General features: G+C 37.5%; 1 protein-coding gene across 1 annotated transcript; it reads left to right on the top strand.

Annotated features, from left to right (window-relative positions):
- The first annotated feature begins 35,686 nt into the window (after positions 1-35,686).
- On the top strand, positions 35,687-132,342 carry LOC122733605 (transcriptional regulator ATRX-like). The gene is made up of 33 exons (XM_043974156.1): positions 35,687-35,744; positions 37,188-37,240; positions 37,437-37,558; positions 38,743-38,853; positions 46,915-47,024; positions 49,423-49,490; positions 51,443-53,133; positions 54,257-54,317; positions 61,604-61,725; positions 62,124-62,279; positions 64,626-64,680; positions 67,077-67,182; positions 68,366-68,536; positions 71,572-71,710; positions 72,170-72,279; positions 74,731-74,877; positions 75,025-75,202; positions 77,266-77,403; positions 77,823-77,998; positions 81,777-81,894; positions 86,059-86,189; positions 89,648-89,736; positions 90,470-90,624; positions 93,552-93,705; positions 94,141-94,247; positions 99,729-99,837; positions 103,208-103,385; positions 110,295-110,489; positions 111,836-111,985; positions 115,773-115,880; positions 122,516-122,611; positions 127,739-127,867; positions 131,988-132,342. Exons 1-33 carry the CDS (start codon positions 35,727-35,729, stop codon positions 132,234-132,236), a joined length of 5,700 nt encoding a protein of 1,899 aa, XP_043830091.1. The 5' UTR covers positions 35,687-35,726; the 3' UTR covers positions 132,237-132,342.
- Positions 132,343-133,749: the final 1,407 nt, after the last annotated feature.

The raw sequence follows: 133,749 nt of genomic DNA, 5'->3' as shown, positions 1-133,749 counted from the left end.
GCTATACATGTCCCACAACCTCTAAAAAACAAATTGCTTCATACCCTTTAACGTACTCCTACCACAATTTTCTTTACTTTTGTCATCAACAATTCTGTCACTTAAAATACAATGATCAGCCCTTCCATCTCAAATGCCACGGCTCAGTATCCAATAAATGAACAAACCTTACTTGATTTTCATAACTAAAACTTTCTTTCTACACATCATATCTATCACATCATGGATACATCATTTACCAAGTACACAAATGAATAAACATCATAATGTAAATCTTTGGTATCTCAACATTTACATTTGTCGAATATTAAAATATAGCTTTTGTATTTGTCTCCTACAAACAAATCAGAGAAATAATCTTTAATCTATAAATTAATAAACAGATCAGAAATTTTAATATTTTATACTATCTCCTACCAAAAAATAAAAACAAATCAGAACTATATCTCCTGCCCAACAAAATCAGATCACAGACAGAAAAACATAATATCAATTCAATATTTTGTTGTCCCAAGAAGAAAGAAATAAAGGTTTATAAGGGTTCCCCCCCCCCATGGACAGAATAACTTCATTAGCATGATACATATCAACCTATTATAAATGTAAATCAGCTAAACAATTCAAATCAGTTTAACAGCTCAATTTAATGCAGATGCTAATTAATAAATATGTGGAAACAGGAACTGGTATTATCCGAGACTGTGGCGGTCTTTCTTCCTAGAGAAAGAAGATAGTGAATTTCAAAGGGGCATTTGAGTTTGTTTATTTTCTTGAGAAAAGTAAATGGGGGGGGGGGGTGCAGCTAGGTGGCACAGTGGATAGAGCACCGGCCCTGGAGTCAGGAGGACCTGAGTTCAAATATGACCTCAGACACTTGACACTTACTAGCTGTGTGACCCTAAGCACGTCACTTAACCCCAATTGCCTCACCAAAAAAGAAAAGTAAATAGGGACTGTCTGGTTCACTTTGAAGCCTCAGCAAAAGGCATTTTGTTTCTATAAATCCAGCATCTCATAAAATCCATTTGGATGACAAAGTACCTCCATCAAATCGAGGTGATCCATATATTCATATTAACATTCCTCACTTTTGGTCAAGGTGTCAATTTCAATGAACCAGTAGACCAAAAAGCTTCTGTTTGGAACCTAACTTTTACAAGAACACCTTTTAATCAAGGTGAGAAGTCTGAAATCAAGGAAGGTCTGAAAGTCTGGCAAAGGCACTAAGGTTCACTGTAATGACAAAACTAAGCTCATGTTGTAAATTCAAGGAGCCCACTTTCTGGGTGGCTGCTTTATTAGCTGTTTGACCAACCACTATCTGGTTAACTAACTACTTTGCTTCTCCAAGGAAAGCGTAATCTCTAACTCACCCCAACAAGCTGATCAACTGTATTTCTCCATGGTCAGTGTTCCCCCTCAGGGCCAGAGCATCCCCTAACTGGACTCAGGCCTACCAGGCTGCTACTACATTCCCCACTTTTTAGCTAAGGGAAAAGGCGATGATCTCTTCTTCTTATTGTTTTGAGCTGAGTGGGGTTGAAGAAATCACAGAGTGGGGGCAGGGGAAAGGCCTGTTACAGAGAGTTCAAGGAGATGTGAGGTTCAGTGAGAGATGTCACAGATGCTCCACGCTGTTCACAGCTTTATCTAACACTGTATCTGACACAAACATTGTTAATATCATGCCAAAGGGATACACATAAGACATACAAGCTAAATATTTCATAATACCTGATATAGTGGAAAATGGGTACGGGTTGGTGGGAGTTGGGGTTCTTGGGAATTCCTCTTTAAAGAATTACACCCTCTTGCACACAAAACTTAGTTAGAACAAGGTGATAGTTTATTTAGGAGCAAGGGAAGGGAAGGGTGGGGGGAGGGAAACCATGAAAGAAATCCTTAGACTTTTCATGGGGAGATTTGGCATAAAGCACATGGCTCAGAGGTACCAAATCTCCTCCAACAGGAGACCAGAAGGTACTTTTATAGAGGACTGATGGGGGTGGACCATCCGCCCGTGAAAAGTTCCTTTAATGAAGGTGGACCATCCCCCACTGGTGGTAGCTGGGGGAATTGGGTGAGGAGTGGAGGACCATCCCCCACTAGTAGTGACTAGAGGAATTGGGTGAGGGGTGGCTACGGATCCCTCTTCAGAACACAAAGGCCGAAGCCACACCCAAACTTATCTCCCCAGGATAAGGGAGACCGGAATGAAGGGTAGGAATCCCAAGCTAGCTCAGTCTGATTTGGTTCCTCTAGGCGTTATCTGTCCTCTGGTTTAGTTTCTCAAGGAGAAGATTCCTCGGTGTGCCCCAGAGAAATTCTGGGGTGCTCTGCGCCCCATGACATTCCCCACTTCTCTATATATAAGGAAAGGGGATGAAGATTCTTCTGAAACTGCTTCATGCTGACCGGGGGTCGAAGAAATCACGGCGCAAGGGAGGGGGAGGGGAGAGAAGTGGAGAAGGCCTGGAGTGAGTGGAGTTGCGTGGGGCCCAGAGAGTCCAGAGGCAACACGTAGGCACAGTGTCATGAATCCTTGAGCCTAGATGGAACAGACTTAAACAAAAAAAAATTAAAACTGACCAGAGCAAAAAAAGGAAAAGGGACTTTATCAGATCAGGAGTCAAGTGGGACCTTTTTGCAGGACAGGGTGTGGCCTGCTTTACAGGAGGGAGTTCAAGCCTAATTCTGTGATAGGCAGTGTCTGTCTACATTAAGGGTCCTTTTATCCCATCCCCACTTTGTGCCTTGATTGTATGCTAGGACCTGAACCAGAGAGTAAGACAGAGGTGGCCCCAAAACCATTCCTAGGCTTGCCTCCTATATCCAGCTTGGCCATAGGCCTGACACGATGCTGGTCAGGAGAGCAAGCTGCAGAGCCCTGGATTTTTGCTAAGCCGATCTCTCGGGTGCTGCCCTGGGGACAAAGAGGTAGGAGAGCTGACCTCACCTTCGTGCGGCGTCCCCTACTTCTGTGTCCCGGTTTACTGCAGCTGCCAGAATCTCGGCCAGCCGGAGTTCTGCTGGTAGCAGATGTGGTGATGGCTGCTGCTATTATATGAGCTTGGTCTATGGAGCGGGCACGAGCCATCTTTTCTCTCTCTTTGGCTACTGCAAGGTCCCTGTTATTAAAAATCTTAAAAGCAATGTCAAGGAGTTGTGAGGATGGGATCTGGGGACCCCAGTCTAACTTCTGGAGCTCTCTCCTAATGTCAGGAGCAGACTGGCTGATAAAATGAATATTGAGGACAGTAATTCCTACATCTCTTTGGGGGTCTAGGTTAGTATATTTCTTCAGAGAGTCTGCTAAGCGGCTCATGAAGACAGCAGGATTTTCATCAGACCCCTGTGTTATCTCCCTCACCTTTCCATAATTGACTTGTTTCTTAACCCCCCTTCTCATTCCCTCAACTAGGCAGGTGATCATGTGATTTCTACAAGCCCTATCTTCCCTGTTATCATAGTTCCATCTCGGTTCTATGACCGGGACAGCTGTAAAACCAGGGACCCCAACCCAATTTCCAACCTGTGAGTGTTCATCCCCAACTTGTACCGCCAGGTCCCAAATCTGTTTTTTCTCATCAGGGGTACAACAGCTGGCAAGAATAATTTGCAAATCAGTCCAGGAAAGGTCAAACTCCAGTGTCACAGACTTAAAGCCATCTATGAACTTTGTGGGGTTCTCTGAGTAGCTCCCCAATTTCTCTTTAATCTGAGATAACCTGCTTATAGAAAAAGGGGCGTGCCTTACTGTTGTGCCCTTCCCAATGGGAAATTCCCTTAATGGAAGCAGGGAAGTAGTGGGAGACATTGGTAAAGACCTGGGTTGGGGAGATAGCTCAGGTGGAGACAGAGGATTGGGCACAGGGCCCAGTGGGGGAGGGGTGACAGCCTTTGGCTGTGGAGTAGGTGGGGGAGGGAAAACAGTCTTTGGCTGCAGCATGGGTGGAGATGGGGAAAGGGAGATAGCCGTAGGTGACTGCAGATTAGGTAAAGCAGATGGGGTCGGCTGAATGGAAAAAACAGGAGAAATGGGAACATATTGGAGTTCCCCCCGATTGTAAATGGGGTAGAGCAGGATAGAAGGAGACTGATATCCACTCCCCGTGTGACACAGGGAATTGGTTCTGAGATCAGCCGGTGGGCAAGGAGAGGTTTCAGTCATAGAGTGATATGACTGTGGTTGACCCATAGGTACGGAAGCAGGCGGAGAAGGAGTGGAATGAGAAACAGGTAGGGAATGAGTTTGAGGAGGAGGGGAGGCTGAGGTCTCAGAGTAGGTGCCCAAAGAGTTAGCGAATTGCTTGGGCTTGTGGTGATTCTCAACCGGCAAGGGGACCTCATCCTTTCCCTTTGACTTCTGGCTCAAACTCATAAAAGCCGATACGTATGGAATCTCTGTCCATCTCCCTTCACGCTTGCAAAACTTGTCCAATTGCAAGATGGTATTATAATTAAGGGTGCCGTGTACAGGCCAATTTCCTTCACTTCCTAGAGGATAATGTGGCCATAAATTGTTACAAAAATGTATCATACATCTCTTTCTTAGGTTTTTAAGTTCCAGTCTAGTCCAATCTCTTAGAATGCACCCCAGAGGTGAATTTTTCGGAACACTCCCTTTCTGTCCCATAACTACTGTCTAAGGAGAATAGTCTGAACCAAGAGCAGAGAACTGGTAAGGGATACACATAAGCATAAATGTTCTTACCCAAAAACGTGTAGTCTGAGAGTCCGAGCGTGGTTCGGACATCTAGGAGTCCCAGGCTGCTCTCTGCTGTCCTGCAGACGCCAACCGTCTCTACCTCTCTGTGACTCAAACGGGAGGTTGAGTCCGGTGGGAGAGGGAGAAGAGAAACCAGAAGGTAGGGTCTTACCTCCAGGTTCTGTGCCGAGTGTGGTCCAGACGTCTGTTTGAGCTTTCAGCGAGGGAGGGAGACTCAGGCTGCCCTCCACTGTCGCGTGCGAAAGCTGACCCTCTCTCTACCTCTCTGTGACTCAAACGGGAGGTTGAGTCAGGCGGGAGAGGGAGAAAGGAAACCCAGAAGGGAGGTTCCCACCCCCCAGTTTTGTGTGTTAAGAGGAAAGAGGAAAATCCCACATCCCTACAACGTTCGGGCGCCAGATGTTATAGTGGGAAATGGGGTACGGGTTGGGGTTGGGGTTCTTGGGAATTCCTCTTTAAAGAATTACACCCTCTTGCACACAAAACTTAGTTAGAACAAGGTGATAGTTTATTTAGGAGCAAGGGAAGGGAAGGGTGGGGGGAGGGAAACCATGAAAGAAATCCTTAGACTTTTCATGGGGAGATTTGGCATAAAGCACATGGCTCAGAGGTACCAAATCTCCTCCAACAGGAGACCAGAAGGTACTTTTATAGAGGACTGATGGGGGTGGACCATCCGCCCGTGAAAAGTTCCTTTAATGAAGGTGGACCATCCCCCACTGGTGGTAGCTGGGGGAATTGGGTGAGGAGTGGAGGACCATCCCCCACTAGTAGTGACTAGAGGAATTGGGTGAGGGGTGGCTACGGATCCCTCTTCAGAACACAAAGGCCGAAGCCACACCCAAACTTATCTCCCCAGGATAAGGGAGACCGGAATGAAGGGTAGGAATCCCAAGCTAGCTCAGTCTGATTTGGTTCCTCTAGGCGTTATCTGTCCTCTGGTTTAGTTTCTCAAGGAGAAGATTCCTCGGTGTGCCCCAGAGAAATTCTGGGGTGCTCTGCGCCCCATGACATACCTTAGAAAGCAAAACTAGTAAACCTTTCCCAATTACATTTATATCTACTTGACCTTAATTTTCCTCCAAAAAAATTTTACTCAATTGTTTAAGATCTAATCCTGGGGCAGGTAGGTGGCAAAGTGTATAAAGCACTGACCCTACATTCAGGAGGACCTGAGGTCAAATCTGGCCTCAGACATGTGACACTTAACTAGCTGTGTGACCCTAGGCAAGTCACTTAACCCCAACTACCAGAAAAAAAAATCTAATCCTCACATAACATTTAGATTACAGATTATTTTTGTAAGAAAATGACTACAAATGAACTTGCAAAAAAAGTTAGCAATTAACTTCAATTGTAGTAAAGGACTTAGGATAACACTTAAGCAATTAATTTCAAAACAGTGTATGCCAAATAAATTGTCCATAATAAACCATGTTTGTATTATAGGACATGCTTCACAGACGTGTTATTTCCACAAATATTCTATAAGTTGCCCCCTCTAAAAAAACTGGTTGTATAAAAGTGGTTGCACACCTCATCCTTTCATAGCTCTATGTGGGGCTGACAAGGGAAGGGAAAAGAGAAAACTTTGTCGGGGGGGTGGGGGGTGGGGGGTGGCATGGCAATTGGGGTTAAGTGACTTGCCCAGGGTCACACAGCTAGTAAGTGTTAAGTGTCTCAGGTCAAATTTGAACTCGAGTCCTCCTGACTCCAGGGGCAGTGCTCTGTCCAAAAACTTTTATGAAACATCTACTCTGTCCCCAGAAGATTCTGAACATCACCTGGCAAGATGAAGTAGTAGACATTCATCCTAGCCAAGCATTCAAACTCCCCTGCAGAGAGCAACTCCAGTGGAGTCACCACATTGTTTTAATGCCAAACATATGTCTGCCTAAAAGACTGTTTGTTTACAGAGAACTCACACAAGGCAAGCATTCACAAAGAAATCAGAAGAAGCGATACAAGGGCACTCTCAAGGTTTCTCTGAAGAACTTTGGAATCGAATGTAAGACATGGGAGATGCTGACACAGGATTGCCCAACATGGCATGCCCATATAAAAGAAGCTGATGTATTCTATGAGCAAAGCAGAGTTGCAATAGCTCAAAAGAAACAGAAGATGTACAAATTTTGAGACATCACTACCTCAAATGTTCATGTGGCCCATTTGTGCCCAGTCTATATCAGAGCCTTCTGGGTTCATATTGGTCTGATCAGTCACAGTCTAACATGCTGTACTTAGCACTGGAGCAAAGCAGAGGGAGTGAAAGAGGGAGAACAGAGAGAAAAGGGAGGGAGGAAGAAAGAAGGAAGAGATGTAGAGGAAAGAAATCAATAAGTGTGGAAAATTTTCTTCAAAAGTCCCAAATCCTGGCCAGGTATAAGGAGCTTTGGAAAGCAACCCTATTGAAGTTCATTTATATGTGCATATATGTAAACATTTGAATAACATTCTTTTCCCCATTTTGGTAGTCATCATCAAGAAAGAAGTTGCCTTTGTAATTGCATCATGGTCTTCCCTAGTCCCTTATCCCAACCTCATATTTACTTAAAAGAAAGGCTGTATTTCAACAGTGTGAGCTGCAATATCCTTTTTTACTTCCTACCCTGATCAGTATCCCTCTAACATTATTCTTGGTAACTTATTTTTTTCTTTTTGGTTGTTGTTGGTGGCGGAGTTTCATTTGAGAAGCACTGCCTGAGGTAAGATTTGAACTCAGGTCCTGCTGGATCCAGGGATGGTGCTCTATCCACTGTGCCACCTAGCTGCCCCATTCTTATCTCAAATTCTGCCATAGAATTTACTACTGGAAGGCATTGGTTTTTGTTGTTGTTTTGTTTTTTTAAATATACAGATGCTATGGTGAATGAGAAAAGACTGCCTTACTGTTGAGCGACTATCAGTTAAATTAAAAAGGAGAGGTGGTTGGATAATTTCTATGCGAAGAACTATTTCCAGTGAAAACTGGCAGAATAGAGCATCTTTGTATTTCTATGTAATAGTCTAAGTATTTATGAACTATTAAGGTTGCTAATTGTTTTTGGTGCTTGGTTTGCTTAAAAAGTGTCCCAACTAAAAGCCAAGAAGGATTGTTGACCATTTACTCCCTTGCTCTGTAATATATCTGTGAACATCAAGGATTTATTTTGGCTCTATTACAATAAAGTATAAGTTGGACTTTTATTTTTCTAAAAAAAAAATTGCCCTCCCAAAACTGGATAAAACTAGCCATAAAGAAAGTGAATAGAATTTTAGATGAATTGGTTATGCTAGATATCTGGAGAGAATTGAATGGCAGTAGAAATGAATATACCTTTTTTTCAGTAGTTCATGGTGTCTTTACAAAGACTGATCATATATTAGTATATGGAAGTTCTATAATTAAGAGCAGAAATATTAAAAGTATCCTTTTCAGGTCATGATGTGATAAAACCATATTTATGAAGAAGTCAAGGAAACTTAAAAATACATTAAAAACTAATTAGACAGATTAAACACCCTAATCTTAAAGAATGAGTAGGTTAAAAAACAAATCATAGAAATAATTTCATTAAAGAAAATGACAATAATGAGACATATCAAAACCTATGGGATACCACAAGAACAGTGACTAAAGGAAAATGCATATTTCTTGGAGTTTTTTTGGTTTTTTTGTTTGTTTTTTGTTGGGCAATTGGGGTTAAGTGACTTGCCCAGGGTCACACAGCTAGTAAGTGTTAAGTGTCTGAGGCCGGATTTGAACTCAAGTACTCCTGACTCCAGGGCCGGTGCCCTATCCACTGCCCCACCTAGCTGCCCCCATATTTCTTAATATCAGTAAAATGGAGAAAGAGCAGACTAATGAATTCAGTATGCAATTTAAAAAACTAGAAAAAGAAGAAACTGAAAATCCCCAATTAAACACTAAATTGGAAATCCTGAAAATCAAAGGTAAGATGAATAAAATCAAGAATTAAAAATCATTAAGTTAAATAAAACTGAGTTGTTTACATGAAAAAATAAAATAGATAAACAATTTGTTAATTTGATTTTAAAAAGAGGGGGGGAAAACCAATTCACTAGTATTAAAAATGAAGAGGATGGGTGGGGGCACCTAGGTGGCGCAGTGGATAGAGCACTGGCTCTGGATTCAGGAGGACCTGAGACACTTGACATTTACTAGCAGTGTAAGCCTGGGCAAGTCACTTAACCCCAATTGCCTCACAAGCAAACAAACAAAAATGAAGAAGGTGACTAAGCCACCAACAAAGATGAAATTAATGCAATTATAAAGAATTGTTTTGCCCAACTCTATGTCAATAAATTTAACAATTTAAATGAAATGGAAGAATATTTACAAACATGTAAGTTGCCTAGAGTAGGAGAAAAGCAAATACAATAACTAGACCTCTTTAGGAAAAGAAATTGAGGGGGGGTGGAGTAAAGATGGTGGGGGAAAGAGAGTTACTTAAGCTCTCTCCCAAACCCTTACAGAGACCTTTAACTAATGCTCCAGGGGCAGCTAGGTGGTGCAGTACATAAAGCACAGGCCCTGGATTCAGGAGGACCTGGGTTCAAATCTGGCCTAAGACACTTGACAGGTAGTAAGCTGTCACACTAGCTGTGTGACCCTGGCCAAGTCACATAACCCTCATTGCCCTGCCAAAAAAAAAAAAAGAAAAAAAAAGAGTGCCCCTGTTTGCTCATAGACCAGAGTGCATTACAGGAGAGTTAGCAAAAATGCCAATCCTTCAATCATACTACTTTGGAAAAACTGAAAACTTACAGGTCCCTAGAAGTAGCTCCAAAAATAGCTACACACAATCCCCAAAGCTTGGGACAGTGTGCCCTCTATCTTGGAAGCAGAGCCCCATTTTAGCAATGAGTTAAAAGTTAAGAAATAGGTTGCGGAAATGAGCAAACAACAGAAAAAATTCTGACCATGCAACATTACTGTGGTGACAAGAAATATCAAAACATACTCAGGAGAATACAGCAAAGTCAAAATTTCTACATCCAAAGCCTCCATGATGTGGTCTCACATCATGAAAGGACTCAAAAAAGATTCTGAAAATCAAACGAGAGATAAGGAAAAATTGGGAAGATTAAATGGGAGTTATGCAAGAAATTCATGAAAAAGTCAATAGCTCGCTAAAGAGGGCATGCACACATGTGTGCACACACACACACATACATACCCCTGAAGAAAATAACACCTTAAAAAATCATGTAGGACAGGGGGCAGCTAGGTGGCACAGTGGATAAAGCACCAGCCCTGGATTCAGGAGTACCTGAGTTCAAATCCAGCCTCAGACACTTAACACTTACCAGCTGTGTGACTCTGGGCCGGTCACTTAACCCCCATTGCCCCACAAAAAAACAAAAACAAAACAAACAAACAAAAAATCATGTGGGACAAATGGTAAAAAGAGGTACAAAAATCCGATGAGGAAAAGAATGCTTTGAAAACCAGAAGTGGCCAAATGGAGGCTCAAAACCTTACCGAAGAAAAAACATCCTTAAAAGTTTCAATTAAACAAATGGCAGCGATCCCTAACCCTAACACTAACCCTAACTCTATGAGACATCAAAAAACAATAAAACAAATAAAACAAAACTAAAACAGTTTGAAAATAGAAGACAATGTGAATTATCTCATTGGGAAAACAACTGATCTGGAAACAGATCCAGGAGAGACAATTTGAGAATCATTGGACTGCCTGAAAGCCATGACCAGAAAAAGAATCTAGACACCAACTAGGTGGCATAGTAGATAAAGCACCAGCCCTGGATTCAGGAGGACCTGAGTTCAAATCCAGCCTCAAACACTTGACACTTACTAGCTGTGTGACCCTGGGCAAGTCACTTAACCCCCAATGCTCTGCGATAGATAGATAGATAGATAGATAGATAGATAGATAGATAGATAGATAGATAGATAGATAGATAGATAGAGATAGAGATAGAGATAGAGATAGAGATAGAGATAGAGATAGAGATAGAGATAGAGATATATAAAAAGAATTTGCTTGTAAACCCATCTGGCCCTGAAGAATTTTTTGCATGGAGTTCACTGATGGTTTATTCAATTTCTTTTTCTAAAATGAGCTTATTTAGGGATTTCATTTCCTATTCTGTTAAATTAACTGTAATTCTGTAAAATTAACTATTTTAATCATTTTTAAAGTATTATAAGTTTGAGCAAATAAATATGTAGATCAGTATTTTGTTGACTTTCATTATTATATTAACAGCCACAGGTATTTCCCCCCTAATCCTTTAGCATCCTTCTCCCTTTCAGCTATTTTGAAAATCAAACCTTCAATGGGCTTTTTTAATTTTAATTTTTTGTTTTGTTTTTTGGGTTTTGTTTTGGTGAGGCATTTGGGGTTAAGTTACTTGCCCAGGGTCATACAGCTAGTAAGTGTCAAGTATCTGAGGCATGATTTTTTTTTTTTATTTTAATTTTTTTTTTTTTTTGGTGGGGCAATGAGGGTTAATGACTTGCCCAGGGCCACACAGCTAGTACGCATCAAGTGTCTAAGGCTGGATTTGAACTCGGGTCCTCCTGAGTCTAGGGCTGGTGCTTTATCCACTGTGCCACCTAGCTGCCCCTGAGGCAGGATTTGAACTTAGGTCCTCCTGACTCCAGGGTCAGTGCTCTGTCCACTGCACAACCTGGCTGCCCCAATGGGCTTTATTTTTTTTTTTAAAGGCACCTTAACCAATAACTTTCTTTGTATATTTATCCTAGTTATTTGTATATTTGTTCTAGTTATTCCACTTGTCTCATCTTTGTTTTCTTTATTGCCATATTTACTTCTATATACAACATATCAGAGACTGTGGTGTAATAGACCGGCCTCAGACACTTCACACTTACTAGCTGTGTGACCCTGGGCTTAACCCCAATAGCCTCACCAAAAAAAAAAACACAATCAAAAAAACACTTCTGATTTTAAAATACGAATGTCAGTTTTGATATTCAGTAGAGTCAAGTTTCATTTGTTTTTGCCAAAGCCAACATTGGACTTATTTTTACCATCTGAATATGTACACTTTTCATGCATAAAGATAACTGACTGTGCCTGGAGAAAACAGTGGAAATGTCCAAAGTGGGTTGCCAACCTACCTCTTTGAAGCCCACTGTTACAAAACACATCTTTTATTCCTATCTAATTGGCTCTGTCACACTTTCTTTCTTTCTTTCTTTTTAAAATGATAAACATTTTATCTGAAGTTTTGAATTCCTATGTGCAGTTACGTAAGACATTACCATGTTAGTAATTTGCATTAAAAACCCTTAATAAAGGAAAAAAATGAAAGAAAGTGAAGAATAGCATGCTTCCATCCAACCCCAACGGCCAGACATTCAAAGAACAATTCCTTCTAATACCATATAAATGTTTTTCATTAACAAGAAGAAAACTTTCCAATTTCTATGATATGAAAATTATGGTATTGCTACCTAAAGCAAAGAGACAAATCAGAAAAAGAAAATTACAGAACACTATACCTGCTGACCCTGATACAAAAATTTCAAACAAGATTTTATAACAGGTAGAATAAAACAACTTATCAGAAAGATTATACACTGACCAGGGTAGGCTTATAACACCAATGCATGATTGGTTTCACATTAGGAAGACTACAAACACAATAAATCAAGTTAATACAATGACTGCCACATGGTAGGTGCTTAATAAATGTTTACAGAATTCATTGTGAAAAATGCATAAAATAAACTTCATGATACCTCAGCAGATGCTTAAAAAGGCTTTTTGACAAAATCCAATACTATTTTCATTTTAAAATTCTAAAAATCATAGCAACAAATGGAACTTTTCTTACTAAAGTAAGCAATCTTTATCTGGATCTGAGAAAAAATTGCATATATGATGGGGAAGAGTTAGGGCTGTTTTACTAGATAAAAGGAAAGCAAGAACATTCACTATCACAACTATTATTTAACACAGTGTTGAAAATATCTATAAATAGCCACATGTTAAATAACATTGCTAGCTATGGCAATAAAACAAGAAAAAAAAATGAGGGTATTACTGTGTGCGGACAAAAGTATTGCTTTTGCAGATCATATTATGAAGTATTTAGAGAGACCTAAAGCCAACTAAAAATTAGATAGTGATAATAACTTCAGTGAATTTTCAAGATATAAACTAAATCCACATAAATCATCAGCATTGCTATACAGGAATGAATAAAGCATTTATGAGCCATTCCTCTGTGTCAGACATTGTGTTGAGTACTGGGTTTACCCACAGGAAATCAATCAGTCCCTACTCTCAAAGAGCTCATAATCTAATTGATGTAAATCATTAACAGATGTCTGATCCATACTCAGACCCTAGGACTCCATGTTTCTGGGCAAGAACTTTTGTGTTTATGTGTCTATCTCTTGCCAGCACTCGGCTCTTTCATGAGATGGGCAGCCAGTCTCTCCCTCCCTTAAGAGAGCTCAACCTAAAGTCTGAACTATGTTCTCCTTAGACAGGATGATATCTCGGTACAGCCATAGGCCAGAAAGGGAGTGTTCTGAAAGATTCACTGCTGGGGTGCATCCTAAGAGATTGGACTAAATTAGAACTTACAAATTTGAGAAAGAAGTGTATGATCTATTATTATTGTAACACTGTTTGGCCAGAATATCTTGGAATCCCAAGAAAATTGGTATTTACATGGATCTCTTAACTATAATACCATTTTGCAATTGGACAAGTTTTGCACTCACAGGAATTCAGTGATTTCTTAGATGACTGCCTCCTGCTGGCAGAAAATCACGGCGGCAAGTCCCCACAATTAGCTAACCTTTCTGGCACACCCTCCTCCTCTGGGACCCTATCCCCTCCTGCTTCTCAGCCTCATTCCCTGCCTGCTTCTCGATTAACTCCTTCCTCCCTGCCTGTCTGAGTCCCTATGGGACAACCACTGTCATACCACTCTATGACTGGGACACCTCTTTGCCCACCAGCTGATCTTGGAACCAATCTCCTGTGCCTTCCACAGCTGAGTTCCTGCCACACTTGGAGTGGATGTCAGTACTCTTCTATTTGCCCCACCCAACAGCTGTCTCCACAATCTATCCAGCTATTCCCCTCACAGCTGTACCCCTTCACAATCTGGGGGAGCTCCAATACGTTCCCTATTCTCCTATTTCTTCCATTCAGCAACGGCTCCCATCTGCTTTCCCTAATCTGCAGTAGCCTACCCCCATTCCCCCAGTTCCCTTTGCCCCTCCCCCACCCACTCAACAAACTACCTTGGCTCCTCCACCAGACCTTCTGCAGGTGACTATAGCTATTCCATCAGCTCCCTCATCACCTCCCCAACCCTTTTCATCCAGGTCCCTACCAGCATTTTCCACTGCTCCCCTGCTTCCATTTTTTAATTAATTAATTATTTTTGCAGGGCAATGGGCGTTAAGTGACTTGCCCAGGGTCACACAGCTAATAAGTGTTAAGTGTCTGAGGCCGAATTTGAACTCAGGTACTCCTGAATCCAGGGCTGGTGCTTTATACACTGCGCCACCTAGCTGCCCCAGCCCCTGCTTCCATTAAGGGAATTTCCCATTGGGAAGGATACAACCCTAATACATGTTCCTTTTTCCATGAGCAGTTTGCCTCATATTAAAGAGAAGTTGGGGTGTTACTTGGAGAACCCCACAAAGTTCATAGATGGCTTTAAGTCTGTGACAATGCAGTTTGACCTTTCCTAGACCAACTTGCAAATTATTCTTACCAGCTGTTGTACCCTCAATGAGAAAAACAGATTTGAGACCTGTTGGTCCAAGTGTGTGATGAATACTCACAGGTTGGAAATCAGGTTGGGGTTCCTGGATCTACAGCTGTTCCAGCTGTAGACCCAAGATGGGACTCTCATGATAGAACAGACAGGGCCCACAGAAAACATCACCTGCCTTGTTGAGGAAATGAGAAGGGGGGATTAAGAAACAAATGATTATGGGGGCAGCTAGGTGGCATAGTAGATAGGCACTGGCCCTGGAGTCAGGAGTGCCTGAGTTCAAATCTGGCCTCAGACACTTAACAGCTGTGTGACCCTGGGCAAGTCACTTAACCCCAATTGCCTCACTAAAAAAAAAAAGAAAAAAGAAACAAATGATTATGACAAGGTGAAGGAGATCACACAAGGGCCAGAGGAAAACCCAGTTCTTTTCATGAGTCCCTTCATGGACTCTCTGAAAAAATATATTAATCCAGATCCAGAAAGGGATGTACGAATAACAGCCAATCTGCTCCTGACATTAGGAGAAAATTCCAGAAGTTAGACTGGGGTCCCCAAAACCCACCCTTACAACTCCTTGATGTTGCTTTTAAGATTTTTAAAAATTTAATAAAGTTATTTTATTTTTTGCCCATTACATATAAAGATAGTTCTCAACTTTTGATTATACAAGCTCTCCAATTTCAGATTTTTTCTCCCTCCCTCCCCTCCTTCCCCCCTCCCCTAGACAGCAGGCAATCTGATATAGATTATATATATTTATGTATATATATATATATATATGTGTGTGTGTGTGTGTGTATATATGTGTATGTGTATATATGTATATGTATATATATATACATAATAACATTAAACATATTTCTGCATTAGTCATGTTATAAGAGAAAAATCAGAGCAATGACGACAAACCTCAAAATAGATAAACATTAGCACCAAAAACAAAAGAAGTAGTATGGTTCATTCAGCATATATACTCCACAGTTCTTTTTTTTCCCTGGATTTGGAGATCCTCTTCCATCATGAGTCCCCTGGAACTCTTCTGTACTACTGCATTGGTGACAAGAATCTAGTCCATCACTGTAGGTCAACACACAATGTTGATGATGCTGTGTACAGTGTTCTTCTGGTTCTGCTCATCTCACTCATCATCAGCCCACACAAGACCCTCTAGGTTTCTCTGAACTCCTCCTGCTCATCGTTTCTTACAGCACAATAGTATTTCATTGTATTTATATACCACAACTTGTCCAGCCATTCCCCAATGGATGGGCATCCCCTCAACTTCCAATTCCTTGCCACCACATAATGAGCAGCTATAAATATTTTTGTACATGTGGGTCCCTTTCCCCGTTCCATGATTTCTTAATTCCTTGCCACCACATAAAGAGCAGCTATAAATATTTTTGTACATGTGGGTCCCTTTCCCCGTTCCATGATTTCTTTGGGCAAAAGACCCAAAAGTGGTATTGCTGGGTCAAAGGGTATGCACAGCTTTATCACCCTTTGGGCATAAGTCCAAATTGCTCTCCAGAATAGTTGGATCAGTTCACAGTTCCACCAACAATGCACTAGTGTTCCAATTTTTCCACAGCTTCTCCAATGTTTATTATTTTCCTTTTTTGTAATTTTAGCCAATCTGATAGGTGTCAGGTGGTACCTCAGAGTTGTTTTAATTTGCATCTCTCTAATCATTAGAGATTTAGACCATTTTTTTCATATGGTTTCTTCATCAGAAAACTGCCTGTTCATATCCTTTGACCCTTTCTCAATTGGGGAATGATGTGGATTCTTATAAATTTGATTTAGTTTCCTATATATTTTAGAAATGAGGCCTTTATCAGAAGTACTGGCCATAAAAATTGTTTCCCAGTTAAGACTTTTTATAACAGAGACCTTGCGGTAGCCAAATAAAAAGAAAAGAAGGCTTGTGCCTGTTTCATAGAACAAGCTTCACTAATAGCAGCAGCCATCACGTCTGCTACCAGCAGATGTCCAGGTGGCTGAGATTTTGGCAGCTACAGTAAACTGGGACACAGGAGTGGGGCACATTCCGTAAAGGTGAGTCCACCTCCCCTACCTCCTTGTCCCCACTGCAGCCCCCAAGAGGTTGATTGAACAAAAACCCATCTCCCTGCAGGAGAGGTCTCCTGCCAGTGCCTTGTTACTGACATCTCTATGGCCAAGCCCAGTGTTGATATACGAGGCAAAAAAGAGTTAATAGAAAAACCTTATACCCAAGCTCTAATTCAGATACTGTTATGGGAAATTCCGACGGAGAAACCCAAACTACATTCAGGAATAAGGAAGAGCAGTTTACTGACGTGCTGGCCCAGATCAGAGTAGCCTCTGATACTCTGGGCAGTCAACAATTGTCCAAGCTGCGGTTTTTATATCTCTTAAGCATGAAAATGCATGCAGGTTTTCACAGGTACATTATGGTGAGCTACTTGGCAGACAGGAAGGCATATTTCAATAAACAGAGGCAAATGTCAGGAAGTTGGTACTAAACCACAGACAAACAGTACGTTCTACTTTCATTCTTGGGGTCTCAGCTCGAGCCTCAGTTTCATCCCCTGTGTTTTCAGATATGAGCTCTAAAAGAGATTCAGACCCCATTTAACAGATAACTTATAAGTCAGAATGCTAAGTTCTCTTACCCACAGTAATTAGTACCCATAATGGGAACAGAGGGAGCTAGGCTATGAAGACCTTAAATAAAATGACAGGCTATAGAAATTCAGACTAGAAATAATTGACAAATGTAGATATTTTGAAAATAAGCATGGGAATCAGAAAGAGACATACAGAAAAGGCCAAATTTGTCCCCAGATTCACCTTATGACATGTAAACCCCCAAAACACACCTTCACAGAAAAAGGTGCCCACCATGGGGCTTAGGACCCCAGGAACTCCAAATTAGGATAAGCCTTCCCCTATACCTCCCAAAGGTGGAGATTAATATAATGAGACTGATAATCAATTCATCCATACTATAAATATAACTTTCTTTCCTTTCCTTATTCCACTATTCTGGTTCTCTCCCTGTGGTCACCCACAGTATTGCAATAAAACTTGGAAAACTGAGTCACTGAATCTTATAATTCTTTTGGGACCACTCAAGATCAATTTGACCCCAAATTCCATCCCACACCAGGGTCAAGCTGAATGTAGGAGATAATTCTATGGATAACAAAGGGGCCACCAATGTCTTACTCTCTCATTCGGGCCCTCCTATTCCATCAAAGCAGCAGGTTGTGGGGAGTGGGAGAACACCCCTTAAATGTGGGCAAACACTGCCTTTAATGTGTATGTATTAGGATCACAAATTCCTTTATCCCTTCCTGGATTTAAGGTCTTCACTTTGGCCCTTGTCATGATGTCAAGAAAAAGTGAGCTCAGTGAGAAATTCCTAGCTTATAGGCTCTTAGTTTACTGCATAGACCAGAAGAAATAAACTTTAGCTATCTCACAGTTGTTGATCTGTTTACTGCAACTCTTAAAATCTTTCATGGTAGAATAGTTTAAAATTGGCAATTATTTGTAATGTGTAAAAGTTGCAAAGAAAAATTTAGTCTGACCACTGAACTGCACAGAATTAAGCTTTTGATCTGATTGCTTAACTTTTGTAAGGCAGGCCATGCCCTGTCTTCCACTCAGCCTTGCCAGCCTCAGCTGAAGAAAAGGAGCTACACTTTATTCCTTATCTGATACTTTTCTGAGGTATGGGTGGAGAATTCATATGGAGTCTAGCACATTTGACTGTATTGGGAAAACCTGATTGATAATTGATTGGTTTTTTTAAGTAAAAAAAATTCTAATATTGTTTTAAAGTATTACATTTTAAAACTGAATAAGAAATATCTTAAGAACACCTTATTTGACATGCACTCTTGCCACCTTAAAGCCTTTTTGATTTTCTTTTGCCTGGGACTCTTTAGGACAGACACACCTAAAGAGATAAGTGAAGGAGGCCACTAGGAGGTACAGTGGCTAAAGCACAGGCCCTGGATTCAGGAGGACCTGAATTCAAATCTGACCTCAGACACTTGACACTTCCTAGCTGTATGACCCTGGGCAAGTCACTTAACCCTCATTGCCCTGCCCAAAACAAAACAAAAAATCAAACAAAAAAGAGATAAGTGGAACCAGATCAGGACTGAGCTAGCTCCAGGACCACCTGTTGTGGGAAATTCTGTCAGAGAAACCCAAACAGAACTCAGGAATAAGGAAGAGCAGTTTATGGATGTGCTGGCCAAAAGCAGAGTCGCCTCTGATACTCTGGGCAGCCACCAAGTGTCCAAGCTGCAGTTTTTATCTCTTAGGTGTGAAAATGCATGCAGGTTTTCACAGGTACATTGTGGTGAGCTACTTGGCAGACAGGAAGGTATATTTCAGTAAACAGAGGCATATGTCAGGAATTTGGTACTAAACCACAGACTTCAGGGGAACAAACAATATGTTCTACTTTCATTTTGGGGGTTTCAGTTCGAGCCTCAGTTTCATCCCCTGTATTTTCCCATATCATTCCCCCCTTTGCTGCCCCCTCTATAAACCCCCAGGTTCTAGAGGGGCATCATCTAGGGCCCACTTTGATCTCCCCACTCCCTCCAGTTCAGGGGACACAGCCATAACTGGGGAAACAAAGTCTGAGTCAGCATAGACAGACAGCTGGGGAACCAGGAAGATGATAAGGCAGTTATTCAGGCAAAAGAGATATATAGCAAGCGCCAGTTTACAGAGGAGGAAAATCAAAATGGTTAAATGAGTCTCTTGCATCAGTACAGGGGTCTTGGGAAAGCTGTCCATGTCAAGCGGTCATCTGCTTCTTGGTCAACGACCTGCTGGCAGGGTCCCACTGCTCCTTCATGACCTGAAGTTTGTTGGGACAATCAGGAACCAACTCGTATCTCCACCCATCACTGGGCAGTTGAGACTTCTTTACTCTGGAATGAGGGACCCAGGGAATGATACCTGCAACTTTAAGAGACGTGGGGGTGACAAGAACCACTGTGTGGGGGCCTGTCCTTATAGGTTGGAGGGGTTCCTTCTTCCAATCCTTGACCCAGACCTGTATAACGATTGGAATGACGTCACCTGCTGGAGACTTACTGTAGAAGAGTTCTGCCCATGAAGCGAAGGTCTTTGAGGGCAAGACCAGGAGTCTTTTCTTTGGCGTCAGGAAGTGACGCGGGCTAGTGGGAGGAGGAAGGAAGAGACTGGTGCTCGGTCTCACTCTCTTTCCTTTGGACTCTGGTGGAGAGCGGAGCTAGAAATGTGCTCTCCCTTTAATAGATAGGAATCTAGGCCTTTCTCTCTCTCTTTACCAAATTCTTGTTTTCCTTAATAAATGCTTAAAAGCCTAACTCTTGCTAAAGCTTATAATTTATTGGCGACCACTCATTAGATATTTTAGACAGACTAGCTAGAATTTTAGCCCTTAACAGATGGCGACTTTAAATGAACACCTGGTCTCTCAGCTAGAAACGATGCACCAGGTAACCAAGGGATATAAGTTCCCTTTCTAGAACTGTTCTGTGTAGCCAGGCTAAAGTCTTCCCTAGCTGGGCCAAGGCTGCATCCTGGGTAAATTCTCCTATGACTTTGGAATCATGGAGAGCCCTGGTGAGTGGGGGTGGTCTCCGGAACAGGAGCTCATAAGGGGAGTATCCTGTGACTCCTGGTGTGCATCTAACTCTAAGCAGGGAAAGGGGTAGCATGTCTACCCAATGCAGACTGGTCTCTTGACAGAATTTAGCTAGGGTAGACATAAGGGTCCTATTCATACGCTCCACTTTCCCTGAGCTCTGAGGTCTGTAAGCAAAATGCAATTTTATAGCCTCTGCAGGCTTTAATCTCTGTGAAGTCTACTACCAAGTCCTCAAAAGGGGCTATCCCTGCTGGCTGAACCCCCAAAGGCTTATTGGGGCCCTGGCTGGGCTTATTCTTAGCGGCATAGCAATATTTCTGAAGCATGGCTTCTAGGGCAGTCTTCCCCAGGTGGGTGAGAACATGCTGCTGGCAAAAGAAAGCATATGTGTCCTTCTGAGGGATAAAGAGGTGCCCATCTGGGAGCACTCAATTCCCAGCTGTGTTCTGTTGCACCCCCTCCTTTTGAGCCCAGCCTACCTCCTCGGGGGTGTATGCTAGGGCTTCAGTTTCAGTTTCTCCTGGCTCCGATTCTCTCCTTTGCACAAGGAGGTAACTCTCCCTGGTGCCAGCCAATTCTGCTGCCTGCCGGGCTGTCCTGTCAGCAAGATTGTTCCCTCATATGATGGGATCATCCCCAACCTGATGGCCTCAGCAATGAATGACTGAGACCCTTCTGGGTTTCCAGACAGCCTCAAGGAATTGCAGGATTTCAGATTAGCTTTTGATATGCTTGCCCCCTGAAGTAAGGAGTCCCCGTTCCTTGTAGATGGCCCCGTGGATGTGGAGGGTTGCAAAAGCATACCGTTGAGTCAGTATAGATGTTCACTGACATGTCCTCTGCCAGTTGCAGGGCATGTATGAGGGCCCATAGTTCTGCCCTCCGGGCTGACCACCCCTGAGGCAGGTGCCCTGCCTCCATTACTGCCTCCTGGGTAATGATGGCGTACCCTGCCAGTCATTCACCATCCCTCATAAAGCTGCTCCTGTCAGTGAAGAGTTGGATGTCAGGGTTAGGCAGGGGGTGATCAGACGTCCTCTATGACCTCGGCACAGTCATGTTGGGGGTACCCTGCTTGGTAGGCAAGAAAGTGGCAGGATTCAGTGTCTTAACTGTCTCCACCTGAATTCGGGGGTTTTCAGGTAGGAGCCCCCGATATTGGGCCAGCCGTGGGTTAGATATCCACCAGTGGCCATGGAAATTCATGAGGGTGACAACAGAGTGAGGGACCCTAATGTGGATAGTCTGTCCCAAAGTCAGTTTATCAGCCTCTTTGACAAGGAGGACAGTAGCTGCCAGAGCTCTCAGACAGGGAGGCCATCCTGCTGACACAGGATCAAGGTGCTTGGATAGGTAGGCAATGGGCCTCTCCCATGGCCCAATAGTTTGGGTAAAGACCCCCAGGGCAACTTTGTTCTTCTCAGTCATAAATAGATTAAAAGACCTGGAGACATCAGGGAGACCTAATGCAGGGGCCTGTGTGAGTAGGCGCTTAATCTCCCTGAAAGTCTGCTCTTGTACCTCCCCCCGAAATTGGGGCTCCTGCTCCAGTCCCTAGAGGGCCTCATACAGGGGTTTGGCGAGCTGGGCAAACCCTGGCATTCAGATGTGACAGTATCCAGCTGCTCCAAGGAATTCATGGAGCTGCCTCTTGGTCCTTAGCGTGGGAATGTTGAGAATGACTTTTACCCTCTCTACACCCAAAGTTCGGTAGCCCTGTGTGACAACAAACCCCAAATACTTCACCTGGGCTTTCTTCCTGGAGAACTTGTATCCTGCTTTAGAGAGGAGATCCAGCGGGGCCAGGGTTCCCATCCAGCACTGGTCTCGTGTAGATGGGGCAAGGAGGAGGTCGTCTGCACAGTAGATCAGGGTGCAGCCAAGCTCCTGCCGAGGGAGGGAATGCCTGGTGATCTTGTGCCAGCGCTTCCCCAAAAAGAGTGGGGGAGTTCTTGAATCCTTGGGGAAGGCGAGTCCAGGTTAGCTGGGTTTTCTAGCCTGAGTCCAGGTCCTCCCACTAAGGCAAACAGGGGCTGACTGGCCGGGCTATTCACAGGCAGAAGAAAGCATCCTTGAGATACAAACATGTGAACCAGGAAGCCTCAGGGGGTATCTGGGCCAATGGGGTGTAGGGGTTAGGAACCACTGGGTAGACTGTGACAGTGACATTGTTGAGTGTGGAAGATTGACTCGAGGAGGTCTATCATGGCCTGGGGTTTCTCAGAGTAGAGAGGGGTATGGTTTTCCAATTCAGGAGGTCTTTGGTGGTGAAGGGCTGATAATAGAAGATAGACCCGTCTGGTTGGTAAGTCCCATCTGGGTTCTCTCGGCCCTGCCTCAGGGTCTCTTGGAGGGGCATCTGGAAGGTAGGTCTGGCCTCATGTACACTGGGGGTTCGGTCTTCCTCTCCAGTCTGGGCAAAGGACTGGAGGGAGCAGTGGAGGTGATGGAGACGGGGAGGGCGGAAATGGAGGCAGTGGTGGTGGTGGAGGTGGAGGAGGAAGCAGGTCTGGAAGTGGAGGAGATGAAGCCGACAGAGAGGGAGTCTCACAGGGAGCCAGAGCCGGATAGAGGTTCAGATTTGGGGTGGTGGTGGAGTTGAAGCTGAGATATACGGGGGAGGCTCTTCTGGTGCCCCCTGTAGGACGACTGGCTTGTGGGGGTCTGACCCTGATGCCTGGCCAACAAAAATCCTAGCCTGTCCCTGTGCTCCCTTACACATCCGAACCCACGGGGGCTTAGGGCGGAAAACTTCCAACCAGGAGTCTATATAGGGGAACTGATTTGGGTACTCGGGCTGGTCTGTGAGACCAACTACCACCCTGAAACTGCTCTGGTGATTTCTGGGTCTAGAGTTTCCTCTGAGGGCCAATCCACATTGAATGTGGGCCATTCCAAAGTGCACAGGGTTCGGAGATGCCTTGGAGTCATCTTGACTCCATAATCTCCCCTGAACCCTTTCTTAAAATTCCTAATCATACAGTGTAAGACTGTATGCTGAGACTGAGTCCTAGCCATGAGGAAAGGACAATATGTACGTTGTCGCAGAGAGAGAGAGAAGGGAAGGGGATGCTTGCAGAGCTCAGCCAGGTGCCTTTCCCCTCGGTCACGAGATGGGGAAGGCCCACTGAAACCACACACACACACACACACACACACACACACACACACACACACACACTCAAAACAGAAGTTAAACAATCCCACCCAAATGGTGAGATCTGAACCTGAACCGGGAGGTGATCAGTCTCCCCTTCCGCCTATGGCGGGCCTGACTAGGGACATGGCACCCCGGGGGCCTTACCTTACTGGTGTCTTCCAGGAGCCCACTGTTCCAAATTCCAAGCGGAGCCCGGTTGGTCAAGTAGCTAATGGTCTCCGGGATTGTCGCTCCCGAAGAGAGTCCTGCTATCAGGGTGCAGGTGGTGCCACTTCTGTTCAGGGGCAGGTCTCCCGGGGCTCCCAGCTCTTGGTTCCTCACCAGAGGCTATCTAATACAGCCTCCCTGAGTGGTCTCCCGGCTGATCCCACCAAATGTTGTAGGAAATTCCGACGGAGAAACCCAAATGGCACTCAGGAATAACGAAGGGCAGTTTATGGACACCCGGGCCCAAAGCAGAGTCGCCTCTGATACTCTGGGCAGCCCCCAAGTGTCCAAGCTGCAGTTTTATATCTCTTAGGTGTGAAAATGCATGCAGGTTTGCACAGGTACATTGTGGTGAGCTACTTGGCAGACAGGAAGGCATATTTCAGTAAACAGAGGCATATGTCAGGAAGTTGGTACTAAACCACAGACTTCAGGGGAACAAACAGTATGTTCTACTTTCATTTTGGGGGTCTCAGCTTGAGCCTCAGTTTCATCCCCTGTATTTTCCAATATCACACCCTCTCCCAGCCCTGGGAGATAAGATTAGGTATGGCTGTTTTTGTAGTGGGAGGAGGAGAGAGATGGCTTGAAAGATCCACAGCCACCCCTCACCCAACTCCCCCAGTCACCACCAGTGGGGGATGGTCCTCCCTCACTAAGGGAACTTTCCACAGTCAGATGATCACCCTCATCAGTCCTCTATAAAAGTATCTGCCTGTCTCCTGCTGGAGGAGATTCATATCTCTGAGCCACACTTCTGTGCCATGCCTTCTCCCCATGAGAAGTCCAAGGATTTCTCTCTTGGTTTCCTTTCCCTAGCCCCTAAATAAACTATTATCTTATTCTATTGGATTTGTATGCAAGAGAGTGTAATTCTTTTTTTTTTTTTTTTGCTGGGCAATGGGGTTAAGTGACTTGCCCAGGGTCACACAGCTAGTAAGTGTAAAGTGTCTGAGGCCAAATTTGAACTCAGGTACTCCTGAATCCAGGGCCAGTACTTTATCCACTTTGTCACCTAGCTACCCCCGAGTGTAATTCTTTAAAGAGGAATTCCTAAGAACTCCAACCCCTAACCCCTATCCCAAACCCCCACCATATTTCCCCATAACAGTATCTTTGATTGCAGGTCTCAGGGGTGGAAATTTGGTGTCAGGCACGAGCACTGGGATCAGGGTCTGGCCAGTGGCTTCTGTTGGGGTTAAGGTTGGTGGGGTGAGGCTTTGCTTTGTTTTTCAAACTGTTAGCTTTCCTAGGAGGCCTAGGAGGCTTTCCTAGGATTTGCAGGAGGGTGGGACCTACTAGATAGATTTTCCCAGACTTGGAGCCTTGTTGTAGACCCCCTGCTGTGAGGCTGGCTAGTGGTGGTGTTATTTCTGGATATAATTCTCCACCAAACTAGTAAGATGCATGTGCTTTTGTTCAGCTTTGATTAGAATTAGGAATTCTGAGAAGGAAAAGTATCAAAGCAGTATATTCCAAAAATAAAAATACTGAGACAGAAAATTGAGATTAAGGGGTAAAAATGCCTCAAGAATGTTGCTGTACTAGCTGTGTCACTCTGGGCAAGTAACTTAATCTTGTTGGATTCAATTTTGTCATATGTAAAATGAGCTAGAGAAAGATATGCAAAGTAATCCATTATTTTTGCCAGGAAAGTTCCAAAAGTGTCATGAGTGGTGGGACAAAACCAAAAATGCCTGAATGGTTATAATAACTTAGGTCTAGCTTTTTGGATATAGGTAACATGTTCAGGAGATATAATTTGGCAGACATGTGAAAGATGGGGCAGGTATAGAAATAATTGATATGGGGAGAACAATTTGGATACTTTTGTAATAATTTGAGAAAGGAGTGATGACATCCTGAGAGATGCCTGCTAACTTGTCTATATGAGTTAAAAAGGAAATGGTAGATATAAGAGATGTTGTGGAAATAAATATAACTTTTAAAATTTAGGTTAAAGTTTAATTCCCCTAAAAAATAGTGCGAGATGAGCGAGTGAAGTAATGGTACTTTCCACAGAAGTAAAAGAGCTTGAAAAAGGAATAGGGGAGGTGAATGAGACATGGAGGAGAAAAGGGTTAGGGTTAGGGATCGCACCCTGCCTAACCCTAAAGTACGAAGAAGAGAGAAAGAAAAAGAATAAGAGAAAGAGGGAGCAAATTCAGATCCCCTATGTGAAAATTCGGAGTGTTGGTCCCTTTGGGAACTTCCAATATTGCCTAAGGGACCGAGAGATTCCTCTCCTATATCAGTTGGTATCTTCCATTCCCTGGGTGATTGACAGCCGTAGTGTCCAATCACCTTCTTTGTTTCCCGTTGCTCGGTAGGTAGGTTCCATTTTTAAAAAAGTTCGACCACAGTCTGTTAGCGCCGACTTCTGAGGTAAGCGGTTCTATCCTTTTAAAGCCTGTTTCTTTACCCTTTCTTAAGTGACATTCCGTTTTGTTAACCAATAAGTACAAATATTTGTTTTCCTGAAGAATTGTTCTTTTACTGTCAGTTTTTTCCGATTTAAATTAGGCTTCATTTAGGCCCCACCACCCCAACAGCTCCCCGCGCCCCACTTATCTTTATTTTATTTATTACTTTCCTTCATGTGAAACAGTTTACAGTTATTTCCTTTAAAAAATCGCGACCTCTTATTTGAGTTTCCCTAAACTATATGGTGCGGGGGGAGGGGGGAGGAAGAGGTGGGGGTTTGGGATAGGAGTTAGGGGTTGGGGGGGTCTAAGTGACGTGGAATGAAATTAGGGTCAAATTGAGTGTGAGTATTACCAAAAGATTACAAGACTGACTGACTCTGCTAGTGTTAATTGTCTGAGACCGCATTTGAACTCAGGTACACCCGACTTCAGGGCCGGTGCTCCATCCACTGCGCCACCTAGCTGTCCCTCCCATGCTTAGTTTCAAACCATATTCATTTTTCATGAGTATTTCTGTGCACTGTGTTCTGTCTCATTGTTTATGTTCCCATTATGCATAATGATTTCTCTGGGTCAGGGAACCTAGCATCCTGTCTTGTATGTCATCCTTGTGAGGTGGGATAAAATTAGGATCCAATTGAGTGTGAGTCATCACAAAAGAGTACAAGACTGAGTGACTCAGTTTCCCAAGTGTTATTGCAATACTGTGAGTGACCACAGGAAGCGCACCTTGGGGGTGTCTCTGGTACAGGGAAAGAGAAGGCAGTTAAATTTATAGTCTGGATCAATTGACTTAACAGTCTCATTATAATATTCTCCACATTTGGGAGGTATAGGGGAGGTCTTATCCTAATTTGGAGTCCCTGGGGTCCTAAGCCCACCCCTCTGGCCGGTGCCTTTTTCAGTGGAGGTCTGTTTTTGTGTTTTCTATGTCATAAGGTGAATGTGGGGACAAATTTTCTGCCCGTGTTGCATTCTGGTTAGCAAGCTTAGTTTCAAAACAGGGTTTGGAGATACCTCGGAGTCATGTTGACTCCATAATTCCTAATCATACAGTGTAAGACTGTATGCTGAGACTGAGTCCCAGCCATGAGGAAAGGACAGAATGTACGGTGTCGCAGAGAAAGAGAGAGAAGGGAAGGGGATGCTGGCAGAGCTCAGCCAGGTGCCTTTCCCACTCGGCCCACTCAAACTCCATAGCTTTCTGCCTGAAGAGCCAAGACACACACACAACACACACACACACACACACACACTCTCACACTCACACTTACACTCTCTCTGTATATCTCTCTGTCTCTGTCTCTCTCAAAATCAAACAGAAGTTAAACAATCCCACCCAAATGGTGAGACCTGAATCTGAACGGGGGGGGGGGGGGCGCCTTACCTTACCGGTGTCTTCCAGGAGCCCACTGTTCCAAATTCCAAGTGGAGCCAGGTTGGTCGAGAAGCTACAGTCCTGGGATTGCCGCTCCGAAGAGAGTCCTGTTAACAGGGTGCAAGTGGCGCCGCTTCTATTCAGGGGCAGGTCTCCTGGTGCTAGCGGCTCTCGGTTCCTCACCGGAGGCTATCCAATACAGCTTACCTGAGTGGGTTTCCCGGCGGATGGCACCAAAATCCATCCCACATCATTTGGCACCCAACGTGTGAAGATATTTTAGTCCCAGACTCAAACTCTTTTCCTTTTTTTTTTTTTTTTTGAAAGCAGTGGGGCGAGACCTTGCTAAGCTGTGTTTGGGATCTGCCTTTAGCTCCTACACTTGGGTTTTGCCTCATTTGGAAAGCAGGCTCACCAAATGAAGTGGGTGTATTTCTCATTGACCTGGGACCAAGTGATTTACCCTGAGGAATTTAATCTTTTTTTCTGGAAAGGAAAAAGGAAATTGCCCTGTTGGCAAGACCCAGCAGTCAGGGGGGTTATGGGGGGGGGCAGGGAATGGAAGCCCTGGAGTGGGTTCTTTGCGGTTAATTAATGGACACCCACGTGGACCCAGGTGTGGTTTTGGTAACCTCTGGGAGGTTATGGATGGGTCAGGAAGTTAGAGAAGTTGGAGTGCATTTTGACAAATTGGGACAAGTCTGATGGTACTGACCTGAAAAAGAAAACAGGTGGTGTTTTATTGCAATATTGTCTGGCCACAGCAACCCCCTCATTCCACTCTTGGATTGTGTTTTTCTCCTCTGTTGCCTCAGAAACTGTAATGGTGGGACATGGGGTACCGGGTTGGGGTTCTTAGGAATTCCTCTTTAGAGAATTACACCCTCTTGCACACAAAACTTAGTTAGAATAAGGTGGTAGTTTATTTAGGAGCAAGGGAAGGGAAGGGTGGGGGGAGGGAAACCATGAAAGAAATCCTTGGATTTTCATGGGGAGATTGGCATGAAGCACATGGCTCCAAGGTACCAAATCTCCTCGAACAGGAGACAGGAAGGTACTTTTATAGAGGACTGATGGGGGTGGACCATCTGCCTGTGAAAAGTTCCTTTAGTGAGAGAGGACCATCCCCCACTGGTGGTAGCTGGGGGAATTGGGTGAGGGGTGGCTACAGATCGCCCCTCTTCAGGACACAAAGGCCGCAGCCACACCCAAACTTATCTCCCCAGGGTAAGGGAGACCAGAATGAAGGGTAGGAATCTGAAACTAGCTCAGTCCGATTTGGTTCAGTTTATCTCTCTAGGCGTTATCTGTCCTCTGGTTTGGTTTTTCAAGGAGAAGCTTCCTTGATGTGCCCCAGAGAACTTCTGGGGTGCTCTGCACCCCATGACAGAAACTTAAGTCATATTGGGTGGGCCCCCAAGGTATGCGGTACGATTTTTCTCAGGTTTGGTCTTCATATGGAAAAATACAGGGGATGAAACTGAGGCCTGAGCTGAGACCCTCAAAATGAAAGTAGAACATACTGTTTGTTCCCCTGAAGTCTGTGGTTTAGTACCAACTTTCCGACATATGCCTCTGTTTACTGAAATATGTTTTCCTGTCTGCCAAGTAGCTCACCACAATGTACCTGTGAAAACCTGCATGTATTTCATGCCTAAGAGATATAAAAATGCAGCTTGGACATTTGTTCCAGGCCCAGAGTATCAGAGGCCACTCTGCTTTGGGCTGTAGCATCAATAAACTGCTCTTCCTTATTCCTGAGTTCTGTTTGGGTTTCTCTGTTGGAATTTCCCATAACAGTCTTAGCCCAACCCACCGGGACCAGAGTGGGCTGGTCAGGAAGAAGTAATATCTTATGGCTGTTGGTTTGCTTGTCTGTGTGTGGCTGCTAGTCTGCTTGTTGTCTCCTGCATTTATGTCTGTCATATGTTGTAATTGTGTTGTACAATCTGTGGGGAATTTTTGGTTGTAGTCCCCATAGCTTTTCAGAGTGGTGGCCAGGCTCTGAAGGTGGGGAAAGGGAAGTCTCTGAATTCTGGATATCTGTACAGGTGTGTGCCTACTTAAGAGTTTGAATTTGGAATTCGGATATAACTTCTTTGCTAGGCATTCATAGCCTTAGATGAACATTGTAAAAGCTGATTTGAAAATGTTGCTACTTTGAAATCTTTTGTAGTGGAATGGTTAAAATTCAGGAACTATTTGTAATGTGTAAAAGTTTTAAAGAAAAATGATCTCTAGGCTGGCATGACTTTCTTTCTTCCTCCACCTCTCCTCAGGTGCTGGCTTGCTGGGAAGTGCTAGAGGAGAGTGGTTGGTAAGAGGGAAAATGTTTAGAAAATCTTAAGAAACTATCCAGAGAATTTAAAATAATTGGTAAAAGCAGATAGAAAACTGCCATTTTGGAATCTTGAAAAAAAAAGAGCTGGGGGGAGTATATTTAAGGTGCACTGCCACTTTAAGTGCTCACCTGCCATTTCAAGGTTTGTGAATTCTGGAAGAAACCAAAGACTCACTGAATTTGATTGGAAAACTAAAATGCTGTTGGAATACTGTTTAAGAGTTTTTAAGTTACTTTTAAATTTTGTGTGTGTGTGTGTGTGAGAAAAACAAAGCAATTAATGGTCTTAACAAAAACAGGTACAAGTAGTTTCCTCTAAGACAGAGGAAAACATTGCAAGCTGGTAAATCATTACACAGAAAAAGGCCTTCTAGACTTTTTTTTTTAATAAAAGTATTTTATTTTTTTCCAGTTACATGTAAAGATAGTTCTCAGCTTTTGTCTATACAAGCTTTCCAATTTCAGATTTTTCTCCCTCCCCTCTCCCCTAGACAGCAGGTAATCTGATATAGGTTTATTATTATTATTATCATTATCATTATCATTATTATATAAGTTATTATGTGTGTGTATATATATACACACACATATATATACATAATAACATTAAACATATTTCTGCATTAGTCATGTTATAACAGAAGGATCAGAGCAATGAGGAAAAACCTCAAAATAGAAAAACAACAGCACCAAAAACAAAAGAAATAGTTTGGTTCAATCAACATCTATACTCCACAATTCTTTTTTTTCCCTGGATTTTGAGATCCTCTTCCATCGTGAGTCCTCTGGAGCTCTTCTGTACCATTACATTGGTGGCAAGAATCTAGTCCAGCACAGTAGGTCAACACACAATGTTGATGGTACTGTGTACAATGTTCTTCTGGTTCTGCTCATCTCACTCATCATCAACCCACACAAGACCCTCTAGGTTTCTCAGAACTCCTGCTTATCATTTCTTACAGCACAATAGTATTCCATTACATTTATATACCACAACTTGTCCAGCCATTCCCCAATTGATGGGCAGCCTCTCAACTTCCTATGCCTTGCCACCACATAAAGAGCAGCTATAAATATTTTTGTATATGTGGGTCCTTTTCCCTTTTCCATGATCTCTTTGAGAAAAAGACCCCAAAGTGGTATTGCTGGGTCAAAGGGTATGCACAGCTTTATAGCCCTTTGGGCTATAAATGGTTGGATCAGTTCACAGCTCCACCCACAATGCATTAGTGTTCCAATTTTTCCACAGCTTCTCCATTTATTATTTTCCTTTTTTGCCAATCTGATAGGTGTCAGGTGGTATCTCAGAGTTGTTTTAATTTGCATCTCTCTAATCCTTAGTGATTTAGAACATTTTTTTCATATGGGAATAGATAGCTTTGATTTCTTCATCAGGAAACTGCCTTTTCATATCCTTTGACCATTTCTCAATTGGGGAATGACTTGGATTCTCATAACTTTGATTTAGTTCCCTATATGTTTTAGAAATGAGACCTTTATCAGAAGTACTGGCCATAAAAATGGTTTCCCAACTTTCTGCCTCTCTTCCAATTTTGGATGCATTGCTTCTGTTTGTACAAAAGCTTTTTAATTTAATGTAATCAAAATCATCCATTTTGCATTTTATAATATCTGTCTCTTGTTTGGTCATAAACTGTTCTCCTTTCCAAAGATCTGATAGGTAGACTATTCCTTTCTCTCCTAGTTTACCTATGGTATCACCTCTTATGTCTAAATCATGTATCCATTTTGACCTTATTTTAGTATAAGGTATTAGATGTTGGTCTATGCCTAATTTCTGCCATACTATGTTCCAGTTTTCCCAGCAGTTTTTGTCAAATACTGAGTTCCTATCCCAGAAGCTGGAGTCCTTGGGTTTATCAAACACTACATTACTAGTGTCATTTACTACTGCATTTCCTGAGCATAGCCTATTCCATTGATCCTCCACTCTATTTCTAAGCCAATACCAGATAGTTTTGGTGACTGCAGCTTTATAGGAAAGCTCCAGGTTTGGTACAGCTAACCCACCTTCCTGTGACTTTTTTTTCATTATTTCCCTTGATATTCTTGACTTTTTGCTTTTCCAGATGAATTTTGTTATTTTTTTTTCTAGCTCTATAAAATAATTTTTAGGTAGTCTGATATGGCACTGAATAAGTAAATTAATTTAGGTAGACTTGTCATTTTTACTATATTAGCACTGCCTATCCATGAGCAATTGGTATCTTTCCAATTATTTAGATCTGATTTGATTTGTGTGAAGAGTGTTTGGTAATTGAGTTCATAGAGTTCCTGGGTTTGTCTTGGCAAGTCCTTCTAGACCTTTTTTTTTAGTGAGGCAATTGGGGTTAAGTGACTTGCCCAGGGTCACACAGCTAGTAAGTGTTAAGTGTCTGAGGCCGGATTTGAACTCAGGTCCTCCTGACTCCAGGGCCAGTGCTCTATCCACTGTGCCACCTGGCTGCACTAGCCACTTCTAGACTTTTTAAAATTCGTAAACTTTCCAGAAAAGAGCTTGTTATAAGGAATGTTTTTGCTGAGGATTTATAAGGTTGCTTATTATATAGAAGTAATTTCTAATAATTGATCTTTAAACCAGGATAAAGTTTAAACCTGAGAAGAAGGAAGTAAAAGCCAGGCAACATGTGTGTGTGTCCTGGTAAATCTTTTTTTTTGCTCATTGCAATTTAATGAGAGTAGAGGTTTGCTATTTAAGATAAAATATTTTGGGACTGTGATTTATATTGTTTTGAGTTTCAAATTCAGGTATAATTGTTTGGATGATTCACAACTGCTTGCTTCATCCAGTTTTTCATGGAACTCTTAGATTTATTCTGTATTGGGGTCACTGTTGACCCTTGGTCTGTTTGTGTGGTTCTTGCATATGTAATTCTGGTTCCTAGATCTCCCTCAGTTCATAAACTCCCATGGGTCCCTACATCACCCTCACTCGGCAGGAAGCAGTAACAGGAAAGATGATCTTCATCCTTTTTCCCCAAGGTATATGAAAAGGGGGGGGATGGTGTAGAAGGTAAAAAAGGGTTAATAGAAAAACCTAAGACCCAAGCTCTAATTGAGATACAAGCTATAAAAGAGATTCAGATCCCAGTTAATGGATAACTTACAAGTCAGGATGCTAAGTTCTCTTACCCACAGAAATCAGTGCTCATAATGGGAACAGAGGGAGCTAGGCCATGAAGACCTTAAATAAAATGACAAGCTATAGAAATTCAGACTAGAAATAAATGATAAATGAAGATATTTTGAAGATAACTGAAGATATTTTTATAAGCGTGGGAATCAGAAAGACATGCAGAAAAGGCCAAATTTGTCCCCACATTCACCTTATGACACGTAAACCCTCAAAACACACCTCCACCGAAAAAGGCACCCACCTCGGGAGTTGGCTTAGGACCCGAGGTACTCTAAATTAGGATAAGGCCTCCCTTGTACCTCCCTAAGGTGGAGATTATTATAATGAGATGATAATCAATTTATACATACTATAAATATAACTGTCTTTCCTTTCCTTATTTGAGAGATACCTTTCCTAACCGACTGTTAAAAACTTTCATATTTATGGGGGCAGCTAGGTGGCGTAGTGGATAAAGCACTGGCCTTGGATTCAAGAGTACCGGAGTTCAAATCCAGCCTCAGACACATGACACTTAACTAGCTGTGTGACCCTGGGCAAGTCACTTAACCCTCATTGCCCTGCAAAAAAAACAAAAAAAAAAAACAAAACAAAAAAAAACTTTCATATTTTACCACACCACTATTCTGGTTCTCTCCCTGTAGTCACTCACAACTATTGCAATTAAATTTGGGAAACTGAGTCACTGAGTCTTATAATTCTTTTGGGATGACTCCCGATCAATTTGACCCTAAATAGAAGAATACTGATATCTACTCCCAGTGTGGCTGGAGCTTGGTTGTGGAGGGCACAGGAGATTGATTCTCAGATCAGTTGGTGGGCAAAGGGGAGTCCCAGTCATAGTGTGACAGTGGTTGGCCCATAGGGACGCAAACAGGTGGAGAAGAAGGGGTTGAGAGAGAAACAGGCAGGGAATGAGCCTAAGGAACAGAAGGGGATGGAGTCCCAGAAGAGGAGGGTGTGCCAGAAAGGTTAGTAAATCGCTGGAACTTGTGGTGGTTTCCTACCAGCAGGAGGACATCGTCAGACAAATCATTTAATTCCTGAGCCTCCTTAGATTCAGTTGGTTTTGCTGGTCATATTCTGTTCTGTTCCTTTCCTTTTGACATCTGGCTTAAAGCCATAAAGACTAGTATGTATGGATCTTTGTCCATCTCCCTTCACGCCTGCAAAACTTGTCCAGTTGCAAAATGGTATTATAGTTAAGAGTTCCATGTACAGGCCAGTTCTCTTGGGATCCTAACTGATACTTTGGCCAGAAGTGTTAAAATAATGGATCATGCATCTTTCAAACTTTGTAAGTTCTAATTTAGTTCAGTCTCTTAGGATGCACCCCAGAAGTGAACCTTTCGGTACACTTTCTTTCTGTCCCATGGCTATACCCAGATATTGTCCTGTCTAAGGAGAATGGTCTGAAGGTGGTTCAGATGTTAGGTGGAGCTTTCTCAGGGGAGGGAGACGCTGGTTGCCACTCTCATAGAAGAGCCATCCGAGTGCTGGCAAGAGATAAACACACAAACACAAAAGTTCTTACCCAGAAACATGGAGTCCGAGGGTCCGAGTGTGGATCAGACATCTAGCCAAGCTTTTGGTGAGGGAGAGAGACCCAGGCTGCCCATTGCTGTCACTTGCGAAAGCTGACCATCTCTACCTTTCCGTGACTCAAACAGGAGGTTGAGTCAGGTGGGAGAAGAAGAAAAGAAATGCAGAAGGGAGGTTCCTACCTCTGGGTTTTGTGTGCCAAGAGGAAAGAGGAAATTTCCGTACCATTCAACATTGGGTGCCAGTTATGGCACAGGGAAAATGGGGTGGGGGTTTGGGATAGGGGTTAGAGGTTGAGGTTCTTAAGAATACAAATCCAAGAGAATAAGATAATAGTTTATTTAGGGCCTGGGGAAGGGAAACCAAGAGAGAAATACTTGGACATCTGGTGAGAAGGCATGTCACAGACATGTGGCTCTGAGATACCAGTCTCTTCCAGCAGGAGACAGTAGGTGATCTTCTGACTGTAGAAAGTTCTTTTATGAAGGGAGGACCATTCCCCACTCTTGGTGGCTGGGGATCTCTCAAACCATCTCTCTCCCCTTCAGCCACAAAGGCAGCAGTCACACCTAATCTTATGTCCCCAGGGGTGGGGGAGACTGGAATGAAGGGTGATAGTCCTGGAGCTAGCTCAGTCCTGATCAGGTTCCACTTATCTCTTTAGATGTGTCTGTCCTTTGGTTTAGTTTCTAAAGGAGAAGGTTCTTTGATGTACCCCAGAGAATTTCTGGGGTGGCCTGGGCCCATAACATATACTTGTGACAGAAAATTTTTACCGTTTTTTCTTTTCTTTTTAGGATTAGTTGTTCTTTAACCATTTGGCAGAATTTATTTATAAAACTCTCTAGTTGATCTTTTTCTTTGGATGTTATTTTGGGCCTGTTCTTTTTCCAAGATCAGATTCTGTAAGCATTCTGTTAATCTGGGCGATTTGTATTTTTTTTTTTTTTTTTGGTGAGGCAATTAGGGTTAAGTGACTTGCCCAGGATCACACAGCTAGTAAGTGTCAAGTGTCTGAGGCTGGATTTGAACTCACGTCATCCTGACCAGGGCTGGTGCTCTATCCACTGCGCCACCTAGCTGCCCCCATGATTTGTATTCAAAAATACTCATTTACTTGATTCAAAATGTCTTTTTATTGGCATGTAATCCAATGAAATGACTTTGATAATTGATTTCTTTTTTTCGCCTTTTCTTTTTATTTCTAGTAATCTAATTTTTGGGGTTTTTTTTCAATCAAAATACTGAATTGCTTAAAATTAATAATTTGTAAATTAGCTCCTAGTTTCATTTTATTTAAAATTTTCTTAAACATTTTACGATGTGACTTGGTTTATTTTAGTCTTGCATGTTCTTTCTAGATTAAAAACTGGAGCTCTGTGGTGATCTTTTGCAATGGAAAATCTGGGTGAAGTAAGTATATTTTCTCTGAATACAAATTAAAACATTAAAAAATTCTATTATCATTTGTAATTAAAATTGTACAATTAAAAACAAAGATAAAGAGGTCTCCTGGGATGTGAATATGTGAAGAAACTAGCCAGGCAGCTCCCTTTTGAAATTTGGATTCTCAAACTCCATACAAGCTCAAATAAAATTTAATCAAAACTATGTTAATGCTTATCCTTATTATAGCATTTCTAGAACTGTTTGAGTGTTAATAAAGGGGATAAGGCAGTTACAACTAAAATAAGAGTAACTGACAGTCATAGGAATCAATATTAAATTATTATAAACTTTTTGAGACCTTCCAAATAAAACATAGGATAAAGCAAGGATTTCTGCTTTCAACACTATAAATACCAAAACAAATAGTAAGACAGTGGTAAGAATAAGTATAGGCAGATTGGAGATAGTCTGGATAGATGATTTTGTGTATCCCTGCAGTTTAATGTCAGTAGGTTTGTTTCCCCAGCACCAGTTTAGATGCAGTAGGGAAAAGACTGGAAAATGGACAAAGGAAAAGAACAAGTGGTAGGAAGAACTCACAGCCTAGTAGTCATTCTGGACTCCTCAGTCTCTTCACTCTCTATATCCAAAGGGTTGCCCTCAGTATCTCAAATATGTTTCCCCTTCTCATAACTAAGCCACCATCTACCATTCATAATCCTTACTCTCCAGTGCATGCTCTTTGACCAGTTACAGTAGCCTCCTGAATTTCTCTGATTGGCAATGTACAGAGCACTGGGCCTAGAGCCAGAAAGATTCATCTTCCTGATTTCAAAAAAATCTGGCCTCAGAGTTGTGTAACCCTGGGAAAGTTATCTATTCCTGTTTGCTTCCATTTCCTCATTTGTAAAATGAGTTTGATGTGGGATGGAATTAGGGTAAAATTGATCAAGAGTCGTGCCAAAAGAATTACAAGACGCAGTGACTTCGTTTCCCAAGTTTTATTGCAATACTGTGAATGACCACAGGGAGAGAACCAGAAAAGTGGAAAGGTATCTCTCAAATAAGGAAAAGAAAGACAGTTATATTTATAGTATGGATAAATTGATGATCAGTCTCATTATGATAATCTCCACCTTAGGGAGGTACAGGGAGTGCCTGTCCTACTCATTGTAATGTTTTCCGCCTTTGGGAGGTGCAGGGGAGAGCTTATCCTAATTTGGAGTTCTTGGGGGCTTGAGCCAACCCCAAAGATGGGTACCTTTTTAAAAAAATCTGAATTAGAGCTTGGATCTTAGATTTTCCTGAGGGTTTTTGCCTCCTACATCAAGTTGAATAAGGAAATGGCAAATCAATGCAGTATCTTTACCATAAAAAACTTCAAATAGGATCACAAAAAGTTGGACATGAATGAAAAACAAAAACAACTATGAATTCTTTGACATTTATATTTGATTTTTTTTTTAGGGTTGTGGTCATTCTGAAGGAATGGAACCCTTGAAGCCAACATGCTTAAAAAGGTTAGTTGGTGGTTTTGACCAAAATAAATGAATTAAAAAAAAAAAAAAGTACAAACTTACTAAGGATGGCCATGCATAGAAGGTTGTATCAGCTTTATTAACAATATCACTAGGGAAGCCAATTTTCTGAAAACTTGTAGTTCAATATTACCTTGTTCATTTGGCTTAAGTTACATAGATTTTAAATTTTTTTTAGGAAACTTAAAGTTGTTAAAAAACATGTTGACTCTGACAATGGACAGATTGTGGATGAATCTGTAAATAAATTTCAGTCAGGTGAAAATTCAGATATTCATGTTATGAAAAGCTTTACTCAAGGTAAGTTGTATTTTATTTCTATACATATTTGAAAATTAGGGGCAGCTAGGTGGCGCAGTGGATAGAGTAGCAGCCCTGGAGTCAGGAGGACCTGAGTTCAAATGTGGCCTCAGACACTTAATACTTACTAGCTATGTGACCCTGGGCAAGTCACTTTACCCCAATTGCCTCACTAAAAAAAGAAAAAAATAGAAAATTAATACTACTAGTTATTGATAGAAAATTTACTAGAATTGTAGATCTGCACATTTTTTCCTAGATGTACACCTCTTAAGAATGGCTAATCTTAAAAAAAAGAGAGAGAGAGAATGGCTAATCTTGGGCAGCTAGGTGGTGCAGTGGATAAAGCACCAGCCCTGCATTCAGGAGTACCTGAGTTCAAATCCAGCTTCAGACACTTAACACTTACTAGCTGTGTGACCCTGGGCAAGTCACTTAACCCCCATTGCCTCACTTAAAAAAATAAATAAATAAAAATGAATGGCTAATCTTAATCACTTGGGAAATGGCTAAGCAAGCTGTGATATGTAATTGTGATGGAATATTATTTTGCTATAAGAAATGACAAGCAGGATCATTTCAGAAAGACCTGGAAAGACTTATATGAATTAGTGGATAGTCAAAACCTCTAAATAAACAACCAGATCAAAAAAAAGTTCTTGCTCTCAAGGAATTCACATTTTAACATTGAAGAAAACATCCAGACAACTATGTACAAAGAAAATACATGTAGCAGAAACTGGAAGTAGTCTCAGAGGAATAACACTAAGATTAGTACCAAGAAAAGCTTCTTGAAGAAAATAAGACTTTAGGTGAACCTAGGGGAACCAAAAGACAGAAGTGATGGGGGAAGGGAAACCTTGCTGTTAAATATCAGTGGGCCTATTTATCTAATTTACAGATGCAATCTTCTATGTTGTATCCTGATTAGAATGGGAACATCTGGGGATTAGGGACTTGCTTTTCTATTTTTATCACCAGTGTTTGCTATTGTTTTAGAAATTATTAAAAGATAAACTCATAAACATATTATAAGCATTTAGGGGCAGTTAGGTTGCAATGAAGTCTTGTAGCATCTTGCTATAAATTTGCCATTTTGCTTCATCATTTTGTTTTTTCTTCCAACATTTAGGGTTGATTCTAGGCAGTGTTCTTGCATAATGATTATTAATGTCAAATTGTAGGTAATTTGGTTGTACAATCAGAATCAGTGATGAAGAAAGACAAGGATATTCAGCAGCCTGAAGTTAGCAAGAAAAGTAAAATGAAAACTGAAGCTCTCAAAAAACATGTTGGTGAGTAGTTTTAGAAGAAAATTAATTTCAAAGTCCAATTTGTAAAAATAATATAAAGAATATAGAAGGTCATGGGAAGATGCAAACTAATATAAAGTGGCTACCATAGTGTAAATGGAAAGAACAGCAAAAAAATGAAATGGAATATTTTCCATAATTAATAACTTGATTGATATTTTTGGTAGAGTGGCTGGTTTGCTTTTATTATTGTGAGAAATGGGTAGTTGTCTCCTCTCAATGTGGATATAACAGTCAGTCATACTCCCCCTGACCTGTTTGTAGGACAAAGGTCTCAGATCCCCTCCTCCCCCTCAAGGAGCCTTAGGTCCTCTCCAGAGTTCTGTCCATATAAGGAAGTACAAGGTCCACTCCTGAGTTATGCCCATACAAGGAAGAGGGGTGTGAATACTGCGTCCCATTAGAGTTTTTGCGCATAGATTGTAACCCCGACCAGTGATGAAAAAGGGGAAGGTCCATTTGAGTTAGGGACTAGGGTATAAAACAGGGCCTTTTTGGATATCCACTAGCTGCCCACTAGGGTGCCTCCTTAGGAGAAGAAAATAAAGCCTTTGTCACTTTGCTGCTGAATTCCTGAGAATTATTGAGAAGAGGATGGATTTTTCCCTCACAATTATTCACTGCTAGAAGTGATGTCCTGTTCAGTGGGGAGGGGTTGCAGCTGGAAATGAATGCATAATAAAAATAAAAGGTAACAGAAGAATTTTGTAAAAATTAAAAATTATTCATAAGATGTTAACTCCCCATGTTGTGCAAAACTAGACTACCAAAAAAGTGCAACATTTTGGATATCTGCTTTTAAGTATGATATGTGATGTCATATGTGAGAACTGCAAAATTTACTGAGAACTGATTCCCTACCCAGTCCCCTCTTTCCCAGGCAAATGAATTGCCTGGGGTTGACTGTCTTTGTCATTTCCACACTCTTGATGGATTTATGGACCTTTCCCCAAGCAACTTATTCCCTCCCAATGTTCCCCCACCTTACTCCTTGGACTTTATATTATTATGTAAAAAGGGTCCATCTACATTAAGTAGTTTCTATTCAGAGTCAGTAATACCTATACTTAAATTAGGAGCTCTTCTATTATTTCTTTTGTCAAAGGTTCATTTACATTAATTAGCTATTTGTCACTCTGGAGCAATCTTTTGGTTCCCTTTTGTTCTGTTACCCTATTAAAAACCCTGTCCTCTGTTCCCTTCTTTGGGTATTCCTAGCTTCTGAGCTTTGTGATGCCACGAGCTATAGTTCCTCTGCTTATTTTCTCCTATATTGATTGTTTCCTTAATTTCCAGGTTAACATATGATATCATACTTTTAAGTAAAATACTTTGCATTTGTATTGTGTCTAACTTTTAAAAATCTTTTGTAACTTAGTAGTATTTTTTTTCCAATTACATGTAAAAATAGTTTTTAGCATTCATTTTAGTAAGATTTTGAGTTCCAAATTTTCCCCCTTCATCCTTTCCCTCCTCTTCCCAAGACAGCAAGCAATCATTGATAAATGTTATATAGTAAAAAATAAATAATTTTAAACATATATCCACATAAGTCATGTTGTGAGATAAGAATCAGAACAAAAGGCAAAACCCATGATAAAGAAAAAACAAAAAAAATTATGCTTTAATGTACATTCAGACTCCATAGTTCTTTTTCTGGATGTGGAGAGCATTTTCCACCATGAGTATTTTGCTGAGGAGAGCTAAGTCTATCACTATTGATCACCACACAGTGTTGTAGATACTGTGTACAGTGTTCCCTTGGTTCTGCTCATTTCCCTCAGCATCAAGTCATGTAAGTCTTTCCAGGTTTTTCTGAAATCCATCTGCTCATCATTTCTTTTTTCTTTTTCTTTCTTTTTTTTTTTTTTTTTGCAGGGCAGTGAGAGTTAAGTGACTTTGCTAATAAGTGTCAAATGTCTGAGTCCTGATTTGAACTCAGGTCCTCCTCAATCCAGAGCCAGTGCTTTATTCACTGCACCATCTAGCTGCCCACTGCTTATCGTTTCTTATAGCACAGTAGTATTCCATTACATTCATATACCACAGCTTGTTCAGTCATACCCTAATTGATGGACATCCCCTCAATTTCCAATTTCTTTGCCACCACAAAGAGAGCTGCTATAATTTTTTTTTTTGGTGAGATAATTGGGGTTAAGTGACTTGCACGGGGTCACACAGCTAGTAAGTGTCAAGTGTCTAAGGCTGTATTTGAACTCCGGTCCTGCTGATTCCAGTGCTCTATCCACTGCGCCACCTAGCTGCCCCTATAAATATTTTTTTTACATTTGGGTCCTTTTTCCTTTTTTATGATCTCTTTGAGATACAGACCTAGTGGTGGTATTACTGGGTCAAAGGGTATGCAATGGGGCAGCTGGGAGGTGCAGTGGATAAAGCACCTGCTCTTGGTGCAGGAGGACCTGAGATCTGGCCTGAGACAGTTGACACTAACTGAGTGACCCTGGGAAAGTCACTTAACCTCCATTGCCCCACCAAAAAAAAAAGGGGGTATGCACAGCCCCATCGCCCTTTGGTTCCAAAGTGCTCTCCAGAACTGTGAGATTTAAAATTGGATACAAGAGCATAAAACTCCCCTTTAACCTTTCCGTTATTTATCTCCCAGACCAGTAAGTGGAAGAAGCCTCTGATCTTTAGTTAGGTCTTTTATTGTTTCGGAATTACAAGGTGATGTTGATTAGAGAGATAGGAAAGTAGAAATACAAACAAATAGTCTTAGATCTAAGCTTAGTCTATAAACCTGTATAGAACTCACCAAAAACCCATATAGAACTCACCAAAAACCCAAGGCCACCTCTGAGGCTGAGAGCCCCGTCAAGCTCGTGCTGTTATGGAGAACCAGGCCAAGCTGAACCTGAGTTAGCGTCTGTGTGTGCAGCGGAAAAAGACATCACTTCCGTTCTCTCCTTGCCTTTTATGCTCGCACCCCAGAAGTGGAGTGCTTAGCAGAGGGACTGGCGGTTTGTCATGGTCTCCTCCCCGAAAGGGTGGTCCTTCAAAAAACTGGTATCTTTCAGTTATTGTTAACAGACTATTAAGAAAAACTTTCATTTTTTTTACCACAGAATGTTGGATCCGTTTACAGCTCCACCAATAGTGCATTACCGTTCCAGTTTTCCCATACCTTCCCCAACATTTGTCATTTCCCTTTTTTGTCATATTAGCCAATCTGATAGGTATGAGGTAGTACCTCAGAGTAGTGGGGTTTTTTTTTTGTTGTTTTTTTGTTTTAGTGAGGCAGTTGGGGTTAAGTGACTTGCCCAGGGTCACACAGCTAGTAAGTGTTAAAGTGTCTGAGGTCGGATTTGAACTCAGGTACTCCTGACTGCAGGGCCGGTGCTCTATGCACTGCACCACCTAGCTGCCTCTCTCAGAGTAGTTTTAATTTGCATTTCTCCAATCAGTGGTGATTGAGACATTTTTTCATATGGCTATAGTTAGCTTTAATTACTTTTTTTGGTATTTATTTATTTTTGAATAAAAGTATTATGATTATTTTCCAGTTACATGTAGAGATAGTTTTCAACATTTGTTTATATAAGATTTCAAATTTCAAATTTTTCTCCCTCTCTCCCCTCCCTCCCCCCCTCCCCCAGACAGCCTGTAATCTGATACAGGTTATATATATATATATATATATATATATATATATATATATATATATATATATATATATATATATATATATATATATATGTGTGTGTGTGTATATATATATGTGTATATATATATATATAATAACATTAAGCATATTTCTGCATTAGTCATGTTATAAGAGAAGAATCAGAGCAAAAAGGAAAAACTTCAAAAAAAAAAACCAACAGCACCAAAAACAAAAGAAATAGTATGGTTCAATCAGCATCCATACTCCACAACTGTTTTTTTTTTTTTTCTGAATTTGGAGGTCCCTTTCCATCATGAGTCCCCTGGAACTCTCCTGTACCATTGCACTGGTGAGAAGAATCTAGTCTGTCACAGTTGATCAACACACAATCTTGATGATACTGTGTACAATGTTCTCCTGGTTCTGCTCATCTCAATGATCGTCAGTTCATGCACAAGTCCTTCCAGGTTTTCCTGCTCATCCTTCCTTCCTTCCTTCCTTCCTTCCTTCCTTCCTTCCTTCCTTCCTTCCTTCCTTCCTTCCTTCCTTCCTTCCTTCCTTCCTTCCTTCCTTCCTTCCTTCCTTCCTTCCTTCCTTCCTTCCTTCCTTCCTTCCTTCCTTCCTTCCTTCCTTCCTTCCTTCCTTCCTTCCTTCCTTCCTTCCTTCCTTCCTTCCTTCCTTCCTTCCTTCCTTCCTTCCTTCCTTCCTTCCTTCCTTCCTTCCTTCCTTCCTTCCTTCCTTCCTTCCTTCCTTCCTTCCTTCCTTCCTTCCTTCCTTCCTTCCTTCCTTCCTTCCTTCCTTCCTTCCTTCCTTCCTTCCTTCCTTCCTTCCTCCCTTCCTTCCTCCCTCCCTCCCTCCCTCCCTTCCTCCCTTCCTCCCTTCCTCCCTTCCTCCCTTCCTCCCTTCCTCCCTCCCTCCCTCCCTCCCTCCCTCCCTCCCTCCCTCCCTCCCTCCCTCCCTCCCTCCCTCCCTCCCTCCCTCCCTCCCTCCCTCCCTCCCTCCCTCCCAATTGCGGTTAAGTGACTTGCCTAGGGTCACACAGCTAGTAAGTGCCAACCAAGTGTCTGAGGCCAGATTTAAACTCAGGTACTCCTGACTCCAGGGCCGATGTTCTATCCACTGCACCACCTAGCTGCCCTCTGCTCATCGTTTCTTACAGCACAATAGAATTCCATTACATTCATATACCACAACTTGTTCAGCCAGTCCCCAATTGATGAGCAGCCCCATAATTTCCAATTCCTTGCCACCACAAAAAGAGCAGCTATAAATATTTTTGTGCATGCGGGTCATTTTCTCTATTTTTAATCTCTTTGGAAAAAAGACCCAAAAGTAGTATTGCTGGGTCAAAGGGTATGCACAGCTTTATAGACCTTTGGGCATAATTCCAAATTGCTCTCCTGAGTGGTTGGTTCAGTTCACAGTTCCACCAGCAATGCATTAGTGTTCCAGTTTTCCCACAGTTTCTCCAACATTTATTATTTTTCTTTTTTGTAGTATTAGCCAATCTGATAGGTGTCAGGTGATATCTCAGAGTTGTTTTAATTTGCATTTCTCTTAATCAGTAGTGATTTAGAGCATTTTTTCATATGGCAATAGATAGCTTTGATTTCTTCATTAGGAAACTGCCTGTTCATATCCTTTGACCCTTTCTCAATTGGGGAATGACTTGGATTCTTATAAATTTGATTTAGTTCCCTATATATTTTAGAAATGAGGCCTTTATCAGCTTTCGTTTCTTAATCTGAAAACTGCCTGTTCCTATCCTTTGACCATTTCTCAATTGGGTAAGGACTTGTATTTGTATAAGTTTGACTCAGTTCTCTATATATTTGAGAAATAAAGCTTTTATCAGAAATACTGGCTGTAAAAATTGTTTCTCAGCTTTCTGCTTCTCTTGTAATCTTGGTTGCATTGGTTTTGTTTGTGCAAAACCTTTTTCATTTAAAGTAATCAAAATGACCTGTATTGCATTTCATGATGTTCTCTATCTCATCTTTGGTCATAAATTCTTCCCTCTCCATAGATATGATAAATAAACTATTCCTTACTCTTCTAATTTTTCAGTGGCATCACCTTTTATGTCTAAACCATGTACCCATTTTGACCTTAGTTTGGTATACAGTGTTGTTCTATACCTAATTTCTGCCATACTGTTTTCCCAACCTAACCTATTCCATTGATTTTTTTAGTGAGGCAATTGGGGTTAAGTGACTTTGCCCAGGGTCACACAGCTAGTAAGTGTTAAGTGTCTGAGGCCAGATTTGAACTCATGTCCTCCTAACTCCAGGGCCAGTGCTCTATCCACTGTGCCATCTAGCTGTGCCAATAACCAAATAATTTTAATGATTGCTGCTTTATAATACAGTTTTTGATCTGTCTAGGACACCCTTCTTTCCATTTTTTAATTCATTCCCTTTATGTTATTCACAATTTGTTCTTCCAGATGAATTGTGTTACTATTTTTTCCAGCTCTATGGTATGACACTGAATGAGTAAATTATTACAGGTAGAATTTTTATTTTTATTTGGTTCAGCCTACCCATAAACATTTGATATTTTTTCAGTTGTTTAGATCTGATTTTATTTGTGTAAAAAGTACTCTGGAGTAGTGTTCATTTAGTTCCTGGGTTTACCCAGAAAAGAAATCACTGTGTGTACTTTGCCTTGCTGATCAAATTTTAATCTGATACATTCTCTAGGTCTTTGTTAAGGATCTAGATTACTAGTTTACTCTCACTACTTTATTATGATTACTTCTTTCAGAAAGCCTATTGCTTTCTGTCTTCCGGCCTCATTAATCAACTGAACATATTTTCTTTAAAGTTAGCTGATCAGCCAAATTTTCTTCTCTTCTTAAATTCTTATCCACCATGGTATTGTTGGTCAATTTCTGTATATTCTCTCATCAGTGGGTCTTTGTGACATTTCTTGGTTCTTCTATCTTTGTTGTTTTTTGCTGTTCCATTCCATTATTATGTCACCTGTCTCTAAACCCTAATCTGACTGGGGTCTCCTTTTTTAATTCTCCATTCTCTTATGGCCATATCATTTGGCCCTTTTGTTTTTAACTATTTAAAAAATGAAGAAAAACCAAAGCTTAATTCTACTATAATCTTTTCAGACATTCATGTTTGCAGCCTCTGAGGAAACTTGTATTTCTGCCCTTCCCTAACTGTAACGATTGGAATGATGCCACCTGCTGGAGACTTACTGTAGAAGAGTTCCGCCCATGAAGTGAAGGTCTTTGAGGGCAAGACCAGGAGTCTTTTCTTTGGCATCAGGAAGTGACGTTGGGTAGTGGGAGGAAGAAGGAAGAGAGTAGCGCTCTGTCTGACACTCTTTCCTCTGGACTCTGGTGGAGAGCAGAGCTAGAAATGTGCTCTCCCTTTAATAGATAGGAATCTAGGCCTTTCTCTCTTTACCAAATTCTTATTCTCCTTAATAAATGCTTAAAAGTCTAACTCTTGCTAAAGCTTATAATTTATTGGCTACCACTCATTGGACAGTTTAGCTGGAGTTTTAGCCAAATATATGACCAAATATATACTCTAGCCCTCTGCAAGTCTTGACTGAACTATTGGCTTCCCCCAAAGGCAAATCTTTCTGCCTCAAAATTTCTCTGTACTTTGTTGTCACAATAATCTTCCTTTATAGTTGTTCTACTCATGTTATTTCCCTACTTAATAAACTCCTTTTATCTAATCTAGCCTCTAGTATAAAATATATAAACTCAGCATTTGACTTTTAAAGTCCCTAACTTTGTTACCTGTTTTCCATTCTGATTCTACTTTATTTTCATTCTTTAACCGCCCTTCTATTTCTCACACAGGATAGTTCATTTGTTTCTGTTTATTAGTTGTGATTGCTGTGTTCATATATTTGAAAGGCTGCTCCAGGGAAGAAGTAATGTTTCCCTCCTGAGATTAGTTGATGATTAATCTTGGGTGTTTTGCCATTTTGGTAGATAAGAGTTTCAAAACAATTGAATGAAAGTTGTTGAAAAGGTTTGAGGATAGGAAAAATTTTGTACTAATTACAGTTGTCCAGAAATGCAACTGACTGCTCTTGGGATATAGTGAGTTTTCTTGTTACTGGATAATTTTACGCAGAAGAGAATGGATGATATAATTTCAGTCATGCATTGGGAAAGATGTATAGTGATATCCCTTCCAATGATAAACCTTGTTAGTCTGTGTAATTTATGAAACTTGTCCCTAATTTTCTCCAAAGATGCAATAGTAGAATAATATTAATATATATGTGTGTGTTTGTATAACTTTGTAATTAGGATTCCTACTTATTAAACAAATAGCACACTGCAAAAAAGGTATTGAGATATGAAAATACAGTTTCAAGTGTTTTATATAATTTTAAATTTTATTTGCTAATAGATTATGGTTATAATTGAATTGTTTTAGGAGTAAGGCTACATAGAATTGTGAGTTGCACTGCTTGTGGACAACAGGTGAACCATTTTCAGAAGGATTCAGTATATAGGCATCCTGCACTGAATGTCCTTATTTGTAAGGTATGTAGTTACAAAGTGGATGGTCATTTTATTTTCTATAAACTTTTATGCCTTTTATTCTGGAATGGTTGAATAAAGAACAAATCTCTGGTTACATTTAAGATTTCCTTTTATTTATATGAATTCTACAAAATTCGTTTCAGAAGTGGCTTACCATAAATCTCAAACTTGCATAAAAATCACTTTATTAATAAATTGATTAGTTTGGATGAACTGTTCACCTTTTAAAACATGAAAACTAATATATGGACTACTTGTGCCCAACGTGTGGAAGAGCCTTCTAAGCTTTTATCAGGTGCGGTTTGACACACTGTACCTTGACAATGACATAGTGATGTCATTTTGGTTCTCTGATTATGAAGGACAACAACAAACTAACATGTGAAGAGACACACGTTGTTTTTAAAATAAGATGTTTTTGTTTTCCTGAAGTGCTCTGAAAAATGTTGCCCATGTGAATGATTTAAGCCCATTTTAGAGTTATGTCACCTGCTTTTAAGGCATTTTCTTTCTCCTGAAATTTTTTTATATTTATTTTTTTAAGTGAGGCAGTTGGGGTTAAGTGACTAGCCCTGGGTTGCACAACTAGTAAGTGTTAAGTGTCTGAGACTGGATTTGAACTCAGATCCTCCTGACTCCAGGGCCAGTGTGCTCTGTGTAAAGTATTTCTTTAATCCACAGAATTGAAGTTGCTTTGGACAAGAAAAAATATTTAATTAAAATAAAATAAATTTAAAAACCCTAAACCCAATACTGTCCATATTTAACAATTTATGCAATATTCTGTCCTCAGTTGTCTCTGCTTCCAGTGAGAGGAGAATATTTTGAATTATCTCTTTTTTGTTGTAATAATAAAAGTAGTTTTAATAATTGCATTTTATATTATTTTAAACTTTGTAAAGTTTGAAGTAAAACAACTCTGTGAAGCTGGTGTTCTTATTATAATACCTATTTTGCTAATTAAGAAACTCAGAATTAGGTAAGTTACTTGAGGAAGGATTTCTTCTGAAGTCTTCCAGTACTCTATCAACCATGCCACTACTAAGGGTTGGATCTAATTTTTATTGTTATTTCCAATTGTATGATTATAGTAATGTTTTGTATTGTTATTTGGGTGCTATTTATTTTCCTTTTATCAATTTATATGTTTTTCCTTTGAAAATATTTGAATTTTCTTTGAATCAGTTTATTAGTAAAAAAAAATGAGTTTTTCATTGCCTTATTACTACATTCAACAACATTTATCTTTGTGTAATTTAAAATTCTAAATGTGGGTTCTAATCTGTCATGGGGCCCAAAGTACCCCAGAAGTTCTCTGGGGCACATCAAGGAATCTTCTTGAGAAACTAAACCAGAGTGCAGATACCCCTAGAGAGATAAGTGGAACCAGTTTATACCGAGCTGGCTCCAGGATCACCACCCTTCATTCTAGGTCCCCTCAACCCTGGGGCGAAAAGATTAGGTGTGGCTGCTTCCTTTGTGTCCTGTAGAAAGAGATGACTTGAAAGATCTGTAGCCACCCCTCACCCAATTTCCCCAGCTACCACCAGTGGGGGATGGTCCTCCCTCACTAAAGGAACTTTCCATAGTCAGATGGTCACCCCCCATCAGTCCTCTATAGAAGGACCAGCCAGTATCCTGCTCGAGGAGACTGGTATCTCAAAGCCACATGCTTTGTGCCATACCTTTCTCCTTCCTCTTCCTTCCCTTCCCTAAATAAATTACCATCTTATTTTCACTGCTTTAGTGTGCAAGAGGCTGTAATTCTTTAAAGAGGAAATCCTAAGGACCCCTACCCCTAACCCCCTACCCCATTTTCCCCCATAACAAATCTGTACCACCAGTTTGGGGGGAAACTGGCTAAAATCACTGACAAATGAGTTTAGGTTTTTAAAGGGTTTATTAAAAGATTATAAGATAGTAAAGAAAGAGAAAGATGGAAATCCTAGCCTTCCTAAAACTCCCACTTGAAGTCCCCTGCCACCAAACCAGTGTCTCGAACCAAAAGAGGAAGAAGCCCTCTGCCAGCATTGGTTTCCTGCTTTGCGTCCTCCTCCCAGAAATGGGAGGCTCTTCAAGTTGATTGGCTGGTAAGGTTTGATAGACAATACCCACGAGTATACATCACTTCCTGATACCTCACTTCTGACACCAAGGACCTTACTGCATGGCTTGCCCTCAGAAGCCTTTTCCTCATGGCGGAGCTATCCTACAATAACTCCCCAGCAGATGGTGTCACTCCAATTGTTACATCTTAAACATTTTGTTGGAGTATTTCCTAATAATGGGTACACTTTGGTTCTAGTCATCACCCCAGTTTCATGTGTAAAGATATTGTAATGTTAACATTTTAACAGATTTTTTAAAGTGGGTAATTGAATGTTAATTCCTTTTTTAGAATTGCTACAAATATTATATGAGTGATGACATAAGCTGTGATTCTGAAGGAACGGATGAGCAGTGCAGGTAGGAATATAATATAATATCCAGAAAAATAACAAAGCATTCATTCCTAGACCAGCAAAGGACGAAAAGAGCACCCTGGTGTGGCCAAGGGTTTTAGCCTTTTTGGTTATAGCATCATTCAGTTCCATTGATTGATATGACTTGAAAGTGGTCTAAAGAATATGCAAAAGTGCAAATTCCAGTGTCCATTTCCTTTGTTCCTTCTGGTTCCTCACAGACAAGATTTGCTGAAGTTCCTCAAAAACTGGACTTTCTGGAGGTGGGGAGGGGGTTGAGAAAGGATTGTGTTAAGGGTAAAATTCTAGCTAATCTGTCTAAGATACCTAATGAGTGGTTGCCAATAAATAAATGCTGGCTGTAAAAATTGTTTCCCAGTTTTCTTCCTCCCTTTTAATTTTGACTGTATTGCTTCTGTTTGTACAAAACCTTTTCAATTTAATGTAATCAGTCTTCCATCTTGCATTTCATAATATTCTTGTTTGTACATAATATCTCTTATTTGTACATAAATTGTTTTCCTCTCCATAGATCTGAGAGTTAAACTATTCCTTCCTCTCCTAAATTATCTATGGTATCACCCTTTATGTCTAAATCTTGAACCCATTTAGACCTTATTTTTGTATAAGGCATAAGATGCTGGTTTATGTCTGGTTTCTGCCATACTATCTTCCAATTTTCTCAGCAGTTTTTGTCAAATACTGAGGAATTCAAATCTTTAAATAAAAATGCCTTTTTTTTTTTGATGGGGCAATGAGGATTAAGTGACTTGCCCAGGGTCACACAGCTAATAAGTGTCAAAAGTGTCTGAGGCTGAATTTGAACTCAGGTCCTCCTGAAGCCAGGGCTGGTGCTTTATCCACTGCGCCACCTAGCTGCCCTGATTAAAAATGCTTATTATATTAAAAAGAGAATTTTTCTCATTAATGGATTTTTAAACTAAGGTGATGACTCACTTTTCATTATTTTCTTACATCACTTTTATTTCTTTACCTAATTTTTCCTGTATCTCTCTTACTTGACTTTTAAATTTTAAATTTTTTTCTTTAAGCTTTTTCCAGGAATTCTTTTTGGGGATGAGACCGAGTCACATTTTTCTTTGTGGCTTTGAATATGGAAGTTTTGACTTTGCTGTCTTTTGAATTTGTGTTTTGATTTTCCCTGTCAACAAAGTAATTTCTCATTAGGCTCTTTTTTGTTTTTTGCTTATTTTTCCAGCCTATTTCTTACATGTTAACTTTGTGTTAAAGTTGGGCTGTGTTCCTGGGGTGAAAGGAGCATTGTTCCAGGCTTCAGATTTTTTGTTCTGTTTTCATCAGAGATTGTTCTGGTTATGTGTAAATTTTCCATATTTCCATGATGTTATGATCTAAAGAGTGGTGTGGTCACTGATTTCCTGGCATGTACACTTGCATGTGAGTGAAGACAGGATCTCTTCTGGATTGGAACTATGAACTATCTTGCTCTAGTATGCTAGTATTCTTGCCTTTGGGTTGTTAGGTGAATGTGTATACAGCAAAGTCATGAACCTAGTGCTAGCTAAAGGTCCCCTATAATTTCTGTCTGACCAGTTTCCCAACCCCTTTATCCTATGAAAACAGCTGCTGTTGTCACTGATTCAGTTGTTACCTAAATCATATGTGGAAGGCCCAAACCTGGTTGCCTTGGACTGGAATATTGTTTCATGTTTTACATTTGTTAGTTTTTCCATTCCAGAATTTATTTTGAGCCATTATTTTAAAGTTGTAAAAATGTTTGGATGGGAGAGGTTGGATGAGTCCTTGCCTTTCCTCATCCATCTTGAATCCAAGTATATATGTATATAATCTTTTTTTAAAAGTTCAGATATATTAAGTTTTTAAAATTAGATTTTTATTCCTGATTAATTTTTAAAATTTTTCAATAGCTGTTTTCCTAGGATTGATGCTTTACATTTTTTTATTTATATATTTCAGATGGTGTGCAGAAGGTGGAAATTTAATTTGTTGTGACACTTGCCATAATGCGTTTTGCAAAAATTGCATTTGGCGCAATCTAGGGCGAAAGGAGATTTCAAAAATAATGGATAAAAACAGTCAGTGGCATTGCTATATTTGCCACCCTGAGCCTTTGTTAGATTTGGTTACTGTATGTGACAGTGTATTTGAGAATTTATCACAACAGAATAAAAAGAGTGGTAAGACAAGTGAACATCCACATAAATTCCACCGTCCCACCAAAGATGGAACTTGTACTGAAGAAAAACATCAATCAGATGATTCTTACTCTGATTCTGTAACATCATTCATGGTTCTAAAAGACTTGATTAAAGAGACAAAGAAGTTGGTTGAGAACACTGCAAATGTGAAGTCTAGTTTTATGACTTTTTTGGAAGAAGCTGCCAGTAGTTCAGGAATTAGCCCAGTTATGAAGTTAAATCAGTTGAAAGCCATTAGATCTGTGGTGAGTGATATAAATAAGGCTCATAAGACATTAGAAGAATGCTTGAACAAGGGGCTAAGAGGCTTGGATGTTAGAGACAAGGAAGAAAATATTGAAGAAAGAAAAAATGAGAATGTTAAGAAAGATACTAAAATTAAAAATGTAGATGAAAACTACGAAGTGGAAAATAAAGTTGTTATGAAAACAGAAGAGTTTTTGCATGATAAAACTGATTCAGATATATTGATTCCAACAGCAGTAACTGGTGAAGTTAAGAATGAACAGTTTCAACTTCCCTGGACATCTAAATCTTTAGATATAGACATTATGCATATTCCTTTTTCAGGACCTGAACATATTTTTGAGAATCTAGAAACTTCAGTAAATATCCAGAAGGATGAAAATACTGAAATATACAAGAACCCAGAAAATGGCTCTTTAAAAACAAATGAACCCTCAAAAGTTGGCAAAAGAAGGTTGAAGTTAAAGATATTAGCCAAAGAGACAAAGAAATGTATTAAGCTTTCTCCTGCTTCCATATCAGATTCCTCACTGAAAGACTCTGTAAGTCAAGAGAAAAGAGAAGAGAAATATCAGCAGGAGACCAGTATTACAGAAATTATTGAAGTCCTCAAGGAAAAGACTATTCCTGAAAATTACTCTGAATTTTTTAGGGAAGAAACAGACCTTCAGCAATCACCACTTATAAAATCAACACCTTTAATTGGACAAATAGAAAAGGACCTTGTTACATCTAACTCAGAAGAAAGTGATGAAAACTGTAAAGCAGAATCATCAGGACTGTGGGAAAAAAAAGGTAGACAAAATTCTTTGCCTCATGTTGAAGAAAAGTTCAAAGAATCCAGTTCAGATTCAGATGAAAAGTCAGTTATGTGCAAAGAGTCTGCTGAGGTGAATAAGAGTTCTTCAGGGTCAGATACTGATTTAAAATCTGACAGTATTCAAAAGAAAGTTGTATCTAAGGCAAAACATCACAAGCTTAAATGTGATAAAGCAAAACAAAAAAAAGACTCCACTTCTGATTCAGGTGATGATGATAAAAAAAGAAAAGCCTCTAAATTTTCCATTGCAGAAGATGCCAAGAAACAGCAGAATGAAAATGCTTTTGTATCCTCATCTTCTGACATATATGACAGTGATAAATCTCTAATGACAGTTATGGAAAATACTGATGCATCAAATACTGGATATTTTCAGTTGCCAGGTATGTAAAAAAGTTTAACTTATTAGAGACACTTTTACTTCTTTTTCTGTGTGAAGATAATCTAAAGCTACCTTATTAACAAAAGGGAGAGGGTGTACGGTTATCATGATGCTCTTTTTTATATGTAAAACACAATTTTCCTTTTATCAACCCTGTCATTAAAAGAAATTATATCGGGGGCAGCTAGGTGGCGCAGTGGATAGCATACCAGCCCTGGAGTCAGGAGTACCTGAGTTCAAATGTGGCCTCAGACACTTAACACTTACTAGCTGTGTGACCCTGGGCAAGTCACTTAACCCCAATTGCCTCACTAAAAAAAAAAAAAGAAATCATATCTTGATTGTGGAAAGAATCATTATTCTCATTTTACATAGGAGTAAATGGAGAGTTGGTACATAAGTATGGAAATTTGGGCAGGAGAGCTGTAGTGAATTTAGAGTTAGAAGGTTTTGTCCTGGCACTCATATAACCTTGGTAAAGTCATCTCCTTTTACCTAAGAGAGTTAAAGTAGATGCTCTGAAAATCTGACTTTAAAATCTAATTTTTTTAACCTCATTTACCTCTCAGATACTATATTGCTTTTTCTAACCAAGGCACTGCACTTGAGATTTTCTAGCTTGCTTTCTTTTCAGGATCCCAACTCCAGTTCTCTCTAAAGAATTTTTAAAAGGAAGTGGGTTTCTTGTAGGTATGTCATAATATGAACCTAAGTTACTTTCCCTTCCTGGGCCTTAGGGTTTCCCTTTTGTGATATAATAAAATTCCTTAAGGCCCTAATATCCAGAAATTATTGAGTGTCTTTTTCTGGTGGTTCTCAGTGCTTGCCTTTGTTAATTTAGATGAATTAGCAGGTTATCTTTAAGGTACCTTTCAGTCATATTATTCCCAGGTCTTGTGAAATTATACTGTTGCTAAGATTAAATATTGTCTGTAGATGAATCTTAAGAGGCTATAAAAGAGTTTTTATAACATTTTTATTTTCCTGAAAAAACAAACAAACGAGCATATCTCCACTTTTCCATAGCAAAATATAATTTTTTTCTCTTTACATGGTATCTTAAAGCTTTGTAAACTAAATCCAACACAAGTACTTTGATTTTTTTTTTTTTGTTTTCATTCAAGGTAATGAAATAAACCCTGTGTTTGCTCCTGTCTTAATGGAAGATGATGATCCTGAGAATAGGTACGGTTTCATTCCTAAAGTTTTAATTAATTGTAATAGCTATTGTTATGACATGCGAAAACTGAAAATCAGCAAGAATTTTGTTAGAAAACTTTGTCATGATGAAAAATTTAAATTTATAGAATTAATTTTTAAATTAATTGTTTAATTTATTAAATTTAACAATAAAAATCATGAATGATTTATATATTTATAGCACATCCATTAATTATTTATATTCATTAGCACAAAAATTGCATATATTTTTAAATTTGTATATTAGATGTAACATTAACTTTAACGATAAATATGTATTTGACTAAGGAATGAGAACTTTTATTTACATGAGATTTATTTAGCAGTGTTTCACTTAATCACACTTAATATAGAATTATATGATTATATATATACATATATATACACACACACACACTCATATATTTAAACCTTGATTTTATGACACTGGATTAATTTAATTTTTTTTCCTTTTTTTTTTTTTTTTTTAGTGAGGCAATTGGGGTTAAGTGACTTGCCCAGGGTCACACAGCTAGTAAGTGTTAAGTGTCTGAAGCCGGGTTTGAACTCAGGTCCTCCTGACTCCAGGGCTGGTGCTCTATCCACTGTGCCACCTAGCTGCCCCTTGGATTAATTTATTTTTGATCCTAAGAAAGCATTTTAAGACTTTACAGGGGCAGCTAGGTGGTGAATCCAGCCTTGAATTCAGGAGGACCTGAGTTCAAACCCAGCCTCAGACATTTATTAGCTGTGTGACCCTGGGCAAGTCACTTAATCCCCATTGCCCTGGGGGGGAAAAAAGCCTTTACAATAATCAGCATAATGGCAAAGAAGGTTTTACCCAGTTAATACATATTTTATTGTTCATATTTTAAGTCTTTTATTTAAAAGTAATAAATCAAAAAAGTAGATTAATTGGTATTTTGAGGTAATTTTCTTATTCAAATTCATGTATATACATTGTGCCCATGGTACTTCATTTTAAAGAAAAATTGTTATAATGGTTTATATAGATTAAGTCAAGCTGTGATTGTTTAGTCACTCAGGCCACAGCATTTATTAAGCACTTACTATGTACAAGACAGGAAAAAACAATCCCTGCTCTCTGGGAGCTCACATCCTAATGGGGGAGAAAGTATGTAAATAACTATATAAGATATAAACAGTATAAATGGAAAGCAATCTTACTGTTTTGGGGTCCCAAATAATAACCCTCATCTTCTGGCCTCATTTTTTTTACCTGATGTTCTTCTGCCTTTTGGAATTAAGCTTCTTTCAGACCAACTCTGTATTCTTCTTGCTTCTACATTTATTACTCATATATCCCCCAAGCCTTAGTTCTTTTTTTTTTTTTTTAAGTGAGGAAATTGGGGTTAAGTGACTTGCCCAGGGTCACACAGCTAGTAAGTGTTAAGTGTCTGAGGCCGGATTTGAACTCAGGTACTCCTGAATCCAGGGCTAGTGCTCTATCCACTGTGCCACCTAGCTGCCCCCTCAAGTCTCAGTTCTAACAAAATCTATTCCTGTTACTCTACCATGTCTTCTGCTTCTGAACTTTTTTTTGTCTTTTATCCAGCCAATATTCTTTTCTTCCCAAATATCAGCCCTAGATTACTCATACCATTTGTTCTTAGTCTTAATGCTGACTGGTTACACATTTTCAAACTTCACCCTTGACAAGGCAGTTTAAAATTTTTAAATTCCACCCTTATTGATTTCCTGGTTCATTCCCTATAGAAGCTGTTCCAAACCTCTTTTCATTTCAAATCTTTCACATCTTTCTTATTTGTTCAGTCATATCCAACTCTTTTTACCTTATTGACCATAGCATGCCAGGCCCTTCTATTTTCCCTTATGTCTTGAAGTCTTTCCAAGTTCATGTTCATTGCTCCCATAACACTATCCATGACATCCTCTGTTGATAGCTCTTCTTTTCAATCTTTTCCAACATTAGAGTCATTTCCAGTAAGTTCTGTCTTCTGAAAATGATGGTCGAAGTATTTCAGCTTCAGTATTTGAGACTTTTTTTAGGGGGGTGGGGCAATTAGGGCTAAGTGACTTGCCCAGGGTCACACAGGCCGGATTTGAACTCAGGTCCTCCTGAATCTAGGGACAGTGCTTTATCCACTGCACCACCTCACTGCCCTATTTGAGATTTTTTGATGAGAATTCCATCATCCCCAGTGCTCTTCATCTCAAAAACATCTTCACTTTTTCCATCTTTCTCTAGCATCTGTCTCCATTTAATTTTTTCTATAGTAGAACTGCTTCAAATGTTTCCCTGCTTTGATGCACTGCCTTTAATTCTGCCTCTTAGCTTACATAAATTTATAGAGGTTCAAGAGACGTGATTTCTGGGTAATTTAATCATTTTATTAATAAGGTAATCAATTTTATTAATAAAAGGATGGTCATTTGGCTGTCTCTCAGAATAAACACCTGTCATGGTAGTGGTCTCACAGTTTATATGCTCTTGGAAGAATGAGTATTCTTTGGGTGACAGTTCTGATTGGTTAAAAATTAGTAAGAAAATGAATATTACAATGAGAGTTTTGGCATATGAAACTTGGATCACTCAAATCTTGGTCAAAGATACATTAATTTCTGTCTGACAAAACATGACATGTGAAAACTCAAAAACAAATGGGAGGATTTACATTTTCCCACACATGCCTTTGCAGATACAGTGAGCAAGAATAAACCCATTTTTTTAAACTTAGAATTTCTTTTACTGCCTTTGATTACATCTTGGACTGGATACATCTTTGAGAGAGATTTCCCATACTTACTGATTTCTGAGTGGGAAAGCATAAAAGGATAAAAACTTTGGTTCTAGTACAATAATTAGTTATTAATACCAGAGAGAAGCAATTATTTCTTACACTACTGAGGGTTAGTAACTAGGGATAAAAATTCAAAGAACAAAACTGTACTTATTCTCAAGGACTTCATTATACTGAGTAGGTAAAAAATACATATAATAATTTTATAAGAAATTAATAGGAAGAGATAAAATTAAAATACAATTAATCATTTAAACAAGGGAGGGACATAATTGGCATTTGGGAGGATGAAAATGAAGAAAGGCTTATTGTTAAACATAAGGGTTGAGTAGAATCTTGAAGGAGATAAAAAAGGGAATGGATCCCAGTCATGGCAAGTAATTCAAAGGCACAGATATGGGAGATGAAGTGTAGTGTGTGAAGGCACTATCTCTCTTTTAGTCGCAGAGATTCACACACTCATTTTGATTCTTATATACCAAATCAATTTGTCAAGACATGGCATGAACCCCTGGCCTGAACATCCTTAGAAAATAATTTCGTATTTTTTAAAATTAATTTAGGGTTAGGGTTAGAATTTTATTTTCCAAATTACATGTAAAACCAAATTTTGACATCAATTTTTTTTTAAACTTTGTGTTCCAACTTCTCTTCCTCCCTCCCTTCCCTCCACCACCCCAAGAACTCAAACAATTCAGTATAAATTATACCTGAGTAGTCATGGAAAACAATTCTACTTTAGCTGGGTTGTGAGAGAAAACAGATAAAAACAAAACTTTTGTTCTTGCCACAGAAGGAGCATGTATACTTGGCATGCTGGCTAATTTCAATTTTATTCACCATTTTTCTGAGGGATGCACCATAACGTGTTCCATATTTACCAACAATTCTGACCTTCATAGTTTGTCTAGCCATGTTGGCAGTAGCCGGCCCGGAACTTGAAGAGGCTGAATTCCTTTTTTCTAGCTGTTTGCAATATTTTCTACTTGATCTGGGAGTTCTGGAATTTGGCTATAATATTCCTGAAGGTTTTCCTTTTGGGATCTCTTTCAGGAGGTGATCAGTGGATTCCTTCAGTTTCTCTTTTAGCTTCTTCTTCTAGGATATCAGGGCAATTTTTCCTGACAGGCTCTTGTTTTGGTCATGGTTTTCAGGTAATCCAATGATTTTTAAATGATCTCTCCTGGATTTATTTCCCAGGTCAGCTGTTTTTCCAAGGAGATATTTCACATTGCCCTCTTTTTTCATTCAATTGGATTTGCTTTACCGTGTCTTGGTTTCTCATAAGGTCACTAGCTTCCATTTGTTCAGTCCTAATTCTTAGGCAATTATTTGCATCAGACAGTTTTTATCTCCTTTTCTATTTGACTTTTCAAACTGTTGACTTTTTTCTTATGACTCTCCTACATCGCTCTCATTTCTCTTTCCCTTCTTTCCTCCCTCTGTCTACATTTTCCTTCTATCTCTTCTACTTTCTCTTCAAAGTCCCTTTTGAGAGCATCCATGACCTGAGACCAGTTCATATTTTTTTTTGGAAGCTTTGGATGTAGGGGCCCTGTGGTTGATTTCCTTTTCTGAGGGTGCACCTCAATCTTCCTTGTGGCTGAAGAAACTTTCTTTAGTTCTGAACTTTTTTGCTTGCTCATCTTTTACTTGATTTTTAACTCCCCACTGGGGAGGCCTTGCTTCTTGGCTACACTACTTTTCCCAGCTCCCAAGGGCCCCAGGTGTTTTGGTTGGAGGGAGGGCAGGTTTTACTCTCAACTGGCCTGTTCTCTGATCTGAAGATAACCTGAAGCCTACTTACTAAACAACCAAGCAGCAAAGCTTTCTGTGGTGTGGTTCTTAGCTTCCACGAGCCTGCGCCCCTCTCTGACCTGGGCCTCCTGCTGCTCAGAATTTCTTCCTGGTTCCCCGCCGGGGTGGGACAGCTAAATTCCTCCCTAGGTCCCACTGATACCCCTGCACTTTCCCCCCTGGCCAGCTGTTCAGCCCTCTCACCCAAACGCAAGCTCTGTTCCAGAAGACACTGGTGCTGTAGCTGATTCAGAGGCTCTGGGGTAAATTCCTCTGGTGCAGTGTCCCTGGGGTCTCAGTTGGCAAAATCGTGGGGTTGAACTTTACTCATAGCCCAGCATGGCCCCCTGTAATCTATCGATAGCTGGAAAATAATCTCAGCACGTATTTTTGTGGGGTTTTCTGCTTCAGAGATTCTTTTATTGCTGTTTTGGGGGTAATTGTATCAGGAGCTCTGTGTGTTTAATGTCTTTCCTCTGCCATCTTGGTTCCACTCCCCTTGTATTTCTTTTTGTTTGTTTTTTTGGTGAGGCAATCGTGGTTAAGTGACTTGCCCAGGCTCACACAGCTAGTAAGTGTCAGGTGTCTGAGGTCAGATTTGAACTCAGGTACTCCTGACTCCAGGGCCGGTGCTCCATCCACTGTGCCACCTAGCTGCCCCCCTATATTTCTTTTTAATGTGTATATTACATCTAGCAATCAACCATAAAGCGTTTCTAAGTACCTGCTATGTGCTAGGCCCTGGGAATATTGTAGTGGTAGAAAGGAACCCTCATATATACTAGTCCTGTCTCATGTAGAGGGTTGGTCTGGACATGAAGGGCAGGAGTATCATTGAAACAATTGGGAAAAGGGAGATTGTTGTCATACAGACTCCATGTTCTCATTAAAGGAAGAAGTGAGGTCTATACCTGAGAGAGAGCTAAGAAGCAGTTGTGCAAGGCATGAAGAGGTACAAGAATGTTTGAAATAGCTTCTGTGGGAATTTAGTTAAGAAGTCCATTGAGGAGAAATAAGCAGCCCAGTTGGAGCTGAATAACATGAATTTATAGAAAGTATATCCATAAATTGTGTAAATTTCTGTGGCTCTGTTCAGTAGTGGAGGAAATGGAGTAAACATGCTTTTTCTGCAAAGAATTTTCATGATAGAACACATAGTTCAGGGTAAGGGTGGGGCTGAATTTAAAAGTATAGGCGTGTACAGTGTGGAATTTGATTTGATGTTTATAGCTTGGAGACAGGAAAGGGTGCAAAGTCAAGTGAGAAGAGGGTAATGGCCGCAGGAATCACTGATATAGTAGAGAACGAGGTCACAATGATAGTACTAATATGAAATTGAGAGATTTAAAGTTGACCTCTTTTAAAGAATCTTTGGAATACGGATAAATTCAGGCTCTTCATCAAGTAGAGTGGATATTCTTAAACCTGTTGCTGTTTTCAAAAATGGATATAAACTATTTTAGGCAGTTTACCTTTTTATGTTCTGCTATACTATTCATATTCAGGTTCTTGAAGAGAAGCACCATACATTTGCTTAATTGTGCTAATATTGAGTCAGTAGCTTCTCTGATATGTAGGAAAGGATCCTAAGTTCTGAGATAGTAGGGAACTGAATTGTTTGGTAGAATATTACCTTTTGAGAATCTCCTGAACTAAAATTTCAAGAGGTCAGTTGGAAGTTTGATTACTCTACTTCAAACACTTTAAAACAGCCTATTTCAAATGAAGTACTAAACACTAAACCATTTAGCTAACCTTGTCCCACAATATAAAGAAGATGAAGTTTAAAGTTAACATCAACTGAATTAACATAATTATTAGCATTATAATGGGTCAGTTCAAGCTAGGAATTAAACAAAAATCTGATGTGTCTCATAGGTTGGCTGGTGTATTTACTTGGAACTATTTGCAATTGGATGTATACAGAACATTAGCAAATGAAAACGCAATTAATGGTTAGACATATGAGGTGGTTATAAGTAGTAAGGAATAAGTTGTTATTAAAAGATCTTATTCAATAAGAAGTTTTCCTTCCCCTATTACCTCCACTTTTTTGTTTCCCTAGATTCCTTCAAGGTTCGGCTAACGTTTCATTTTCTGCAAGAAGCTTTTCTTGGTCCTAATCTTAGTGTCATTACTATGAGACTACTTCCAATTTTTGCTAAATATATTTCTTTGTACATAATTGTTTGGTTGTTGTCTCCCCTATTCGAATGTGAATTCCTTGAAAGCAAGAACTGTTTTTTGTTCTGGTTGTTTCTTTAGAGGTTTAGACATTCTTTATATCTCTAAAGCTTAGCATTGTTCTAGGTATGTAGTGGTAGTTTAAGAAATGCTTCTTGGGGGTGGCTAGGTGGCACAGTGGATAAGCACCGGCCCTGGATTCAGGAGTACCTGAGTTCAAATCCGGCCTCAGACACTTGACACTTCCTAGCTGTGTGACCATGGGCAAGTCGCTTAACCCCCATTGCCCCGCAAAAAAAAAAAAAGAAATGCTTCTTGACTTAGTATACTTTCTTATTCATTTTACTTTTCTATATTTGGAAGTTCTTGTCATTTAAATAAAATTTTAAACCATCACAAGATGAGTTCTTTTATAATCATTTTATTATATACTTCTTGTCTTGGGTTATTTTAGATTCATAAGCACATAGTGTTATATATTTCAGAAATTAGTTTGTTCTTAACTAGAGAAAATATTTTATCTTAAAGAATTGCTAAGAAGATGATCTTAGAAGAAATCAAAGCCAATTTTTCCTCAGCTGAAAGTGAAGAATCAGATGGTGTTAAAAAAAGTACTGAAAAGAAAAATGAAAGCAATACAGGAAGTGAGGGTGAGAAGCATCAGAAGGAGATGTACATGACTTTGTTCATTTCTTAGTTTGGTTAGCCCAGTGTGCTTCTGAAAAGATATACATTTAATATTTTTTCAAACAGATGCAGTTTACAAAACTGTTGGGAAGCATTATAACAGCTAGATATGTCTAATGACATAATTTAGTGGTTGAAAACATGAAAACAATTTATATATTGCCCTTTATATCAACAAGCACAATATTATAAATGTTCTTCATACATTCAGTTTAAATGGGTTTGTAGTTGTGAGATGAAATTTGAATAGTACTCAATACTCAAATGAATCTGGGATCTGATTGATTTGGGAGTTGTTTTCAGGGATGTAAATAACAACCCATTTGTGCTGCCTTATAAATTTCATTTTTTTCACTCTTAGGGATTTATGAAAAAAGCAATTTGGAATCTAATTCAGACTCTGAGGAAACTAAAAAGCTTAAGTATTCAAGCCCATGGGTTACACACGATCTAAATATACGGGATGGTGAATCTACGGAAGAGACAAAAGAAAGAAAACACAGAAAGAAGAGAAAAGGTAAAAATAAAATTCATTCACTTAAAATAATACCCAGGAGAAATTCCAGCTTTCAGCAGTTAAATCAATCAACATATATTTGTTGTGTGTGTGTGTGTGTAAGTATTTGCATATGTATATGTACCATATATGATGCACCTGTGTACGCATATACATGTATGTGTGAATATGTAGGTATAGGTTTGTGTGTGACACCTGTCAGAGTAGCAGATAACAAAAAGAGAAAATACTAGATGTTGGAGGGGATGTGGGAAAGCTGGGACACTGATAGGTTTATATCCCAAAGACATGTTCAAAAAGTAGAAGGGACCAACTCAGAATCAAGAGATTAGAAGGTACTGCTCATGGAATAGTCACTGGATAAGGGATAGAAGGTAAGAGAGATCTAGGTTATAATAATATCTATTTGTGGGGGACCCAGAGATCATTTTCTTAGTCCTCTCTCTTCCCCCACTCTAGAAAGGCCATTTCTCCTTGAGAAACTTTATCAAATATCATCTGGGGCAGACCCAGGGGAACAAAAGATTAGATTTGTTTGATGTATAAAGACCCAGTTAGCTTTGATCAATAAAAAAATTATATATATATATATATATATATATACACACACACACATATGTATATATTCTATTCAAAAGGGAATAGAAAAGCCCTTGGAAGACACCAGGTGAAGTCTTCTAGGGCTTCTTGGGCATCTTTGGGTCTCTTGCCTCTCTGAGATCACTTTGTTTTTCTCCATATCACTTGGGTCTCTTTGGGGAACTGCATGAATCTTTTGGGGCTTTTCTTTTGCTTGAATGAACTGCCATGATGAAGCTCCTCTCTTCTTGCTTTCTCTACTTCATGGCCTGAGATCTTGAGAAGTTAGTGAGACACCTGGTCAATTCTTTACTGGTATAATTGATAAAAAAAAATAATATGCTCAGGGTAGCTAGGTGGCACAGTGGATAGAGCACTGGCCCTGGATTCAGGAGGTCCTGAGTTCAAATCCGGCTTCAACCACTTGATACTTACTAGCTGTGTGTCCTTGGGCAAGTCACTTAACCCTCTTTGCCCCACCCAAAAAAAAATATGCTTTACCCCTCCCAACCCCCTCCCCCCCAAAAAAAAGAACCAGGAGACCATTGTGCACAGAGACAGCAATATTGTCTAATGAAGAACTGTGAATTAACTTGACTATTCTCAACAATACAATGATCCAAGACAATCCGAAAGGACTGTTGATGAAACATTATCCACCTCCAGAGAGAGAACTGATATTGATGGGACAGACTGAAGCAGGCTATTTTTCACTTTTTTCATTTTTTCTTTTATTCAAGTTTTCTTGTACAAAATGACAAATATGTTAATGTTTTGCATAATCACAATGTATAACCCATATCTGATAGCTTACAGCTTCGGGGTGGGAGGGAAGGAGGGATAAAAATTGGAACTCCAAACTATAAATAAAAACGTGTATTATTATTATTACTTTTGAAGGAGGGATAAAAATTGGAACCCAAAACTATAAATAAAAACGTGTATTATTATTTATTTTTAAAGAAGGCGTTAGCTTTTTTTTTTTTTTTTTTTTTTTGGTGAGGCAATTGGGGTTAAGTGATTTGCCCAGGGCCACACAGCTAGTAAGTGTCACAAGGGTCCAAGGCCGAATTTGAACCCAGGTCCTGAATCCAGGGCCAGTGCTCTATCCACTGCGCCACCTAGCTGCCCCAGACATTAGCATTTAAGGATGAGGAAGAAGGATTGAAAGAGACCTTCTGTAGAAAGCAGACTTAGCTTTTGCTAAAGATAACTAAGCAAACTAATATATAACTTTATATTCTTATATATATAATATATATATAATATATAATTTGGAATGCAAGTTTTGGGAAATGTTTGTAGGCCCATGTATGAAAAGTCTGGAAGTGTAGTTACTGAACCCCTTATTTCTAATAGGAGGGGAAGCAAGGAGATTCATAAATATGTGTATGTGCCTATGTATATATAAACATGCATCTATGTTATAACAATGTAGTGAATTCCGAGAAGAAGAGTGTTAGGATTTAGGATAAAATATGGAAGAATGTCACATAGAATATTTTCATTCAGTCTTAAAAAATTCATTCAATCTTTTGTGCAAAGTCAGGAAGCTACTAGAACTTATTGTTTAGTGGAGTGATGTGGTTAGATAATGGCATGGTCAGTTGTATATTTAATAAAAAATCATTAATATATTAAGTAAATTTTAATGTAAATTTTTGCAATAGAAAGAAAAATAACAGAGTAGTTGAACTTATTTTTAAATGTAAAAAAAAATTCACTATAATGGGTGCACTGATGATTCAATTCATTCTGACTTTCCAGGACTTGTTGTTACTGAAGACATCCCTGAAGTTGAAGATCAACAACCAGGGACAAGGTAATTTTAATATTTTTTAATAATTTTTCCCTATTTTTTTTTGGTCTTGTTTTTTTCTTTATTGTGGGGCAATGAGGGTTAAGTGACTTGCCGAGGGTCACACAGCCAGTGTCAAGTGTCTGAGGCCTTTCCCTATGTTTTTGCAGATTATGTTTTAAGAAATTATCATATTGTCATAGGTGGCACAGTGGATAGAGCACCGGCCCTAGAGTAAGGAGTACCTGGGTTCAAATCCGGCCTCAGACACTTAACACTTACTAGCTGTGTGACCCTGGGCAAGTCACTTGTTCCCAATTGCCTCACTAAAAAAAAGAAAAGAAAAGAAATTATCATATTCATATGGATTTTTGATTTTTAGTTTTATTGCCGTTTCTGCAGAATTTTTTCCACTTAAGACTTCGTGTTTTCTTTTTCTAATTTGGAAAAACAGATTTAGAGTATAGCCTGATAAAATGGAACCTAATGAACAAGTGTGTCTGTACAAAATTTAGTTCTTATGATAATACACTTTGGTAGCAAAAGTTTTTTCTAAGTTCTCTACAGGGGCAGCTAGGTGGCGCAGTGGATAAAGCACTGGTCCTGGATTCAGGAGTACCTGAGTTCAAATCCAGCCTCAGACACTTGACACTTACTGGCTGTGTGACCCTGGGCAAGTCACTTAACCCCCATTGCCCCGCAAAACAAACAAACAAACACATAATTAAATAACATGAAACATCTGGGGTAGCTAGATGGCGCAGTGGATAGAGCACCGGCCCTGGATTCAGTAGTACCTGAGTTCAAATCCGGCCACAGACACTTAACACTTACTAGCTGTGTGACCCTGGGCAAGTCACTTAACCCCAATTGCCTCACTAAAAAAAAAAAAAAGTTCTGTACAGTTGCCTTTATTGGTATTGTTTTTTTAAAAAAGAGAGAAGCTTAACACTTCAAATGGTTCAATGTAAGGATTTTTGAACTACTGATTTAATTAATTTAACCTGAAGAGGGTTTTAAAAATAATTTTATATTGACTTTATTGCTTTTTAACAATTTTAGGAGACATTTTAATTGATTTTTTTGAATATTTTAATTTTTTAATCAGTGAACATTTATTAAGCACCTGCTATTTGCCAATCACTTTTTGTATTTAGTGATACAAAAAGAAGCCAACAAATATATACACAAGATAAATAAGAGATATTTGAAAAAGGGAATTAAGAGGAGTTCGAAAGAAGACTTCTAGTAGACAGTAGGATTTCATTGAGAATTGCAGGAAGCAGGGCAGCTAGGTGGTGCAGTGGATAGAGCACTGGCCCTGGATTCAGGAGGACCTAAGTTCAAATGCGGCCTCAGACATTTAACACTTACTTACTAGCTGTGTGACTCTGGGCAAGTCACTTAACCCCAATTGCCCCACAAAAAAAAAAAAAAAGAATTGCAGGAAGCCAGGGAGGTCAGGAATTAGTGAAGAGGAAGGACAGCAAGAGAAAATGGAGGGCCTAGAATCAGTGGATGAAATAGTACATGTGGGAAGTGAAGTGTAAGGAGACTAGAAAACTAGGAGGGGGCTAGATTATGAATGCTTTGGCTTTGAATGCTGAGTTTATGTGTATGATATGACTGGATTTGTACTTTAGGAAATCAGTAATGGGGGGCAGCTAGGTGGCACAGTAGATAGAGCACTGGCCCTGGATTCAGAAGGACCTGAGTTCAAATGCGGCTTCAGACACTTAATACTTACTAGCTGTGTGACCCTGGGCAAGTCACTTAACCCCAATTGCCTCACCAAAAAAAAAAAAATTGAGGATGGACTGGAGTGGGAATAGATTTAAGGCATGTGGACTCCTCAGCAATTTTTCAGTAGTCTAGATTTAAGATGGTGAGGGCCGGCAATGTATTATATAATTGTATATCTATAATCCATATTTGATTGCTTACTGCTTCAGGGAAGGGATGGGGAAGGCTGGAGGGAAGGAGGGATAAAAATTGGAACCCAAAACTTTATTTAAAAAAAAATTTTTTTTAAGTAATATCATTTAATAGAAAACTTGAAGAACTTACTGAAGCAATAAGGTAAGAGAAATTGGAGATTGCATCCTTTAGATTTTGCTATATGATGTTTATATGTCTTTTGTTGTTTTTTATTTGGCTCAAACCTCATAATATTTTGTGAAATGATCCTTTATTCTTTATCATTTGTGTTGATGTGAATTTACCAGACATTGAGGGTGGTCTAATTAGGTTCCCTGTTACATGTTGCATATATAAAAGAAAGAATGGTAAACTCCCTTTTTAACTAATAGAGAAATAGAGATACTGGGTGTAAATTTTTATATCTTTCTGTCTGTGTCTATGTGTCTGTGTGAATTTTAGATTTGATATTCAGTTTCATAAGTATCTTTATTCCTTATTAGGTTAACAAAAAACATAAAGGTAGAGGAAAATCAACGAAGTTATAAACAGAAGAAGAAAAGGAAACACATTAAAGTAAAGGAGATTTTTTCAAGTGAAAATAATGAGGTACATATAGATTTTTTGCTTTTTTTTCTTCAATAATGAATTATTCTTTCTCTGGCATTTTGTGTATGTAACCTGTTTAAAATATATACATATGTTTTTCTTTTTTTGTAGTTGAAATTAAAATAATATATTGAGAATTTTTCCAAGATTTATACATGCAATCATTCTGCATTTCATGATGTAAGATAATATAAATAGATGTATTTAGGTGCCTTTCTATTAGAATATATATTATCTTTAATTGTTCTACTTGGTCACATTTGCAATTCCTGAATGCATGAACACATGCTAAAGGATAATTGATTTCTCGCAGTACCTTTTTTCCATCCTATGAAATTTTACCAACATTATGTGTCTTAGGATTCATGCAAAATTTATTTTGTTTTTCATTCATTTGTAGCATAATATTATAAAAAGCTTTTCAAATGTAAGTATTTAGGTAGATGAAACTTGGCAATTTTTATTATTTTTACAAAGAATTATTGATTTTATTATTACATTCTTATCAGTTTTTGTTATTCAGTCACTTTTCAGTTGTGTCTGACTCTTAATAATTCTGCTTGAGGTTTTCTTGGCCAAGAAACTGGAGTTAGTTTGCCATTCATTTCCTTTTCCAGCTCATTTTACAGAAGAGGAAACTGAGAAAAAAGGGCTAACTGACTTAATCAGGGTCACACAGCTAGTAAATGCCGGAAGCCACATTTGAAGAGGACTTTCTTTCACTCCAGGCCCAATACTGCATCACCTGTCTGCCCCTAAATGCTTATAAGATGTTCATTAATGATTGCATTTGTTAGGAATTTATCTTTTAATAATTTCTAAAACAATAGAAACACTCAAAATACCATAGTTGTGTTTAAAGTATTCTTAAATTATGTATACAATAGAATTGAAAAGAATGTCTATTGTTTTAACATTTAACCTTAATCTTTTTTTTTTTTTTTTGGTGAGGCAATGAAGGTTAAGTGACTTGCCTAGGGTCACACAGCTAGCAAGTGTCAAGTGTCTGAGGCCGGATTTGAACTCAGGTCCCCCTGAATCCAAGACCAGTGCTCTATCCACTGTGCCATCTAGCTGCCCCAACCTTAATCTTTACACATTTAATAATGATTTCTTTTTTGTTAGTTTAAATTGGGTTGTTGGTTTTTTCCCTCTTTTTAATGATTACTTCTAATTATTATAGAGCAGTTCTGAAAATGATGAATCAAAGTCACCAGGAAAAGGTAGAAAGGAAATTAGAAATATCCTTGAAGATTATAAATTAAAAAGAGAAACACAGAAAGCACTTAAAGAAGAAGAGAGGAGGAGAAAGCGTCTTGCTGAAAAAGAGCAAGAAAGAGAAAAATTAAGAGAGGTAATTACTTTGTGTTATGCCTGATTCTTGTGTTCTTGAATTCCACTTAGAAATTATTTTAATTACATATTCTCCTAGGTTTCATATATACAAACACAATGACTCTAAAGTTGTCCTGGAAGCATTCATAATATTGTTTAAATGAATGTCGACTGCTTCAGATTTTTGCAAAGGTCCTGTGGCTATTACTTTTATTCATTGAGGAAAGAGTAATTGAAAACATTTTTTAACCTCTCTCAGAAGCCTTAATTTGAGATCATGGAGTAGTTGCTGGACAGCTCTATCAGGGAATTTCAGAAGTAGAAGGTCATATATTTGAATAAATGATCTATTTTCTTTTTTAATGTTATTTTTGATATTTTTTCCTTCACCATCATTGACAAATATGTCATTTTTCTCTTCTCAGAGAGTCATTTCTTATAATAAAGGAGCACTAGCTACATGCAAGAAGTAACATATGATTAACATTTATATAGTGCAATAAGATTTATAACTATTACATTTATTATTTTACAGTAACCATACGAATTTTATTTATTAATTTTTTTTTGGTTGGGCAATTGGGGTTAAGTGACTTGCCCAGGGTCACACAGCTAGTAAGTGTTAAGTGTCTGAGGCCGGATTTGAACTCAGGTCCTCCTGACTCCAGGACTGGTGCTCTGTCCTCTGCACTATCTAGCTGCCCTGACCTTAAGAATTGAATGCTATTATTATTGCCATTTTATATATGAGGAAACTTAGAAAGTAGATTAAGTTTCTTATCCAGAATTACAGATAGTAAATCTCTGAGAATGAATTTGTGGAAGAAGGGGGGAAAAAGGTTAGTAAAACTGTAATAATCCATGCTATCAGGGAAGCTGAATTACTTGAATGGGGGAGTTCTGAGCTAAGACATGGTAACACATTCAGCAGTAAAAAGATTCCAAACTGATAACCACGGGGGTTTGGGATGCTACATTTCCAGGCTTTAAAAACCAAATTTACTCTATGTGAAGTTGAAAGAGTACTTTTCCATAGGACTTCATATTCATGCCTTGAGAATTCACTGTTCAAATCCATCAATCATTCATCAATTGAGGAATGACTTACTCATATAAATTTGAATCAATTTCTTGTTCATTTTGGAAATTAGCCTTTTAACCAGACACTTATTAAAAGATTCCATCTCCCCATCTCCTTTTCTTTTTTGTCTTCTAATTTTAGCTGCATTAATTTTGATTGCACAATTTAAAAAGTGATCAGAATTTCCCATTTTATCACTTGTAATTGCCTCTTTCCTTGGTTTGGTCATGAACTTGTATCTTCTCTCTCCAGGTACCTCTAATTTTTTTTATAATGTGACCTTTTAAAATATAGGATACATATCCATTTGGAGCCTATTTTGTAATATGTTATGGTTGTTTGTCAAAATTTATTTTATGATAGACTGTCCTCCAGTTTCTGTAACAGTTTTTGTCACAAACTGATTTATTGAGGGCAGCTAGGTGGCACAGTGGATAAAGCACTGGCCCTGGATTCAGGAGTACCTGAGTTCAAATCTGGCCTCACACACTTGACACTTACTAGCTGTGTGACCCTGGGCAAGTCACTTAACCCCCATTGCTCCGCCCGCCCCCCCAAATTGATTTATTGTTATTTTTTAGTATACTTGCTGGAGTATTTAGGTTTATGAAAGACTAGATAAATTTACTTCTGGGTGGTGGGATTCTGTAAGGATTCTTGTCTCATTAACTTTTTTTAACTTTTTTTTTTTCTTTTTGGTGAGGCAATTGGGGTTAAGTGACTTGCCCAAGGTCACACAGCTAGTAAGTATTAAGTGTCTGAGGCCAGATTTGAACTCAGGTACTCCTGAATCCAGGGCCGGTGCTTTATCCACTGTGCCATCTAGCTGCCCCTGTCTCATTAACTTTTATTGGAAATACTTAATCAGGCTCCTTTCTGTTGGTCAAATATTTTCTCTTGTTTCCTGGGCTTTCCTTTCAAAGATTCTACCTCTAGACTTATCAATAGGAATACTTGAATGTTGTTCTATATTAAAGGATACATTTTTACCATATAGACTTGTTTTTGTTTTTTGTGGGGCAGTGAGGATTAAGTGACTTGATCAGGGTCACACAGCTAGTAAGTGTCAAGTGTCTGAGGTTGGATTTGAACTCAGGTCCTCCTGAATCCTGGGCCTGTGCTTTATCCACTGCATCACCTAGCTGCCCCCTACCATATATATAGACTTGTACTCATCTTTTTTTCATGGTAAATTCTTTATATTTTTTCTTTTTGAATGTTATATTAATAGATTTCCTTCCCAGTGTAGTAGTTACTGCTTCTGGGTCTTCAGTATTCTGACTCTTTCTTCCTGGCTACTTTTGCATTTTTTTTTTTTACTTGAAATTTCTGAATTTTGAATATTTGTAACAAAATAATAAACATTTTTATTTATAGTTTTGAGTTTCAAATTGTATCCCTCCTTCCCTTCCTCCCCTCCCTCTTCTGAGGTAGTAAGGATTCCAATATGGCTTACACATGTGAAATATTACCATTTTACTATTCTCGTTCAGTATTCTGTTAAAGTCTAATTTATCTAACTTTCCTAAAATTCTATTCAATCACTTAAATTCTTGTTTGTTATTAGTTCTGATTTGTGTAGGTTAATTTTGATGACCTCTGTGCTCCTTTATAATTCTAAATCTGTCATCTGTTGACTTTCCTTTTTTTCTCTAGGAAATTTTCCCTGTATATAAATTTTATATATAAAATAGAATGTGATGTAGAATATAAGGTACTTGAGGATAGGAACAGTGAACATATTCTCTCAGTTTCCATAATGCATCCCTTTGTCAAATATTTGATGAGTACAGTAAAATAAAATTTCCTTAAATCTATGCTTGCTACAGTTCATCTTTACCATTTGTTTTATATTTGTCAATCAGTGTACTGTTAGAGATTTGAGACAAGAATTTTGAAAAAATTAATGCATTAATTGTCACTACTTTTTTATTTTCCTCTCAGTTCCTTATTGTTTTCCCTTTGTCTTGTAGGTGGCAGATAGTTATACGTCATTAGCTAAGTGTCCAGTAACAATCAAACTTGTCTTAGATGAAGATGAAGAAACCAAAGAACCCTTGGTCCAGATTCATAAAAACCTGATTACCAAATTGAAACCTCATCAAATAGATGGTAAATATATATTGAATTTTTTTTTGGCATAATTCTAAGTTGTCTTGACACTCAAGCAGTTAATTTGTAGTTTGCTTGCTTTGGAAAAAGGGACTTTTTTTGTTTTGGGGGATGTGTATCTTTTATTTTGCATTTTAAGCATTTTATTGTAAAATAATTAGAGAAATTAGTCATTTACATTTCTTGATCTAAATAAACATAAACATGAAGCAAATAATTAAAGTTATCTTCAGCAAGTATGAATTTAAGATTTTTTTAAACTTAAACTTACTATATATTTATGTATCTATATATATGTGTGTGTGTTATATAATATACTCAATGTAGGTCAAGCATTGTGGAAGGCTTGGAGACTGATAGAATAAGATCATAGTTACTATCCTGTTACATAGTTCTTATTAAAATTTTAATTCAGAAATCACATAAATTTTAAAGTTTTTATTAATATATTTTACTTAGGTGTTCAGTTTATGTGGGATTGTTGTTGTGAATCTGTAAGGCAAACAAAGAAATCAGAAGGCTCAGGATGCATTCTTGCCCACTGTATGGGTCTTGGGAAGACACTACAGGTAAAACACCATAAAAATCCAGATTGAATTGCCTAATGTTATCTTATTATCTTGAAATCAAATGTAATACATATTAAGCCTCCTAAAACATTCTTCCCTTCTTGCTGTTTGGACATTGAGAAATTATAGCCATGCCTTTTTTAAGGCCTAAGACTTTGACTTGGTAGCCCGTTCTCTAGTGATTATTCTGACTCCTCATCTGCCTATCTTCAGATTTTGATAGGCTAGCTCTCAGAGAACAGACACACATTGATAGTATTCTGGCCTCCCTAATTATTACATTTTTCTTTATAGTTTTGGGTTGCAAATCTTGGGAATCAAATGCTGAGTAATTGTTTTCGATCTTTGTAATTCCAGCACTCAGTAATGTGCCTGGCACTTGACAGTGTTTAATAAATGCTTTTTTATTGATTGCTTTTTGATTGATGCTGCATAATAGTCAAAGGCAGGGAGGGATGGGGAGAAAATGAGAAAAGGCCATCAATTAGCAATTAGGAAATCATTGGTAACTTAAAAGAGATTGTTTTATCATTCATATATAAAGGTTACAAGAAAATATCATTGTATATGACATTTTTGGTAGATTAGGTAGCATAAATAATGAAGCAGATAAATGCTCCAAATTTAAATCAGTCTTCAATTTTATGTAGTCCTTATCATTGGCTTAGTACAGCCGATTGAAGGTACTGTTTTTTTAAAAAGCCACAAGTAGGGGCAGCTAGGTGGCGCAGTGGATAGAGCACCGGCCCTGGAGTCAGGAGTACCTGGGTTCAAATCCAGCCTCAGACACTTAACACTTATTAGCTGTGTGTGACCCTGGGCAAGTCACTTAACCCCAATTGCCTCACTAAAAAAAAAAAAGAAAGAAAGAAAAAAAAATCCTATTAAAAACTGCTTAATAATCAAAGACTAAATCAAGTTTGTTGTGCTTCATCTTTTCTAGGTAGCCCTGTACCATGCCAGAAATCCCTCTTCATTTTCTCTGTTGTCTTCTCTGAGTATAATTTAAGTCCTTTAAAGCAATGACTATCTTTTGACTATCTTTCTGGCACTTAGTATATAGCGCTTGTTATTTAGTAAGCTTTAATAAATGCTTATTGATTAACTAAATAGCAGGAATTTAGTGAAAGAACGTGTGTTTATTTGAAGTGAGGAAAATATTTCTGACAATGCTCCCACTGCCCAAGTTATTTTTTTTTTAGAGATCAGTTGAACAAATGGCCACAAAAACTTAATGCATAAGAGAATTTCTGGAGGGGCAGCTAGGTGGCACAGTGGATAAAGCACCAGCTCTGGATTCAGGAGGACCTGAGTTCAAATCCGGCCTCAGACACTTAACACCTACTAGCTGTGTGACCCTGGGCAAGTCACTTAACCCCAATTGCCTCACCAAAAAAAAAAAAAAGAAAGAAAGAAAATTTCTGGCTTTACTTTTTTATGGCCCTTTATGAGAAGTTTGTTTCCTATTTTACCTCATAACTGATTTTTAAATCATTATCTTACAGCCTTTTTTGATTTCTTTAAAACTACCTTGTATCCATCCTGTTTGTGTAACTAAAATTTATATAAGGTTGTTGAAATTGGATTCTTGATTTTTCTAAACAGATAGCCTATGCCTTGAGCATAATAAACAGATTTTTATTATATCTCCATGTTTTTATTGATTATTTTTGGGCAATCCCTGTCAATAGATCCTTGGAAAACTTATCACATGGTCATAACTGAACATGGAAAAAAATGTTACAAAATATGATTCAGAGGTGAGAAATGAAAAGACTCAAAGATTTCTAGATGATATAGAAACTAAACCCTTCTTGCAGCCTGTCATTTTCTTTAAAAGATTATTGAGGGGGCGGCTAGGTGGTACAGTGGGATAGAACACTGGCCCTGGATTCAGGAGTACCTGAGTTCACATCCGGCCTCAGACATTTAACACTTACTAGTTGTGTGACCCTGGGCAGGTCACTTAACCCCAATTGCCCTGCAAAAAAAAAAAAAAAAAAAGATTATTGAGGGGGCAACTAGGTGGCACAGTAGATTGAGCACTGGCCCTGGATTCAGCAAGACCTGCCCAGCAAAAAAAGAAAAAAAGATTATTGAAACATTTTCGAAGATTTGGTGGATGCTATAATCAAAGGTCTTAGGTAGTTGAATTTCTTGTACCATGACCTCATTGAAGGAGTTAAAAGTATTTCATTCAATTCCAATAATGAATCTAGACTAAATTAGGTCTAGTTCACAATATGAGACAATAATGCATAAAATTGAATCAGTTCCACTTACTTTAATTTTTTTCCCACTTATTTTTTTAACAAGCTATTGATGTTTTTACAAAAGTCAAGCAGATTAAAGAATGAACTATTGTAAGCTTTTCTAAAGTAGTCTAAAACTTTTGATTGTAGTTATATATATTTTGTCTTGTAATTAAGAATCCTTGATTTTATGTTTTAGGTGGTGACTTTTCTTCATACAGTTCTCTTATCTGAAAAATTGGATTTTACCACAGCTTTAGTGGTTTGTCCTCTTAATACTGTCCTCAATTGGATAAATGAATTTGAGAAATGGCAAGAGGGATTAGAAGATGATAAAAAACTTAAGGTGCTGTATTATTTATGTAAAAATAAATTTTGCAAAACATGATTTAGGACATTTAATTTGAAGGAAGTTGAGGATTATTTTAATGAAACATTTGAATATTCTTTAAGATTAATAATATCTATTGATATCTGAATTGTTTTTACACAGGTATCTGAATTAGCAACTATGAAACGCCCTCAAAACAGAAGTCATTTACTACAGGAATGGCAAGACAATGGTGGTGTAATGATCATTGGATATGAAATGTACCGAAATCTTGTACAAGGAAGGAATGTGAAGAGTAGAAAATTAAAAGAAGTATTTAACAAAACTCTTGCTGATCCAGGTAACGTAATGTATTTAATTCTGAAATGTCAAATCATATTTTGAGTTTATATTTTTACTAATACTAAGTATCCAAAGTAGTCTCCATTCTTTTAAATGTGAAAATTGAAGCTGTGAAGTCAAGTGACTTACCCAGGGACACACATTTGAGGCAGAATTCAAACCCAAGTCTTCCTTAATCCAAGTTCAACACTTTATCCACTATACCACACAGATTTAAGACACTTACCTGAGATTTGACAGGCAGAAGTTGAATTTAGTCAGTTCATGAAGCATTTACTAAGTTTCTGTTATATTCTAGCCATTGTGGTAGGTGCTGGGAATATAAAGCTAAAAGTCAAAAGTTCCTACCTTAAGGATCTTTTATTCTAATATGGGTTAATTTTACATAGATAAACAAATTCCAGAGTTTAATATTTTATTTTATTAAAGAGTCAATAGGGAATGGAGCAGGTTCACACTTGAACTTTAGGAAAGACCCTTTGGCAACTTTGTGGAGGATAAATTGGAATACTAGGAGGTTTGAGACTAGAAAAACAGTTATTACTGTGGTTCAGAGAAAAATTGACAGGAATGAATGACATTGTCCTCAACAGAAGTGGGAAGGTCTGAGGAAAGGACAAGTGTCATTTGTTGACATGGGCATGAAAAGAATTAGTCTCAGCAGATAATTAAACAGATGGTATGAAAAGTTCCCCCCAAAAGTAATATGACCTAAAAGTACAAACATGGAAAAGCAATTGTAATTAATAATAAAAATAAACCAATTCAGATGTTTCACCTAGCATAAGTGAAAAATGGTTAAAAGAGTCAATGTTGATGCTGTGTAAATTCAGATACACTTTATACTAGTAGTAAATGTGTGAACTGATCTAGCAGTTCAGAAACATAATTTGGAATTGTATAAAATGAAAAGGTTTCTGTATGTTTAATGCCTCATGAGCTAGATATGCCTCTACTGGTTGTATTCCAAAGGAAGTCAGAGACAGAAAGAATTGTACTGGGTGGAGGGGGGAGGAAAGCAGAGAAACAAAGGCAACAGTTATCATTTGGAGACTTTTGGCCAATTTTGATTTTTGAATGAAATGGACTAATTGGCAAAGTAAATAGAACTAGTAAGATAATGTCCATTAATGCACATATCCTTCTATTTAGAGAAGTAATCAAGGATACAGGTATTTGTATAATAGATAGTTGTTTCCTTACTTGGTTTTGCAATTTTTTCTTTGTTTTCAGGCATGATTCTTTGTCTTGTAGAGTAGGTGGAGGATTGAACAGATCAGGGAATGTTTGTGGTATAAAAATTAAAAGACACTATTAAAAATAAAATTAAGCTTTAGACAACATGTTCTTTGTCTGATAATGAATAAATCTTCCTTCAGATATTTTGACTCTTAATCTAGTGATCTTTTAACTCATTTGGCTAATGTGGATCCCCAACAAAGATTTTCAGTATTTAACCATTGTTCCATTATGTGACATTTAAAAAATATGAAAGACAAAGTTTTATTAATATGACTGGTGGGTTATTACTAAAAGGAGGTCTTTGGGCTGTCTTGCTCTGACCAAAGATCTTTCATGGTGGTAGGTAGGGTCCCTTCCTATATCTAATCTATATCTAACAATATCTAATCGGTTAATATCATTCAAATCTAATTGGTTAATATGATTGGAGGTTTCTTATATTAAAATGAAGTCCAGGGGTGACATCAGAGAAAGAATATAAGACCCCTTACCCAAAATACTTTCCATCTAGGTGTGACTGTGCAGATCAAAGTCCTTCAATTTATCTAAACAAAATAATCTGTCCTGACCCAAGACTCTTGTAAGCTTGGCTTAGGATCAACCCAAATGAGGAGATTTGATAGAGTTTCTCAAGGAGAGTTTGTTTTGGAATGAGGGGGAGAGAGAAAGGACTGAGAAAGAAGGGGAGATCACTGGGTCTCCTAATATATCAGTTATTAATAATTATTTCCTACACTTGCATAATTTGAACTTATATAAGCATTAAATAACACAAAATTTTAGACAGCTAAATAATAGTAAAAAAAATTTTTTTGGTAGGCCCAGATTTTGTTGTTTGTGATGAAGGACATATACTAAAAAATGAAGCTTCAGCTGTATCCAAAGCTATGAATTCTATTCGTTCAAAAAGAAGAATTATTTTAACAGGAACACCTCTACAAAATAATCTGATTGAATGTAAGTTACTATTTCCTGAGTTATATTGTTTCAGCTTGGATAACATTTACAATCTTTTTGGAATTTTCTTTTATTTCTTAACTTCTCTGAATTGTTTCAATGATTACACTATTGACTTCTATATTAAATTTTACCTAAATTATTTCTTTTTTTAAAAAAAATTCATAGTTTTCCTTAGTACTAAATTTTCTGAACTATTTCCCAAAAATGTGCTTAGCAGCATTCCGAATAATGTTGGATTGTTAAATAATGATTTAGCAAGAGCTGATTTAACTATCACATTTTGTCAGATTTCATTTATTAAAAAAAACAAAAACCTTTGTTTTCCATCATTGTTGCTTTGATGATATATAATTAGTTGAATGAAATTTGGTATGTTTACAATGACAATTTGTTGTTGTTTGTTTTTTTTTTCTTAGATCACTGTATGGTTAATTTTATCAAAGAGAATCTGCTTGGTTCTGTTAAGGAATTTAGAAACTGGTTCATAAATCCAATTCAAAATGGCCAGTGTGCAGATTCCACCATGGCAGATGTTCAAATAATGAAAAAGCGTGCCCATATTCTCTATGAAATGTTAGCTGGCTGTGTTCAGGTATATGTAAAATACATATTATATTCATCCATACTTAGTTTTACTTGAAAGATCTATAATTTCGCTTGAAAGTCCTTCATGATATGTTGTTATATTTGAAGCATAAGGTAAAATGAGATAGAAATGTCCAAGATTGATCGATTTAGTAGTTAAATTAGCAGTGATCAGTACATTGAATCAGTGCCCTCTCTCAGTGAACAAACACTCCAAAGGTAAGACTTACTAGATTCCATTTAGTTTGGGGAAATTCAGGAGAAAAAAGAACAGAAAATGCTGTTGGTTAGAGTAGCAGCATCATGGCTGTGGGGACAGCATGATGTAATCATCCTTTTGTAACTGATTTATGAGCTTTGCATATCATAGACCTTGTGAGTGGACCTAAGTTAGCAGAAGGTTGGTGAAGGCGGATAATGATTTTTCTTGATAGTAGATAGTAGAAGGACAATTCAGGGGCAATTTATCTCTTAGAACTGCTGTAAGACTTGAAGGTAACCCTTAGTGTCTTAGTATTTTCCTAGTTTTTCCCATTAATTATAACTTTAAATGGACAGGGAAAGCTTAATTCAAGGAGTTAGAAAAGTGGCTAGATTGTCTAATTAATAAATGAATAAGAGTCTGTTACATAATATAGCCAAATAGTGGTTTATATAACTTTTGCTTGGAGAAAAGAAAAATTATTTTTCCAAAGTTCTTGGCACTGTCAGATTATTAAACATTAGAAACAGATGTGATTTTATCAGTAGGAAAACATCAAAGAATAGACTATCTGTTAAACCGTGGGATTTTTCAATCTGACTTGTAATTAGAATCTCACCTCTCTGTTATCTCTTCCATTATTAGACTGTGAGCCTCTTTTAGAGTAAGGAATATTTTCTATATTTCTGTTTGTATCCCTAGTACTTTGACCATATGGTAAGTATTTAACAAACATGTCCCCATTCATTTATTCAATTATTCATCATCTTGAACCTGAAAACCTCATAGATATGTCTCCTGCCCAAGCAACCATGGTGGGATGGGGGGTGGAGCTGGAGGTGGGCAGTCAGTACAAAAGTAGAAAAAGACACAGAACACCATGTAGCTCTCTGAGTATTGATCATGGAACTGGATGGACAGAGGGAGGAAGAGAGGACATACTAAAGGTGTCCAGGGGAAATAGAAGAAAAACAAAGCCAAAATCAGAAAGTCAAATTAAAAGGCATAAAAAGTACTTTTTATGTTCCAGGAACTAGGTATTGTATTAGGGAGACACAAGTCAAGAAATTCCTGTTCTCAGAAGGACACGACTTGCTAACTGTGTATTTGATATATAAACAATGTAAAAAGGTAATTTCAGAAGGAAGGTAATAGGAGGGGAGGTATGGATAGTGGAAGAGGAGGGACCTGGAAAGGCTTTAGGTAGTAGGAAGAATTTGTTAAAAATTAAGTCAATATTTCATTTATATTTTTACAAATAGTCAGGCACTTCATTTAAGTTGTCAGTTGGGTTAGCATTATCTGTCAAACTCTTCGTGACCCCATAGGTCACGACACACCAGGTTTGTCTATCTTCCACCCTCATTTAAAGGTCTGTTGAAGTTCATGTTTGTTGTTTCCCAGCTTCAGTATTTGATCTTCCAGTGAATAACTGGAGTTAATTTTTAAAATATTAAATGATTCCTTGTTGTCCAAGAGAATCTCAGCTCTAGCACCACAATCTAAAAGCATCAGTAATGCAGCACTAAGTTTTCCTTATAATCCAACTCTCACAGCCATGGTTTTCATATGGACCTTTGTCAGCAATGTGATGGCTCTGCTTTTTAGTATTCTCCAGATATGCCATAACTTTCCTTCCAAAGAGCAAGTGTCTTTTAAGCAGTGATCTGAAGCCCAAGAATATAAAATCTGACACTGCTTCCATTTCTTCTCCCTCTGTCAGGCAGTGATGGGACTAGTGGCCAAGATTGTAGGGTTTTTTAAAGTTTTGTGTTTTGGTGTTAAGCTTTAGACCATCAGTCAGAATAGTTTTTAGTAATTTTCTTGATTCATTTTTTGAGAAATATCAATTTTTGGTTTATACAGTAAAACATTGTTTTCCCCCTCTCTTATTCCAAATAAGTTATGCTTGAAAAGGCCTAACTTCTATTAAAGGTTCATTTTCCTCTTACAGAATAATATTCAGCCTTGCAGGGTAAGTCACTTTGTAAGACTGTATCTTTTGCTTTTTTAAGTTACTGTATTCCATGCTTTCTTGCAAAATTTCCAACAGTAACTGCCAGGTCTTGTGTAATCTAAATGGTGTTTAAATGGCCTCTATGAATATTTACTAATTTATGAATTTTGGCATTCTTGAAACTTTCTATTTCAAGATAATTGATGGATTCTTTCTCTCTTTGTTATCTTGTTCTAAAAGATTATTAGGATAGTTTTATTCACAATTTCTTCAGTTATAGAATATTATCCTTTTTTTTGGTTGTGATTTTTTTCAGGGAGTTGAATGGATCTTAAATTATTTCTTTTCCATTTTACTAGGTTTAAAAAAAATATCGGGGGCGGCTAGGTGGCGCAGTGGATAAAGCATCGGCCCTGAATTCAGGAGGACCTGAGTTCAAATCCAGCCTCAGACACTTGACACTTACTAGCTGTGTGACCCTGGGCAAGTCACTTAACCCCCATTGCCCCGCAAAAAAAAAAAACTATATCCAATATCTTAGGTTTCTTTTTTCCCAATCTTTTCCTAAACTACCATACCATTCTTTCCTCTGATTCTTTCCTTCAGGCATTTTATTCTTTTATCTCTTGCTTTATTTCAGCTAGGTATTTATACTAGATAGTACCAATTGGTAATCCAATATTTTTCTATTCATTATGGACTGATTTCCTCTCATTCACTTATAGGAATCTCTAGTTTTTATGTACATATATATGTATGTGCATTTCTGCTGATCAAAGCTTTCTTTGATTTACCCAGCTTTGGAGCTTTGGTTCCAGTATTGGGATGGTTTTCCACTACTTAGTCTTTATGGTCATCTCTAATTTCTGACGTCTTTTGCTGTTAAAATCCCATCTTATATAAGAAAGCTTTCACAACCCTTCTTAGTTCTGGTGCCTTTCTTTGAATAATTTTCTATTTATCTTGTATACTGATGGTTTGTACAGTTTTTCTCCATTAGATTATGAACTCTTTAAGGTCAGGAACTGTTCCTTGCCTCTTTGTAGACAAAGAACAGTGCCTGCCACTTAGTGGACGCATAATAAATATTGACTGGCCAACAAACTGACCATGTTATGGCTTTCTGAAAAGTCAGAACTGTATAGATTTCCCCTGCAAAACAACCCTTGTAGAAGACCAGCCTAGCAGTGTTGAGGGTGCCATAGCAATTAGGGTTAGGGTTAGGCCACCCAGTCCAGAATCTCTCAGTTTTGTAGATGTAAAAAGTGAAGACAGAATACTATTTGAGGAGTCAGAATTTGTTATGTCTTCATGAGAAATTTCAAGTACAGGTAATACAATATATTTGTAAAATGAAAGGTAATAGAAAATTTTAAACTCTGTGTATGATGAAAACAAGGCCAGAATGGACCATTTGTGAATGAAGAGAGAATTATTACTATTTTCATTGGAATTAGACAGGTTTTTTCTCCGGTGTAGTATATTTTTTTGAAGATAAATCTGAGAGAACCAGTGACTGATGATGTTAAAGAAATTATAAGTGAGAGGTTATTTTGAAATTTGAAATATATCAGAATTAATTACTGTTATGAGACTATAACTTATTTTCATCTCATCATTTTACAGAGAAAGGATTATACAGCATTAACAAAGTTTTTACCTCCAAAATATGAGTATGTATTGGCAGTAAGAATGACTTCTATTCAGTGCAAGCTTTACCAGTACTATTTGGATAACTTAACAGGTACAAAATTTAAAAAAATTACTTTAAGTGATTATTCTTTCAAGTTAATTTGTTAGGATTATTTGTTTCTCATAAAATTGTGATTAAGTTTTGGTTAAAATCTCATACCGTCCTCACTCATAAGCTTTTGTTTTGTTTTGTTTTGTTTTTTGGTGAGGCAATTGGGGTTAAGTGACTTGCCCAGGGTCACACAGTCAGAAAGTGTTAAGTGTCTGGGGTCAGATTTGAACTCAGGTCCTCCTGACTCCAGGGCCAGTGCTCTATCCACTGCACCATCTAGCTGCCCCCCCCTCCCCCCAGTAAGCTATTTTAAGACTACTACTGGACCAGATTTAAACAAACTCTCAGCAAGGTTTGTAGTCACAAACCATTCTGAAATAATTCTTAGTGACTAAAATCTGACTACATTTTCTAGTAATAATGAATGGCAACTTAAAAAAATTATCAGTCAATAAGCATTTTTTTGTTTCTGAAAACTTTATTTTTTTTGGTTTTTAGTCATTTTGTACAAGAAAACTTGAATACAAGAAAAAAAAATTTAAGAAAGTGAAAAATAGCATGCTTCAGTCTGTTCCATCAATGTGTTTACTGTTCTTTGATCACTATCTTATTGTTCTGACTGTATTTTCTCTGTGTGTTTCCCCAGGCCTGGCATGCTTTCTGCATCTCTAACCTTAGTTTCCTCACCTTCTACAAGAGACATTTCTTGATTTCTTAATTTCTAGTGTCTCCCCACTAGTCATTTTTTTCCAGTTTGCAAGTTAATTCCCCCTTTAGAGGATGAGCTTCTTGAGGTCTTTTACTTTTTTTTGCATTCTTAGTGCTTAGCATAATATTTGGTAAATCATAGATGCTTAATAAATGTTTTGACTGGTAATTTATTTCAACTGCAGTTACATAGCTTCTTAAATCCAAGAGTTTTTTATTCTCTCATGATTATTTTCTGCTTTTTTTAATCTTTCATAGTACTCTGTCATAGTTATACTCTTAATTCTCTTATTAGCTTTCTAGCCATTTCTACTGTCTTTCTGTTGATTCATCATTTCATCCCATTTCCCTAAGTATTGTTATTCTCCATACTTATGTTCTGGGCTCTTCTCTTTTTTTCCTCCCAACACTTTTTCCCTTATAGCAATGGGTTGTGTGTCAGGAATATCTTACGTATTTATGTTTTTGGTTTTGGTTTTGTTTTTGTTTTTTTAGTGAGGCAATTGGGGTTAAGTGACTTGCCCAGGGTCACACAGCTAGTAAGTGTTAAGTGTCTGAGCCCGAATTTGAACTCAGGTACTCCTGAATCCAGGGCTGGTGCTCTATCCACTGCGCCACCTAGCTGCCCCTAGGAATATCTTAGTTTGGTTTTATCAGTAGATGAAGAAAATAGCTTTAACCAAAACACAAAACTCATTCCTACTAAAAAAAAAACCACTTTGGAAGCATATTGTATAAATGGATTTTTTTCTTAAAGAGAAGTATCTACTGAATACCATCAGTAAGCATTATTTGTAATGAGGATAAGGTAGAAACCTTCTCAATAAGGTCAGGAATGAAACAAGGATACCTGTTATCACCACTATTGTTTAATATTGTTTTAGAAAGGTTAGCATTAGTGGTATGAGAAAAAATAAATTGAAATCACAATGAGCACTGAGATGACCAACAAACCTCTTTTTGAAGACAATATGTTGACATAAAGAATTCTAGAGATTCAACTAAAAGAAAAGCTAGTTGAAACAAGGAATAATTTTAGCAAAGTAGCAGGATGAAAAGTAAGCCCACATAAGTAAATAATTAGTACTTCTATACATCACCAACAAATCTGTGGAAAAAAGATATCCCATTTAAAATAATCACCTACAGCATAAACTACCTAGTAGTATACTTGCCAGGATAAACCCAAGAATTACATGAACATAATTATAAACACTTTTTAATAAAATTAAAAAGTTTGCTATGTCGTTTTACAGATGAGGAACTGAGTCAAACAGCTGATGTTGGATTTGAACTCATGTCTTCTTCACTCCAGGCCTAGAGTTCTGTCCACTATGCCTAAACCAATATCTAACACCATTAACCAAAATAAGATCAAAATGGATATATATGACTTAAACATGAAGGGAGATAGCATAAGTAAGTTAGAAGAGTATGGAGCATATTACCTATCATACTTATTGAGAGCAAAAGAATTTATGAATAAAACAAGAAATAGAGAGCATTGAGAGATGTGAAATGGATAAATTTTATTACATTAAGTTTAAAAGGGTTTGTACAGTGTAGCTAAGATTAGAAGGAAGTCAGAAAATGGGGAGAGGGATGAAGAGTATAGTTTCTTAAAGATCTCATATCCCAAATATATAGAAAACTTGTCAAATTTGAGTCATTCCCCAATTGATAAGTGATCAAAGGATGTGAAGAGGCAGTTTTTGGATGAAGAAATCTAAGGTACTTATAGTCATTATTCATTAGAGAAATACAAATTAAAACAACTTTGAGATATCATCTTATACCTATCAAAGTGGCTAAAATGATAGAAGGTGAGAATGACAAATGTTAGGGGGGATGTGGAAAATCAGGACACTTAATACATTATTCCAAGTATTATAAATGCTCAATTCAACTACAAAGGGCCTGTGAAAGAAAATGCTATTTACCTCCAAAGAAAGAACTGATAAAAGAAGTACACATGGTATAGTTTCACATGTATGTCAAATGGTGTCATTTTCTAGTTCAGAGTAGAGAGAGGGAAAAAAGACTGTTTGGAACTTAAAATGTTATCCAAAAGTTAAAGAAAATAACAATATTTTGCTTTTCAGTGAAGATTGGATTGGAATGGGAGATGTGAAACATCCAGTTAAGGAGCTGATAAGGGATTTTTTCTGTGAAGCTGAAAAAAAAGAAATATGTGAAAATGATTTGGAAGATGAACATGTAGAACATATGAGTATAAAGAATTGAGAATAGGGGCAGTTAGGTGGTGTAGTGAATAGAGCACTGGCCCTGGAATCAGGAGGACCTCAGACACCTGACAACTTACTAGCTGTGTGACCCTGGGCAAGTCATTTAACCCCAATTGCCTCACACACACACACAAAACAATAATAATAAGAATTGAGAATGATGCCAAGATTGCAAATAACTGATATGAAAGCTGAAGATTGCTGGGTTCTGTGTTATGGTAACAGTTATTAATAACTAGTTCTGTCATTACATCAGGGGAATAGGGATTCCAAGGAGCTAGGTAGCTCAGTGGGTAAAAAACAGTATTCTAAAGGCAGCAAAACCCAAGTTCAAAACCAGCATCACCTTTTTAACCTGGAGAAATCACTTAGTCTGACTGTCTTAATTTCCTTATTTGCAAAATTTAGACAATAATAATAATAATTAGAGTTGTGAGGGTATTTGCAAAGCACTTGGTACAATTTGTGGAACATAGTAGACATAAATACCAGTCTTGTTGATGGTGATGATGATAGATGGCAAAGATAATGTGGATTTAAGTTTTATCCAAAAAGGATCAAAAATTAATAGAAAAGAGAAAGTTGTACCTAAATCAGTAATTGTGAAAAGTAGTAATGAAATGGCTATTGAATGTATTCAGAAAGAATGATAGATAACAAGTTATATAATTGTAAAGAGAAAATTTTAAAGTAAAATAAATCAAGCAATTCCAAATCAGAACATTCCAATATTTTGTTGTCATCTCACAATTAGACTCCCTAGGTTTTGAGCTTGATCATATGCAGTGTTGCATCTATTTATTTTTCTTGCTTCTATCCTTTCATTGTCTTTTTTGCTAATGATAAGTGGGATTCTTATATTTTGCTAATAAGTATAGAGTTACAAGTAATAACTTTTTCTGTGTCAACAGTTTTATTTTCCCCAAAATCTATTAAACATATAAAACATTTGGATTCTTGTAAAATAGAGGTAAGTAGGAGCAGCTAGGTGGTGCAGTGGATAGAGCACCAGCCCTGGAGTTAGGAGGACCTGAGTTCAAATGCGGCTTCAGACACTTAACACTTACTAGCTACATGACCCTGGGCAAGTCATTTAACCCTAATTGCCTCCCCCCCCCCCAAAAAATAGAGGTAAGTAGTGGTGTTGATTACTTTCTCTAGGGAAAAAAAAAATTAAACTTGATTTAACTTAAATTCCTCATATTATCAGGTACTAGAAGTAGTAGTGAAAAGGGAAGAGGAAAGACAGGAGCAAAACTCTTCCAGGACTTTCAAATGTTAAGTAGAATTTGGACTCATCCATGGTGCTTACAGCTGGACTATCTTAGCAAAGAAAATAAGGTAAATTAGATATTCATATGTAAGTATCTATTTTGTAGACTCTGATCTTATTTCATTGAATTTTCTCCAATATATTTACCCTTCTATCATGCATTTCCTCTCTTAATGATTTTCATTCTCTCTCTTTACACTGGCTTCTTTCCTCTTCCCTATTAACATGCCTATATTTCCCTATTCTCAAAAAAAAAAAGCTGCCTACAATAAATACTTCCTACTTTCTCTCTTCTTAACTTTTTACAATCTGTTCCCATCATTCAGCCAAAATTTCTTTCTCTAAAGTTACGCACAGTCTCCTAGTTGCCAAATTTAATGGTCTTTTCTTAAACATCATCCTCTGTGACATCTCTGTAACTGTCTATAACTCCTGGTTACTTGTTTCCCACCTTGGTCCCACTCCTGAGTTTGCCTATTTGACACTCCATACTAGACAAATTCATCATGTCTAAAATCAGTCTTATTATCTTTGAAAGTCTCAATATTTTTACTTTTGGTTTCCAAATAACATTGGCATCAACTTCACCTCTTCGTTTTCCTTCACATCACCTAGCTGTAAAATGTTGCTATTTCCAAGATTGTGTCTGACCAAATCACTCCCCAACATATTAAACTCAAGTAGTTCTCTATTTTCCCTAGAATCAAATGTATACTACACATACATACCGAGTTTCAAAAATTCTTTTTTTTTTACCAGTTTTCATATGCCTTTATCCCCTATTCCTTTGCACTGCATACAGATTTCTAGAATATACTACTTTCATGCATAAAAACCCTCATTTCTTTCCTTCAAGACCTTATATTCAATGTCTTTGTTGATCCCCAAGTTACTAGTGTATTCTTCCTCATATACCCAGTATTTGACTGCCTTGTTTTTATTTTGCATATATATCCTTCTTTGTATTCTCATCTACCTTGTACAGAATCAGTGCTTTAATGAATGTTTGTTGATGAGTTGAATTATGGTATTCTCACCATATAGAACACAAAAGAGAAAAAAGATACAAGAGATAGGGTAGTTGGCTCTAACATGAATTCATTTTTTCTTAGGCAAGTGATCATTTTAGAGTGTTCATGATACAGTTTGACAGATGATGTTAATTTTCATTTGGGAGGCAGAGAGAATAATCATTTAGTGGATTTTCTTTTTTTCCTTTTTCTTTTCTTTTTTTTAAATAAAAATATTTTTGGAGATTTGGAGAGCCTTTTCCATCATGAGTTCCCCTGGAACTTTCTTGTACCATTGTATTGGTGAAAAGAATCCAGTCTATCACAGTTGATCAACATATAATGTTGATGATACTGTGTATGATGTTCTTCTGGTTCTGCTCATCTCACTTATCATCAGTTCATGCAAGTCCTTCCAGGTTTCTCTGAACTCTCCCTGCTTATTGTTTCTCACAGCAAAATAGAATTCCATTACATTCATATACCACAACTTGTTCAGACATTCCCCAACTGATGGGCAACCCCTCAATTTCCAATTCCTTGCCACCACAAAAAGAGCAGCTATAAATATTTTTGAACATGTGGGTCCTTTTCCCTTTTCTATGATGTCCTTGGGAAAAAGACCCAAAGGAGGTATTGCTGGGTCAAATGGTGTGCACAGCTTTATAGCCCTTTGGGCATAATTCCAGATTGCTCTCCAGAATGGTTGGATCAGTTCACAGTTCCACCAACAATGTAGTGCATTTTCTTTTTAACAGTATGTTATCCTGAACTCAACAAATGGTATCATATGCCACCCTTTCTTTGGCTACTTCTTCATCTCTCAATCACTGAGTCCAAGAGGGTAGCTGACTTATTACTACTAGTGCTGTGCCAAAAACCACAACTGCTACTGCTGTTGTATTCCTAAGGGTTTTAAGATCAATTTCCAAGGGTCCCTGGGGTTTTTAGTACTGTCAGTCTCAAGCCTCCACTAAAAGATTTAGTTATTAGCTAGTTGTTTGGAGACCTAGCTCTAAAATGTAAGGCATTTCTATGAAAACACTACTGTGCACAGCTTGCCACTAAATCTCCTTTTGTTTTCTTTTGTTCATCACTGATGCTTCTTATTCCTCCCATTTTTTTCATTTCCTCTCAATGATTTTCTCCAACCCCTCCCCCCTTACTCACTCATTAAAAAAAGACAAACCAATAACTCATAGTCAAAAAAAAAAAACCACCAACAAATCCACATCCATCATAAGTCTTATGGAGTTAGAGTTGGCCATTTCATTGATTACAGTTCTCAAGTCTTCCACCGTTTTAAAAATCTAATTTACAGTGTTGTCATCTCTATATAAATTGTCTTTATATAACTCAACTTAGTTATAAGATTCTCTAAACATTTTAAAATATTTTTATAAATAATCATTTAAAAAGTGGGGGTTGTGCAAGGTTCATTTTCATATACTCACTCTTCACCTTTAATAACTTTTTATTTGTTATTTTCTTGTTCTCTCATCCTTTATATGTGTAAAATATCTTCTGGGCCTTAGCTTGCACTTACATTTTAGAGTTAAGTATCCATATAGTGTTTCTCATTAATAGTAAATCCAGTAAACATAGTTATAGAAAACCTATTCATGGGGCAGCTAGGTGGTGCAGTGGATAGAGCACCAGCCCTGGAGTTAGGAGGACCTGAGTTCAAATCCGGCCTCAGACACTTAACATGTACTAGCTGTGTGACCCTGGGCAAGTCACTTAACCCCAATTGCCTCACTGAAAAAACAAAACAAAAACCTATTCACTAAGATGATATAGAACAGAAGCTAAAACCAATATTCTTTATAACTCTGGAGCCACATTTACTACATGTGGGAAAAAACACATAGTGCCAACCAACATAAAAACTCTGGAATTCATTTAAATCCCCCTTAAATGGAACTGGAATTGGTTGCCCATATAGTTACTTGCTAACACATTAAAACTTGTGATTTCATTTTATGGTATGAGTCTTGTGATAATTTGTAGAGACTGTAAGCATGAATATTTAATAATAAAGCACACGTACATTACTACACATACATTAACACCACTTTAAACTTAAACTAACTCTTTGCCACTGGTGTGATTGTCCCCATTTTACAGATGAGAACATTGAAATCCAGTTAATTGCATAGGATCACACCAGAGGAATCATGGTATTGTGGTAGAGCACAGCACCATGTAAATTCAAATCTTAATATTACCACTGAACATCTGACCTCTAAGGATCTTTTTAGCATTTATTCTATGATCCTGAGTGTTGAAGGTATGGTGTAGACCGATTATTTTCTGATTCTGTGCCCCATAATCTGTTTGTTATGCCATACTGTCCCTTAAGTAGATGGGGTTAGAAAGTTACAAAACTTACACTTACAAAGGCCTTATGCACTTTATAATCCTTGTACTTTGTAAAAGAAATGAGTAAAAAAAAAATTAGACATTTACCATAAGCTGTAATGTTTAGTAAACATTTTTAAATTTTTTCTTTTCAGGGGCATTTTGATGAAGACAGGGTGGATGAATTCATACCATCAGATTCTGATGAAACCTCAATGAGTTTAAGTTCAGAAGATTATCCTAAGTAAATGGAGTCTTTCTCTATATAAAAATGCTATGTATTTTATTTCAAACTTCCATAAAAAATAATGAAATTAATTAAAAAGATAGCAATCATTCTCGTGATAGCTCATCATATAAAATTTATTCTAACATTATTTATTAGTTAGAAAAGATCTGTCAGACTGTCTATCCATCTGCAATTATAGTTTATAAATTGGCATGTATTATGTATATTTTAAATATAGTATGTATATACATATACACATCTGCATGTATACATTTACTCATACACTTATATGTCATAAAATTTTCACTTAGAAGTTAAAGGGATCTTAAATGTTTCTCTTTTTTGTTTGTTTTTCTCGTCTCCATGTTGTCTTGGAAGTTTTAGAAAATAACAAAGGAAATCAGTAGTTTGAAATTTTTTGCAGAATAATAAACAGTGACACGATTAAATCTTTAAAGAACTAAAATTCGCGTATTTCCCAGAAATAGATTCTCTGAATAAAAACATGCCAGTATTTTAACAGAAATAATTCTTATTTTAAATTAAAACATCTTAAACTCGATTTTCTCAAAAGTGTTGCACTGCTTATTTGTGATGATATATTTTTAAACAAGCAAAACTTTTTTTGGATAGGATCTTTGGAAGAATCTAACATCTTAAACTTGGAGGTATTTTAGGGTCACTTAATAATTATGATTAGCCCTATCATACAGATGTAATAATTATTTTTCTTCATAATATTTTCTAGAAAAAAAAAGTCCAAAGGGAAAAAATATACTAGCTCAAGTGGAAGCGATGATGTAGAAGTAATTAAAGTATGGAATTCAAGATCCAGAGGTGGAGGGGAAGAAAAAAAGAGTGAACTGGCCAGCACTTCATCTGTGACCGTAAAACAAGAAGAAAGTGAGTCTAATTTAAAAGTAGACTTTTGTATGTTTGTCTAGGGATCCAAAAAATATTGATGATATGGTGTCAGCTGTTTAGAGTAGTGGATTTATTGTTGACAAATTTTAAAGTCACATTACAGTTTTACATTATTTCAGACCCTATTAAGTCCATGTAGTTTAGGTTATTAGATTTGGGTAGGGCAAAAACTGACTGACCTTTAATTTTAAAAATAGGATTATTTCTTATATGCTATATCAAAGATTTTATTACAGATTTTTAAAATGATAGTGGGTTTTGTTTTTTGTTTTTTGGGGTAAGGCAATTGGGGTTAAGTGACTTGCCCAGGGTTACACAGGTAGTAAGTGTCAAGTATCTGAGGCCAGATTTGAACTCAGGTCCTCCTGAATCCAGGACTGGTGCTCTATGCACTGCACCATCTAGCTGCTCCCCCAATAGTGTTTTAATAAATACTGTGAGATTTAAAATTGGATACTGAGCATTAACCTCCCCTTCCTAACCTTTTCCTTAATTTATCTCCCAGACTAGGAAGAAACCTCTGGTCTATAGTTAGAGCTTTATTGTGTGGTAGTTACCAGGTGATGTTGATTAGAGGGATAGGAAAGTAGAAATACAAAACAAATAGTCTTAAGTTTAAGCTTAGTCTATATTCCGTATAAAACTCACCAAAAACCCAAGGCCATCTTTGCGGGGGAGAGCCACGTCAGGTGCGTGCTGCTAACTGCCAGCCGGGCCGAGTTGAACTCTAGTCAGCGTCTGTCTGTGCAGCGCAGCCAGGGGGACCAGCAGAGCAGGAAAGAGCTCCCACTTCCATTCTCTTTTTGCCTTTTTAAGCTTGCACCCCGGAAGTGGAGTGCTTAGCAGGCGGACTGGCATGAGTAGCTCATGCCGTTGGTCTCCTCCCTGAAAGGGTGGTCCTTAAAAAACTGGTGTCACTCCATTATCGCTAACCGACTGTTAAAACTTTTTACCACATTCCCCACCTTTTGCTCCTCAAGAAACAAAATGTTTCCTTGACGGAATAGTAAAAAGAATATAACTATTGCTAACTAATGCCTGTCGGATTTTTTTTAACAGACCCTTTTTCTCCATCATGATTCCAACTGTAATATGTAAGCCAATAGAAATGGCACAGAAAAGAACAAATAATGGGAAGCACTTAAGATACAGTTTAAAGACACTGAGGGTTTTATTTTCTGAATATCTAGAAGAGGGAAAAATATCAAATGCTTGACAAAATAATTATGGAATTTACTATTACTGAAAACAGGTAGCCAAGAATATATCAAAAATCACTGTCCTATTTTTTTTCTAATCTCAACGACATCTTTGTGAGAGTAACTTTTTCTTGATATGGAAAGGAAATAGGCAAAGTTTTGCAAATATAATTTTAACCTTTTTGTTACATGAATAAAAGAAGACTAGAAGATATAATAATGGTTTAATTAAAAAAAGAATATTTGATAATAAAACATATTACAACTTTGAAGACAGATCCAACAAGGAATCTCTCTTATATATGTTACTATAATACAAGACTTCAAAAAGTATTGTATGATTTTCCAGTTACATATAAGGATAGTTTCCCACATCTGTTTTCACAGGATTTTTAGTTCCAATTTTTTCTCCCACTCTCCCCTCCCTCCTCCCCAAGACAGAAAGCAGTCTGATATAGGTTGTATATGTACAATCACATTAAACATATTTCTACATCAGTCATCTTGAGAAAGAAGAATCAGAACACAAGGGAAGAACCTCAAAAAAGAAGGAAAAAACAGTCCAAAGCTAGAAACATTTTGCTTCAACCTGCATTCATAATCATAGTTCTTTTTTTTTTGATGTTGAGAATATTTTCTATCATGAGTTCTTTGAAACTATTTTGGATTGTTGCATTGCTGAGAAGAGCCAAATCTATCCCCGTTGTTCATCACATGATGTTGCTGTTACTGTGTACAATGTTCTCCTGGTTCTGCTCTTCTCAGTCACCATCAGTTCATGTAAGTCCTTCCAGGTTTTTCTGAACCCCTTCTGCTCATCATTTCTTACAGCACAATAGTATTCCATTACATTCATATACCACAACTTGTTTATCCATTCTCCTATTGATTAGCATTCCCACAATTTCCAATTCTTTGCTATCACAAAGAGAGCTGCTATAAATATGTTTGTACGTGTGGTTCTTTTTCTCTGATGTCTTTGGGATAAAAACAGCAATGGTACCACTGGGTCAAAGGGTATGAACAGGTCCATAGCCCTTTGGGCATAGTTCCAATTGCTCTCCAGAATGGTTGGCTCAATTCATATCTCCATCAACAATGCATTAATAATACAAGACTTATTAATAGATGTGACAACAAAAAAGAAATTTCTTTGAAGCGTCTCTCACATTAGTCAGCATATAAAGCAGATGGATATTTTGTAGATAATATATTCTCAGTAAATTTCAGGATAAATCAATGAATGAGTGCATACATTTTATTGTCTTACTCTCAAGATACAAAAGAGTATTAAGCTGAAAAAATTCGTGATTTATTATCCTGATTTACAAATACAACTACATATATTTACGTGTATGTGTATACATATATTAAATGTATGTATAGATGTACTGTATATGTGTGTGTGTGTATATATGTATATGATGGCTCATTGCAGAGAGTGTTGGGTCTAGAGTGACCCTGGGCAAGACAAACCCCATAGACATTATCATCTATAGGAATAGAGTCAGACACATATGAATGATGAACAACAAAATGCACAAATTTTATTAAAATTATAATTATATTGAATATCCTAATGTTATTCCAGTGCTTAAGAATGATTTCTGTAAATCCCAAATATGCTTTCAGTTTCCAGAATTCTATGAGTTATAAATGTTTTTGAAACTTAGCAACTTCTCTTTATTATATTGTCTCGTATTTTAGGAAGAGGAACATACTTTTCACATCCAGGTAGCCCTTCTCCATACTGGTACAAAGATTTTATTACAGATTCTGATGCTAAAGTGTTGGAACATTCTGGAAAAATGGTTCTTCTTTTTGAAATTCTTAAAATGGCAGAGGAGCTTGGGGATAAAGTGTGAGTAATATAATCAGTTTTTTGAAAAAAATGGATTTGTGTTCATCCCAGTATGATTAAATTACTTAGTCTTCTTAATAGCATATTTTAAGTTTACCTAAGGTTTTTATATTTCTATTTTCTAAAGTTCATGTTGGTAAAGGTTAATTCTTTAATTCTTGCTTGCTGTGTCAGAGGAATTCATATCCTTTTGTAGACAACTATTTCTGTTGTCCTGGGTTGTGATTTGACAAGACAACTCTTTCCAAATCCTTCTAATAAAGTCCCTCGTTCACTAGGTCTTTACTATTTTTTTTATAGAATTCTGGTTTATATGTCATTATATATAAATGCATAGAACACCAACAAAATGTTTTAGCATATAAAAGGAGAATAAGAATCATGATGAGGAATTCTTTAAAAGCAATTTCAATAAGCACCATTTTTACTTCTTAGGTTGGTGTTTAGCCAGTCTCTCATATCTTTGGACTTAATTGAAGACTTTCTTGAACTGGGGAGTAGAGAAATGTCAGATGATAAAGACAACCCTCAAGTTTATAAAGGTAAGTCAACACTTTAATGCTGACTTTCTGGGAAAAAAAACCAAAAAAGCCTTTATATAATTAAGAAAACCACTGAACCAATAATAAACCTAGGATCTTGTGTTTTTTGAGGGAAGACAATAAAAAAATCAATCATTGGTTAATATGATTGAAAAAAAAAAGAAAAACAGATTACTGGTATCAAAAACAAAAAAGGATGAATACATTGCCAATGAAGATGAAATTAAAGCAATTAGTAGAATCACCTGTGCCCAATTACATGCAATAAGTCTTACGATCTAGGTGAAATGCATGAATATTTACAAAAATAACATTGTCAAGTTTAACAGTTTGAGAAAATAATGGGATTTGGCAGTTACTCAAAGGCCCACCAGGAGATTAATCTAAACTGATTGAATTAAGTGAGAGTTTTTGACTGCTGATTGGCCTACTTCAAGTTAATTAGATTGTAACCACACCTGGCTGGCCCTTAAAGAGGTAAAGACTTTGAATTTAACTTGAGAACACCTTCAAGTCCAGTGAACCAATGGATTTGGATGACACCTGCCAATCAGCTTGAAGCAGTGTGTAAGGACCGCCTGTGCTCCAGACATAAAAAGCCTCCACGCTCAGTTTGGGAGGAGTTCATGGTTAAAGCAGACTCGTGGTAGAGGACTTGAGGAAGAACCAGACCAGGCTGGAACTCTAGGCTAGATAGGTCTTTGCTTTTTATTTTTTTCTGATAAAAGTTTTTTATTTTTTTCCAGTTACATGTAAAAATAGTTCTCAACATTTGTTTATACAAGCTTTCCAATTTCAGATTTTTCTCCCTCTGTCCCCTCCCTACCCCCTTCCCTAGACAGCAGGTAATTTGATATAGGTTATATATATATACATAATAACATTAAACATATTTCTGCATTAGTCATATTATAGGAGGAGAATCAGAGCAATGAGGAAAAACCTCAAAATAGAAAAACAACAGCACCAAAAGCAAAAGAAATAGTATGGTTCAATCAGCATCTCTGCTCCACAGTTCTTTTTTTTTTTCCCTGGATTTGGAGATCCCCTTCCATCATGGATCCCCTGGAATTCTTCTGTACCATTGCATTGGTGAGAAGAATCTAGCCCATCACAGTTGATTAACACACAATGCTGATGATACTGTGTACAGTGTTCTTCTGGTTCTGCTCATCATCAGTTCATACAAATCCTTCCAGGTTTCTCTGAAGTCCTCCTGCTCATCGTTTCTTACAGTACAATAGAATTCTATTAAATTCATATATCACAACTTGTTCAGCCATTCCCCAGTTGATGGGCATCCCCTCAACTTCCAATTCCTTGCCACCACATAAAGAGCAGCTACAAATATTTTTGTACATGTGGGTCCTTTTCCCTTTTTTATGATCTCTTTGGGGAAAAGACCCAAAAGTGGTATTGCTGGGTCAAAGGGTATGCACAGCTTTATCACCGTTTGGGCATAATTCCAGATTGCTCTCCAAAATGGTTGGAGCAGTTCACAGCTCCACCAACAATGCATTAGTGTTCCAATTTTCCCATAGTTTCTCCAACATTCATTATTTTCCTTTTTTTTTGTCATATTAGCCAATCTGATAGGTGTCAGGTGGTATCTCAGAGTTGTTTTAATTTGCATCTCTCTAATCAATAGTGATTTAGAGCATTTTTTCATATGGGAATAGGTAGCTTTGATTTCTTCATCAGAAAACTGCCTATTCATATCCTTTGACCAATTCTCAATTGGGGAATGACTTGAATTCATATAAATTTGATTTAGTTCCCTATATATTTTAGAAATGAGACCTTTATCAGAAGTACTGGCCATAAAAATTGTTTCCCAGCTTTCTGCTTCCCTTCTAATTTTGGATGCATTGCTTCTGTTTGTACAAAACCTTTTTAATTTAATGTAATCAAAATCATCCATTTTGCATTTCATAATATTCTCTATCTCTTGTTTGGTCATAAACTGTTCTCCTTTCTAAAGATCTGAAAGGTAGACTACGCCTTCCTCTCCTAATTTACCTATGGTATCACCTCTTATGTCTAAATCATGTATCCATTTTGACCTTATTTTAGTATAAGGTATAAGATGTTGGTCTATGCCTAATTTCTGCCATACTATCTTCCAGTTTTCCCAGCAGTTTTTGTCAAATACTGAATTCTTATCCCAGAAGCTGCAGTCCTTTGGGTTTATCAAACACTGCATTACTAATGTCATTTACTACTGTGTTTCTTGTGCCTGGCCTATTCCATTGATCCTCCACTCTATTTCTTAGCCAGTACCAGATAGTTTTGATGACTGCCACTTTATAGTAAAGCGCCAGATTTGGTACAACTAACCCACATTCCTGTGCCTTTTTTTTTCATTATTTCCCTTGATATTCTTGACTTTTTGCTTTTCCAGATGAATTTTGTTATTATTTTTTCTAGCTCTATAAAATAATTTTAGGTAGTCTGGTTGGTATGGTGCTGAATAGGTAAATTAATTTAGGTAGAATTGTCATTTTTTCTATATTAACTCTGTAGATAGGCCTTTTCTTAACTCCACATGTTCTCTTTTTTCTAATACCTGGTATGCTTTAATAAATGTTTAATGCCCAAAGACTGGTGCTAAAGCTTCTAATTTAACAGAACACCTAAATAGCCCCATCTTAGAAAAAGGAAATTGAAGAAACCCTCAATGAGCTCCCTAAGCCAGAATCCCCAGAACCAGAGGGTTAGAAAACAATACTGTATAAAGTATTTGAAAAAGAAGGAGTCCTTCCAAATTCCTTTTATAACACAAATATGGTGCTGATACCTAAACCAGGAAGAGCAGGTGCTAAGACAGAAAACTGTAGAACAATTTCCCTAATGAATACTGATGCAAAATTTTTAAATAAAATATAAGCAAAAAAATATACCAATATATTACAAGGATTCTACATTATGACCAGCTGAAATTTATACTGGTTCAATATTAGAAAAACTATCAGCATAGTTGAGTGATTGGACAAAACCAACAGAAATCATATGATTATCTCATTAGATTCAGAAAAAGCTTTTGAAAAAATACAACACTCATTCCTATTATAAAAATTCAAGACCATAGGAATAAATGGAGCTTTCTTTAAAATGATGAGCAAGCATTATTAGTAATGGAGATAAGGTAGAAGCCTTTCCATTAGGGGCAGCTAGGTGGCGCAGTGGATAGAGCACTGGTCCTGGAGTCAGGAGGACCTGAGTTCAAATCCGGCCTCAGACACTTAACACTTACTAGCTGTGTGGCCCTGGGCAAGTCACTTAACCCCAATTGCCTCACTTAAAAAAAAAAAAAGAATCCTTTCCATTAAAACCAGGGGAAAAGAAATTGAAAGAATTAAAATAGGCAATGAGGAAATTATCACTCTTTGCAGATGTTTTATATGTTTTTGTCTTTTTGTTTGTTGGGGGACGGTGGGGGGGGGAGGCAATGAGGGTTAAGTGACTTGCCCAGGCTCACACAGCTAGTAAGTGTCAAGTGTCTGAGGTTGGATTTGAACTAAGGACCTCCTGAATACAGAGCCCGTGCTTTATCCACTGCACCACCTAGTTGCCCCTGCAGATCTTATATTTGGAGAAACTCAGAGAATCAACCAAAAAACTAGTTGAAATAATTAACAGTCTTACCACAGTTACAGGCTATAAAATAAACCCACAGAAATAATTGGCATTCCTATATATTACCAACAAATCTCAACTGTAAGAGTTAGAGAAATTTCATTTAACATAACTATAAACAATATAAAATACTTGGGAATTTAACTGCCAAGACAAGGAACTAAATGGACAAAGTTACAAAATATAGAAATAAAGTCAGATCTGAACAATTGGGAAAATCTCAATAGCTCATGAGAAGGCTAAGTCAACATAATAAATAATTGGCAATTCTACCTAAATTAATTTACTTATTTTAATGACATAACAATTAAACTAATCCGATTCTTCTCAGCAATACACTGGTCCAAGGCAGTTCCAAAGGACTCATGATGAAAAATGCTCTCCAAATCCAGAAAAAAAACAAAACTATGGAATGTGGCTACAGATTGAACCATACTATTTTCTTTTGGTGCTGTTGTTTTTCTTTTTCTGAGGTATTTCCTTTTTGCTCTGATTCTTCTTTCACAGCATGACTAATTCAGAAATATGTTTAATAGGATTGCACATATATAACCTTTATCAGATTACTTGCTGTCTTGGTGAGGAGGGAGGGAGGAGAAGGAGGGAGAAAAATTTGAAACTAGAAATCTTATAAAAATAAATGTTGAAAACTATCTCTACATGTAACTGGAAAATAATAAAATACTTTTATTTTTAAAAAATCACTTTTCAAATTTGAAAAGTATTCAGACAAATCCTGTATAGCAAAAATACCTAGAAATATAGGTGCTCCAAACGAAACCTGGAATTTACTCAAGTATACACTTAATTGATGATCTTTTAGCTGCTACTTATGGATTCCCAAGATTAGGGATTATTATTTTCCAGTTACATGTAGAGATAGTTTTCAACATTTATTTTTATAAGATTTCTAGTTTCAAATTTTTCTCCCTCCTTCCCCTCCCTCGCCCCTCACCAAGACAACAAGTAATCTGATAAAGGTTATACAGTCATATTAAGCACATTTCTGAATTAGTCATGCTGTGAAAGAAGAATCAGAGCAAAAAGGAAATACCTCAGAAAAGAAAAATAACAGCACCAAAAGAAATAGTATAGTTCAATCTATATCCATATTCCACAGTTATTTTTTTTTTCTGGATTTGGAGAACATTTTCCATCATGAGTCCTTTGGAACTATCTTGGACCAGTATATTGCTGAGAAGAATCAAGTCTGTCACATTTAATCAATACATAATTAATGTTCTTGATACTGTGTACAATGTTCTGGTTCTGCCCATCTCACTCATCATCAGTTCACGCAAGTCCTTCCAGGTTTCTCTGAACTCCTGCTCATTGTTTCTTACAGTACAACAGTATTCCATTACATTCATATACCACAACTTGTTCAGCCATTCTCCAATTAATGGGCATGCCCTCAATTTCCAATTCCTTGCCACCACAAAAAGGGCAGCTATAAATATTTTTGAACATGTGGGTCCTTTTCCCTTTTTTATGATCTCTTTGGGGAAAAGACTTAATAGTGGTATTGCTGGATCAAAGGGTATGCACAGCTTTATAGCCCTTTGGGCATAGTTCCAAATTGTTCTCCAGAATGGTTGAATCAGTTCACAGCTCCACCAGCAATGCATTAGTGTTCCAATTTTTCCACAGCTTCTCCAACATTTTTCATTTTCCTTTTTTGTCATTAGCCAATCTTGAAAAGTGATTTTTAAGAAGCATTAAATATTTCATGAATTTTGATTTTGTGTGTATATACAAGATAAGTTTATTAAGAAACTAAACATTCTAGTATGTTAATGGCTGTATTCCAATGTAACCATCCCATTTAAAAAATTTAATATATAGGTAAAGGAAAATGGTTTCGCAACATTGATTATTATCGATTGGATGGTTCTACAAGTGCACAGTCAAGAAAGAAATGGGCCACAGAGTTTAATGATGAAACTAATGTGAGGTGGGTATTTTTAGAATTTTTTTCCCTTACTCATCTATGTTGCAAGTCATTACCAGTGCATGAGAGGCACTTTTTTTTTTGTTTTGTTATCTTCAAGGTGTTTTTGCTCCTGACTATCTGATATCCAGTGCATATTTCTTGAAAATTTTTCAGTGCACATAGATATTTTCTCTACCTAGAAAACTATTTCTCTTTATTATTATCCCCTTCTTAGTTTCTGTTGATTATACTTGTGAATCCCTGTAATCTAGCATTTTCTCCTCAAAAATTATTTTCAAATTCTTCAGTCATCTGATTTTATCATCTCTTCATCTAACTTTTTACTCCCAATCATTTTACATAATAAATTGCATATTTGTCTGAATTTTTGATACATCAGTAATGCATGCATCTTAAGTTTTATATAGCAAATTTTATACTTAAAAGCATATTATTGTTCGCTTCTTCACATTTCATTATGACTCCATAACTTGAACATTTAGGCCTTTTACCTTTTTCTAGTAAGCTACTCCATCTTTAAAGCAGACATGTATTTATATATACCTTCTTTTAGTAATATTTTCATTTCTTTCATTGTTGAAATTACTTTTGAAATTCAGTTTTATTTTCAGTTCCAGATTCACACTCTCCCATCTTCCCTTCATTTATCCATGGAGTTGTCAGTAACAAAACTTGTTGTCCAGATAAGAATAGTTAAGTAAAATACAAACCAAAATTAGGCTTGTTAAAAAGAAATGCTTCAAAAAAAAAAAAAAAGAGGAATGCTTCAATTTGGAACTATGCCTAAAGGGCTATAGAACTGTGCATACCCTTTGATCCAGCAGTACCACTGCAAGGTTTATGTCCCAAAGATGTCCCCAAAAAGAGAAAAAGACCTATTTGTACAAAAATATATATAGCAGCTCTTTTTGTGGTGGGTAAGAATTGGAAATCAAAGGAATGCTCATCAATTGGGGAATGTCTAAACAAGCTGTGGTATATGATAGTGATGGTATATTATTGTGCTCCAAGAAATGACAAGCAGGATGATTTCAGAAAGGCCTGGAAAGACATGTATGAAATACTGTCTGATGAAGAACTGTGAATTATTTAACTATTCTCAGGAATACAATGATCCCAATACAATCCCAATGGACTATTGATGAAGCATACTACCCACCTCCAGAGAAAGCTGGTATTGATGGAACAGACTGAAGCAAGCTATTTTTCACTTTCTTTCATTTTTTTCCTTTTATTCAGGTTTTCATGTACAAAATGGCTTAATTTGGTAACATTTTACATAAAAAACATGCATCAATCTACATTCTTTATTCATCAGCTTATTCCTTGGATGGGAATGGCATTTTTCATCATGCCACTTAGTCATTTTACAATTATATCTGACTCTTTTGGGGTTTTCTTGACAAAGAAACTATAATTTGTGATTTCCTTCTCCAGTTCCTTTCACAGATGAGGAAACTGAGGCAGATGGGGTTAAATGACTTGCCTGAGGTCATACAGCTAGGTAGTATCTGAGACCAGATTTGAATTCAGGAAGATGTCTTTCTTAATTTGAGACTGGCCCTTGATCCACTGTACCATCATTAGATTTATGGTGGGTCATTGTGTTAAACAAAATTCCTAAATCTGAAGATATTTGTTGCTGGTTCTGCTTCATTTTGCATCAGTATATAGAAAGATTTCTGGGGTTTTCTGAAATCATCCCTTTTTTCATTTTTGCTGCATAGTAGTATTATGTCATATTTCTAAACCATAGGTTTTGTTCAGCCATTCCTGAATTGAGGTATAAATCTCTTAATTTCCTTTTTTTTCTGCCACCAACAAAAAGAACAGGTTCAGAAATTTACTGAAAAAAATAATTCCATAAAATTAGAACTGGGCAAATGGAAGCTGATTTCACGAGACATCAAAAAGTAGTAAAATAAAGTGGAAAAAATGAAAAAAATAGAAGAAAATATAAAATATCTCCCTGGAAAATAGTACAAGGAGAAATAAAAGTATGAGGATGAGGAGGCAAAGAACATAGAATGGCTTGCCCAGGGTCTCATCGTGTCTGAGGCCAAATTTGAACTCAGGTCTTCCTGACTTCCAGTGCAGCACTCTATCCATTTAGCCACCCCTTCCAAGATGTATGAAGAACTGATTAACATTTATAAGAAAAAGTCTTACCGAATTAGCTACATGGTCAAAGAATATGAACATGCAGTTCTCAAGGGAATAAATCCAGGTTATCAAAATCCATATAAAAGTCCTACTGCAATAATAGTTAAAAGAAATGCAAATTAAAGTAATTCCAAGTTTCTAACCATTATATTGCATTATATTGGCAAAGATAATAGAAGAGGGGAAATGAAAAACATTGGAAAGACTGGGAAAACAGGAATATTATAGCATTGCTGCTATACCTGTGATTTCATGCAGTCATTCCTGAAATTCTTAGAATTAGTAGCTAATAATGGAATAGAAAATGTCATAAAAAATAAAAAAGTGACTAAGTGGTTCAAACCCTTTGAGTAGCCCTGAGAGATCAAAGAAAAGAAAAGGATCTTTATGTCTAAAAACATTTAAATCTATAGCAGGTTTTTGCAGTGACACAGAACTGCAAAAATACCTATATATTGGGGAATGGCTGGAGAAGTTATGGTACGTGAACGTGGTGGAGTACTGTTCTATAAGAAATGATGAAAGGGAATGTTTAAGAGAAACATGGGAAGGCTTGTATGAACTCCATACTTAATATAGTGAGTAGAACCAGGGTTACAATTTTTACAAGTGTAGCATATGTACGTGGTGAATAAAGCACCAGTTCTGGATTCAGGAGGACCTGAGTTCAAATCCAGCCTCCCACACAATGCTTAATAGCCGTGTGACCCTAGGCAAGTCATTTCCCTACCAAAAAATAACATATATGTCAAGATAAACAACTTCAAAAACCTTAAGTATACTTTCTCTTTCATATTTTGATGTGTTTTTGATACTTGAAATAACCAGTCTGCCTAGATTGTTTGGTTACATGGCTTTCTTTCCAGCATATGCCTAATGAATATGTGTGAATACACACACACACACACACACACACACACACACACACACACACACACACACACACACACACACTTTTTCAAGGCATTCAGGATTGAGTGACTTGCCCAGGGTCACACAGCTAGTAAATGTCAAGTTTCTGAGGCTGGATTTGAACTCAGTTTCTCCTGACTCGAGGGCTGGTGCTCTTTCCACAAAGCCATCTAGCTGCCCTGAACTTACATATTTTCTAACTCATAAAGGCAATATTCATGACATATTTGTTAATTTTATAAGAATAATCTTTTGTGAGAATAGTTACTTTTTTTTTTTCTTTTTAAATTTCTAGGGGCCGACTATTTATTATTTCTACCAAAGCAGGGTCTCTTGGAATTAATCTGGTAGCTGCTAATCGAGTAATCATCTTTGATGCCTCTTGGAATCCATCCTTTGATATTCAGAGTATTTTCAGGGTTTATCGTTTTGGTCAAAATAAACCTGTCTTTGTATACAGGTTTTTAGCTCAGGTAGGTTTCAGTTTCTCATGTAACAAAATTGAAAGTATAAGCAAAAGTTTGAGGCTGATGAGCAGTTATGGGTAAGTAAAGCTGACATACCATTCTTTACTTTAATATTTTACTTATATATATAAAATGATCTCAAAATATATTTATTGTATTCACAGTAATTCCCCCTCTCTAATATCATTTATATATATGTGCATAGATATGTATGAACACACATATGGTAGGTGAAATATATCAATATATTTGCCAGTCATGGGATTTCATAGAAAAACAGTGACCTCACATGCTAATAGTGGAGACAGCACGTTGTTTTAGATGTATAGTTGATTGGTTGTTGTCCGTCCTTCTCAGAGGACCAAAATGGCATCACTATGTCAGAGTCAAGTTACAGTATGCTCTACCACAAGTAGGCTTCACAGTCATACAACAATGAGGTCAGCATAGCAGCTCTGTACACCTTCAGTTTATGAATCCTACATCTCTCCAAGCTTTGCTTTTACTTTGCTTTTGATAAAGTTAAATGCTACCTTCTTAGGGATGGAAGAATTATCCTCCTGGTAAACCTTGTGGAGTTCTCATTTTTCATTAGCAGCTTCTGAATTTCCCCATCATTTTTATCAAACCAGCCTTGATTTTTGCAATTGTTATGGCCTTGATGAGCAAATGCAGTGCCGTACACCAAATTTCTGAAGCTGCCCGCTCCTTTTCTGCCCCATTGTTTTCAATCATTGGTTTAACTTTCCCTCCATCTTAGCAACAAACTTCCTGCTCAAAGAAGCACTCTAATCTGTTGATATTAAGTCTTCTGGTAGTCATTTTGTGTTGGGGCCACCACTTTTGTTGAATATGAATATTTAGCTTGGAGAGGATAAGTCTAGCACTCTGTGCCACAAAGAATCTTCTTCACTCCCATGTCCTGTTTGTCTCTCCTTACAATCACATTGTCTATTCAATGCCAGTCTTTGCTGCAAGGATGTGTCCATGAAGTTTTATTGTATTTTCATAAATGTTGGTGATGAGAAGGTCATGAGATGTACAAGTCTTCAGTATTAAGTGACCATTGCTGTTGCAGTTGTATTGTCATGAACCTGACTAGATTAGTTTTGCTTCACAGAGCTCCTCTTTACTGTGGCCAGTCCAGAAAAACTTCAGTAAGCTGGCTTTCACTTGCCAGCCTTGTTTCACTTAGGGCTGCTGTTTGGATGAGATACCTTCTTAGTTCTCTCCCAGCAAGAGCTGTTCATCTTTCAGAACTACTGGATTTTTTGTTGTCTTTGGGTCTGCAATGGTGAGTGAAATCATCTTTGCAAAAGTTTTTGTACATTTTTTTGTGTTATGTTTTGATAAAAGGGTGGTAATCAGGCCAGGTTTGGATGAGGCAGACAGTTTTACAGCACATTTTCTTGCCCTTCTTCATACCAGGAGGTGAGCAGTATGGTCCTTAAAAAGGCTGTTCACACACCTGGAGAGCTGCTGAATCCCATTACTGCTTCCAGTGAGATGACCCTATAGCCTAGACCGTCTGTACCCAGGGTTGTGATTCCAGCTCCCAGTGTATCCACACCTGCTGCTTCATCACTTGCCTGTTGCCACAGGACTTTGAGATGGGCAAAAGTGGTAAATTGGTGTGGGTGATATCTTTTGATTCATGCATAAATTTGATTTAAGCAAGACAGAGTTGGAAGAAGTCATCAGTCAGTCATCACAGTCTAGTAGCAGGAAAGAGTCAAGACAACTGGTGATGGCTTGAGATGCAGTGGATGACCTTGGGGTCTTCATTGTCTCACCATGCTTTAAGCAACTCCTCAGTGCCTATTTCAGGTGCCTTCATGGCTGTTGGAACAAATTGTTCTCATCCACCCATTTCACCAGGGGAAGTCTTCACATATTTGGGGCAAACACCCCGCAAATCACCAATGGGTTTGAGACCCCCTCAGTTACCCTCAACTTCATTTACCCTGTCTGCCAAAATGGTTTACTGGAGTGTGACCATTGCACATGCTACAGCTTCATGGAAACACAGATGAGAGTTAAGTGGCTCAGGTGAACTCTAGAGGTAGAAAGCATCCCTGAACAGGGCTCAGCAGCCTTCTCACCAGTAGTATATACCTGAACACAGCATTCAACCTCAGTTAACAGCTAATAAAAGAGTGAATTTGCCAGAGTCCTTAAAAAATCTAATCAAAAATACTTTTTTTCATCAAAAGGGATGAGGAAAGGGGACTACATACAAATATCAGATATCCCAAAGCAGAGATTCTTTTTTTTTAATTAATAAAGTATTTTATTTTTTTTCCCATTACCTGTAAAGATAGTTCTCAACTTTTGTTTATACAAGCTTTCCAATTTCAGATTTTTCTCCCTCCCTCCCCCCTCCCCGAGACAGCAGGTAATCTGATATAGGTTATATCATTAATCATATTTCTGCATTAGTCATGTTATAAGAGAAAAATCAGCAATGATGAAAAAACCTCAAAATAGAAAAAACAACAGCACCAAAAACAAAAGAAATAGTGTTCTTCATTCAGCATCTATACTCCGCAGTTCTTTTTTTTTTTTTCCTGGATTTGGAGATCCTCTTCTATCATGAGTTCCCTGGAACTCTTCTGTACCATTGCATTGGTGAGAAGAATATAGTCCATCACAGTAGATCAACACTCAGTGTTGATGATACTGTGTACAGTGTTCTTCTGGTTCTGCTCATCTCACTCATCATCAGCCCACACAATACCCTCCAGGTTTCTCTGAACTCCTCCTGCTCATCATTTCTTACAGCACAATAGTATTCCATTGTATTCATATATCACAACTTGTCCAGCCATTCACCAATTGATGGGCATCCCCTCAACTTCCAATTCCTTGCCACCGCATAAAGGGCAGCTATAAATATTTTTGTACATGTGGGTCCCTTTCCCCTTTCCATAATTTCTTTGGGAAAAAGACCCAAAGGTGGTATTGCTGGGTCAAAGGGTATGGACAGTAAAGCAGAGATTCTTAACCTTTTTTGTATCATGGAGTCTTTTAGCAGCCCTTTGGAACACTTAAAATTTTTAAATAATTGAAGGAAATAGTAAATTTTAGTGAAAGACTGCTGAAAGTACTTTTTTTGAGTTTATGAACTCTCAAATCTATTTAAAAACTGTAGAACCCATGAATCTCAGGTCAAATATCTTTTTTTTAAAGAAAATAGCTTTTACAAAGAATCCTTTCTAATCTATTAAAAAAAATTAGATAAAATACCAAAATAATCACAGGTAACAATATTCAAGAAAAGAGCCAAGTCTTAAGTGTCTTTACAGAAATAACCAAAGGACTACATGAAGTTGAAAGCTGTACATGTGCCACAGAATAAAATGCTAGAGAGAAAATTAACCAACGAGACTGGGTGATACTTAATAACTACTTTAAATTCTATGGGAAACAATTCTTTCAAATCACCTTACTCAAATGGACTACATCCCTGGACCACTATTAGTGAAATTTGAAAGATGATGGGAAACAAGAGAAATGCCACAAGATTGGAGGACAAATGTGTTTAAATTTTCTAAAATGGAATGAGAACACCCTTCAAAATATAGGCCATTGAGCTTGACTTAAATTCCTGGGAAAATTAAATCATGAAAGAGATTACCAGAAAACATCTACAAAGATGCCTTCAAGACAGAATTATTTGGAAAGAATTATTAATCTAGGAGATGAAGGGAATGTATATATAATTTACTTAGAAATTATTTCAAAATATGGAGAAGAACATGATGAGAACTGAATCAGATTAGATTCAGTCAGATGTGCTATGCTTGTCATATCTGTATATGAGAGATGACTAATATATAAGATGATATAATTCAAAGGAACTTGACAAGTTAGCATTGGACTATATCTAACAAGATGAAAAGTCTTGTATTTAGTTATTAACCGCCAGAACTTCCTAAGTATTGAGTGATGAAGATATGGAGAGAGAGCTGCTTTTCTTTTTTAAAAAAGCTAGAAGTTTAAATAGACTGCTGTCTCAATATGAGTCAAGAGGGTGATATGGTAGCCAAAAAAGTATCCCATTTTAACAAATATTTATTGTTTATTGTTACTTTAAAGTTTTTGAGTTCCAAATTCTATCCCTCCTTCCTTCCCTTCTCTTCCCCCCTCCCCAAGATAGTGAGCAATCAGATATACATTATACATGTGCAATTATAAAAAACATTTCCACATTTGTTACTTGTTTTTTATTTTATTATTTGTTTACTGTTACTATTTGCTACATAGCAGGTACTTTGGTAAGGTTATTAGAGAGATAAAGAGATCAGTTTAGTTGTGAGGGTATCTTTGTTATTGAAACTGATGACATGTAAGTATGAAAAAAATCAACAGTTTTAAATGAGTAATATGTGCTTTCAGTGGACTTTCATTTTCTGTTATTTAGAATAAATTTTAATAAATTGGTGGGGCAGCTAGGTGGCGCAGTGGATAAAGCACTGGCCTTGGATTCAGGAAGACCTGAGTTCAAATCCGGCCTCAGACACTTGACACTTAACTAGCTGTGTGACCCTGGGCAAGTTACTTAACCCTCATTGCCCTGTCTCCCATCCCCAACCCCCCCCCCAAAACAAATTTTAATAAATGAATACATTCTCCTATATATCCCAAAAGTTTTCATTACTCTATATTTTAAAACTCTCGAGTAAAAAATGACTTTTTATTTCCATTTTAAATATTGTTATTTGTTAGCCATTCCCTGTCTGTAGCTTTACTACTTTCACTTAGCTTTCCTCTCTGGAGCTAAATAGAACAAACTTAATCTTTCTTATGAGTGATAGCTTTTCAAATATTCATCCACATATATATTTTCTTCATGATAGCATTTATATACCTTGTTAAAGTTTTCATTTTACACATGTTATCTCATTTTGACCTCTCAAGAACCCTGGGAAGTAGGTATCATTATTATTCCTAGAGCTGGAAACTGGGTCAGACCGATATTAAGTGACTTGCCCACTGTAAATGTCTGAGACAGAATGAACTTGGGTCTTGACTCCACAGAACATGCTATTTCATTAAATTTAAAAGAAAAGTCTGGAACACCCTCTCGGTGAGTGGAAGTGAGTTTTCATTTTTTGTGTGTGTTCTGTTTCACAATATGACTAATGCAATAATATGTTTGACATGATTGTACGTTTATCATCTATGTCAGAATGTTTGCTACATAGGGGAGGGGAAAGCTAAGGAAGGGAGGGAGAAAAATTTGGTATTGAAAATTTTATAGAAAATGAATGTTGGGGTAGCTAGGTGGTGCAGTGGTTAGAGCGCTGGCCCAGGAGTCAGGAGGACCTGAGTTCAAATCTGGCCTCAGACACTTAACACTTACTAGCTGTGTGACCCTGGACAAATCACTTAACCCCAATTGCTTCACCAAAAAATAAAAAAGGAAAATGAATGTTAAACTTTCTTTACATGTAATTGGAAAAAAATAAAATACTATTTACAAAACAAAACAGACCTCAGATTTTTACTAGACAAAATAGTATTGCTTGAAAAATGTAAATAGGAAAGTTAATGACTACAGAGTATATGTCATGACTTGATCCTCTGAGTATCGAGTGTATTTGGGCAGATGTGAAAACTGCAAAGAGATACTTTTGGATTTGGAAAGGGAAAGAACTAGAAATGTCCTAAATTTACAAGCTAAAAAGTTCTGTTTCAAGAGTTGGTACTCTTCAAGTGAAAACTATGATGGAGAAGACATTTTGGTTGAGAGATAAATTTTACCTACTTTGTACATGTAGTTGCTTAGCATAGTTTCTCATTCTCTTCAGTTTATATTTGAGAAACTGAGCCATTGAGAAATTAAATGATATAATATAAAACTAGTAACTGAAGCATGTTGTGAAGCCAGATTCCAAGTTCATTGACCTCTCTGCCAAAATATATTTTTTCCATGTGTGTTGCAATTTTTTTCTACTATTCTGGTTTTACTTAAATTGTTCTCTCCTCTTCCTTCACCCCTTGACCTCACATTGTACTTTCCTGGCAAAGTATTGTATATTTTTTCCTGTGTCTACGTTTATGTATATCCTTGTATTTTAAACTATTAATATTCCCATTAAACTAGGGACAGCTGGGGCAGCTAGGTGGCACTGGCCCTGGATTCAGGAGTCCCTGAGTTCAAATGCAGCCTCAGACACTTGACACTTACTAGCTGTGTGACCCTGGGCAGTCACTTAACCCCAGTTGCCTCACCAAAACAAAACAAAAACAAAAATAAACAAAACAAACTAGGGACAGCCCTGTCTTCTTTCTAAATTTTATGTGGTAGTTCTCTGCATAAAGCCAGTACTTAGTAAACATGTGTGAACTCATTATTGTTGTTTTCATTGTCACATTTTGTTTTTTCCCATTTTCTACTTTTTTTCTACTTCCTCAGACACTGCTCTAATTTTTTATCTCCTATAGAAAACCAACCACCAGTACTGAAATCCCTGTACAAATATTCCATAACTATAACCATCTAGTAGACATTTTCATTTATGTCTGTACCTATGTACCTCAAATGTAACTTGTCCAAATCTAAATTCATTAACCTTACGTACCTTAATGAAGGTCTAATTTCTTGTTCATATTGATTTCTATTGTTTAAGATGCTAGGCCTTTAGCAGTAAGCCAGACAAAAACCTTTCGAAAAATGAAATAACTTTAGTATTGTATGCTTCAAGTTCTTTCCAATGAAAGGTACTAGAACCTTTTGTATAGAAAGAGAAGAAAAAAAATTACAGTAAAACAAAATATTTTAGTAACTGAAAAGAATTACATCTAAGTTTTGTGGATTCAAGTATCAAGCACTGGCTATGCATAACTAAAATCTACAAAGTAAAGTTTCAGAGTGGTGAAATGTGCATTTATCATGTAATTATAATACAGGGAACCATGGAAGATAAGATCTATGAACGTCAAGTAACCAAGCAATCACTCTCTTTTCGGGTCATTGATCAACAACAAGTTGAACGCCATTTTACTATGAATGAACTGATTGAACTTTATACATTTGAACCAGACTTATTAGATGATCCTGATTTAGAAAAGAAGAAAAAGAGGGACACTCCTATGTTGCCAAAGGTATATATGATAATTTGATTATGAAAGATATTTTGATAATGTTTTAAAAATTAATCATAAGTGTTTAGTTGAAAATTTTAAAGAGAGACTTAGTTTTCTGATCAGCAAAATGATAGAAGTTAATATTTATATTCCCTAACCTACAGAGTTGTTGTAAATAAAGAAACTGCTAGCACTTCTGCAACTTAATATCTTGTAGAGTAGTTTGGCACACTGAGAAGCCAGATAACATTCCCAGGCTCACACAACCAAAATGTGTCATAAATGGCACTTGTTACACCCTAGTCTTAGCTCTAAGCCCTATTTTCTTTATTTTAAAAAAATTAATAAACACTTTTATTTAAAGTTCTGAGTTCCAAATTCTATCCTCCTCCCTTCCCTTCCCACCCCTCTCTGAGGTGGTAAGCAATCAGACAAAAGTTATACATATGCATTTATGTAAAACATTACCATATTAGTCAATTTGCTTAAGAAAACTTGAATAAAAGAACATCTTTGGGATATAAACCTAGCAGTGGTATTGCTGGATCAAAGGGTATTTCCCAGTTGATAGTCCTTAAGGCATAGTTCCAAATTGCTCTCCAGAATGGTTGGATCTTTTCACAACTTCACCAACAGTGGATTAGCATCCCAGCTTTCCCACATCCCTTTCAACATCCAGTCTTTTTCTTTTTTGCTATATTTGCTACTCTGATAAGTGTGAGTTGATACCTCAGATTTGTTTGAATTTTTATTTCTCTGACCAATAGTGATCTAGAGCATTTTTTCATATGACTATAGCTTTAATTTCATTGTCTGAAAATTGCCTGTGAAGATAGAAATTCTTTGCGGAAAAAACCTTCCTGTTGGGAAAGGTTGAAGGTAAAAAGAAAAGCTTATGTCATGTCTGACTCATCAAAGACCATAGCACACCAAGCTCTTCCATCCTCCACTATCTCTAGAAGTCTGTTCAAGCTCATAGTCATGGTTTCCATAAGCTGTCTAATTTTTGGGTATCCCCTTCACTTTTTGCTTTCAATCTTCTTCATCAGCAAGGTCTTTCCCAATGAATCCTGTCTTCTCATCTTGTGGCCAAAGTATTTTAGCTTCAGCTTCAGTTCTTGACCTTCCAGTGAATAACATGAATTAGTTTCTTCATGTATTGACCGTTTTGCTGTCTTTGCTGTTCAATTTGTTCCATTTGAAAGCATCAGTTCTGTTGCTCAGCTTTCCGTGTAGTCCAGTTCTTACAGCCATAAGGTTTTTTGTTTTGGTTTTTTTGTTTGCCCAGGGTCACACAGCTAGTAAGTGTCAAGTGTCTGAGGCTGCATTTGAACTCATTTTATCATTTTATTTGCTTTAAACAGGACACAGTCCTTGCAGAATTGCTTCAAATACATAAAGAATACATTGTAGGGTATCATGAACATGATTCTCTTTTGGACCATAAAGAAGAAGAAGAACTGACTGAGGAGGAGAGAAAAGCAGCATGGGCAGAATATGAAGCAGAAAAAAAGGTTGAGTCACTTAGTTCCTTAGTATTATATTCCAGTTCGAAGTATTTGCAACAGAATTTGCCTGTTTTAGTACTCAGACCTCAGAATGAGAGGTACCCTTGGAACCTGGCTTTGAAGTCAGGAAGAGTTGGGTTCAAATACTATTTCTGTCACACTACGGCTGTAGCACAAGGCAAATCACTTAACATTTCAATGCTTTTTAATGTCATTTCCTTTACATATGTACCTCATTCTATGTTCTTCCATACTTTCCAGCAGATTACATCTTCGTTCACTCATCTTCAATAAAAGAAACAGAAGCAGAACTCTTCTCGTGATTTAAGATGCCCCCTTCCTCCAAGGCATTAAATTTTTTAGTGCTTGATATCCAGATGTTACAGAAGAGGCACAGTAAAATATAGAATTCCATTGGTTAATAAATGAGCTAATGAGCAAACCTTGACAGGTGGTCCTACCACTAAACAGACCCATGGACTGGGTTGATAAAGAAATGTCAAAAAAGCATCTCCATGGGCTAATGGGCTGGAAGATTGCAGGCTGACAGTTACTGTTGGCCAAAGTCTCGTAGCCATTTTCCCATACTGGACATTAGAGGAATGATGAGGAAGAAAGGGTCAAAAAAAATAGCTGGGGGACTTTCTGTGTCATTGAGTCATCTCTGCCACACTGGGCTTGGTCTCAATAACAAGGAAAAACCCCTATGGTAACTCTGGTGTCTAATATGCAGAGCTTACAATCACTATCCCTATGGAATCATATCAAACTGATTAATACTAATTGAAATAAAATAAAATGGGCGTCTAATTAATAATCCCTCAAACACTGTGAGGATGATTGTTCCCATTTCCTTGTATCTCAGTTACTCATCATTCCTTTGCATTCTGGTTTTATGTAACTGAAAATGTTCCCTCAAAATTAATTGATTATCTTTGGATTAGCCTTTTTAGTGCTCTTCACTAGCTCTGTATTTGACAGAGCTGACCACTTCTTGCTGACAGATTTTCTCTCTTTTCTGGGTTTTTGTGACAAATTTCTCTCTTAGTTTACCTTCTATTTCTTCTCAGTATTCTTTGCTGACTTAGCATTTACATCGCTTTCCCTAGTTTGGATATTCGCACCTTTTTGTACTGGACCTTATTTTCCTTTTTTTTATCCTCTTTTTGATAACTTCACCTCTGATAGATTAAATCATTCTTTTCAGCTAACTCTAAGATGTACTTATGCAGCCCCAATTTCTACCTTGAACTTCAGTCCTACAGGTTGTTTATTATTTCCATCTGTCAATATCCTTCCAGTGTCTCAGGCTCATAATTTATATCAGCATTATCTTGGATTCTTCAGTTTCCCTGATATTATGTATTACTATTAATAATTTCATAGTATCTTTCACAACTGACCTCTATTTTCCATTCCCACAGTTTCTACCTTAATTCCAGTTCTCTTCATTTCTGGTCTAGAACCTTACTCTCTCTGACTGGATAATCTTTCCTTTCTAAGATGGGTAGGAGATTTAACTAGGAATATATGATGTCATGAAATGCTAGGGAAGAAAGTGACATTTTGGGGCCATGTTATGCAGAGGGCCTGAACTAAAGTAAAAAGGAGGAAGACACAGGAAATGTAGTGAAGGCAGAAATACCAAGATTTGACAACTGACTGGATATATGGGTGATAGTGAAGAGTCCGGTATAATGTCAAGTTTACAAACTTGGGTTACTAGAAACATGATGTCTTCTTATTTATTTGTTTGTTTGTTTTTGGTGAGGCAGTTGGGGTTAAGAGACTTGCCCAGGGTCACACAGCTAGTAATTGTTAAGTGTCTGAGGCTGGATTTGAACTCAGGTCCTCCTGAATCCAGGGCCGGTGCTCTATCCACTGCACCACCTAGCTGCCCCTTGCACTACCTAGCTGCCCTAAGATGATGTCTTGCATGAAGTGAATGAAGGAAGGATTCAGAGAAAAAGTAGATAAGTTGAATTTTGGATTTGTTGATTTTAAGATATTTCTAGGACACCAAGTTTTTAATGTTCCAAAAGTAATTGATCAGGGCAGCTAGATGGCACAGTGGATAGAGCACTGTCCCAGGAGTCAGGAGGACCTGAGTTCAAATCCTGCCTCAGACACTTAACACTTACTAGCTGTGTGACCCTTGGCAAGTTACTTAACCCCAATTGCCTCACCAGAAAAAAAAATAAATAAAAGTAATCTAGTACTAAAAAGGGAGGAAGTAGGACTGTATACACCTCATAGAATCTCTCTTTTCTTGAAAAATACACGTTAAGCTACACCTTTTGCATAGGGGTTTCCTGAGATCTTCAATAGCTGATTGCCTTGTGTTAAATTTCTTTGTAATCATTTACATATACTCAGTTTCAATTTTTTCAGGGTCAGATATGACCCTTTTGTTTTCTCCATTGAAATATAAATTTCTTGGGGCAGCTAGGTGGCACAGTGGATAGAGCACCGGCCCTGGAGTCAGGAGTACCTGAGTTCAAATCTGGCCTCAGACACTTAACACTTAATACTGTGTGTCCCTGGGCAAGTCACTTAACCCCAATTGCCTCACTTAAAAAAAGGAAGAAAATAAATATAAATTTCTTGTGGGTAGGTATTATTTCATTCATTGAATTTTTATTGATAGTGCCTGGCACATGTATTAAACTCTTAATAAATACTTGCTGATTGATAAATTACTTACTAAATCCTGAGTACGGAAAGAACAGGTTCTGCCATGGTTATCTTTCTTGCAATATTTCTTTTATGATCTCAACTACTTTTTTTTTTCCATTATGGAATAGGTATTTCCTGTAATAGGAAATATATGTTTCTCAGCCTTTGCTGGGTTTACTTTAATCTTGAATAGAAGTACATCATCTCTGTCTTAAACCTGTGGTATAAAAATGTAAAAAACATTCTCAGGTACTATCTTCTTCTTAACCTTCTGTTCACAACCCAGAACAATGTTTTTGGTGTTGTCTACCCCTCATAACACGTATAATTGCACATCTTCATTTCTCTACCTTGGCAAAAAAAAAAAAAATTATCAGTGTATATTTGGCCTTTTCCTTCCCATTCTCCCAAAGTAACATTATTCTACCCTGATATGAGTCAAATCCTCTTCTTCCATTTTATGTTTTCTTTATTTTCCCCCCTTTAAAAACCTCATTTATCTTGTTTTTTTATTTTCTAAAAAAAAAAAATAATTTTCCAAGTGTGGAAAAGTGATTTTTTTTCATATTTTTAAATTTTTATTTTATTTATTTATTTTATTTCCAGCTCTGAATTCTCAATTTCCTCTCCCCCACCCAGTGAAGCCTCAAAATAAATTTACAAACATACCTCTTAAGCAAAATAAATCTCACAGTAGTCAGGTCATGGAAATGAGTAGCATATTTCATCATGAATTTGGAATTGTGGTTGGTCATTGTGTTGATCAGAGTTGTTAAGACTTTCAGAAGGAATTTTTTGTCTTTGCAGTATTGTTTTTATTGTATAAATGGTTCTCTTGATTCAGGTCATTTCACTCTGCATCAATTCATACCCATCTTCCCAAGTTTGTTGGAAACCACCCTGTGAATCATTTCTTACAGATTAGTGCTTTCATTATATTCATATATCCTTTTTTTAGTTATTCCCTATATTTTTTGGCAATTTCAATCTTTTGGCACAACAAAAATAACATGCATAAGTAGTTTTGTTCTATTCTTCAATTGATTTAAATTTGTTTTGTGCTTAGTAAACTGTAGTTGTCACATTTATTAATGTGGTTTTTTTGTTTGTTTTGTAGGAACTGCCTCTGCATTTCACTTTGCCCAATATCATTTTCAGCTCTGAGCCTCCATTTATTCCTTTTGATATGGAAGCGCTCTCATCAATGAGCCATCAACAATTGGAAGTAAGTTTTGGGCAGAAAAGGGAAATTTAAATCTGAATTACTGAAGTTCACTGGCATTCCCTCTCTTTCTGTCTCTGTCTCTGTCTCTCTCTCAGACAGTGAACATGAATTTTAAGCATTTTTCTAGGCAGATAAAAAAGAGTCCCTGCCTTCAAGGAGTTGATATGTTCCCTGATAAGTAAGAAGAGAATATATACAAAATAAATACACATCATTTTTTTTTTAGGATGAGAGGTTTGCTTTTATTTGTGTTCAAGTCATTTTTACTTCACTAACTTTGGCATTTATAGCCAAAGGTTAGCCATAGGAAGGATGCTTAATCACAGCTAAACCAACCCAGTAGATCCAGACAAGCTATTGAGAAGAATTTGTTTCTAATCAGTGAACTAGTTAAAAGAAAGAACCTTAGGTGCCCCCTCCCCTTTCCTCCACACCACGTAAGTAGGAGACAATGTGTGAGAAGTTGGTTTCAGGCTTCCTGAATTCTTGGCATTGTAGGTTTAACAATTAGAAATCTGAGTCTCTGCAAGTACAGAAAGGAACCTTCTTGTACTCGTAGATCTGAGCAACTTCTTCCTTCTTCCTGAAGAATTAGAGACCAGGGCCATCCACTTTCTCATACTAAAAGCTGAAGAAAGGAAGATTTCCTTGCCCTTACTTTTTTTTTAAACATTTATTTTATTTTCCAGTTTCATATAAATGTAGTTTTCAACATTCATTTTCATAAGATTTAGAGTTCTAAATTTTTCTTCCTTCCTCCCTGCCTTTCCTCTCCCCTCCACAAGATGGCAATCAGGCTATATATGTACATTCCACAAGTGTTCTTTTTATCAGTTCTTTCTATAGGGATACATAGTAAGCTTCCTCATTAGTTCCTTGGGATTTTCTTGGATCATTGCACTACCGAGAGTAGTTAAGTCATTCACAATTGCTCATTGAACAATACTGCTGTCACTATGCACAATGTCCTCCCAGCTCTGCTCACTTCACTATACATCAATGTTCATTAGTCTTTCCAGGTTTTTTGGGGATCATCCTGTTTGTCATTTCCTGTAGCACAAGACCATTCCACCATAATCATATAGCACAGCTTTTTCCAACATTCCTCAATTGATTCCAACATTCCTCAATTGATGGACATTCCCTTGATTCTCCATTATTAGCCTCCACTAAGAGTTGCTATAAATATTTTTTGTACAATTTTCCCCCCTTTTCTCTTTTTCATGTTTGCTATTGTTGACTGTTTTCCTTCCATCCTATTCTCTTCCCCATGATATGAGATTGAGGTCTTTCAGCCAATTCTGATGAGTGTTAGGCTTATTTACTGCCCAGATTAAACAGATTACTACACCCAGTTGGGTGTGTTTGTTAGTCCCTCCTTGAGGCAGCTCTGATGAATTTAAGGTTTTTGAGCCTTTTCTAATGAGTGTAAAATTCATTTACTGTCCTGCGCCTCTCCCATCTCTTCCCCCACTCCATAAGCCTTTTCCTGTTACTTTCATGTAGGATTTCACATGAACCTTTCCCCTCCCCCAGTGAGTTCCCTTCACCCCTCAATTTAACCCTAAAGATGTCATCACCTAGCTAAGTGACACTGGATAAAGCATCCCCCCTGGACCCAGGGGGATCCCAGCCAAAACCCGGCCGCAGACACAAGACAGTCGCCCACTGTACGACCCCAGGTATGTCCCCCAGCTCCAATTTTTTATGGTTCTCTAGGGTCTTGTATTTGAAAGTCAAATTTGCCATTCAGTTCAGGTCTTTTCATCACAAATATCTGAAAGTCTTCTTTTTCATTGAAGTCCCATTTTTTCCACTGAAAGATTATGCAGTATTTTGCTGGGTAGGTGATTTTTGTTTGTAATCCCATTTCCTTTGCCCTTTGGAATATCATATTCCTTGTGTTCAATCCTAATTCTTAGGCAATTATTTTCATCAGAGAGCTTTTGTACCTCCTTTTCCATTTGGCCAATTTGACTTTTCAAGCTGTTGACTTTTTTCTCATGTCTTTCCTGCATCACCCTCATTTCTCTTTCCATTTTTTCCTCTACCTCTCTAACTATCTTCAAAGTCCTTTTTGAGCATGTCTTTGGCCTGAGACCAATTGATATTTTTCTTGGAAGCTTTAGATATAGGGGTCTTGATGTTGACATCTTCCTCTGAGGGTGCCCCTTGGTCTTCCTTTTGGTCCTCACCTTTCTCTGTCGGCTCATCTTGCCTTTCTTTTACCAGACTTTTAGCTCCTTAAAGTGGGGCACTGTTTCCAGGCTGCAGTATCCCAAGCTTAAGAAGTCCCAGGTGGTATGATTTAAGGAGACTCAGGTTCTTCACTCGCCCAGCCTGTTTCCTGGTCCTTAGATGACCCCAGACCAACTTGTTCATCAACCAGCTTTGTGTGTTGTGGTTGTTAGCTCCGATGATCCTGTGCCCCTCCCCCACCTGGGCCACTGCTACTGGAGCCTACCTCCTGGTTCTCAGCAGGGGTGTAAAATCCAAGTTATGCCTTAGCACCAGCATAGACCCCTGTAGTCTCCCCCCTGCCCAGGGCTCAGCCCACTCACCAGACTGTGAGCATAGTTCCAGACACTGGTGCTTCAGCTGATTCAGAGACTCTGAGGGCCTTCCTGGGACTGGAACTGTGTCAGGGTGACTGTGGGGTTGTACATCATTAATTTTTTTTTTTTTTTTTTTTTTGCGGGGCAATGGGGGTTAAGTGACTTGCTCAGGGTCACACAGCTAGTAAGTGTCAAGTGTCTGAGGCCGGATTTGAACTCAGGTACTCCTGAATCCAAGGCTGGTGCTTTATCCACTGCGCCATCTAGCTGCCCGCACATCATTAATTTTTAACAATAATGGTCGGGCATTGACACTTCCAGGGGTGGAACCAAGATGGTGGAGGAAAGACCTTAAATACACAGAGCTCCTGACACAGTTACCCCCAAAACAGCCATAAAACAACCTTTGGAGCAGCAAAACCCACAAAAAGACAGGCTGAGATTATTTTCCAGCCAAAGACAGATTAGAGGGGCTCGTGCTGGACTGCAAGAAGAGCCCAACCCTGTGATCACACTGACAAAGACCCCAAGCACAGCGCACCAGAGAAACTTACCCTCAAGCCTCTAAATTAGCTGGAACAAAGCTTATGATTGGGTGTGTCTGCAGGACCTAAGGAGGAATTCTGGAACCAGAAAGAAATATTGAGTGTTGGGAGGCACAGGTGGGTGAGGGGCACAGGCTCTTCAAAGCTAAAAACCATCACAGCGCTCTGCTGGCTTGCTAACTAGCAAGTTGGCTTGAGGTTATCTTTGGACCAGAGAACAGGCCACGTGAGAGAAAAACCTGCCCTCCCTCAAACCAAAACACTTGGCACTCTGAAGCTTGGAATAGTGTAGCTTGGAAGTAGGGCCCCATCATAAGAGCAATTTAAAAGTAAAGTAAAAGAAGGCAAGGTGAGCAAAGCAAAGAAAGTTGAGAACAATAGAAAGTTTCTTTAGTGACAAGGAAGATCGAGGTGCACCCTCAGAAGAGGAGATCAGCCTCAGGGCCCCTATATCCAAAGCTTCCAAGAAAAATATGAATTGGTCTCAGGCCATGGAAGCACTCAAAAGGGATTGGCTCAAAGAGGGAATAACATGCATACTCAAGTGGGTATTGTAATATATTTTTGCTCTGAGGGAAAGTGGGAGGGAGAGAAGAAAGGAAGGAAGGAAAGGCACACTGGGAGAGAGAGTAGTGTAAAGCAAAACACTTTTGAGTAAGGGGAAGATGTTCTGCATTACTGCACAAGTATGACATATTGACTTGCTTGATTTCATATGAAGGGTCGAGGAGGGAGGGGGGATGAAAAATTTAGAACACAGAATTAGCTCAAATTCCACCCAATTGGGAAGAATAATCTATTTAACCCTACAGGAAAATAGATGGGGAAGGGGATAAGGAGGGAAGGGTGAAATAAAGGAGGGCAGAGTGGGGAAGGGGCAGTCAGAAGTAAAACAGTTTTGAAGAGGAAAAGAAGATAGACAATAGAGTAAATATCATTGGAAGGGAATAGGATGGAGGGAAGTAGTTATGATGATTCACTATAATGGCAAAATGTATGGTACCTACTTTGCTGGGCTATTGTAAAGGTCCTATATAAAAGTTACGACGAGCCGGATGCTATCAGAAAAACCTGGAAAGACCTACATGGTAAACACGATTTTATTTATCTTGCTTGTTTTACAAACTGATTTCCCTATGCACAAAGTGCTATAGAACTTTGCATATACTCATTGATCCAGCAATAACACTGATAGGTTTATATCCCAGAAATATCCCCCCAAAGAGAAAAAGGCCTATTTGTGCAAAAATATTTATAGCAGCTCTTTTTGTGGTGGCTAAGAATTGGAAATCAAAGGAATGTCCATCAATTGGGGAATGGCTAAACAAACTGTGGTATATGATGGTGATGGGATATGATTGTGCTATAAGAAATGACAAAGCAGGATGATTTCAGAAAGGCCTGGAAAGACTTGTATGTTCTGATGTATAGTGAAGTGAGTAAAACTAAGAGAACATTGTGCACAGAGGCAGCAATATAGGCTGATGCAGAACTGGGAATGACTATTCTCAACAGTACAATGATCCAAGACAATACCCAAGTATCCATGATAAAAATACTGTCTACCTGTAGAGAAAGAACTCATGACAGCCAAATTTCCTTCCTTTTTTCCCCCTCTCTCTTCTTCCTCCCTCCCTCTCTTTCTTTCTCTGACTTTTCTTTCAGAAAATGACCACTATCAAAATGTTTGTACATATATCTTAGGCAAGGGAGAAGGAAGAAGGAAAGGGATAGAGTTTGGACCGCAGAACTTTAAAAAACAATAAATATCAGACACTGTGCCTAGGAACTATGGACATAATCACAGAGAATAAAACAGTCCCTAATCACAAGGAGCTTAGATTTAGATATAGAAGGGAGTATAAATTTGTGTATCTCCATGTGCATGTAAGTATATTTTTGTGGATAGTTGTAGCTTAGAAATCACATCTGTCAGTTTGGGTTTTTTTTCCCCAGGATATATAATACAGCTCATCTGGGCCAGGTGACCTGAATTCATCTTTTTTTTTTTAGCTGTCAACTTTCCTTTAGTTTCCTGAGTTTGAAAAGAAAATAGGACGTAAGCAGCTGTACGTTTTCTTTGTTGTTGGATATGGCAATAGTGATAATAATGCTAATGTAAAGCATTATATCTGTATTACAGTGGCACCTCAGTACTTGTCCCTAATTACTTCCAGAAGAGACAACAGTAGTAAAAATGGCATTTACTGAATGAATTTTTCCTTAAATAAGTAATTTAAATTGAAATAATCCATTTTTGAACCCCGGAAATTTCACATTTGACTGGGCAATTTATAAATTACTGGTTTTTTTCCCATTTAAAAAAAAATAACAAAAGTCAATTATTTTACTTGATTGTTTCATTTCCTTAACTCCCAAATTCTTTCTGTCTTGTCACCCCTTCCTGTACCCTCCCCCATATACCCTCAGTGATGATAACTACTAATCATGGAATATGCCGGGAACCTCAAACCGGATTTAAGTACAGACATCCATTTCCTTTAGGGATATGGGGATGGGGTGACATTGTGAATATAGGAGTGGCTGACTCTTACAGGCTTTAAACAAGTGACATGATTGCTGAGGCATTGTTTTTCTTGTTGAAATGTATTGAATACTGAACTCAACGAGTGCAAAACTATCTCTTTAATCCTCATAATATTCTTGTTCATACAGATGAGGATACCAAATTTAAGACAGTTTAAATGACTTGTCCAGAAAGTATTTGAGGAAGAATTCTAGCTCAGGTCTTCTGAACTCTTAAAAAAGTTCTCTTTCTGTTCTAGCCTAAAAATAGAAATAATAATAGAATCTATCTCAATTGAACCAACTGGCAAAACATACACTAACTCAGAATGTACAAAAATATTTATAACTTTTTATAAAATTTGAAGTGGAAGAGAATGGGAATCTGAAGGAGGTGCACATCAGTTGGAGAGTGGCTGAATAATTTATATAAATGAGATGGAATTCTCTAGTATGAAAAGAAATGATGAAGAATTGATGTAGAATGAAGTGAACAAATTCCAGAGGACTAATGATGAAATCTGCTATTGACTTCCTGCTAGAAAAGTGATTAACTCAGTGCAGTTGGTCACCAAACTATAGTTCAGGAATATAGTTTGCTTTCTGTTATCTTTTAACCTTGCAGATAGACTTAAAAAATGAACTTATTTCTTTAGGAGCGAAGGAGGAGGTTGTTGCTAGCCCAAATTCCACCCAGTAATATTTGTTCAACTTTGTGACCAGTCATGTTGCCGTCAACCCTGGGATGTCACCTATCCTATTTTTAAGTCCCTAACTCCTATAAATGAGAACTGTGCCCCTCATTTGGGATTTTAGCTTATTGAGGAAGCTGATCTATTTATTGGTAAATTTATACTTACTAATAAATTGATTGTACTCAGTACTTTGTTCCTCAGTTTACCTAATTACTGTTATACACACACACACATATATATATACACACACACACACATACATACACACATACATGTGTATTTTTAAAACTTAACCAAAAATCAATTTCTTTCAGGATCTTATTAATCAGGGAAAAGAAAAACTAGCAGAAGCCACCAACAATGTGGCTTCAATAAGGATTCAGTCTCTTGAAGAGATAATCTCAGCTATAGTAAGTTAAATGATTATTTTGCTTTCTTTCATTACTTTCAGTTTATTTGTAGAGAGTAATTCTTTTGGTACTTCTAATGTATTTTTTAAAATAAGGTTTGAATGAATGAATTTTTTAAAAGAAGCATTTACTAAACATTTTGTTAAGTGTTGGGGATACAAAAAAAAAAGGGAGACAGTTCCTTTTTCCAAAAATTGCACAATGTTATAGAAAATTTCTACAGCAAGCCAGGTAGAAAGACTGGCCACTGCTTAGAACAGAATTTTTAAGTATATCTGTTGCTTTATTTATAACATTGCTGATGCATTGTTCTCCTCACTTCACTCCATTTCATTCTACTCAGTATTCTCTGAAATGATTTCTTTTGTCATTGTTTACAGTGCAGTAATTCTGATTTACACTTACATACCACTATTTGTTTAGACATTTCTCAGTTGTCTTAGGAGACAATTAAAGACTCTTGAGTTAGATACTAGTTATTTTCTTTCTCACCTCTTTTGATTCCCAGATTTAGGCTTGGGAAGTTTTTGTTTGTTTTCTTTTTTTGTCACTAAAAACTACATAATTACTCATCTATATAAAGTGGGTATGCCTGAAATTGATAAGACAATATGATTTAATGGAAAGAAGTTCTCTTATTCCCACCCTAGAGGAGTAAACTTCAAAGCTGAGACCCTAAGTAAGTTAAGAGAAAGAAGCTAAGGGTTATTACCTTGAAGGGAGAGGTCAGCAGCATTCTAGTCAAAGCTTTCTTTTTGTTGAAGTATAAAGGGAGCATGTGAAGGCTTCCTCAAGCTTAACACATCACCACAGCAAACTGGGCAAAGTTGTACCCATTGAAATCACTATTGAAGATCCTTTTCTTGTAGTGACTAAATAAATGTCTTACTTTTTTAAAATGTTAAATGAATTTAAAGTTTCTCATGTTCTAATCAGTATTAGCCTGGTAATGACTAGTCCAAAACATGCTAACTGAAGTAACTGACTTCCTTTTCTTAAATCTCTTCCCTCATTCGTCTGCTCACCATATAGCTGACTTAAGTTCTGACTGTTAATCTCTTGTACAAACTCTAGAATAAAATTAAAACTTCTTAACAACTTAAGTCCACATTATTCCATTTTATGCATTCTGCAATCCAGTCAAATTGGCTTTCCTACTGTTTTTTACATACAACAAACATACTCCCTGTACCTTAGTTTCTGGTTGATTATTACTTTCTCTAGAATGTTTTCCTCTTTACCTCTGGACCCACTTTCAACATAATACTTCCAGATCTTTTAATTTACTTTGTATGTATTTCTTAGTTATAGATTTTGCCTTATATACTTAGGCAAGTCACCTGTTTTGCCTTAATTTCCTCATCTATAAAATAAGGATAATAATAGCATCTATCTTTTTGTGTGTGTGTGAGGCAATTGGGGTTAAGTGACTTGCCCAGCGTCACATAGCTAGTAAGTATTAAGTGTCTGAGGCCGGATTTGAACTCAGGTACTTCTGACTCCAGGGCCAGTGCTCTATCCACTGTGCCACCTAGCTGCCCCAATAGCATCTATCTTGCAGGGTTTTTATAAATGATATAGCCAGAAGAGTACTTTGAGGTCCTCAGGGTTCTAGAGCATTTAAACTGCAATCTTCTTGTTGATATCTTAGCATCTTCCCTGTTGGGTAACAGTAGCTTGTAGTAAGGGATAGATTAACAGTAAGCATGCTTCAGAACTTCTTGAGCTTCCTATAAAAAGAAAAAGAGACTTGGAGCTGTTGTCTCATCATATATGTTTCTTTCTTTGTGGAACAGTGTGTTGTAACTTTTAGGGATATTTTGTGTACCTGAATAAAAATTAAACATTTATTTTCCTTGCTCCCAACCTCCTTGCCTATCCCTGATGGGTAAAATGAAAGACAGACAAAGATTTATTCTGTATGCATAATCTGTGTCGGGAGGTGTGTAGCATGCTTCATCAGTAGTTCTTTGGAAGCAGCTACCTTGGTATTTCATGTGAGACATTAGTATCATTTCTCTTAGACCCTTCTTCAGTTTTCTGTGAAATGTGAGTTCTCTCTCCAATAACAAGGGTTTGGGATTTTTGTCAAATAATAAGTTCACTTTCTTTTATATATTGTATAGAACAGAATAGTTGTGGGCAGTTTATTTGCATTATTTCTTATATTATGTTATTCAGACTTTTTGACATGCAGTAATCTCATAGTATTGATTGTCTCTATGCATCCTGTGCCTTTAAATCAGTGTTTTGCTTGGATAGAGAGCATGTTTTTAATTCATGTTATTGATCTTTTCTTCTCTTATTCTTGATTGTCCTTAATTCGTATATATGTACATTCTGTATTTTGTTTCTTTGGTAAGATTTCATTTATTCCTGTTGTGTAGATCATAAGGCCTACTCTCACAGTTTTTATTTCTTTTTTCAACTACTCAAATAGTATGGTATAATTTCCTATTTGCAAAATGTTTCTCTCTCTTTAAGTAGAGACATATTTTCCTTTGTTTGGCTTCTTCTCTTAGTGTTTTTCCCTGTTGGTTTATTTGCTTAAGCTTACGTGAGTTTTGTCCCTTCTGAGATCTTTGGTAATTTCATTTTTTCCCTGCCTATTTCCTCCCTATTTGTCCATATTCTGATTCCTTCTGTGATGGTGTTCGTCTGGCCCCGCTTTGCTTCTCTCAGACTTAGTGCTACTCCAAACCAGTTGGAATTAGAATCTTCTAGCTTTGGAAGGAGGAGAGGGTGAGGGTATGCAGTTTGTCAATGGGAAATCACAACTTCAAAAAACTTAGATCCTAACCATTTAGCTGTCTTCTCCTATTTTGCTGTGAAGTCATCCCTTTCATATTCACAGTTAACTTTCTCTTCGTTCTGTTCTCAGTTTCCCCCTAGTATTGTTCCCTTCACCCTATTTAAGGGAAAGGGAACAAGGTTTTATTATTATTATTATTAACATCTACTGTGTACCAGCCTTTGCTAACCATTTTATAAATGTCTCAATTAAATGCTTTAAAAAGAAATGGGTGGGGGCAGCTAGGTGGCGCAGTGGAGAGAGCACTGGCCCTGGAATCAGGAGGACCTGAGTTCAAATGCAGCCTCAGATACTTGACACTTACTAGCTGTGTGACCTTGGTCAGGTTGCTTAACCCCAATTGCCTCACCCAAAAACCAAAACAAAACAAAAAAAGAAATGGGTGGTATACTTAGTTTGATGTAATGAGCTTCTTTTCCTGTCTCTCTTTTTTCCCTTAAAGCAGACACCAATCAGATTTTTATCTTTCTTAATAATTAGTCCATCTTCTCACCTTAAAATTTATTTTTCTTATGACTAATTTATCCCCAAATCTATTCTCTTATTCTTGTTTTCTTCTGTGTTATATATGTGTGTGTGTGTGTCTATATATATATATATATGTATGTGTGAACTTTTATTTCAGACAATGAATTAATATCAGTTATTATGTTTTCTTCAAACAGTCAAGCAGGGATGTGCTGATAAATTTTTTAACTGGCTGTTGAGAGGAAAAATGCACACCTATACATATACACATGCACATTTTGCCATAACTTTCTTAAACCTATATAATCAACAAAATAATGCAAGCCTTAATTTCTAGTGTTTCCAGTTTGTGAGGTGCAAATGCTCACACTGTAGATTTTTTTTGTCTTGGGCATTTTTGAAATTTTTAAATTTTTTTGCAGGGCAATGAGGGTTAAGTGACTTGCCCAAGGTCACATAGCTATTGTCAAGTGTCTGAGGTCAGATTTGAACTCAGGTCCTCCTGAATCCAGGGCCAGTGCTTTAACTACTTGCACCACCTAGCTGTCCCCATACACTGAAGATTGTATAAGCAATTCTCATGAGTCAGCTGGCTCTAGCACATCTTCCTTTTCATTCATTCCAGTTGAACACTCAATTTATATAAAATAAATTTTTCCACTCTGTCTGTCCCCCTTTTTTCTTTTGGTATAACCAAACCACTTCCAAGTTCTTTGTTTTACTTAACTTCTGTAATCCCTCTTAGAAATTCCTTCCAAATACTCATTTGCATATACCTTTATTAATTTTCTTTTGACTCCTATGTTTGTATTTCAAAATATCTATTCAGATATTTCCATAAAAATGATCAGAATTTCTTTTTTTCATTGAAGGCCCATTGCCCTGTTTTAGGATTATATTTATTTAGTTTTGTAGGGGAAGTTACCATTAGTAATAAGCCTATATATTTTGTCTTCTGGGATATATATTTTAAACTCTCTAAATCTTGTGTGATTCTCTTTTTAGCTACTTATGTGATTTAAAAAACAAATATTTTAACCAGAAACTTGGAATCTTGGGTATTCCCAACTCTTCATACTTGTTTTCTTTATGGTGGATTCTTTTCATTTCTACTTTTTCTTCTTGTTAAATCTGGAAAGTTTTCATTCACCTTGTTGGAAGGATCCAAAGTTTCAGTGTCTCTCTTCTTAGCCAAGGGGCTGAATCTCCAATCTAGGTCTGATGTCACTGGGACAGCACTTTTGATCTGAGCCTAGAAGTTTAATTTTACATAGTTTCTGTATTGATCATTTGCCTCTTGGTGATATTGGTAATGATGGGCTAGAAGAATGGCCCATTATTCTTTCTCTTTGGATTTTCTCATACCCTGTTATGGTTTTCTTAGATCTTTGTTGGTGTAATTGTTGGCTATATTACTTCCTGCCATTTTTGCTATTCACTTCTAAATACTTACCGGTAAGGTTAAGAGTCTTCCTGCTTGTAATTCTATTCCTACATAGTGGAAGTACATACTAATTACTTAATAAATGACTGTTGACTGGTACCTCACATAGTGAGCTTAACTTTTTGTTTTGTTTTGTTTTGTTTTTAATTTTTGCAGGGCAATGAGGGTTAAGTGACTTGCCCAGGGTCACACAGCTAGTAAATGTAAAGTGTCTGAGGCTGGATTTGAACTCAGGTCCTCCTGAATCCAAGGCCAGTGCTTTATCCACTGCGCCACCTAGCTGCCCCCGTGAGCATAACTTTTTAAAGCTGGAACCTCAGTTTATAGTCGGCTTTGTATTACTGAGTCTGACACATTGATCCATAATAAATTCCTAAGGACTTGATGATGTGTTTTGCTTTAGTGGAAAGAAAATATACATTTGACAAAAGCTCAAGTTCATTCCTTGGCATTAAGTAAGCAAGCCAGCCAAGAACGAGATGCTAAGCACAGAGAAGCCATCTACAATGATGTATCAATAAGACAACAAATGGTAAGTTTATTTTTGCATTTCTACAGACTTCATTAAGCTCTTTATTTAGAAATTTCACGACAAATGTTAGATTGTTAAATTTATTGGCCTACAGTTGGGCAAAATCCTAATTATTGATTTAATTTCCACTTTATTGGTGGTAACATCACCCTTTTCATTTTTGATACTGGTAATTTGGTTTTCTTCTTTTTTTTAATCAAATTAACGAATATTTTATCTATTTTATAGGATTTTTCATAAAACCAGCTCTTAGTTTTATTGATTAATTCTCTAGTTTTTTTGCTTTCAATCTTACTAATTTCTCCTCTAATTTTCAGTGTCTCTAGTATCTAATTGGGGATTTCTAATTTGTTCTTTTTCGAGCTTTTTAAGTTGCATGCCCAATTCATTGATCTCTTCTTTCTCTTTTTTATTCATGTAAGCATTTAGAGCTATAAGTTTTCCCCTAAGCACTGCTTTGGCTGCATCCCATCAATTTTGGTATGTTTGTTGTCTCATTATCATCATTCTCTTGGATATAGTTATTGATTATTTCTATGATTTGTTGTTTGGCCCATTCATTCTTTAGAATGAAATTATTTAGTTTCCAATTGATTTTCACTCTACTTTTCCCTGGCTCTTTCTTACATGTAATTTTTATTGCATCATGATCTGAGAAGGATGCATTTGCTATTTCTGCCTTTCTACATTTGACTATGATGTTTTTGTGCCCTAATACATGGTCAGTTTTTGAAAATGTGCCATGTACTACTGAGAAAAAGGTATATTCCTTTCTATCCCCATTCAGTTTTCTCCAGACATCTATCATGTCTAACTTTTCTGGTAATCTATTCACCTCTTTCACTTCTTTCTTATTTATTTTTTGGCTAGATTTATGTAATTCTGAGAAGGGGAGATTCAGATCCCCCACTAGTATAGTATTACTGTCTAATTCCTCTTGTAACTCATTTAACTTCTCCTCTAAGAATTTGGATGCTATACCACTTGGCGCATACATATTTAATATTGATATTACTTCATTATCTATAGTACCTTTAAGCAAGATGTAATTTCCTTCCTTATCTCTTTTAATGAGATCTATTTTTGCCTGCATTTTGTCTGAGATAATGATTGCTACCCCTGCTTTTTTTACTTTAGCTAAAGCATATGTTCTGCTCCAGACTTTTACCTTTATTCTGTGTATATCTCTCTGCTTCAAATGTGTTTCTTGTAAACAGCATATTGTAGGATTCTAGTTTTTACTCCACTCTGCAATTTGTTTTTGTTTTATAGCAGAGTTCATCCCACTCACATTCACAGTTATTATTACTGACTGTCTATTCCCCTCCATTCTATTTACTCCCTTTGTACTTTTCCCCCCTTCTTTCACCCTGTTCCTATTTACTGACGTTTTACTTCTTACCTCTGCCTCCCCCAGTCTGCCCTACCTTTTTATCACCCCTCTCTCTTTTCTTTACCCTTTTCTCCCTTGCTTTTGTCCTCCCTTCTATCAGTCCCCCCTTTTCCTTTCCCTTTTGCTTCCCTAAAGAATAAGCTAAGTTTATCTCAATGAACGTATATGTTATTCCCTCTTTGAATCAAATCTAATGAGAGTAGGGTTGAAACAATGTTCACCCCTCCTTTCTTTCCCTCTATTGTAATAGGGCTTTTTTTTCCCACTTCTTCATATGATACAATTCATCCCATTCCACCTCCCCTTTCCTCTCCTCCCTATAGACTCCCTTTTTAACCCCTTAATTTTTTTTTTGTATCATCACATCAAAGACAATTTATATTTATACCCTCTGTGTAAAGTCCTTCTCTCTGCCCAAATACTTTTACAATTCTTAAGAGTTATGAGTATTATCTTCCCATGTAGGGATATAAACAGTTTAAGCTAATTGAGTAACCTTTTTTTCCCCCTCTGTTTACCTTTTTAAACTTCTCTTGAGTCTTGTATGTTAAGATCGAATTTTCTATTCAGTTCTGGTCTTTTCATCAGGAAAGATTGAAAGTCCCCAATGTCATTAAATGTCCATCTTTTCCCCTGAAAGAGAATGCACATTTTTGCTGGGCAATAGATTCTTGGCTGCAATCCAAGCTCCTTTGCCTTCTAGAATATCATATTCCAAACCTTGCGGTCCTTTAATGTTGAAGCTGCCAGGTCCTGAGCAATCCTGACTGTGGCTCCATGATATTTAAATTGCTTCTTTCTGGCTGTTTGGAGTATTTTCTCCTTCACCTGATAATTCTGGAATTTGGCTGCAATATTCCTTGGAGTTTTCCTTTTGGGGTCTCTTTGAAGAGGTGATCAGTGGATTCTTTCAATGATGATTTTATTCTCTGATTCTATGATACCAGGGCAGTTTTCCTTAATAATTTCCTGGATTATGGTGTCTAGATTCTTTTTCTGGTCATGGCTTTCAGGCAGTCCAATGATTCTCAGATTGTCTCTCCTGGATCTGTTTTCCAGATCAGTTGTCTTTCCAATGAGGTGTTTCACATTTTCTTCTATTTTTTCATTCTTTTGATTCTGCTTGATTGATTCCTAGTGTCTCATGGATTCCTTAATCTTCCAACTGTCCAATTTTAATTTTTATGGCATTGTTTTCTTCAATGAGATTATGCACCTTTTTTTCCATTTGGCCAAATGAATTTTTTAAGGCATTGTTTTCTTCAATGAGATTATGCACTTTTTTTTTCATTTGGCCAGATGAATTTTTTAAGGAATTGTTTTCTGCAGTCAATCTTTGTGCTTCCTTTTCCAAGCTGCTGATTCTTTTTTCATAGTTTTCTTGTTTTGCTTTCATTTCTCTCCCCATTTTTTCTTCTACCTCTCTCAATTGATTTTTTTTTTTTTTTTGGTGAGGCAATTGGGGTTAAGTGACTTGCCCAGGGTCACACAGCCAGTAAGTGTTAAGTGTCTGAGGCCAGATTTTAACTCAGGTGCTCCTGACTCCAGGGCCGGTGCTCTATCCACTGTGTCAACCTAGCTGCTCCCTCAATTGATTTTTAAAATTCTTTTTGAGCTCTTCCAGGAAGGCTTTTTGATCTTGAGACCAATTCACCTTCCCTCGTGAGGTTTCACATGTAGGTAATTTGAGGTTATTGTCCTGATCTGAGTTTGTGTTGGCTTTTTCTTTACCGATAAAGAAGCTCTCAATGGAGAGGGCTCTTTTTTGCTTCTTATTCATTATTGCAGCTTATTATTTTTTTTAAGTTGAGGTCTGCTCTGGGGACACCAGGGCCTATGTTTTGGACTTCCTGTGCAGGGGTATATGTGCTGTGTGACCGGCTTTTTACTCTGAAGCCTTTATAGTGTGTGCAGTTCTCCCCCCTGCACTTTCTGAGTGCGCTTGGTCAGGCGCCTGATCCTGCCTGTCCTGTTCATGGTCCTACCTACAGCTGGCAACTTGCCCTCTCGGCTGGTGCAGGTAGGTTTTTCCACTGTCTTTGGCCACCAGATTTTTGAGCCGGGTTCCAGGGGCCTCAGTTGTTCAGCTGTGGCCCGCAGCTCCTGGTGACTTTCCCCAACCCCTTTGGCGCTGGGCTGCTGCCCTGCACTGGGCCTCCCTTTTGCCCGAGTCAGACCGTCCTTTTCCTGAAGTCTTCTAAATTATCTCTGGTTGGAAGACTGTGTCTCTTTGTCTCTTTGCAGGTTCTGTAGTTTCAGAAACCATCCAGAGGCTTGATTTCATGTTCTTTTTGAGGGAATAGAATGAGAGCTCAGGCAGCTTGCTGCTTCCTCTCTGCCATCTATACCTCTAACAAATATTTCATTTTATTGCATATATTTCATTTTCAAACATAAATAAAGAGATTTATAGATTTACAATTGGAAGGAACTGTAGTTGTATGGAAGAGGGAGTTGGGAAGTAGCAAATTAGAAAACAAGAATTCAAAATCTAGCTTCTCTGAATCCAGATCCAAAAATCTTCCTATCTTTTTTTTTTTTTTTAGTGAAGCAATTGGGGTTAAGTGACTTGCCCAGGGTCACATAGCTAGTAAGTGTCAAGTGTCTGAGGCCGGATTTGAACTCAGGTACTCCTGACTCCAGGGACAGTGTTCTATCCACTGCGCCACCTAGCTGCCCCAAAATCTTCCTATTCTACATTTAATAACTTGAATTTTCCTTTCTCAGTTAATAAGCTGTGTCCAGCAGATACGAATGAATAGAAATCTTCTGAGACAATATAGTGAAGAAATGTTAAATCAAGAAGAAACTTCAACTTACCACCCTGTGATGCCAGAGCCTCCAAATCTAGTCATAAATCCCTCCAGTTACCTGCATATTGATGTGAAAGGAATGTATCAGCCAGTTGCTAGTGGCATGGAATCATCACTAATAAGAAGCAAGAATCCAAAAGCTTCCCACAGGAAATCAATGTGATTTTGCTCTAAAATATTGAATGTATTATAAAAATTGACATTTTAGGAATCACTAGCTTAATGGAAAACAAATGTGTTAATACTTTGTTTCCTGTAAATGTCAAGTTCTGTCTTCAATTTAGATTTCCTTTCATTCATTTTAATTTTGAAATTTAAAATGAATACTGCCCACATTTTTTATTATATATGTTAAATTGAAAAGAGATTTCAAATTATTTTCATTGAAAACTTAGTCCAAGAATAAAAGCATAGGATCCATACAATTTTCTCTGAAATTTCATTACCTGTTTATTTTCACTATGAAATCAACCTGAAAACAAATTAATAAAAATACATGTTTCTATATTTATGTTTATCAAATTCTAACATGTCAGAGTTCATCCTTTATTAGGAGATAATTTTGTTTTCTAATATTTCTTGAAACTAAAAAGAAAGAAATAATCTCATGTTTATTTACCCCAAATTATAACGCTGTGCCTTGCTAAGTTACATATGTAGATAAGTAATTTAGGAATGAATAATCATCTTAAGATACTCTGCAGTTTTGTTCCATAGATACCTTCAACTTAAATTTTAAAAGCTTTTCTCTCTGTTAATTGATTTTACATGAAATTGTGGTATAGGATTTGACCACTTATTTAAAGATGATTATAAAATTTGTTACTGTTTCTTAATGTCTATTTCTTCCTTCCAAAATATCTAATTTAAATTATTATACCAAAAGTCGTTCTTTTGAATATCTTTTATAAATACTTTCTAATCTTCCTTGTGATGATTTTTTGACTTTTTGTTAGTTAACATAAGATTATCAGCATATATAAAAATGCAAAAAAGAACAGTTAGAAGATCTTATTTGTTGAAATGAGTTTGCTTTTTTTTAAGGTTTTGGTTAAATTAGTGCATGATAGGTATAAGAAAAGAGTAATGATAGTTTTTCATGAGAGACTCAAAATATTTGAGGATTTATCCTGATTCCTTTAACAATATAAGATCTCTTTCCTCTTATCAGAGGTCAGCATTTTGAGATACCATGGTTATAACTGGTAAAATCTTTTATAGAAATTCAAAGGAATACATGAATACATGAAATTGGAAACATAAAAGAATGAAGAATTGAAAACAATATTCTTGCAAAATGTTAGAGAATATTATGATTTAAATAAAACTTCTAACTTTCCTGAAAATTTTCAGTAATACTTATTATATTCGTTTGAGGTGTCACTTTAATATTTGTTTTTTATGTTAGCTAATTTTAGTGACTTTAAAAGACCGATTAGTTTATTTACAACATTTATGCTTGCCAGATTCTCCACATTTTTTGTTTATTTTAAAAACTTAATCATTTTAGTTTTGTATTTTGTTGTTTTATGTGTCTTAATCCAATTATCTAGTACACATTTCAGTCTGTCATGCAAAATGTCATTATAGCTATGACAAAATTAAGCTTAGTTTCTGTTAGATGACTCTTTAATTGCCAAAGAAATATTTAAGTACTTTAGAAATTATTTCACTTG

This window comes from Dromiciops gliroides, chromosome X, assembly GCF_019393635.1.
Source record: "Dromiciops gliroides isolate mDroGli1 chromosome X, mDroGli1.pri, whole genome shotgun sequence".
In the NCBI taxonomy this organism is placed as follows: Eukaryota; Metazoa; Chordata; class Mammalia; order Microbiotheria; family Microbiotheriidae; genus Dromiciops; species Dromiciops gliroides.
The sequence above is the reverse complement of the archived record's forward strand: the minus strand, read 5'-3'. Positions and strand labels throughout refer to the sequence as shown.

Coding starts and splice junctions, on each gene's coding strand:
- LOC122733605 (XM_043974156.1), top strand. Junction 38,854..46,914: donor AGCTCTCAAAAAACATGTTG/GTGAGTAGTTTT, acceptor GAATTGTTTTAG/GAGTAAGGCTACATAGAATT. Junction 127,868..131,987: donor TATCAATAAGACAACAAATG/GTAAGTTTATTT, acceptor TTCCTTTCTCAG/TTAATAAGCTGTGTCCAGCA.